General features: G+C 39.4%; 3 protein-coding genes across 3 annotated transcripts; all 3 read right to left on the bottom strand.

Moving 5' to 3' along the window:
• Positions 1-73,871: 73,871 nt before the first annotated feature.
• On the bottom strand, positions 73,872-78,508 carry ADRA2B (adrenoceptor alpha 2B). The gene has a single exon (XM_074287609.1). It carries the CDS (start codon positions 77,311-77,313, stop codon positions 76,000-76,002), a length of 1,314 nt encoding a protein of 437 aa, XP_074143710.1. The 5' UTR covers positions 77,314-78,508; the 3' UTR covers positions 73,872-75,999.
• ASTL (astacin like metalloendopeptidase) lies at positions 78,442-116,169 on the bottom strand. The gene is made up of 13 exons (XM_074284726.1): positions 116,036-116,169; positions 113,453-113,563; positions 110,745-110,803; positions 98,325-98,415; positions 95,825-95,942; positions 94,615-94,796; positions 92,167-92,248; positions 91,821-91,966; positions 84,623-89,065; positions 83,537-83,662; positions 82,223-82,350; positions 81,726-81,805; positions 78,442-78,565 (listed from the first exon to the last, which is right to left on the bottom strand). The coding sequence occupies exons 1-13, from the start codon at positions 116,091-116,093 to the stop codon at positions 78,442-78,444; spliced, it is 5,748 nt and encodes a 1,915-aa protein (XP_074140827.1). The 5' UTR covers positions 116,094-116,169.
• Positions 116,170-127,210: 11,041 nt separating this feature from the next.
• On the bottom strand, positions 127,211-130,907 carry DUSP2 (dual specificity phosphatase 2). Its single transcript, XM_074287608.1, has 4 exons — positions 130,350-130,907; positions 129,835-129,962; positions 128,796-129,015; positions 127,211-128,453 (listed from the first exon to the last, which is right to left on the bottom strand). The coding sequence occupies exons 1-4, from the start codon at positions 130,735-130,737 to the stop codon at positions 128,239-128,241; spliced, it is 951 nt and encodes a 316-aa protein (XP_074143709.1). The 5' UTR covers positions 130,738-130,907; the 3' UTR covers positions 127,211-128,238.
• Positions 130,908-144,179: the final 13,272 nt, after the last annotated feature.

Here is a 144,179-nt window from a genome sequence, read left to right as displayed (position 1 = left end):
CAAGAAATCCAATTTCATTGGAATTGGGATATTGCCTCCCCTTACCCCCTCCATATTCTTGTCTTTTCAAAGACTATATTCCTGCCACTAAACTCTAATCCTATGACATCCATCTAATCCCCATTATCTGGACCAGATCTCCCCCATATCAGCTATCTGCTTGTCAGCACTTTCTTTTGCTGTAATCACTCCCAATTACCTGTTATGGCCCTGAGACATTAATGCTAATTGATGGACTAACTGACTAATTAAGACCTATCATTCTATCTAGTCTCTGAGACTCAGTTAAAACCCATTCTGGACCATCTTGGAGCTACTTAGTTATAACTCATGCTAAATGTTAAATGTTAATAAAGCATTCAGATGGAAGATATCAAGGTTCAGGGGAGCAATCAAAAATGGTGATACATTTTTGAAAGTCAATCAAGGCATTTAAGAAGAACATAATTATCTATGTGTCTGGTATTGTACTAGGTTCGGGGGATACAAGAGCAAAAACTCAAAGAGTTTACATTCTAATGAGAGCAACGACATGCACCTCTCAGTAAATGAGAATATATATACATATATATATACATATATATATATATATATATATATATATATATATATATATATATATATATATATATATACAGCTAGATATAAAACACATACAAAGAAGATATAGGGTAACTTTGGAAGCAGAAAGCACTCATGGCTGGATGGACCAAGATAGACCCCATTAAGAAGATGGTATCTGGGTTCTGTCTTGAAAAAAACTAGAGATTCCAAGAGTCCAATGCTTAAGATATTTCAACTAAAGATAGGGAAGCTAATAATTTCACTTAAAGAGAAAGGTAGAAAAATAAGATAGGAGGGCTTTAGAGGCACCCATCCTAATGGGATGGAAGGGGGATTCAACATCAAGGGAGGGATGAGACAAGTGGGGGAAGCCAGGAGAGGGCAGTATCACACATAGAAGCTCAGCGAAGAGAGTAGGGGTGAAGGGAGTGTCAAGGAAGATGAGACTTGGGGAAAGAGCACAGGCAGAAGCTAAATTGAATGAGAACTGAGGATGTGGAGGAAAAACACAGGACTTTTTTTTTTTTTAAGGTTTGACTGTGAGAGGGAAAGCGAGCCTGGTATCTCAAGGGGAAAGTGGGTCTAACAAAAGGTGTGTATGTTTATTGTTGGGGTTTTTTGTTTGTTTGTTTTTAATCTAGTGGAAACCAAAGCATATTGGTAGGCAGGGGGAAGGAGGAGGCAAAAGGAAGGAACTGAGGATGCAGGAAAGAAATGGGGTGAATGACACAGCAAGGTGTTAGAGGAGGGGGGCTAAGCAGAATTAACAATCGTAACTAATTTACAGCCCAGCACTTCCTCTGCCTGAAAAGCCAAGGTAGGGAGGCCGGCTGTTTCCCAGAGATCCATCTGCTCAACCAGGGGAGAGATGATTCAGTCCTTTGTGTCCCAGCTTTTGGTTGATCTCAGATCAAAAAAACTGAGCTAAATACAGTGGAACCCCATTATGATGCTGTTGTCTGGGGCCAGTCCTAACAGCCCTGTTAGAGGAAAACCTAAAGATCAGGCTTTCACTAAACAGATTCTTGTTGCTAAGAGGGATGTAATTGGCCTTGTGGTAGCCCCAAACTTGCAAGCAGGCAAGATATGAGACACTAGGGTTCACTTGCATTATTTTTACATCTTATTAATGGCCCTGTTGACAGAACAGTTTGCTATCTGAACAGAGGGCTTATCCATCAGTCTGGGGTGCTATCAGCCACGTTTGGCTGGAAACAGGAAGGATCAGTGCCATGATGGAGGCACTCTGGGGGACAGGCACTATAACGATCTAATAAAGAAATAAGTAAATGTCACAGTCACAGAGGATATGAGCCTCACCTGGGCCTTGTTTGGGAATTGGTTACCTTAGAAACAGACTTCTCTGGCCCTGAATGGAGGCAACTGAGGCAGCAAACTTGGTCTCAGCCAATAGGAGGTCCTGAACACAGTAGGAGGTGGCAGGAATCATCATGGAGATGGCTAGCTGAGCCCAACTAAAGTGCCAAGGGGTGCCCATCTTTTCCACAGGATCATTATTACCCCCTTGCATATACTAAGCAGGGCACATCCAATCTTATTCCAGTCCTGTGACTGAAACAAAAGCCAGCAGCCCCCTCCAGGCATTGAGGGCTGCCCCTCAATCCACTGTAGGCAGCAAAAAGGGACTGGGATGTGGTATGGCAGGGTGGGGAGGGGGTGGGTGGAGAGCTGATAATTCCATTGTCAGAGTCTCCCAGCTGGCTGGAAAGAAGGTACCAGATAACTACATTTCAGTTTATTCCAGACATCAGGGACATCACTCAGGCACAACGCAAGGAGTCATTAGCCCCAGCTAAGTGTGCCCTGCAGAAAAATAAACTCTGGTGGCCTCATTAGAGCTGCACTAGGCTGTGCCAGGTTGGCCAGGGGCATTTGGCAGAGTTAAGATCTGGCCTGGGCCAGGAGAAAAGAGCAGAGAACACCCTGAATTCAGGCAGAGGTCCCCATTTCCCCTAGTCATAGCTGTAAGTATTCCATTTTCCCAAGCTGGATGTGAACCAGAAGGGAATGACATGGTACAAACAGAAACAGGGTCCCAGGCCAGGACATTTATCAAGGAACAGGGTTAGTGTTGCCCACTGGTCACCCTAAGTCAGTACTATAACTCAGGGGCCCTGAGCTTAGACAGCTGGGGAAAGGCAGGTTGCTAATAATCAGCTGGTCCTGAAAAAAAGAGCTGGAAATCTTATCTGTCCAATTAGCAGATTAACACATACTATCACCAGCTCTGACATCTCATTGTCACTATCTGTTGCTGCCTGGCACCAACAACCCTTTCTCCATTCTTCCCTTTCTCCCTGGGCTGCCCTCCCTTCCTTCTCCATCTTTTTGACTTTAGAGCTTCTAGGGCAGGGATTCTTCATTTGTGCCCATATATAGATTTCAGAGAGCCCATGAACTTTGGAAGAGAAAAAAAATAACATCTTAATTTTCACTAACCTTTGGTTTTCTTTATATCTTATGTATTTATTTTATGCTTCTAGAAATATTCTGAGAAGAGAGCCATAGGCTTCATTAGATTGTCAGAATGGCCTATAATACAAAGAGGATTACAAAAATGTGGTGTAGGGACAGAGGAAGGGGACATGATTTACCCCAGTCCCACCTCTCCCAAGGGAAGACTGGACTTTATGATTCGCCTCCCACTACCCAAGGAATGTCCTCATTTCCAAGACAAATGGCAGAGGGAATAATTCAATAACAACTACAAATCTAAGGAAGATTGAAGGACAGGCCAGAGATGAGAGGGTTCATTGGGACAATATCCTTTCCCCTGTGCATTTCAAGAATCCAGCTTTTTCAGCTTCCAAGAAGATCATGATTCCCCTCCCTTCTGTCTTCCTTATAATACGATAAACTTGGAGTATGAATTTTAGAATTCATCTTGTTTAAGTGCATAAATTCATAGATATAGAACTGCAAGGTAGATCAGAGGCTGTCTAGTCTAATCCTCTTATTTTATAAATGAGGAAACTAAAGTCTAGAAAATTAAGGGATTTGCCTACATAGTAAATGGCAAAGCTGAAGCTCAGATCATCTTCTCTAAAAGCAAATTTCACACCCTCTTCTCTAGTGAGAGACTATACTGATTCAGAATTGATCTGACACTATCATCCAGAAAAGGAAATTGATACCTGGAAGGCTGGCTTAAGGCCACCAAACAAGGAAGAAATGGAATCCTGAGGTCCCAGTTCCCATTCTTGGTCTCTCTTCCCCAAACTGCACTACTGCTTAGCTCGTGGGGATTGAAAGGACTTGAAGAAACTGGAAAGAGAAAAGAGAAGGAAAGGATGTGATAATAACTCATTTTCATTTAGGACGTTAAGGTCTTTGGACTACACAATCATGAAGAATTATAAGGGACTTTAGAAATCATTTAGTCTGCCTGTGGTTATTCAACAGATGAGGAAACAGAGGCTCAAAAAATTTAAGAGATTTGTCTAAAGTGACACAGGAATTAAATGGCAGAATGTGGATTCAAAGCCAACTTCTCTGGCTCCAGATCCAGCTACCACTTTGAAATGTACATAAAGCAAGGGTTATTATATCCACTTTAAAGGTGAGGAAATAGACTCTAGAGATTTTGAAGTGATGGATCCAAGTATTGAGCTAGAAAGTAGAAGACTATATAATAAATAGAGGAGAGAGAGAGAGAGAGAGAGAGAGAGAGAGAGAGAGAGAGAGAGAGAGAGAGAGAGAAGGAGAGAGAAAAGGAGAGAGAAGAAGAAGAAGAAGAAGAAGAAGAAGAAGAAGAAGAAGAAGAAGAAGAAGAAGAAGAAGAAGAAGAAGAAGAAGAAGAAGAAGAAGAAGAAGAAGAAGAAGAAGAAGAAGAAGAAGAAGAAGAAGAAGAAGAAGAAGAAGAAGAAGTGAGAGACAGACAGACAGACAGAAACAGAGCTGGTGATATTTGAACTGCTCAAAGGAAGAAAAGTACACAAACTCATATAGTTAGCTACGGAAAATGCAATTTAGTAAACAGGGAAATGGGGTAGGAGAAAAGAAAGGACCAAGAGGATAGATTAAGGGAGAGATTAGTCAGAAGCAAAATAAATTCTTAAAGATAGGGGAGGGGGAAAGAATAGGAAAAGTTTAAGACATGATGGAGGCATATACACAATGAGCAATCATAACCAAGAATTTGAATGGTATGAACTCATCTATAAAATGGAAGCAGATAGCAGAATGGCTTAGAAACCAGAGTCCAACAATATGTTGTTTACAAAGAAACATCCTTGAAACTGAAAGATACACATAAAGTTAAAATAAGGGAATAGAACTGTATCCATTATGCTTCAGTGGAAGTAAAATAGGCAAGAGTAGTAATCAATCTTAAACAAAGCAACAACAAAAATAGGCCCAATTAAAATAAACAGGAAAACTGCATTTTTCTAAAAGGTACCAAAGAAAATGAATAAATATCAGTGCTGAACTTTTTTGTACTAAATGTTTTAGTGTCTAAAATTTTAAAGGAATAGTTAAATGAGTTATAGGGAGAATTACATAATAGAATTACAATAGTGAGATATCTCAATTTTTAAATTATAGATCTAGATAATTCCAAACAAAAATAAATTATAGATTTAAATAGGATTTTTAAAAAGTTAAATATGATTTATCTCTGGAGAATATTTAATAGGAATAGAAAGAAGTATATCTGTTTCTCAGGTCTATATGACACCTTTGTTTAAAAAATGACCATGCATTAGGACATAAGAATCTTATGTACAAATGCAGAAAAAAAGAAATACTAAACAAATCTTTTACCAATCACAATTCAATAAAAACTACATTTAATAAAGCCTTTTAATGCAAGGATTAAAAATTATTTGGAAACTAAATAACTGAATCCTAATTAATTTTGTTGGTTAAAGAATAAATCATAGAAACAATTAATTAATTTCATTAAAGATAGTGACAACAATAGAACAACATACCAAATTTGTGGGATATAGCCAAAGTAGTAAATAGGTGAAAATGTATTTCTCTAAATGTTTTTGCTCAATAAATGAGAGAAAGAACCAATTAATGAATTGGGCATACATCTGAGAAAATTAGAAAACCAACAAATTAAAACCCCCCAAATTAAAAACCAACATATAAATCATGAAAACCAAGAGATTAATAAAGCTAAAAGCAAAACAAAAACAAAAACAAAAATGTAGGAGCCCTTTGTTTTTAAAAGAAAAAAACAATCAAACAGATATATTAGCTAATTTCATTTTTTTAAAAAAGGAAGAAACCAAATCACTGTATCAAAAATGAAAAATATAAATTCACAATCATTGAATAAAAATAAAAGCAATTATTCAACATTACATCACTCAAGTATATACCAATAAAACTAACACTCTAAATGAAATGGATGGATGTTTACAAAAATAGAGAACTTAAATAATCCTATATTAGAAAAAAGAAATTTAACAAGTCATTAATGAACTCCCAAAGGGAAAAAAAACAGACACAGATGGATTTACAAATTAATTCTTCCAAGTGTTTAAAAAAACAATTAATTCAGATACTACATTAATTATTTGAAAAAAGGGGGAGAAATAGTTCCTTGTAAGTGTTTATAGATGACAAAATTCATCTGGAGGAACAAAAAATTAAGAATTAAGAGGGAATTAATTTTTTTAAAAAAAGTGAAAAGAAATCCTAGCAATTCCAGATTTCAAATCATTCCATAAAACTACTATTGTCAACAACAATTTGGTACTGGGTAAGAAATAGATAGGTTAAATAGTGGAACAGATTTGGGACGTGATATACAGAAGTAAAAGCAATTTGAATTTGGATATTGATTTGGATTTTTAAACTTTTATTGCATTTTGCCTATTCATGAAAGTTATCTGGTTTAGGATACATATTATACTAGCATTCTGAATATCTTATTTGTGTGAACCAGTTTCCTGCAGTAGCGATTATAAATGTAAGATTTCCCTCTTGATTAATGGTTTAAAATTAATCACAAATATCAACACTATTATTTACACCATGTTCCAGGAATCTTTGCCTTAAAAATGCCTATCCATCATATTAGCAATATTACTATCATTATAAAAAATGTATGAATAAGTTATAAATGTGAAATTTGCAAGTATTTATTGTATGTTTAAGATTTGTATGCAGTAAAATGTTTGTGGCAGCCCTTTTTGTGGTGGCTAGAAACTGGAAACTAAGTGGATGTCCATCAATTGGAGAATGGTTGCATAAATTGTGGTATATGAATGTTATGGAATATTATTGTTCTATAAGAAATGACTAGCAGAATGATTTCAGAAAGGCCTGGAGAGACTTTCATGAACTGATGCTGAGTGAAATGAGCAGAACCAGGAGATCATTATACACTTCAACAACAATAGTATATGATCAATTCTGATGTATGTGGCACTCTTCAACAATGAGATGAACCAAATCAGTTCCAATTATTCAGTAATGAAGAGAACCAGCTGCACCCAGTGAAAGAATTATGGGAAATGAGTGTGGCCCAACAACACAGCATTTCCACTCCTTCTGTTATTGTCTGCTTGCATTTTTATTTTCCTTCTCCGGTTATTTTTACTTTATTTCTAAATCTGATTTTTCTTGTGCAGCAAGATAACTGTATAAGTATGTATACATATATTGCATTTAACATATACTTTAATATATTGGTCTACTTGCCATTTAGGGGAGGGAGTGGGGGGAAGGAGGGGAAAAGTTGGAACAGAAGGTTTTGCAAAGGTAAATGCTGAAAATTACTCATGCATATATCTTGTAAATAAAAAGCTATAACAAAAAAAATAGCTCAATTAAAAAAAAAAGATTTGTGTGTGCAGTTAATTCTTAATTGTATTTGAATAAAATTTGAACTAAATATGTGTATCAGTTATTTTATGAAGAGTTGGGAGTCATAATAATATTTTTATTAAAAAAGAAAAAACGATGAGTTATTATTTAAGATGGGAAAACAGTGGCTTAATGAAGAAATCTGATCCTTTGGGTGTTGAAATGGCAAATCTATATTACAACTTAGAGAAAATTTTCAAATCTACATATCAATTTGCGAACCTTCACACCACTTCTAGTTCTCTTTTGCTAGAAGCTGCCACTTGGATGCTCTGCTATGACATCAAACTTAACCCATCATCTTGCTCTTACAGCTTCCCCATTTTCATCATTCAAAGCACTATTTATATAGTATAACTAGCACCTGTTTATACCCTTTGACCCAGCAATACCACTATTATATTTATTTCCCAAGATAATTAGGGGGAAAGGAAAAGAACATATGTCCTAGGATATTGATAGTAGCTCTCTTTATGATAGCTAAGAATTAGAAACTGCAGGGATGTCCATCAATTGAGAAATAGTTGAAGTTAAACATGTTGTGGTATATGATCATGATGGAATATTACTGTGCCATAAAAAATGATGAGATCAATGATTTTAGAAAAACATGGATAGATTTTCACAAAAAAATAAAGGGCATAATGAGCATATAAAAGATAAGATTGTATACAGTAATAGCAATTATTTTAAGAATAATTTTCAGTGAACAAGTCATTTTTAACTATTATAAATAACCAAATTAACTACAAAGGACCCATGAAAGAAGATGCTATCTGTTTCCAGAAAAAGAACTGATCAATAGAAGTTTGTATACTGTGGATATAACACACACACACACACACACACACACACACACACACACACACACACACACACACACATATATATGCATGTATTATGTGTATATATGTATTGTTCTATATTGTATATGTATACATGTGTTCTATATGGATATGTATATATGTATCTTATTGTAGTCATGTGTATGTATATATGTATGTATGCGTATAAGTATATATGTATGTAGTAAATGTATGTGCACATATACAAACATACATGTTTGTGTCTCATGATATTGCCATCTCAGATGAGAGGCAGGGAGAAGGACAAAAAGTATACAACTTTATCATATATTTAAAAGAAAAAGTAAGTTGTACATAATAGAATTTCAGTTTCATGTGTAATTCTCTTTTTTTACCCTACTTTGTTATAGAAATGCTTGTTTTATTTCTTAATTTCAAAATTAAAAATTTAAAAAAAAAAGGGAGGTTCTCTTACTATATTCTTGTTCCCTGTTATTTAGGGTTTGAAGTCAAGTGTCCCTTTTCTATTCATGTAACCCATTGCTCAACACATTTACCTAAGACTCTTTTCATTGGTGGAGATTAATTACTCAATACTCTTACTTTTATGGGGAATAGAACTGGTGAGAGATTGTTATCTAAAATGAAGTTCCAGATTCTCTTGAAGGAAAGGTCCTTGAAAGAAGAGAAAGACTCCAGAAAGAAGTTAACATTTAAAGGAACTGCTACCCCGATCATGTCCCTATTTCTAATTTACCATGCTAGAGACTTCAGGGAATTGCCTTTTCTTTATCTTTCACTGTCTCTCTCTGTCTCTGTCTCCCTCTATGTCTCTATATCTACTGAGTTGAAATATCTCATTCCCAATGGGAGCTCATTTACTTTGTGTATAGTCTGATAGATTCTAATCTAATCTATTTTATATTATATGTTACATATCATATTATAAATCTTGTATATAATTTTTCTGATTTCTGTTTGATATTGACTTAGATAAATGGAATTTTTGCTGTTTATTATGTGTCTTTGTGTGATTATCTTTTGGTGAGAAGGGCATCAAGCTTTATATAGATATATATATATCAATCTAAAAATTATTTCCCCTACACTGATATTATTTAGAGACTCAGATAGATATAATTCTATCCCAGTACTGTCTTTCTGAGGAAAGCAGAGTAGTCAGCTTTGTAGTGTCAATCTTTTGCTTCCCTACTGGCAGGAATCAAAGTCTTTTGGAGAGGGATGGAGAGGGGAGATTCTAGAGATATTTATTTACATCTCCTATGAACCTCACCAAGTCAGACCCATGCAGACACATATAATCTACACAGACAACATACATACTACCTGTATATTTGCATGTTTTATTTTTTTAATGCTTTTTGTTTAAAAAAATGTTTATTCGGGGCTTGTTGCTTAGGAACAGAGAAGAGGAGATTGAAACAAGTCAAATTCATTTATGGGTCCATACTGATGTTATCAGAGACAGGTTCCCCAGGATTGAATCTATTCTATTTACTAAGAGGTATCTGTTGGGGGTATCTAGGAGTCCCACTTTTGAAACAAAATTTAGAATGTTTGTATAACATAATTAGGAACTTTATTGTATTACAATTTTATTTGATACTCTGAAATTCAACAAGTATCCAATTTAATTCAACAAGCATGTTTAAAGCCCACAAGGCATGATGCTAGGTGCTAAGGAATATTCTCCCTGAGGAGTTTATATTCTACTGGGCAAAGGGGAGGATGTAACATTTACACAGATAAGTAAATATTAGATCGTGTGAGGAAAAAGGAGGTTAAAAAAAAAAGGTTTCATGTAGGAACAGTGTAAGGAGAGAGTGCATTCCAGGCATGCAAGACACTCTGAACAAAGAGATAGAGGCAGAAGACGTAATGCCAAATTTGGAAAACTGCAAGAAGACCAATTTGGCTGAAACAGAGATTGTGTGAAGGGCAACAATTAGACAGTATAGAAAGATAAATTGGAGCCATATAGTGAAAGATTTTAAATGGTAGGCTGAAGAGTTTACATTTCATTTTACAGGAGGGAACCACTGAATACTCTTGAGAAAGAGGAATGATATGGTGAAATCTGTTCTTTAGGAATATCATATTTGGCAGTTGTTTGGATGGTTTGGAAAAGGAAGAAACTAGAAACAGAGAAAGTAATTAGAATGTTATAGTAATTGTTTTCCTCACTAAATAATGTAAAGGGCTGAAACTCTGAGTTGATGCACTGGAATCAGACAACTGAGCACTTAAAGCTAAATTAAATTAAATTACATATTGGACAATATTCTATTATGCTTGGGAAATGGCTCTTCCCACTATTCTGTGCTGACTCGATCTTTTGGTGACTCCAGCTGATTCTAAGGTATCCAGGGTGCTAACCTGGACTTCACATTTGGCAACTAACATGTGAACTAAGGACCCTAATTTCACTGAAGAAGTCCCCAGTGACCAGGAAATAGGGTGAGTATTTTAATACACAAACAGAGAACTTACTTTGTTAAGGGCTAAACTAGTAATCTTTTTTAGCTGAAATGGGGCAAATATTAGGAAAAGATTCTCCTCCATCCCCAGCTCCACCCTCACCCCCACCCTGAGGGGGTACTATAGAAAGCATACTCAAATTGATCCAGGAACAAGGCTTACTTGTAACTTGGGAGCAGATTGCTGGACTATTGGGTATATTAGAACACACGTCCCCTTGGTTCTTAAAGGAAGAAGATATAGGGGCAGATACCTGGAAACTAGTAGGCGATCAATTATGTGAATATTACAATGATAAAGGTCCTGATTCAATTTCCAAGGAAAAATTCTCTATATACAACATAATACAATTGGCCTTAAAGAATCCTGAAAGTTATAGAAAAAAAAAAAAAAGTTTTAAGAACAGCCAGATGAGAAAGTGTGAGGAAAAAGAGGAAGACAAAGGACAGATTAATGGCAATATCACCAGAGGGCATGAGAATTTAAGTGATGTTGAAGGGTGTGGTGATTCTTGATCTCACCAGGCAGCTTCAACACTGCCTAAACCAGAGCAGGTTCTTGACACACCCCCATCAACTCCACCTTCTGGAATGGAAGGAGGAAGAGTAGTGTGAGGGGCAGTGATACCACCAGCACCTCCCCCCCAGCAATCATCCATTCCTATGACTAGATTACAAAAGGCACTACTTAAAGCCACAGAAGAAGGGCAGGATATAGCTGATTTGAGGATAGAAATGTATCCTATGATTCCACAGTTTAACTCTTCAGGTCAAAAAAGTAAAAGATATGTGTTTCATTTTCTAGATTTCTTCTGAAGTTCAAAGAAATGAAGATTTTATTTTGTAGTAATCTCATGGCATATGATACTATTTTATAGAGACTTCGTTATTCTTTATTTCTCGTTATATTTTTAGAATAGCTACTGTAAATTTCAATAAAAGAATTAGTGCCTTAAAAAAAAAAAAGAAAGAAAGTAGAAGATACACTCCTTTTGATCTAGAAATCTTCAAAGACTTCTTTATGGGGCTACATCATCTTATGTTAAGATGTTATTAAAGAATTTGGCTTATGAAGTCTTAACCCCTAGGGGCTGGAAATCTATAGCAAGGACATGCTTAGAACCTGGACAAAACTTGTTGTGGCTTTTTGAATATAGTGAGCTCTGTAGGATACAAGCCCAACAAAATAGTCATAGTGGAGTTAATCCTCCAATCACTATGACCAACTAACAGATGTAGGTTCTTATGCAACCATTTCAGTACAGATTAATTACCTCTTAGCAACATATGAGCAAATTTCTGCTGCTGCTATCAAAGCATGGGCTTTTATACCCGGTAAACATGACAAGGGTGAAGCCTTCACAAAAATAGCATGAGGGCCAAATGATCCCTTTGCTGATTTTGTGGGACATTTGCAGACAGCTGTCATGTGAACTATTGGTGAAAATGCAGTAACAGACATTATGATAAGGCAACTTGCTAAAGAAAATGCTAATGAGGTTTGTAGAAGAATTATACTAGGACTACACAAGGTGCTCCTTTAGAGGAAATCATAAGATGCTGGGCCACAGTGGGCATAAATACCTTTTATAGCCAGGCTATTTTGCAGACTTCCCAAGATCCGAACATGGGAAGACATGATCCCTTTTGGCAAGGGACTTGCAGAGAGACTCATCAATGCTTTCAATGTGGTAAAGTAGGGCATCTGAAGCTCAATGTTGGAATAGAGACAGAGTGAGAAAACAGGGTGGGAGAACAGGATCCAAAATCCCATGTCCAAAATGCAACAGAGGCTTCCATTGGGCATTGGAATGTAGACTGATTCAGAGAAACAGGATGAGGGGCCCAGCTCCAGGGCCCAAGCAAAAAACAGTTGTGGCATGATGGCAGCCAATGCTACACCCAGAGAGCCTTGAGAAGTTCAATACCCAGACATGATCAATCAGCCAGGAAGCAACCTGATGGGAGAAAGGGATTACAATTGGGGAGAATAGAGTTGTATGCAGCTATAACAACTGAGATATCCCCTGGAAAGGTAAAATCTGTTCCTCTCCAGCCTATGGATTCCTTGCCTCCAGGCACAGTAGGCGTGACCATTTCACCTCCTGAGAGTACTTACAAAACAGTGTTCATTCATGCATTGATGGGAAACTGGGGAAAGTGTAGATAATATCCTTGTCACTGATACAGGTAGACAATGTGTGACTTATCAATTAGGAGAAGTAGTAGCATCAGGTTTACTGATACAGGCTCCTAATAAGCAATCTGGTGATAGTCACCCAGATTCTGACTCTAAGCAACAGAATCCAGGAATATACTGGACAGCAGCTGTGACAGCTGACTGACCTATGTTCATTATCTATATAAATGGCATACCATTAGAAGGAAGTGGTAGACACAGGTGCAGATCATACAGTCATTAGAGGTGACAACTGGCCCAGTCACTGGCCAAAGATTAAGGCAGACACTTACATGTCTGTGTAGGAGGATCAATAGTAGATGAAGTTAGTGCTACCCCTTTGAGATGGATATTTGAAGGTAAAATAGGAGTTTTTACTCCTTTTATAGTTGAAAAAGTCCCCATCAATCTGGGGGGAAGAGAAGTTTTACAACAATTAGGATTACAAATGAGTACTTCGTTTTTTTAGGCAAGACTGCTGTTGAAGGCCTGCCAACACTTTCACCTGTTCCTGTCCAATGGAAAACTGATACACTGGCCCTCAGCCAGAGATAAAATTCAGGTCTTATTAGATATATAGTGTAGAAGCAACTTGACCAAGGACACTTACAACCTTCTCTAAGTCCTTGGGATTCCCCAGTATTTGTTGTAAGAAAGAAATCTGGAAAATGGAGGATGTTGAATGATTTAAGAAAGGTAAATGAACAGATGGAAACTATGGGAACTCTTCAGCCTGGACTTCCACCTCTTACTCAATTGCCTAGAGAATGGCCTCTTTGGGTTATAGATATTAAGGATTGTTTCTATTCTATCCCTCTGAGAAGGAGGATATGAAAAGATTTGCCTTTTCAGTGCCCAGCATTCACTTAATTGAACCTTAGAAAAGATATGAGTGGATAGTTTTGCCACAGGGAATGAAAAACAGCCCTCCTATGTGTCAAATGTATGTTGCTGCTACTCTTACTCCAGTAAGAAAAGCATTTCTAAAAGTAATATATGATATATTGGGATGTGCACCTGAGGAACAAATGTTAGAAGCATGTGTACAAAAGACCATAGAAACAGTAAGGAACTACAAATTGCATATAGCTCCAGAAAAATTCAAAGACATGCTCCTTTTCAATATTTAGGATATGAAGTATACCCTAAGGTGCTTATAGTACAAAAACTTTCCTTAAGAACAAAGAAGCTAAACACCTTAAATGACTTTCAGGAATTGATAGGTGATATTCAATGGATGCGTCCAGTGTTAGGCTTGACTACCTATCAATTACAACCATTATATGACATTTTAAGGGGAGACAGTACTTTAAACTCACCATGCCGGATTACAAAAGAAGCTCAAGAGGCTTTGAGAGAAGTTGAACTAGCTTTATCCAATGTGGTTGAAAGAGTCACTAAAAAACCTTTGGAAATATCAGGTTTTGTTACAAAAGAGGCACTACAGTAGTCCTTCATCAAGGAGTTAGTGTGATAGGGTGAGTGAACCTCCCAGCACAACCAGAACAAAGCCTTACTCCTTACCCCATGCTTGTGCCTAGAATTTTATTAAAGGCCATTAAGCGAGAGTACAATTATCTGGGATAAGACTTGACAAGATATACACTTTTTATATTAATGCACAAATTAATGTATGCTATGAAACCATCCCAGAGTAGAAAATTTTATTGGCCACAGCTCCAAATTTTACACACAGGTCTCCATTAAAGATAACCAGACTATTACATAATTGATGATGGATTCTTGAAGAAAAAATTTCTAAAGTTCCTTTTAAAGTACCAAGTATCTTTACAGATGCATCAAAACATAATATTTGGTGCTGTATACTCTTGTGACTTAACTATAAAGTGAGTAATCAAAATTCCTTTTCAGTTCACTCAGCAGAATGAATTGTATGCAATCATTCTAGCTCTTACTGATTATCCAAGAGATATAAATATAACATCTAATTTGGCCTATTCAGTAGCTATGGTACAAAGAATTGCCACATCCCAAATAAAATTTGTAGCCTCTAATATATATCGGCTCTTTAAGAAACTTCAAGAGCAAGTGAGAAAGCATCCAGGTAAGATTTATATCTTGCATGTCCACTCTCATAGTGAACTTCCAGATCCTTTTTCTGATGGTAATTCAAAGGCAGATAGCTTTCTAACCATGTTGGCCAATATTCCTTTATTTCAGGAAGTCCAAGAATCTCATTTTAAATATCATCAGGCTGCTCGAGCTTTACATTTACAATTTGGAATAACAAGAGAGGAAGCTGGGAGCATAGTAAAAGCCTGTACAGCTTTCCTTCCTTTCCACTCTCCTACACTCCCTCCAGGGAAGAACCCTAAAGGTTTGAGACCTAATGAAATTTGTCAAATGGATGTAACCCATTATAAATCTTTTGGTTGTCTGTCTTTTATCCATATTGTGGTAGCCACCTTTTTAGGATTCACTTTTGCAATACCAGCAACAAAAGAAACAGCCTGAGTGGTCAATGAATTCCTTATACAAGTATTTGCAATTATGGGTGTGCCACAAGAAATAAAAACAGATAATGGACCTGCATATACTTCTAAACATTTTGCACACTTTTGTGCACAGTAGAAGAGTTTACCTTTTACTAGCATACCCTTTAATCCTCAAGGACAGGCAATAGTAGAGAGGAGAAACAGAGATATTAAGACACTCCTCCAAAAACAAAAGAAAGGGATCTAAATCTAGCTCTTTATACTATTAACTTCTTGATTTTTGACAAAGATGCACTGGCTCCCACAGACAGGTTTTATAACTCACCAGAAGGGCAGTGTCCAGTGCGAGCAGCTCCACTATCTTTAGATAATTGCCACGTGATGTGGAGAGACCCGGAAAGTGGTGAATAGAATGGACCAGATAGGTTAACTGCTTGGGGGAGAGGGTTTGCTTGTATTTCCACAGATGGAGAAGGAATCAGATGGGTGCCAACATTCTTGTCCATTGAAGAGAGATGGAGTAGATTCTTTTTTAAATTTTTTTAATTTTATAATTGATGTATGAGTAATTTTTTATAACATTATCCCTTGTATTCTTTTTTCCAAATTTTCCCCTCCCTCCCTCTACTCCCTCCCCTAGATGACAGGCAATCCCATACATTTTACATGTGTTACAGTATAACCTATATACAATATATGTGTGTAAATCCAATTTTCTTGTTGTACTTTAAGTATTAGATTCCGAAGGTATAAGTAACCTGGGTAGATAGACAGTAGTGCTAACAATTTACATTCATTTCCCAGTGTTCCTTCTCTGGGTGTAGTTGTTTCTGTCCATCATTGATCAACTGGAAGTGGGTTGGATCTTCTTTATGTTGAAGATATCCACTTGATGGAGTAGATTCTTGAAACAAAGGAGAAGACCCAAGAAACATGGGGTGGTTCTGTTGCTGACTGTGCCCACCACTGAAAGAGCATGGCAATTATGGCATTGACTTGATTATGAAATTGAATTATGACTTGAAAACCCTCAGGAATCACTGGATTCTCTGAAACATGATAAGACTGTTGTAGGACTTGAAAACCCTCAGGAATCACTGGATTCTCTGAAACATGATAAGACTGTTGTAGGACTTGAAAACCCTCAGGAATCATTGGATTTTCTGAGAAATGACAAAACTGTTGCAGGACTTCAAAATCTGTAGGAATAATTGGATTCCCTAACACATAAAAAGACTGTTACAGGACTTCAAAAACTGCCAAGTATCATTGGATTCCCTGACATGTGAAGCAATGGACAGTAGATTGGTTTTGGACCACCTCTTAGCTGCTGAAGGAGGCATATGTGTGATTGTTGTGAACATACCCTCCTTCTAGGACTTCTGTAAATCTTTTACAACACCATATTCATTTATATTGTTTCTTACATCACTATTTGCATGTACAATTTATGTTGTTACACCACATTGAGCCTGTACTAGCTGTGTGGAGAGCCATCACTAATAGCCTATGCGTTATTGCTATGTGCTTGTGTAATACCTCCCATGCTGATGGGTTTGTGCATACCTGTTTCTAGTAAGACTCTTTCCACCCAGAAACCTGCTAGCAATATCTGGCTTGACTCCCCACTTCCCTTTGGTGTTTTTCATCTTCTTCCTGAGAAGTCAGGAAGGGCATGATCATCTCCTTTTTAGTGCTTTCACCTCCCTTCCTGAGAAGTCAGGGGGGACGTGATCACTTTGGGGTTCTCACCTCCCTGAGAAGTCAGGGATGGTGTAACCACCTGTGTTCTAAAACAAAAGAAAAAGGGAGATATAAAGGGCTGAAACACTGAGTAGGTGCACTGGAATCAGACAACCGAGCACTTAAGGCTAATTACCTATTGGACAATATTATGCTTGGAAAATGGTCCTTCCACTATTCTATGCTGGCTTTGATCTTTTGGTGTATACAGAGAATTATAGGAGGGATTAAGGGATGGAGTAAGACAAGCCAGGGTCACTTTTGTGGGGGGAGGAAGAGAAGGGAGGTAGTGGAGAGCTTGTGTCCATTCCCTTCACCTCTACCCCTAAAGACCAAAGACTTTTGCTTATCCTGACTCCAGCTGATTCTAAGGCATCCAGGGTGCTAACCCAGATTTCACAAAATAATCATCTTCTCAAGCCCAGAAATGGTGCCTTGCAGTGAGTGTCTAGGCATATAGGAGGTCCTTAATGATTCTTGGTAGTAATTCTTAGATTCTACCTTTCTCTCTACTCCCATAATCACAGACCTATAGCAGATGTGAATCATCTCTCCAACCAAAGAAATAGCTTTCTATTTCTTACCATCTTACCATCCAATCCAATCTAAGGCCACTGCATCTAGGACTAAATACAAGAACAGCAAGAAGAAATTAGATGAACAAAATATAAGTTAGTGAGCTTTACTTTGATTCTTTGCAGAAGAGTAGAGAATGTATTATTAAATTTTCTTAGATTCTAGCAAAATATTTGACAAAGTTTGTCATACTATCCTTATAGACAAGATAGAAAGATATGGGTGAGACAATAGTACAGTTAAGTGGATTTGGAATGTTGAATGACAAACTCAAAGATTAATGGCTCCATGTGAACTTGGAAAGAGATCTCTAGTCAAATACTCCAGGGATTCATTCTTATCCCTGTGCTGCTTGACATTTTTTTGTGAAAAATTTGGGTGATGCTATAGATAGCATTCTTAACAAATTTGCAGATGACACAAAGTTGGGAGGAAAACTAACATGTTCCAGGACAGCACTAGGCTCCAAAAAGATCTCAACAGTATAGAATGATGGGCCAAGTTTATTAAGATGACTTTTTTTTAGAGATAAGGTCCTATACTTGAATTAAAAAAAAAACAAAACTTTACAAATATAATCAGGGGTGTCATTACTAGACAATGATTTGTGTGAGGAAAATGGGGATTTTAATGGAAGTTAAATATGACCCAACAATACAACATAGCAGCTACAACAACTATTAAGAAATTAATCTCCCTTATTAAAGGCAAAGTGTCTATAACATGGGAAGATAATACTGTTGAATTTATAATTCAATTGAATTCTTTCATAGTCAGACCACATATGCAATTCTAAGAACTACATTTTAGGAAAGACATTGACAACTGGCCTACATCCTGAGAAAGAAATCAGCATGATTCAAGGCCTAAAGAAAATATTATTGAAAAATCACTTGAAGTAACTGGGCATGCTTAGCCTAGAAAAGAGAAGATATAAGAGGGTGGCATCCTTTTAAGTATTTGAAAGGTTGCAACATAGAAGAAGGATTGGCTTTCTACCTGACCTCAAAGGGCAGAAGTAGGATCAATGGGTACAAACTGAAAAGGCTAATTTAGACTTGATATAAAGAAAAACTTTCCAACAATAAGAGCTAGCCATAAGCACACGGGCTGCCTCAGAAAGTAATGAGGTTCTCTTATTATAGAGGTGTTCCAGAAGAAGATCAATGATCACTTGTAAAATATGATTTAGTTGGAATTCTTATTGAGGTATGGGTTGGACCAGATGGCTTCAAGAATACTTTCAAACTCTAAGATTCTACTACTCTATTATCAACTAGTATCCATATGGTGTCTCCTGGACTGAAGGGCACAAGCTATATCTATTTCAGCAGTTTTGCTCAATGTCCAGAAATATATCATATGCTCACAGATGCCAAGGACAGCAGCACTCTATCACAATAGGTTACATCATGAACTAAAGCCATATTATTTAAAGCACAGTAACTCTTTGAGAAGAGAATTCTTCTATGTGTATTTTCTGAACATTTATTCATGCAGCAGCCTTTGTTAATGGCAGGGATTATAGTAAAAACATGGAGCATTCCTCCTTCCTCCAACTCTGGACTTATATGACTCATCCAATATTAGGGACTAACCCAAGATTCAGTTTTTTGATTTTGATTTGTTATTCCCCAACCTATACTTTATTCTGGGAAAAGCTCCAAATATGCTCATGCATAAGGTTTCTATAAATGTGGATAACAGGGTCCTCAGTTCCCACAGAAGTACTGAAGATAACAAGTGAATATCAGAGACAGGAGTGCTTTGTTTAACCCCAGAGAGAATATAAAAGGCACAAAGGATTCACAGGATCCCATAAGTCGAAACTGAAAATGTATAAAGCAATTGAAATAGCTCTGTGAAGGACTGGATTTGGAGTTAACAATGGTGTAATAAAGACATTCATATGAATTCCTGGCTCTCTCATAGGACACCACAAAGACATAAATTGTTACCATAAAGTTTGGCCACCTTTCCTTGTAGGAAGGTGAATATACTTTGGGACAGGCAACCCTTTTACCGTTAGAACTCCACTATCCAAATAAATTCTTGTCCAGGATTCTTTCTCCCTACTTTTGACATTTGTGACTGAATTCTTTGATGTAAGGGGCTACATGGATAATCTTCTTTTGCCAAGAACCATATATTACTTAGGAATTCCTTTTTATCTCTAGGTCTGATCCCCATACTTTCAAACTTTGACCTGTAGAGTCTCAAGACAATTTTCAAGGCTGACAATGTCTATAAATCTCTTCTCTAACTAGTTGGATTCTGGGACCATGACGCTTATAAAATTAAAATCCTACAACTCCAAAAGACTCATGATAGAAAATGCTATCCACATCCAGAGAAAGAACTGATAGAGATGGAATGTGGATTGAAACATACTATTTTGTCTTTATTTTTTGTAGTTTTTTCCCTTTTATTCTGTTTCTTCTTATACAGTATGACTAATATGATAATGTTTTGCATGACTGTATATAGATATAACTAATATCAAATTATTAAGCACTTTGGAGTGAGGTGGGGAAAAGAGGAGGGAGAAAATTTGGAATTCAAAATTTTATTTCAAAGTAAATATTAAAAATTGTCTTTCTATATAATTGGAAAAATATTATTTAAAAGAAAAAAATCAAAGTCCCCCCATCTTTACATAGGAGATTGGGTTTAAGAACATTGTCCATAAACTCTTCTATGATACCCCATGGACAAGAAATCTGATTCTTCTGTGCATTGTTTCCCTGACTGCTGCTATTTCTTGGAACTTAGAAAGTCCATTGTCAGAAACTCTGCTCTTAGGCCTCTAGTTTTTGTTTTGTTGTTGTTGTTGTTTTGTTTTTGTTTTTGTTATTGTTTTTGTTTTGTTTTTTTGTGCTTCCTTAGGATATCCTATTGCTGTCCTAGCTGCTACAATCTTTTCAAGATGAGAAAATTCACTATCAAGAACAATTGTCTTGTACTTAGGCAAAAGGGAATGGGTTTAAAGCTCAAACCTCCTTGTTTTACAGATGAGAAAACTGAGGAACAGATAGATTAAGTGACTTACCCAGCATCACACATCTGAGGTAGGAATCAACCTCAGTTCTTCCAGAGCTTTGTCTCACTTTCTAAACTGTAGTTTGCAACCTCACATATGGAGTCTCATAACTGAATTTGGGGTTTGAGAAATTATGGTTTATAATCAGTAAATATTTGATTTATAAAACTATTTTGTATTACTATATTCTTATAATCATGTAAAAATCTCTTGGGTGAAAAAGGGTTATCACAAGTTGAAAAAAAAAGTTTAAGAAGTTCTGTATCCACTATGCTATCTGTGAGCTAGAACACATAACTCCCACATACTTTTGCCCAAAGCTGCCATTTCTGTGGGGAAGAAACTTTGAATGTGCACAGGTTTTCCCCACTTCTTTTCTTCTTTCCTTCTCAAGAATACTTTTCATCTTAACATATTATATCTTATTTCTGAACAGAAAAAAAGAGATTAGGAACTTGTCTGTTGCTCCCTTTTGTAGGTTGACCCAGAAACATTAACTGACATTAAATGGTCCTCCTAAATCCCAGCCAGTTATTGAAAGCCAATGAACAGTTATCTGTTTTCTCTCAACATGGTATCAATGAGCATACCCACACTTCTTTGGAATCCAATTTCTACCAACAGTAAGAGGAGTGGTGTTTTCACACATTGAGCCCTTCTACTCATTTAAGCTTAAATCTCTCACCATAAGTTTCAGATCTTCACTTTGAGTGAAGATACTCTAATAAATAGCTTTCTGCTCTGTTTCCCAATCTCTTTGGATGACTTATAACTCATTCACTCTACTCTTACTCACCTCTTTCTGTCTTCATTTTCCATTTTCTCTCATTACTTTATTCCTCCCACTCAGACACTTCAAGTTCCCCACGGCTTTCATCAATTTTCCAGGGCTTCAGTGTCCAAATATCAAGGGTTTGCTTACAGTCTCCATAAAGAAATTCAGGTGCATCAAAATTTCATTGTTCTGTAAGATCATCAAGGTGATGGGGAATTGATTGTGGAACTCCTAATTAACCACTTTCACATAGGTGCTAGTTTGTCATGGGTGATGTGGCAGGAAGACACCTGAATAATTGGACCTTAGAGACCTGAATAAAAGTCAAGTAGAATTTGAGATACCTGAGTGGGAAGGTTAGAGAAGTGGGAGAAAAAGGAAAATGAAGACAGAAAAAAAATGAGTAAGAAAAGAATGAATGAGCTATATGACATCAAGGAAGATTAAGGAGCTGGGTAGGAAGTCGCTGTTCAGAATGTCTTTACCAAGAGTAAAGGTCTGATACTTGTGGGGATAAATTTCAGCTTAAAATTATGAAGGGTCTAATGTGAGACAACAATCTTACTCCTACTATGGGTAGAGATTGTCTTATTATTTCAAAATGTTTAAAAGAGATCTGATACTCTTTAGGAATAGGATTCTGGAAAAATCCCTCAGGGGTTGAATGAAAGAGATGAGGAGGTAACTAGACAAATCATTAGAGAGAACCTTGGAAAACAGGTCAAAACATCTCAAAATAATTGCAAAAAAAAGTTTCACTTGATCACTTTCCACTTCCCTGGTCATCTAAATGGATACTGCAAGCTTAGAACATGACTGTTCTTTAGCTAAGAACAGATTGTGTTAAACAGTTCTGTTACATAAACATAGATTACATCCCTAATTCAAGACAACTATCTTGCAAATACATTTGTGTGTGTGTGTGAGGTGGGGGGAGATGGAGGAGTAAATGGATGCTGGCAAATTCATATCTACTCCTAGAAAATCAGCTTAAGATATATTAGACACTCAAAAATGTATATCAAGCTAAGTGGGGTATAACCAAGAGAACACTGCAATAATAAGATTGTGTAATGATCAACTGTGGTGGACTTAGCTCTTTAACAATGGGTCATTCAAGCCACTTCCAATAGTCTTGTGATAGAGAGATAGCTGCATTCAGAGAGAGGACTGTGGGAACTGAGTATAGATTACAACATAGGATTTTCACTGTTTTTGTTGTTATTGTTGTTGTTTGCTTGCTTGCTTTTTCCTTTCTCACTTTCCTCCTTTAGATCTGATTTTTTTTCTGTAGCATGATAAATGTAGAAATATGTTTAGAAGAATTGCACATATTTAACCTATACTGGATTACTTGCTTTCTAGGAAAGGGAGGGAGAAAAATTTGGAACACAAAATTTTGCAAGGGTGAATGTTGGAAATTATCTTTGCATATACTTTAAAAAATAAAAGGTTATTATAGAAACAAAAGAATTCACATCAACCTTTTTACAATTGTAGGCTATTTAATAAATATGCATTTTTGGTATATTTTAGGTAATGTAATTAACTGAACAAATTAAAATTGAATATATTAATTTAGCTTTCTGTGTTTGTGACTAAATGCTCAAATGATTTATTTTCAATTTGTATGTATTTGCAATACAGGGAAAAACAAAATATAAATAGATTGACAGATGATATATGGATAGATAAATGAATAAAAATTATCAAATAAGAGACAGAGACAGAGACAGAGAGAGAGACAGAGAGAGAGACAGAGACAGAGACAGAGACAGAGACAGAGACAGAGAGAAGAGGGAGAGAGAGAGAGAAAGAGACAGAGAGAGAGAGAGAGAGAAAGAGACAGAGAGAGAGAGAGACAGAGACAGAGACAGAGACAGAGAGAGAGACAGAGACAGAGACAGAGACAGAGACAGAGAGAGAGAGAAGAGGGAGAGAGAGAGAGAAAGAGACAGAGAGAGAGAGAGAGAGAGAGAAAGAGACAGAGAGAGAGAGAGAGAGACAGAGAGAGAGAGAGAGAGAGAAAGAGACAGAGAGAGAGACAGAGAGACAGAGAGAGACAGAGAGAGAGAGAGAGAGAGAGAGAGAAGAGAGAGAGAGAGAGAGAGAGAGAGAGAGAGAGAGAGAGAGAGAGAGAGAGAGAGAGAGAGAGAGAGAGCTTGGTTTTGTGGAAAGATAGCTAACTCTGGAATCAGACAGCCAGGACTGAACACTTGACCGTGATATTTCATAAACTTTATTTACCTGGCACTCAGTTTTTTTTTCCTATTGAGTGAGAGGGCTGGTCTAAATGGTTTCTAGAGGATCTCTGAGGTCTCTTCTAGTTCTGAATCTATGATTATATTAAATTTTCAAGGGAGAGAAAGTTTTTTGCCTTGACCTGTGATTTGATTGATATTTATTTTGTTACTATTATTATTATTATTATATTATAATATGGCATATATAATTATATTATAATTATTGATTATATCAAACTTCCAAAGAAGAAACAATCTCTACCAATTCAGATAGTCAACTTCTCTACCATTTATAATAGAGAATTTCCTAGATCATTTATAAGTTGTGACTTACCAAGGGTAATATGATCAATATGTGTCAGGAGAGGGAGGTGAACCAAATCTTTCAACTCTGAGACCAGCTTTATGTACACCACAGAGGACAGAGGAGAACATGAATGAACAACTGTGACCCTGGGCAATTAATTAGCCTTTCTGAACTTCATTTTCCTTATCTTGCTTTATGTTAGTGCCTTTCATTTGTTGATTTTCTTCAATTTAACCTGATATATTTTGCTTGTACATAGTAATTTGCTTTTTGTAGTCTGCCCTCTCCCAAAAAAAGGATAGAGATTATTTGCCTTTCTTTGTATCTCCAGTGCTTAACACAGTACTTAGCACAAAAGAGATAATAAATACTTGTTGAGTTGAATCATCTGTAAAATGGGGATAACAATAGTATCTTTTCCCAGAGTTGTTTGTTGTGAGGAGCACATGGAAGAATATTTGAAAAGCACTTTCCAAACTTTAAGGTGCTCTATAAATTAGAGTTGAGATGATGAGGAAGATATGTTGCTGCTGCTGCTGCTGGAAGTCCAATATGGCAGCCAGAGGAACTAGGCCTAGAGATTAGCTTAGAATATTAGGATATTAGAAATATCACTTAGTCATATAATGTTAGTGCTAGAAGAAACCTGAGATATAACCTAGCTCAAGATCCCTTTTGCAGATTTGGAAATGAAGGTCCTGTAGACCTGTCATTGGAATCTGAGGACCAAATGGAAGAGGGGCTCCCTATAAATAGAAGATTTGTGGGTAGACATAGATAAGAATCACAAAGTATGAAAAGGCCTAGTTTGCAATCTATACACACCTAGCAATCTTTCTGTTGCCATGTCCCTAGTCCCAGGGGAATGACCACCTTCTAGATTTCTCTAGCTCTTTTCCCTCGGATTTATATTCTCAACACTTTACTTTAAACAGAGAGAAAGTCTCAGGGGAAAAAATGTTTTCTCTAAGATTATACCAAAGAAAATGACCTTAAAATCAATGGGCAATCTCAGGGAAGGCAAATTTAGTAAATCTGGATCTCATTCTCCAATCCTAGATGTCTCAGCTAAGAGGAGAATCTGGGGATCAAAGATCATTTGTGTGGCTAGGAAGTAGCCGCTGACCATCAGGCAAAAGCCAATTCACCCCTGTATTCATGGTTCCTAGGTAGTTTCCCAAAGTATTCCAGGCTATCCAGGGAATTAAGGTAATGATATTGGGGAGCCATTTACCCCAGGTTTATTCAATCCATTGTGGTATAATCAAAAGAACACTGGATATGAGTTCAAATTTTTGCAGGGCTCTAGCAGTATTTATATGACCTTGGACAACTAACTGACCTCTCCTTCACTTATAAAACAATCGGGTTTACTAGATGCTTTCTAAGATCCCTTTCAACTCTAAAACTCTGAACTACTCAAAATCAAACAGGTAATCAGTATCTTGAACAGAGGCCTCTTGATTATAAGGCTTGATTCTAAGTATATTACTTCTGCTTCTCAGTTGAGCTTGACCTGAGAGTAAAACTAGCTTTAATGACTTGCTGGTGAATAAAGATACTCCTGGCAAATCTACCTAATCTGAAAGAAACAAGACAGGATCTAGAATAAGACTTTTTCATATCCAGAGATATGGAGAGCTCTGGGAAGGAAAAAGGAGATGGCTAGAAGGTTAGGGCAGGACCACCTGAAATCCAGGGAGAGGATCTTTGCAATTAAAGCTCATAAAGATCTGGGAGAATATCCATGCAGATCCATCACTTTATAGCTAGCATGGAATGACTTTCCAAATTTAGACTGATGATAATAGGTCAACCAAGATTTCAATATTGGCCTTTAGAAATTCAATGCAATGATCTTTCCTCCATAATGTGCTGCCTTACCTCCCTTCTTTGGTGTGGGATAGCATAGGGCTCTCCTCTGAGAGAGCCAGTTTTCAGAATAGGAAGGGAATAGGAAGGTGATGAGTAACAGATAGATAGATGAGAGAGAGAGAGAGAGAGAGAGAGAGAGAGAGAGAGAGAGAGAGAGAAATAACTAGATGAACAATTAAATAAATGGATAAATAAACGAATGAATGAATAAAAGGTTAAATAAATAAATGGGATGGATAGGAGAATGAATGAATAAATGGTTGAATAAAGGAATAGATAAGCAAGTAAGTTTCCTTAGGGTAAGAAATCTGTGTTCTGCAAACTTGTTATTTCTGTAACTAATTCCTATTTTGTTTCCTTTTGCCCCCTTGGTATCTAGCAAAATCCCTCTTGAAAAATGCCAATCCCAGCTGAGCTAACACAGAAGAAGGAAGAGACAGGGCAAGCTCCCAGAAGTGTTGGGGTTGTGGCAAAGGGTGTCCAAAGCTTTCAGGAAGAGCGATCAGGTGGGGAGACCAATTCCAAGACAAGGAAAGTCAACCTAGCTATGATTGTGGATCTCCTTTTTTTCTGTTTGGAGCTGTCTCTCACATTTTAGCCTACCAAGAGTGACTTGCTTTCTGGAGGGACCAAGGACTTATGGGAAATTCTGTTTGGGCTGGAGTGGAATAGCACCAGAAAGAAGAGAGAGCATTCTCTGTGGTGTCATGGAAGGACCATTTGATCAGGAACCAGAGGACATGCATTCCATTTCCCCCTCTGCTATGTGTGACATATGATAAGTCATTTTTCTTCCTCCATGTCTCAGTTTCCCCATATGTCAAATGAGGGAGTTAAACCAAATGATCTCTAAATTCTATAATGCTATTAAGATAAGACTTCCAAGTTCTCTTGGGGAGCTGATGGTTCTAGAAATACAATAGTCTGGTACATTTGGACAGAGATCTAGCTTTAAAGAAAGCTCTCAGACAATAAATTGCTGAAAAGGTACTGACCTGCACTGGGGCTGTGTGGGAGATTCCTCATGCTGGCAAACTCACAGGTCCTATTTTAATTAGAGTTGACAGAATGTATGCATTCTTAGTGCAGGAAGGGGAACAGGGCCAGAGAGGAGTGAAATTCTGGGGACAGGATTACAGTATCTCAAACTGAACAATCTCTAAAAGAGAGGCCTCCAAAGCTTGTCAGAGCTGCCCTCAGGAACTGCCCTCTTTCCTGTGTGAGCAGGAAAATGACTCCAAAGGCAGCCTGACCTGTGTGAGAGCGTGCTACTGCTGGAAGCCTCACCTCTAAGGAAGGGGCCAGGAGAAGAGAGGGCTGAGGAAGGGCTGTACTTTCCAGGAAGGAGCCCTCAAGATGAGTGGTGAAGGAGGTGAGGGAGACCTGGTGTTTTGTCAGAGTTTGGCGTTCCCAGGTCCTGTTTGGCCCTAAGGCTCTGCAACCCACAAGCAGATTGTGGCTCACATCCCAGAGAGGAGAGGGAAGGAGGGAAGGAAATTCAGGGCTTTGGATCCCTCCCCTTGGCCTGGAAGAGGCTTTTGCTGACATGTTTCAGCTGTTAAAAATAAACCTTCATCTCCATCATCTTGACAGCTCTCACTCCTGGGACAGTGTGTTCCGAGCTTCCCCAAGTCCCTCTCCAGGGATCATTGGGATGGGGGAAGAATGCTCCCTTCCTTAAGCCCTAGAACTAAGAAAGCACAGTTCAGAGGCAACAAAGACAGAGGAAAGCAAATCATTGGAGGGCTTTATTTCTGTCTCATTCTTTCATCTACCTGTCCCAGCCAATCAACCTATTATCCCACCAACTGAGGCTTGGATTCATGTGTCACTCTGCCTCCAACATTCTGGGATGTATATATGTATGTGTGTGTGTGTGTGTGTGTGTGTGTGTGTGTGTGTGTGTGTATGTGTGATCTGATCACACACTACAGACCAGCCTGGAACCTATTCTACCCTAAGAGCTTGATGACCCATGTATCTCTCCTGAGAGATACAGGGGTTAAAGACCATAGATTCTTTGTCCTACCCCATCCTTAGATGCCGAGCCCCTAGCACCTTCTAATTTCCTCTTTCTCTTGTTTACAAAAATGTATCTTACTGGGGTCCCAAGTGGGTTTGGACATCCTGATCACTTCTGTTTATTATTTTGTTTAAGAAAACACATGTCCACAATATGGCTCAGAGGAGGTTGAGGGAGGTCAGTGGAACTCCCTCTGAAAAAGGGACCATTCCATCAAGTGTCACTGTGGTGGTAAGGAGGGCTGTCATTCTGAGTGAAGCACCAAGAAATCAAAGGAGAGTGGAGGGGACAGAACTGAAGAGGGTTTCAGGTGGAACCATTTTACCTCAAACACAGTCTCATTTTCTTCATTACTGAGCTGTGATGGTGTTCATCACATCCATGTCCAAATCACATACATCTATTCAACGTAGAATATTAGAGATAGAGGAGAGATGGAAATCATCTATTCCAAACCCCTTAACTTGCAGATGAAGAAAGAGGCTCAGACTCTGAAGTGACTTGCCAATGCTACACAGCTACTCTGGAGCAAGTTTCTGCAGGCAAGTTCAGTTCTCTTTCTAGTCTACTGAGCAGAAGATATATAGTCTCATAAAGTGAGGAAGCAGGAGGGATGAAAAGAGATTTACAAGATGGAGAGAAAGCAGCTGCAGAGATATTAGGCAGCCATTTTCCAGTGCTTGAATGACACTGCCTTCCAGTATAAAGCCATCTAAGGTCTTATGAGGGGGCTCTGAGGCTGAGAGACTTTGAATAGGTCACTAAAATAAAAGGAATCAGTAGGTCCCAAGAACAGCCTAAGAGCCAACAATGGCTGAATTGCTTTCTTTCCATTAAGTGGGGGAGAGAGGGCAAAAAAGCCAATACTTCCACATCCTGTTTCTAGAACAAAGGAAGGTATTAAAGACTGCTAGAGTCCTTATATGGAGACTTTCTACACACTCAGTAGAGTAACTCATTTCCAAATACTCATGGAGTGCATCATAGGTTCTCTCATACAAGATCTCACTTCAAAGAAGGAAAGAAGGAGGAAAGAAAGGAAGGAAGGGGGAGGGAAGAAGGGAGGGAGAGAAGGAAGGGAGGGAGGAAGAAAGGGAAAAGGGAGGGAGGGAGGAAGGGAGGGAGAGGAGAGGGAAGAAGGGAGAGAGAAAGGGAGGAGGGAGGGAGGGAAGAGGAAGGGAGAAAGGAAGGGAGGGAGGAAAGAATAAAACCTTGATCCTATGATACTCTGACATTCTAAAAGTGGAAATGACAAGGTCAGAAATGAAAATTTTTTCTTCTGAACGCCCTTCATCAAGTTGTTTGACCACCTACTTAATTCATTCAATGAACATTTATTAAATGCCCATTTTATAGAGAGTACTGATATTAGACACTGAGGAAGAAGAAGAAGACAAAGTTTAGATAAAATATGGTCCCGGCACTTGAAGGCTTACAGCCTAAATGACCACCTAAATGACACTGTTGTCATGCTTCCTCGACAGGACTCTCTCCTTTCACCAACTACCCGACTACCATACTGGGTTCAAATTCTGCTCCCAACAATTGCTAACTATGTGAGTATGGGGGAGTCACTTAAATTTTCTGGGCCTCAGTTTCTTCATGGGGATAACAATACCTGTGATACTTCAGTGCTGAAGCTCAAATGAGATAATGTGTAAAAAGCATATAGCAGACTTTGAAGTGCTATATGAATGGCATTTACTGTAACTATAGACCATCTACCCTGTGCAAGGAAGTAGAAAAAGACTATAGGAGACTCAACTCCATCTCCATCTAAGAAGAGCCCTTTCCTTGATCAGAACTGAGGCTGTAATCTGATAAAGCTGAGTTTCATTTAGTGAGGAAAGAAAGATGGAGGAGGGGAAGATGCAAGAAAGAATGGAAAGAGAGAGATGGAGACAGAAACAGAAACTTGAATCAACAATGAAAGGAGGAAAGTTGAAATGGGAAAAATGAAGGGGAGAAGTAAAAAGGAGAAAGAACAAAAAAGGAAGGAAGAAGAGGCGCCTATGAAAGAAGGAATCTTGGGAAGGGGAGGAGGGGCAGAAGACCTAGGATCCTGGCTGAGACTGACTCCCCTGCAAATAGGGCTTTTACCTAAGGATGGGTAATATGTTGTCATGACAACAGATGTAGCATTTAGGGTAATTACTGGTGAATAACAAAACACCCCTGTGAACAAAGGGAGACCGAGAGGGTGGCAACCCCCTGTCTCAGTACTGAAGCCTGCTGAGAAAAAGCCTCACATACAGGTTCCCAATTTGTCTAAGGAACAAATGTTAAGGGTTGGTGTGCAGCCTTTGACCCGACCTCCACACTATGACCTTTAGGGTTGAGTTCAGGAGGCTTATAATGATGCAACAGAATTAGAAATCCTTCAATTCTAAACCCTTCCACATTAAAAAAAAAAAAAAAAAAAAAAATGAGTTTAGATGACTTGTGAAAGGTCACATTTGGTGGCATTCTAGTGCTCTTTCTACTATAAGTTATGCTTTTTTAAAGAAATTGGCTCAGATTCCACATTTGCATATCTTGGTCCTAGCAATATACATTGGTACCAACATTGCTCTTTACAAGATTTCTTTCCCTTCAATATTTTCACCCTAGTTTTTTTCTTCAAAAATTGCCCAGGGCTCAGCTTATTCTTCTTCTACACCATTCCTCCTAGAATAGAAAGGGAGCATTCCTTAAAATGTGGTTTTGACCTTGAGCAGCCATGGGAAGGCATCAGTCCTAAATAATTCTCACTACTCCTGAGCTGTGAAGGAAATGCTTACCCTCTGCCTGGCAGCTCATGTGCCCATCCTTCCTGGACCTAAAGGATTGGCTTGGAATTGCTCTCCAGCTCTGAAGTTCTGTATTTCCAGGTGACCTCCATTTCTGGGTGGTCATCCTGAGCCTGGGAGAGAGACAGCATCTTCATAGATACTACATGATTGTCCTTTTCAACTTTTCTGAGAAGGGAGACACAGTTCTTGACTAAGGGTACACTCACAGGTAACTCCAGTCTCAAGATTCTATCTCTAATGGGCATATTGAGGAGTATTTTGGGTACAATTTAGTTGTTCTCTCTGACTGTTGTGGGCACAAGTCATACTCCATTAAGTCTGTAATGATATATCAGATATCCTTAGAATCCATTAATGACTCATTTCGAAGCCATTGTTCAGGAACTTATTTAAAGTGTTCTGGGAATCCATTCATATTCCTCTCTTCTCTCAAGAAAGGTTCCCAGCTACTTGTGGGAGCTTTCCTTGAGTAGCACCTCATAAACCAGGAAGAAATTTCAATACAACTCAGCCAATCCCAGAACATCTCATATTGTGAAATGGATGGAAAAGATAAGTGAGGAAAGGGAAAAGGATGCAGACCATTCAATCATATAAAATAGGGAAAGCAGGGAGATTTGGGAAGGAGGAAAAAAAACTTGGAACATCCCTTCCTGAGTAATAGGAGGAAGAGAGAAGCAATGGAAGGGCTGAAGGAAACGAACGCAGAACATGCCATTCTATGAAATGGGATAAGGGAGGAGAAATATGGGGAAAGGAGAGAGAAGAGCTCAAAACAAAGCACTTTAAGGAGTGGAGAAGAAGTAGGGAGGAAGGGAAATACAGAAAGACACTGAGAGCCTAGGATTCTAGTGGCAAAATGTATCTCAATGGGTATAGGTTGCCCTCCACATAGGACCCAATGACTTGGCCCTCTATGTAAGGATGGAATGTGAATATGCCCCACATGTGTAGATATCTACATGTTACAGAATGACTCTCCTTTGTGTAGCTTGAAGGAAGGCAGAATAAATATCTCTAGACTGTTCTCTTCCAACTCTTCTCCAAGAAAGACTTCATTCTTGCTAGGAAGGAAAGTAGGAGGTTGGACTTCTGTTCTTCTCAGAAGGAGAGGAGATATCAAACTAGAATTATATCTATCTGTTTCCTTAAATTTTAACTTGACTGTTTTGTCCTTTTGTGGGGGAAGGTAACCCCCTAAACTCTTTATCCAAGGTTTGGCCCTTTCTCACCTGATACTAGGTCTACAATGAACATGTCAAATAGCAAAGAAACCCATTTATCCAAATCATAGTAAAACAGAAACCAGAGAAAGTATGCACACAGAAATATATACTAGACAACACAGAATGAAGGAGCTCTCCCATTGGGAACAAGATAAAATTTCAATTAAGAGACTGAATCCTGGAGTAGCAAGTTGGGAATATGGACATGATAGATACTGCCATCATGTGATCTTGGGTGTGTCCCCTCAAATCTCTGGGTCTCAGATTCTTCATTTGTAAAATGAGAGGACCAGATTAGAAATCTCTAAGGCCTCTTTCAGTTTAAATCTGAGATCCTTCTGATTTTCTTATGTGGCATGATAAATATGGAAATGTATAAAAGAAATGCACAAGGTTAACATTTATGGGATTACTTGCTGTCTAAGGGAAAAGGAGGGGAAAGGGAGGGAGAAAAAATATGGAATACAAGATTTTGCAAGAGCGAATGTTGAAAACTTTCTTTACATGCATTTTGAAAAATAAAAAGCAATTATCTGAGATCCATGATCTCTTCTGTCTTCTGCGGCTTACTGAAATCAAACCTTCTCTTGAAGATAGTGTCTCTTCTAGTACCCTCTCTAAAACTGACTGTTCATTCTCTCACAGACCCTAGTACACAGGAACAAAGACATGTCCACATCCTCCCCACTGCCACTTCCTCTCCGCCTTTAAGGTTTTTTCTATCTTGCCTAGGTTCTTGTTGCTGAAAGCTATAGAACTGGATTCCACTCCCTCCTTCTCAGTCATTGCAAACTTCAATCCCAGTTTTTCCTTCTTCAAGTTCTTCCTTCTTTGAATGTTCTATCTCCTGGCTTTTTAGGCCAGTTGGACCTCTCCCTAATGCCCAGGAACAATGTATGTATACTCCTGCTGCCTGCCTGTCCTTCCAGGATATTATTACAATTATTGATATACTATTATGCAATAGTATACTCCATAATTTGCTATATTGCATACTATGTCTATATATCACACTAATAATCATATACCATTATATTATAGTATATTCTCTGTAGTATATTATATTATATACTATCTCTATATGTAATGCTAAAACCCATATACTATATTATAGTATACATTGTAGCATATTATGTTGTATACTGTCTCTCTATACAATTAATACCATATAATTATACCATAGTATATTCTGTAGTATATTATATTATATACTCTGTCTAAATGTAATACTAATAACTGAATACTATTAAACTATAGCATACTCTGTAGCATATTATGTTGTATACTATCTATACAACTAATAACTATACACTATTATAGTATACTCTGTAGTATATTATATGCTATCTCTATATGTAATACTAATAACCATATGCTATTTATTATATTATAGTATACTCTGTAGTATATTATATGCTATCTCTATATGTAATACTAATAACCATATGCTATTTATTATATTATAGTATACTCTGTAGCATATTGTGTTGTAAACTGTCTCTATTCAAATAATAACCATATGTTATTATATTGTAGTGTACTCTGCAGTGTATTATATTATATACTATATCTCTACAAAATATTAATAACCATATGCTATTATATTATAATATACTCTGTAGCATATTATGTTGTAAACTATCTCTCTATTCAAATAATAACCATATGCTACTATACTGTAGTGTAATCTGCAGTATATTATATTGTATACTGTATCTCTATAAAATATTGATAACCATATGCTATTATATTACAGTATCCTCTGTAATATATAATATTATATATATATATACAATACTAACAACCACATGCTATTATACTATAGTGTACTCTGCAGTATATTATATTGTATGCTGTGTCTCTATAAAATACTAATAACCATATACTATTAGAATTATTAGAATTTTAAATCAAGACCCACTGGGTCCCTTGTGTGGAGTACCTCATACCTAGTGTCACATTCATCACTAGAATCCTAGCCCCTACTGTTGTAAGTACAGAAAAGCTATCACACCTTACACCTTCCCTTTTCCTCCATCCCAAACCCAGCTGAATATGTCTGAGATGCCAGAACTTTTAAACTTTAAAGTGCTTTACATATGTTAACTCATTTGGTTTCCACAACAACCCTGTGAGGTCGGTGTTATTTTTAAACTTCATTTTACATATGGGAAAATTGAGGTCAGGAGAAGTTACGTGACTTGCCCAGAGTCACACAGCAACTAAGGGAGGATTTGACCCCAAACCCAACACTATTCAGTGGGACACCTTGTTGCCTAGTTATGGCTCCAAATAATTTCTCTGGAAAGATAAGTAGATGATAGATGGGCACAGAGACAAACAGATGAATAGGTAGATAGATATTACATAGGTAGATACATAGATAGATAGATTGATAGATATAATTTAATTCTCATAACAACCCTGTGAGGTGTGTACTGTTATTATTAATCTGATGAAAAATTGAGTTTGAAAGGTTCACACAACTGCTAAATGTCTGAGGCTAAAATTTAACTTAGGTTTTCTGGATTCCAAGTCCAGATATTCTAGTCAATGAGATGTCCAGTCATCAGTTCTCTCAAGCTGGAATACTCTCTCTCTTTCACCTCTGCTTCTTAGAATGTACTAACCATTTAAGTCTGAGCTCAAGTACTATCTTCAACAAGGAGGGCTTTTTGGTTTTCACTTGTGCCTAGCATCCAGTAGTTCTTAATTTAAAAAAAAATACTCATTATTGAAGGGAAAAGAAAATCCAGAAAATCTCACCCTTTGGCATTTGGGAAGCAGAGGGAGGGAGAAGGAGGGGGGCTAAATTCCTCCCATGGGATAGGAATGAAGAAGCAAGGTTTCTGAAATCTCTTGTAGCTCTGGATCTATGGTCTTATGATGCAGTGAAGAAAGAAGGAAGGAGCAGGGAAAGTAGATGTGGTTTATCTCATCACTGAGGGAGAAAGAGTTCATACCACAAAGGGCACCAACAGACTCCCTAGACAGGCTGGAGTCAAAGCACCCCAGCAGCCAGAGTCCTGAGAGGGAGGGCCTTCTTCTACAAACTTGGTCTTTGTGAACCAGGGCAAGTTTGTTAGTAAATCTCTGTGCTCTTGGAAAGATTAACACGGCCTTTCACATGCCTTAGGCCTCCAGGGCCCTAGCCCTAGAACACACATTGGCTTGGACTTGGTGCACATAGATAAGGCTACTTAGAAGATAACCCTCTCCCTTTTTTTCCACTTCTCCTTTTCACCTCACAAAACATTTTTCAAGTAAGACTGCCAATGTCCAGGAATATGAGATTCCATCTTCTCTTTATTCCTGTTCCAACAAAAAGAGGTAAGGGTGGAAATCAACAGCAGCAGGGAGAAGAGGGAAGATAGGGCCTTCCAAATCAGATCTCCTCTGAAAATAAGGGGTTGGGGGCAGGAAATGGGTTCTTCAAAGATGAGAGAAAAATCTGTGTGGGAGGTTGACCTGTAATTTGAAGACCCTGAATGAAACCATATAAAGAAATTCTCATCAGAAAAGACTATGTATGAAAGAAAAAAAGAAGGAAGGAGGAGAAAGAAAAGGCAAAAACAAGGGGTTATGAACTAGATCTCTATAGGTAGTGCCCTTATCTAATGGATATTTATTAAGAATATTCTAACCACATTCCTCTGTAAAGTCTACTCTTAATGCTTCATTGTAATATGAAGTTCTCTGCCAACAGAGCCCAAGTTTTGGAAGATTTAATCACACTAGGAAGACTTTGAGTACTATTTTGGCAACATATTATTTCTGCTTTCCAAGAACCAGCTAACTCACTGTCACTAGCCTAGGAACTGAATTCATTGGTCATGGCAACCCATTAAAAAAGAGAAAATATAAGATGTTCTTTATTCCTACAAGGTCTCCTTCTGCTTTCTTAATAATGGTGGCAGAATGGAGAGAAAGGGGGAGCAACTTCCCATTATCACAAAGTTTTTACCTTGTTTAGAACCATGAACTTAGCTTTTGTTACTCAAAAGAGGAGATTCTTGTCCAGTGTCCAGTGAGTGGATGTACCACTCTAAGAATGAAATTGAATCAGTCTTAACATTCTCACTATAACTGGAATCAGAAAACAGAGGAAAGTTTCAACTAAATGAAGGATGACTCAGATTTTTCTTGGAGAATCAAAGCAAAAAAGTTGGTGGAATTGATTTTATCATCCAAACAAAGGCAAAAAGAAACATGATGTCAAGGGACATTTGATCACCATATATTGAATGCTCATGATAAATATTTGCAAAAAAAGCCTGCCATGAAAAATTATTACAGCTCAATGTACTAACATCCTTATAAACAAGAAAGAGATAGACACATTCCACAGTAAACATTTATTAAACACTTTATACATGTCAAGCACCATGCTAAGTACTGGATATATAAAAAAAGTGAAAATAGTTATTGCCTTCAAAGATCTTGCAATCTAATTTCACAAATAGGTATATACAAGCTATGTACAGAATAGATTCAAGGTAAACTTAGCTACAGCATGAGCAGCTGGGGGAAAGATATGAAGTAAAGAAGTATAAAAAGTGATATTCTAGCTGAATCTTAAAGGAAGGCAGAAATTCTAAGAGGCAGAAATGAAGAAACAGAGCTTTCTGGTCATGAGAAAGATAACTGATGCAAAAATACAAGATATGGAAGGTAAAAATGGGAATAAACAAACATGGTATAAAATATGTTAGAAAATATGGGTCAAACATAAGTAATTTAAGAGATCAAAGATAAATAAACTCTACTGAAACTTGACATATTCATATATCATGAACATATTATTCAAGAAAAGAATCAAGAAATTTTGGTTCAAGGAGATTGCCTGAGCAGAGACTCAACTGCCCTTCTATCATTCCAAATAATGATCAGTAAATACAATGAGAAATTATGTTAAATAGTTTTATTCACCTAAGAAGTGCTCAAAAAGCCTTCCAGCATCTCATAGGCCATAGAAAAAGGGGCCAGCCCAAATGCCAGGACAGACAAACAAAATGGCAATGACAGATCAGAAACTTATAGCCTAAAAGGTTTTGCAGCCAAAAGTAGCAAGACTCCAATAGGAAATCCTGGATGCATGAACCTTGAAAACAACCCAGGTATATCAGAAACCAGTCCAAACATGATAATATTTACACTGTGATACCCCATGTCCCAGAGCTCTTAGGTCCCTGGTACTCTGCCTGAGAATCCAAAGAGAACCCTAAGAATCCAGAAATCCTAAAACCTACCAGCACTCTAACTATAGATGTACAAGGAGTAGAAGTCAGTACAGAAAACCTAAGTGAATAAGTAAGGCTAAGTATTCCACCCAAATAAGCAGCAGGGATGGGGCAGCTAGGTGGTGCAGTGGATAGAGCACCAGCCCTGAAGTCAGAAGCCCAGAAGTTCAAATCTGACCTCTCAGACACTTAATACTTCCTAGCTGTGTGATTCTGGGCAAGTCACTTAACCCCAATTACCTCAGGGAAAAAAAAGCAGCTGTGAGCAGAGCCTGATCTTGGAATAATCAGGGACTAAGATTATATAGGTCTGAATAAATAGAATTATATCCCCAAAAAATGAAGCAAGAGATAAAAATGAAATAAATCTCTGAAGTAGAGATTATTAACATTAAGTTAAAAGTTTTTAACCTTAAGTCCATGAACTTGCTTTTTCTAAAGAATAATAATTTGATACTTATTTGATCAATATAATTGATTTCTCTTGTAATTCTAGGTACTGTATTTTATGCATTTAAAATATATTATACTGAGAAAATTTTAATTTATAGGCTTCACCAAACTGCCAAACAAGAAAAGTTTGAGTCCTTATTCTAGAAGAAAAAAATGGAAGGAAAATAACTTAGAAGATGATAAATGTTATCCATGTAACAGACTATCTGAAAATTAGGATGAACCAAACAGAAACTAATGACTCTATGAGGCTACAAAAAATATTAAAATAAAAACATTGAAAATAAAAAGAAAATTTAAGATATGTGTCAAAAATAACTGATCTGGAAAATAAGTCAAAGAAAGATAATTTAAGAATTATCAAATTCCTTGAAAATTATGATATTAGAACCAAATGGCAAAGAAAAAATAGAAAGAACATTCCAATTATCTCCTTTAAAAGTCCCAAAAACATTATAGTTAAAATCCAGAGCTCCCATCTATGACTATAGCTATGTCTATATTTATAACTATGTAGATCCATATGTGCATATACACACACAGTTCAGGTCAGTTATTTTTCAGTTACGTCTGACTTTTCCATTTGGGAATTTCTTGACAAAGATACTGTATTGGTTTGCCATTTCTTTCTCCAGATCATTTTATAGATGAAAAAACTGAGACAAACCAGGTTAAATCACTTGCTCAAGGTCTCACAGCTAATGTCTGAGCCTGAATTTGAACTCATAAATATGAGTCTTCCTCATTCCAAGCTATATTCTATCTGCTGCACCCCCTAATTACCCATAATATACACATACACACATACATATATATATATATATATAGTTGCAAACAATCAGAAATAAAAAATTCAAGTACTAAGGAATCAAGAGCACAGAAGACTTGGCAGCATCTGTTATAAATAAGAGGAGATCATGGAATACAATACAAACAGTTCTTGTTTTATGTAAATTCACATTACTCAATTTCAACTCCCCAGCAGCAACCACCAGTTGCAGAAATGACAGCTTTTCACCAAGCACAGAAGCTGCTTAGATTGGGGAGGGGGTAAACACTGAAGCTACTCTAGCCTCAGTAACTAGGGGGAGAGCCATGCCAAACCCCAGGAGGGGAGGAAGAAATCTGCAGAATGGGGCACTAACAGTAAGCAAGAACTAGCTGTATTCTATAGAGAAAATCTATAGGCTTTACAACAAAGAATAACTTATTTTGCTAAGTAAATAAAACCCTACTGGGTGGGGGTGGCTTGGGGGGGCATCCCCCCACTTTTAGAGGACTTGCAAGATTTCCTGATGAAAAGACCAGATCTAATAGGAACTGTGAAATGAAAACACAAGCATCAAGAGAAATTCACTAACTGAAAGTTCTTTATAGTATGATGAAGATCAATCATTTTACCGAAAAGGGAAAAAACAAGTATTCCTTCAGAATATTTATGTTTTCAAAGATCAACAAAAAAGTTAAATAAGACAGAGGACCTGGGGTGTATTGTTTCTATAAAAGAAGGAAAACAAAAGAGGGGAAGAAAGAAATATAGTAGTGTCAAAAGGATGAAGAATAGAATGGAACTCATTGTTCTTACCCATAATTGAAGTGGATAAGAAGAAGAGTATATAGACATGAAACAAGGGATTGGGGGAAGGAGAAGTAGGCATCAGATAAACTTCACTTTTAATTGAACCAGCAGTGAAGGGTAGAATATACTCAAATTGTTTGCTGTAGAAATAAATTGAATTCTCTCAAAAAATAAACATGGATATGGAAGGAGAGGTTAAGACATAGTATACTATGAAGAGGATAGTCACAAGCAAAATGCACTTCAACTGTGAAAGACAGATTCTGAATATGGAATTAAAAAGAAAAAATAGAACATAAACTGAGGATGGGGTACCTATTGCCTGGAGAATATGCAACCAAATTTTGGTATGGGTGGTAATGGAATGATGAATGAGATGATTTCAGGAAATCCTAGAATGGGTGCAATATGAACTGATGCTGAGTAAAATGAGAGAAAAAAAAAACAAAACGAGGGCAATTGATATAATGACATTGACATTGTAAAGAAACAACTTTGAAAGAACTCTGATCAGTACAATGACCTACCATATTTTTTGAGGACTTATGATGACGCATGTTAGGGAGATGAAGGGCTTAAGGTGCAGAAAGAGATATATAGATATATATTTTAAATGTGACATGGGCATCTAGGTGGTGCAGTGGATAGAGCACCAGCCTTGAATTCAGGAGTATCCGAGTTCAAATCTGGTCTGAAAAACTTAACACTTTTTAGCTGTGTGACCCTGGGCAAGTCATTTAACCCCAGCCTTAAAAAAAAAAAAATGTGACCACTGTGTGGATTTATTTTGATTGATTATGGAAACACAAAGGATTTTCCCCCTTATTTTTAAAGTGAGAAGAAAAAGAGGAGTGTCAATAGTGATATTAAGTAAGAAACATTTTTAATGCACAGAGGAAAACAGAAAGAAATGCAGAAGAATATATAAGGTGCACAGCTTTGAAAATATGTTGAATTTAGTATATCCTTCTTAAAAAGCAAGTGGTATGGAATAGAGATCTACAATTACATGAATAATCATCTTATAAATTCTACTTTACTTGTATATGGAAACAATCATGGGATTTGGGTGTGGGGGAGATGTTTAAGTTCAGAATTCTTAAAAAAAAAAAAAAGGAAAAAAAAAAAAAAAGAAAACAATCAAAAGACACCAGACATTATGGGTTCCAAGTGTCTCAAAAAGAAAATCTCTCTATTCTAATGGATAGGAAGTTACCCATTACTGAAGTAATTCCTGAATCAATTGTCTGTGAAAGTTAGACCATAGAATTGTTAAAGCAGAGATCAAAATCAATAAAAAGCTAGAAAAATTAAAATTTTAAAACACAGTGTACAATTTAGAAGAAAGCCTGACATGGCCTCTTAAAAAGAATTTTTGAAACATAAAAATGGGAAATGAATATAGAAGAGTACATAAACATAACTATAATAACTTCATACTGAAGTTTAACTAATGTAAATTAATTAACATAATGAGGAGGCCACAAGAACCTAAAAATTGCTTTGGTCAGCAAATACTTGACTTTTGCTATCAAGTGGAAGGATATGGCAGTTAAGGGCAACAATGGTTTAGAATATAAACTTGTTTTTTTAAAAATCTCACAGAGAAGGATAATAGACGATTATGAACAGTATCATTTTGTAAGATAATGGGAATAAGTGAAAGGAAAAACATATTTAAAGGAAGTCTATTTTTCAAAAGATTCCAATCAAAAAACATACCAAGGATGTCTTAAATAAAACCAAAAAGGAGATAATAAGCATGAATAGTAAAAAAAAAATCTGTAAAAAATAAATATGTTCAACAAACTTTTCACCAACAATAACAATAGAACCACCATATCTGACTCTTGCTGTTGCCATACCAGATATGCCTATGATGCAAGTGGCAATGCCTATAAAGAGAAAGCTAGACAGGATCAAGTTTACACAAAGGAAATTCATGCTTCTGGCAACACAATTTCAAGGGTATTGAGAAATCAATTCTCAAAGTTTCAGAAGAAAAGAAAGATAGCAAAGCTGTGGGAAAAGGTCTCAGGCAATATTACTTTCAAAAAAGGCAACTAAGAAAACATTAATAAGTACCAACCCATAACCTACTATGCCATCCATATCAATTTTTTTTGAGATAATTTACACATGGGCATCCTTGATCTCAGTATTGGAGGAAAACGGGCAAGTTTTTGCAAGCAATAATCCACAGTAGACCATACCTTTACAATATCACAAATTATTAAAAGACATCAAGAATACAAAATGTTATCTTTTGCTCATGAAAAACAAGCATTTGATTTCAGAACAGTAACATACTGCTTTAAAGGATCTCCTCCAACAAGGTGTCTCCCACACATCTGTCAAAATTAGACAAGATTCCTTGAAAGATGCAACAGAGATAACCTTGTCTGATGATCTCTAATATCAAGAAAGGAAAGAAGCAGGGAGACATATGCTCACCAAAGGTGTTCACCATTTTAATGGAAGAGATCCAGCAGAGAATCCAGAAGGAAAAGGGAATCCCTATAGATGGTGAGCTCCTTTCAATGTTCTTTTTATTTTTTTTCTCTCCAAATGACATTGCACTAATTGCACTATGTCCTGCAATATTTCAGGGTCAGTAGGAAAAAATCCAAAACCGTTCAAAAGAGTTTTGCCTATCAATCCTAGAAAAGTAAAAAGGATAAACAATTTCTACTGTTCAGAGCATGATATGCAATTGAATCAATGTGTATATATATATGTATATATATATATATATATATGGATATGTGTCTATAGAGTATAAAAGTACTATATATCATGTGTAGCTTGTGTGTTTATATATATAGGTTATATTGTGTGTGTACATATGTATATTGGATTATGTATTGATATATATCTGTGGAAACATATATAAATATATATATATACATATTTATTTATACATACATCCCTCAGGCAGATGCTGTAAATAAGCAGTGAGTTGAATTCAGAAATGAAATAATCCCCAACTTCTCTCTGAATAAAAAAGTACATTTTTAATATCAAATCTTCTGGTTTTGCATGGCTGCAAAATACAGAACATTCTATTTTTGAAGAACTAAAAGAAAAAAATTACTCAGAAGGCAATGAAAATGAATATGGTGGATATGCATAGACTGCCACATATTATAAACATAATTATGAAGGAATAAAGTAAAGGGGTCTGTGTGACCCCAAAGAGTGGGTCACTCTAAGCTCATAGCCAAAATGAAGCATGCCAGTGGACAACTTGAGTTCTATTGGTATCCTCTTGATGGAGTAAGAAGGGCCTTCACCTAGAATGAAAGTCCTATGGTGAAATTTTGAGAGAATTTGGATCAGTCAATCAGGATGGGGAAGTGTGAATGAGCCGCAATCTACATTGTTGGAGGAAACACTCATAGTGATTTGTTCACAGATTCAAAATATTTAGTATTGCACTAGGCAGAGACAAATTAGACACTATTTCTAGCTTCAATGAATCTATGAGGAAAAAGGCTACAATTTTGTAAATAATTATAATATAAATTAGAATGGCATAGACAGCACAAGGATTTTCTCTTGCTAACTATAACCAGAGTTAAGAGAATTTATTGTTGACTGATATACAAGATAAAGATAGAAATTTGGGCCAGGTGAGTGGAGGACATAAGATGAAGGAGAAAGGAGAAGGAAGAAGAGAATAAGCATATGTTCCTACTATATCCCAGACACTTGTGCTAAGAGTTTTTACAAATATTCTCAATTGATCTTCTCAACAGCCCTTCCAGGTGGAAACTGTTATTATCCCTTTTTTATAATTGAGGAAAAAAGAGACAGAAGATAAGTGACTTATGTAGGGTCACACAGCTAGTATCTAAATATATTCCAGACTCCAGGTGCAGGGCTCTATACACTGTGCCTCTTAGCTGACTCAGTGACCTTACAACTTCCCCTAGCTTTTATTTAGATTAAAGTTCTTTTGCCTTCCAAACTAGACAGGCTATTGGGAATCTTAAACCCTAAGCAGGGTAGTTGTTAGGGACAAAGAACTGTCATTCTCCTTCAGATACAGTGAACTAAAAGAAAATATTTAATCTTACTCTAGTGACATCCTGGCTGGCTTTGTTTCTGATTCTCCTTAACTGTGCATGATGATTCATAGCCTTTGCCTAAAACTAAAGAACAATTAGTCTTCCCTTGTCTCAAAGTCTGACTTTATCCTTCAGAGGCTTTTCTAGTCACTGCATCCTAACAGACAAGGACATGAAATATCCTACTGGGTGTCCAAAAGAAAGGAAATCCAGAAGCTGATGCCATGGAGAAATGCCTAGTGGTGACCATAGGTGGCACCCAGTGAAGGCTAGGGTATTTTTTGTTTGAGAAGTGAAGAACTGATTAGTTTTTATTTAGGAAAAATGTTTAGGGGTAATCTTGAGAAGATAGAGTACAGTTTTTTTGCTTTGTTTTAAATATTAAGTGGTCCATAGTTTCATCTAAAACTGTTAATCAGTACTTTTAGATTTGTCAGTCTGCACAGTCTGCATCATATGCGGTTATTCCAATTCCACTTCCAAAATATGCAATATCCCATATGATACCCTTTTCATCTATGTATTTCTCATGTTCCAAGATTGAGACACTTGGGCACCTTATATGGGTTGACAGAATAACCAGCAGGAATCTCATATATGTCAAGCATTTTTGGTTGATTTCATCTCAGTGAATTCTAGGGTCAGTCATTGTGAGGCACCTGGACTTCTGATTGTTCATGGTCATTGTTTCCCTCTTAGATGAACTTGCCTGATACCACATCCAGTGCTTTGCTCTTTGCTATTCCTCAGATTTTCAGCCACTTTTAACCATACAATATCATGTTCCAATTCTGAGGTGATAAGCAGGAAAGCAAGGTCAAGGTGTAATGGAGATATCCACACAATGTGATGACATAGCATCAAAGGTATGACCTATCTCTTCACAAGTGTATGGGGGCTACATGGATTCCATATTTATGTACTTGTATGAGTGATCCCCAATGCTTATTATCTCCAATGATGACCTGTGTATTTGTGAAAGAGGATGTCCCAAGTCTAGGAAAAATGTTTTATCACTACTTTCCTACTCTGCTACTTCAATAAGCATTTTTGCTTTGAGCCAGTTACATCTTCTGGCTGACTAGTAAACATAAACACATTAGTGGGGACTTAATATATGGTTTGATTGATGGAAATCCATAAAATAATTTGAACTGTATGATTTTTGAGTTAGAAGGCAGTACTCCAACTGCTATCTGTAGAGATAGAAGGACCCTAATGAATATCTACTTGTACCCTCTCTTCTTTTTGATAAAGAAACTGAGGTCCAGAGAGATTGATTTAAGTAGCAACATAGGGACCTAAACCCAGGTCCTTGAATTCTAGGACACATAGATCTAAAGCTAGAACAGACTTTAGGTACCATCTAATCCAGCAACCTCAAAGATGTTTATAAATGAGGAAACTGAAGGACAAGGAGATCAATTGATTGGACCTATGTCACAAATATCAGAGGCAGAAATAGAATCCAAATCCTCTGATTCTTACAGGACATCTAGGTGGTGCAGTGGGTAGAGTGCTGGGACTACTGTAAGGAAAAGCATTTATATAAAGTCTATTATGTGCTAGGTACTGTACTAAATAGTTTATACATATTTGGATTTGGAGGCTATTTCAGCTAAGGAAAAGGCAAGATGAAAGGTCCTGACTAAAGCAAGAAAGCTTAGGATGAATTACTGTTGCTATTGTTCAGTCATTTCCTATTCTTCATGACCCCACTTGGTTTTCTTGGCAGAAATACTAGTCATTTTCTTCTTCAGCTCATTTTACAGATGAGGAAACTGAGGCATTCAGGGTTAATTGACTTGCAGGGTCACACAGCTAGGAAGCGTCTGAGGCCAGATTTGAACTCAGAAAGATGAATTGAATCCAGGTCTGGCACACCTAGCTACCCATGTGCTCAGGCTGAATTAGTGGAACGAAATAATTAGTCCTTTTTGGCTGGAGCTTAGGACACATTGAAGAACAATGCCCTGAGTCATGGGCCTTGCTGACTGTATCAGCTTCCCAGGGCCTTGGATTTTCCTCAGGATTGATCCAGGAGACTCTTGCTCTTGCCTGAGCACCATCCTTCATAATCTAGTCTAAACTTCAGTGATTTCTAAACTTTAATGAGGCACTCAGATCATAGTCTTTTATCCTAAAGCTCTTTGGTTCTCAGATTGTAAGATTTGTCTCAACTGGTTCTAAGAGCGCCCCCTTTTCTTGCCATCATATTTTGTTGCTTAGATTAGGATCCACTTCATGTTGCCATTCTTCTCCTTTGTATTACTATTCCAGATCACAATAAAATTAAAGTCTATTAATAATATTAACTAATATTTGTGTAGTATTCTAAGGCTTTCAAAGTACTTTTCTTTTAACAAGGGTATGAGGTAAGGTGTACAAGTGTTGTTTTCCCCATTTTACAGTTGAAGAAACTGAGGTTTAGAATTATATAGCTAGTAAATATCTGAGTTAAGATTGGAGCCCAGCTCTCCTAATGCCAAATCCAGTATTTTAATCCATTCTTTCCTAGTCACAAAAAGAAATGGTAGCATACAGAAATATTAAGGATAGAGCCTGCTAATCTATACAGATTCTATTCAGCATAGATGATTTGGCATCTAAATCTGTTTAGCTAATCTTGAAGTTCCCTAAGCCATAAATCACTTAGCCTGGAGCTCATCCCACCAGCTTTTGCTCCTAATTGAGCTTATCCAAGAATGGCACTTTCCTATCAGAACACCTCTATGTTGATGTGAGATTCACTCACAACTAATACTCCTTTATAGTGGGAGCAATGTTTTGTTATTCCACCTACATTCCTCTTTAATTGTCGGCTAATTATTCCCCTCTATCCAAAAAGGGGAGGAAAGGAAAAAAATCATAAATTTTTTTTACAATTGTCCCTATCACCTAAGAGGGAAAAAAAAGAATAATTCAATTCATCAAAAGGCATTTATTAAGCTCTTATTGTATTCCTAGCATCACAGCTTTATGAGTAGGGCAGATATGGGGCACAATGAATTCAGCATTGTAGCTGTGGTTGGGAAAAATTAAATTTAAATTCATTCTCAGATACTTACCAGCTGTATGACCCTAGAAAAGTCACTTAATCTCTCATGCCTCAGTTGTCTCATCTATAAAAGGGAGATAATAGCAACTATCTCCAAAAATTGCTGTAAGAATCAAATAAGAAAACTTTGTAACGTGCTTTGCAAACCTTAAAGGGCCATTATTATTATTGGCTATTATTATTGAGCAGCTGGGTAATGCAATGGATAGAGCATCAGGATTGGAGTCAAGAAAACCTGACTTTCGACACTTACTAGTGTTTGACCCTTGGGAAATCACCCTGTTTATCTCAGTTTCCTCATTTGTGAAAATGAGCTAGAAAAGGAAATGGCAAACCATTCCAGTATCTTTCTCAAGAAAACCTCAGATAAAATCCCAAAGAATCAGATATGACTGAAACAACTTAACAACAAAACTATTGTTATTAATGGACACCCTCTTTTCCTCACTGAGAATGAGACTGTAGGATGTGACTCATGACTAGACATGCATATGCCCAGTTCAAAAGAAAAAGATGATAGAAGCAAGTAAAGTCACAACCACTTCTCTATGAAAATACCTAAACCTGGGGAATTAATTAATGTGGGAAATATTAAGATGAAGATCAAAGGAGGGATAAACAAAAATGATTGTATCAAAAACATTGTAGAAAGTCTGGCCAGAAGGAGAAACTAGATGATGAATAACAGAAGCAGATCACAAGATATTTCACCTAAAACAAAAAAAATGAACAAATATTGAAGTAAATAAAAAGGCATATTTCATGTTACATATCAGCCCCAGAAAAGGGAAAATTCAAGTCCTGTCTCCTTATAGCATTGTCTCCAGACTCAGACCAAGAAGGTGGACTAGTGAATGCCCTTTGAAGGAGTGGAGACCTGTCTATGCAGCCAACAGAGAATCTTCAAGGCACATGAGTAGTATGGAACCAGAAACAGAATTTTCTCCAAGGCACTTATTATATGTCATCATAACTCACTGGAAGTCAGCTTTGCAGTGGTGGAAGTATTAGCCAAACACACTGATATCTGCTCTCCAACATTCTGTTAACAAGCACATTACCGATATGGAGAACCCACCTGTGGAAAAGCATGGAAACCAAAGATGGAATAGTATATTCAGGGAATAATAGAATTTGTCTGGAATAGAGAGTATATAAAGAGGAAAAATATACAAATAATGAAAAAGATCAGTTGAAGCTAGCTTGTAGAGGTCTTTAAATAAAAGTAAGGAAGTGGTTAGATGGTCAGATTTGTATTTTTAAAGTGTCATTTTGACAGCCTATAGGGCCTAGATTAGAAAGGATTGATATAAAGGGCAGCTAGGTAATGCAATGGATAGAGCACCAGCCCTGAAGTCAGGAGGACCTGAGCTGTGTGACCCTGGGCAAGTCACTTAACTCCAATTGCCTCAGAGAAAGAGAAAGAAAGAAAGAAAGAAAGAAAGAAAGAAAGAAAGAAAGAAAGAAAGAAAGAAAGAAAGAAAGAAAGAAAGAAAGAAAGAAAGAAAGAAAGAAAGAAAGAAAGAAAGAAAGAAAGAAAGAAAGGGAAGGAGGGAGGGAGGGAGGGAAGGAAGGAGGGAGGGAGGGAGGGAAGGAAGGAGGGAGGGAGGGAAGAAGGAAGGAAGGAAGAGAATAGATAATAGAAGAAGGGAGACCTGTTGGAAAGTTATTGCAATTGTACAGGCAAGAGATGATGAGGACATGAACCAGGATATATGAGTGAAGAGAAGGGAGAAAACATGAAAGGTATTGTGGAAGTACAATTGACAAGACTTTGTTTTGTAACTTATTGGATATCACAAAATTATAAATCAGTTTAAAAGAAGGGGGAGTTTGGCAATAAATATAGTAGATAAATATATGTACATAATATATTTATTATAATAATATATCATAATAAATATTTGAGACAAATATAAATATAATGGATTCTACTTTGTACATGTTGAGTTTATTATGCTGGAAAGTCTTAAGTCCATGTCATATAAGGATCTATTGAAGGAACTGGGCATTGAGAAGGGAAGACTAAGAGAAAACATGATAGCTTCCTTCAAGTATTTGAAAAGCTGTCATAAAGAGGAAGTGTTGGACTTATTCTGTTTGGTCCCAGAGGGCAAACAGAGGAGCAATGAGTGGAAACTGCAAAAATTCAAGCTTCCAACCAGTTAGAGTTGTCCAATAGTAAAATATCTTGCTTTTGAGAGATTGTGGGTTCTCCCTCTTTGGAAGCTTCTAAACAGAGATTGAACAATCTCTTGTCAGTCATTTTATAATTTCAACCCCTAGTCATCTGGGCTATTTTTTTGGGTGGAAATCAGAGATAGAGAACAAGCATTTATTAAGCTCCTACTATGTTCCAGGCATTATTGAGCTTCACAACAACTATATGAGGTAGATGCTTTTATGATCCCCATTTTACAGTTAAGGAAACTGAAGCAGACAGATTAAGTGACTTGTCCAGGTCACACAGCTGGTTATATCTGAGACCAGATTTTAATTCAGATCTTTCTGACTCCAGGCCCATTTCTTTATCCACTCACTGCATGACCTAGTTGTGGATTTCTTCCCTGTTTGGATGATCTAAGATGGTCACTGAGGTCCCTTCCATCTCTTAAATTCTATCTCTTAAATTCTATGATCCTATGACTCAGGTAATATCAGATAGGTAGCTAATAGTATGAGGCTGCAGTTCAAGAGAGAGATTAGAGCTGGATAGACAAATTAAAGATGAGATGGTCATTGAACACATGGGACCCAATGAGATCACCAGGAGGGGAAAAAAAGAGATAGAGCCTACCACCATTTTTAGGTAGATGAGTGATGACAAAAGATTACGGGAACTTGCTTGTTTTCTCTAACAAAGAGAAAGGTTTTCAAAAGAGGGAAGAAAATGAAAATGATTAATAGGCCAATGAAATTTCTTCAAAAAGGGGGGGGGGGGGTCAAAGTGAATCATACAGCCTTCAATCAGTTCCATTCACCAGGTCCAGGTCAACTATTGTTCAAATATAATGAAAGCATTGGCATATGGGATTGCTGGAGCATTATTGGCAGATCCCACACACTGGAGACAGATAAGTATTGCCCTCATTTTAAAAAGGAGAACGTTGATTCTTCAAACTATAGCCCAGTGACCTTGACTTTGATTCCTGGCAAATTCTTCAAACTATAGCTCAGTGACCTTGACTTTGATTCTTGGCAAATTCTAGGATGCATTTCAAAGGAATAGTTTGCAAGCACTTGGAAGAACTGATTATCTCTCTGTGTCTGTCTTTTTCTTTCTCTCTCTGTCTCTCACTCTCTCGTTAAATTCTCTGTGCATATCTCTCTCCCTTCTTCTCTCTCTGTCTGTCTGTCTGTCTCTTCTCTCCTCCCTCTTTTCTCTCCCCCTCCCTCCTTCCTTCTCTCTGCTTGTCTTTGTCTGTCTGTCTCTGTCTGTATCTCTCTGTCTGTCTCTCACTATCTATCTGTCTGTCTCTATCTCTCTCTGTCTCTGTCTGTCTCTCTCTCTCCCTCTTTCATCCCCCTCACTTTCTTCCTTCTCCCCCCTTGTCTCTCTCACACACACATACACACAGAGACAACCATCATCTCATAGTTATTAAGCAAGTAGCATTGCTAGATATAATAGATAGGAAGCCTTAAATTCAGGAAGGCCTGGATTCAAGACCTGCTTCTGGGATACACTAGTTGCCACTCATTTCATCTCTCTGTGGTCCAGGCAAGTCTTTGATTAAAATTTGCAGAGTTTGGTGCTAAAGTACATTGGTAAAGGGAATCTTCTTTCTAGGAGATCCCTATGTTAATGAAGTTACAAGTTTGGTCCATAAATAAATAAACAGAAAATCATGCCAGGTAAACCTCATTTATTTAAAAATAATCATGTTTGGTAGCTCAGGTGAATCCAACTTACCAGTTTGTAATTACATAATATGCCTAGATTTCAGGAAGGCATTTAACAATATCCTTGCTGGCAAGATGAATAGGTATCAGCTGGAAGGTAGTACATTAAGTGAATTTAGAACAGGTTGACTGACTGGACCCAAAGAGTGCTGATTAATGAATTAATGTAAACTTAGAGAAAAGGCTGCAGCCATCTGCCTCTACAATTTTCCCCCCTATGGAGGGCCACATGACTCTGCCCTTAGCCCTATTTTGTTTACCATACTTTTTTTTTTTTTACCAATTACTCTGCATGTTCATCAAATTTGCTAATGACAGAGAAATATGACAAAATCTAAATCTAAAAAATCTTGGTGAAAAGGAATAATAAGTTGATTTGAACAAGATGAAATAGGATAGGGATAAATGTAAAAAGTCCTATATATGGATTCACACATAAATTTTAGAAGAAAAAAATAGGGGAGGTATGGGTAAACCATAGTTCATGTGGAAAGGACTTGAATGTTTTAATGAATTGCAAACTCAGTATGAGTGATTAGTTTCCCAAAAAAGTTATATGATTGTAGACTGCATTTAAAAAAGTAGAATGTTTAGAACAATGGCAGAGATAGTTTCCCTGTATCCTGCTGTGTTAAGACAATATTTGGAGTACTGTAATCAGTAATTGGTGCCACATTTTAGGTAGCCTAAGATCACTTCTAAGTATAATATTGAATCTGGAGAGGGTGGGTTAGACTATTGAGAAACTTGAAACTGTCATAGGAAGATTATTTGAAGGAATCTGGGATATTTAACCTGAAGAAGAAAGACATGACAGATGTGACATGATAGAGGATAGACAGATATCTGAAGAGTTGTCATATTGAAAAGGAATTTGACTTTATTTGGGGCAAAAATAGGATTTATGAATATAGGTTGTAGAGATCAAGATTTAGGCTAGAAATTTAGGAAAAAACTGTCTAATAATTAGAATTGAATTAAAGAGAAATGTGTGGCCTTGGGAGATACTGGGGTCCCCATCAGTGATGTCTTCAAATAAATTATTCCTGCTTCACATATGGGCTAGACTAGATGACTTCTGAGGTTTCTTCCACCTTTAATTTTGTACAATTCTGTGTAGAGGAAAGAGGGAAATAAGACTGCAAAAGTTGTTAGGACCCAAAGTTGAATGGATAGTGATTGTTTTGGCAAAGGGCTTTAGAATTTGTTTGGTAGGTAATAGGAAACCACTGAAGGATTTTGAGCAAAAAATAGCATAATTGGAATTGTTCTGTAGGAATATCTGTGTACTGGTCATCAGTAAATTATTTATTGAGTTCCTGTGTCGGGCTCTGTGCTAGGTTCTGGGGTTAGAAAAAGAAGAAAAAGATAGGTCCTGGGAGACAAACAAGTAGACAAATATATACAAAAAAGCTATATGAGGGGAAAATAGGAAATAATTAAAGAAGGGAAGGGAAAGACTTCCTGTAATAGATGTATGTTTAGGAAAGATACAGGTGGCAAGGAGACCAGATTTGATTAGTAAATTGAAATAGCCCAGGCAAGCCCTAATGAAGGCTGAATCTAAGGTAGTGGCAGTGGAAATGGAAACAAGATGATTTAAGAAATATCCTAGAGGAAGAAGAGCAGAACTTGACAATTGTATCCATAAGTCACCCTTCAGGTTTTCTGTTTTTCAATTAGAGGTGAGGAAACTTAGCTGGGAGGAAGATGGGAACTAGTGATGGGGTTACAAAAAAAAATTTTTTTAAGTGAGCAAAGAGGTTCACTGAAGCATATAGAATGCATGGAAGAGAATAAAAGGAGGTCAGTAGAAAGCAGACAAGCAAGATAATTTTGGAAATATGTGTTGAATGCATTATATGCCTAAAGAGAAATGCAAATGGTTTATAATAAATATTTAAGATTCTATATACTGTCTTCCTTTTCTGTTTTGATTTGCATATAGAAATTATCATGTTATTTAGTATTGGTTAAATTCAGAATTTAAAAAAAAAGAAAAAATACACAAGTCACTCTTTAACTAGTCTGAGTAATAATAATATGCAATAACTAACAATAATAAAATGTTTTGAGGTCTACAAAATACTTTATATATGTTAATTCATTTGAACCTCACAATAACCCTGGGAGGTAGATGTTATCATTGTTCCCATTTTACAGATTAGAAATCCTAGGAAATTTTTTTTCTTTGCCAAGGACTCCTCTTTCTCCAGGGATTATGTGAATTTTAGCAGCTTTTGGACTTTATTCATGCTAAAGGGCTAGAATATCTCAGAGCTGGAGGGCCCTCAGAAATCATCTTATTCCCACCTGTACCAGGATCAAACACACACCATGTGCTCTAGTTTCAGCTTGGAGAGTTCCAGTAAAGGTAGCCCACAATCTCCTCCAGCCACCCATTATACTTTGGACTTTGCTTTTTAGCTTTGCTGTGTTTTTCCTTTTTCCCTTGAGCCTAAATCTGTCTCATTACAACTTGTACTAGATGCTCCTAATTCTTCTCTCTGGGGCCAAACAGAGAAAGCCTAATTCATCTTCCGTGGGACGGCCTTTCAGGCACTTGAAGGCAGTTATCATGTCTCTCTTAAATCTTCTCCACTTTAGGCTAAACATAACCAGTCCCTTCAACTATGGTCTCAGGTCTCTCCATCATTCCTGTCTCCTTCCTCTGGACACTCTCCAGCTTATCAGTGTCCATTCTAAGACATGACACCCAGGACAGAATGCTCTACTCCAGATGTGGAGTGACCAGGGCAGCTGGTCCTATCACCTCCTGTATGATGGCTGCCTAAGATCCCATTGGAGCATACAGAAGATTGGGGGAAAGAAGGGGAAGGGAGCACGTCCAGCAGGGACATTTCACTTCTACTGGAATTGTGGGGAGGGGGGAAGAAAGAGAGAGAGAGAGAGAGAGAGAGAGAGAGAGAGAGAGAGAGAGAGAGAGAGAGAGAGAGAGAGAGAGAGAGAGAGAGAGAGAGAGAGAGAGAGAGGAGAGAGAGAGAGAGAGAGAGAGAGAGAGAGAGAGAGAGAGAATGAGAGAGAGAGAATGAGAGAGACAGTAAGACAGAGTGACAGAGACAGAGAAACAGAGACAGAGACAGAGAAAAACAGAGACAGAGAGAGACAGAGAGACAGAGTGAAAGAGAGAAAGAGTGACAGAGACAGAGACACAGAGACAGAGTGACAGAGAGAGACAGAGAGAGCAGCCTCAGGGATTTAAGCGCCAGGGAAAAGAATAATAAACAAACATGTTTGTCCAGAGTCCCTCTGCTCATGGCCTCCCCTCCTCCTCTGCTGAGCTGGTCCCCTGATACTCATCGCTCATCCTGACTTCCTGGAGACAGGAGATCCTGACATCCCATCTTATTTTTATCCACACGCCTACAGAGCCGAGTTGGGAGCTGGACTCTCCAGACCTCTGCCTGCCCTGGGCCTCCTTCTGTGCCCTCAGGGGTGCACTCTAAGGCCATCTCAGACGTGAAGGAGCCCACAGCTCAGGCCACAGCTGGGACACGTACCTCTTCCTCACCCCCATCTCCTCAGCTCTACCACAGTAAAGTCAGGCTCGCTCCCTCTGGTGTCCCAGCCAAAGGTCCTGGGTTTGAAGGCTGGATGTTCCATTTAATAACTGTGTGACCCTCTAGTCACCACATATCTGGCAAAGCTCCTCAGCTGTGCAATGAGAAGCTTGGTCAAGATGGTCTCGAAGCCTTTTCTAGCTTTAAATCTATTAACTTGTGAGTCTCCCTCCTTAGCTCAAATCCCAGGTCTCCTGGAAGCCTTCCTTCATTATCCCCAGTAGGTAATAGCCTCTCCTTTGGCTCCCTTAAGGCCTTGTTCCTGACAACTCTTCCCATATCCATCCTAGCTCTCCTAAACTATAAGCACCAGGAAGGCAGACTTTACTTATTATTCATCTTTGCCTCCCTCCCACTGCCTTGCACACAGTAAAGTGTTTGATGAGTCTTTGTCAGAGGTTGGTTGCTGCAGCAACAGAGAATCTGGAGACTTGGATTTTTATCTTACTCCTACCTTGAATAGTGAGGGGGATGGGAGGAGTTGGGGATATCCTAAGCATGAGAGACATGGGATCACAGGATCATAAACCAAAAATTGAAGAGATCTCAAAGGCCAATAAGTCCAACTCCTTTATTTTACAGATAAAGAAAGTGAGGTCTACAAGGTCTTATTTCACCCCCCCCCAAAAAAAAAGAACTCTTTCCAAGGACTTTTTTACACTTAGTAGGGGGAGCTATTATTAGATTTAGAGACTCTCAAATCCTACCAGCATTAATTAAGAGGGTCAATGAGTGACCCTCTGGTTTGTTATTTGGTGCTTTGGGATAGCAGAAGGTCAGCTAATAGCAAAACTTTCAAGTAAGAGAGGCTTAAATATTCCCTTTTTCCTTCACCTTCTTGTCCCCTACCCCTGCTCCCATGGATAGAAGCAAGAAGATGAGGGAAAGAAGGTGATGATTCCAAGTTACTGACACCAAAATAAATGACAATGGGCCTTTTCCCCAAAGCACAGAGTGGGGGACTAAAGCATGGAGGGAGGGAGGGAGATGGACCGGTAACTATCTATCAGAGGCAGAGGCAGGACCAGGAGCAGAGTTGAGGAATCTACTTGCTTTCTCCTAGAGGCCTTGAAACCTTCAAGATGTAGCTAGAATTTAGCAGTGTTAATTCTGGAGGTCGAAGAGGAACCCCAAGAATAGAAATGGTATATGGAAACAATCCCTAGCCTTACTCAAACTGGAGGCCCTTCTGAACCCTAGCGTTAGGCCTTGTATACAGTAGATATTTAATCAATATTGGCTAAATTAGTCAATGAAAGGTCCCCCGGCAACCTACCTACACACAACTTGGGGCTCAAGAAGATCTAGCCCCAGTTAATCTGTCAGTCAAAAAGCATTTATTAGGGGCCAGTTATATTCCATATATTGTGCTAAACTCAAACTCCTGCCTGAGACCTGGCTTGCTTTTCCAGGCATATCTAGCTAAAGATACCAAATGTTGCTCCAGTCCCAGCTCTGGGAGGATTCATTCAGATTCTCTCCTCAAAGATAGCACCTTGCATGGAATTTCTTGAGGCAAGTTTGCACAGTGGTTAATGTGCTGAATCTTCCAGTCAGGAAGGCCTGATTTCAAATCTTGCATCTGATACTTACTAGTCAGCAGGTCACTTCAGCCTCTCAGTGTATCACTGTTTCCTCAGCTGTAAAATGGGAGTAACAGAAAGAATCTGAAGGAATGTTCTCACAGGCTTTTTGTGAGACTCAAATAAGCTGATGTATGTTAAATGCTTACTGATTTTAAAGGACTATATAAATGCTAATTCTGCATGAACTGCAGGAGTCTCTTAACCTCTCCATATTCTGGGCAAACTCTCCTAAATTGCAAAAAAGGTGCTAATCTGCAGGGAATTTCCTAGAGCAAAGAAATACTTCTCCCTATGAATATCAGTTAAAATCATCTTTTATCCATTTTGTATATGTACATATTATGTTCATATGGGCATAGGTTCACATATGTGCACTGGAAATATTTTATATATCATTTTTTATTTTATTATGATTTTTCTCAATAGAACATAAACTCCATGAGGATAATTTTCTTTTTATCTTTATATTCTTAGTGTCTAGCACAGTGCCTGGTACATAATAGATACTTAGTAAATATTTATTGAGGTATTATAATTATTCACTACTTTCTGTCCACATGATTCCTTGGAGAGTCAAAAAATGAGTAAGCTTGTTCTTTCTAATAGACAAGGTGACTAAAATGCAGAGACAACCTCATTCTATCCTATTCCCCTAAACTTGCCAGAAATGGGAGGAGGAGTTGAATGTCTTGGAATCATCCTTTATCACTAGGGCTCTGCCCCCAAAAGCACAACCAACACTTTTTATAGCCTAGACATGGCCACTTCCATCAACACCTTTCCCAAAATTTCCCCACCATACTGTCCTTACCTCTCCCCCAAATTAATGGAGCCAGATTATTTGTGGAAACACAATATGGTAGAGAGAATACCAAACTTGGGAAACCAAGATCAGCATCATTAAATGTAATATTCTCTCTAAAATGTAATCTTTTCTTGTTTGGGTTTTCTTGAGGTCTCTGGGAGCAGCCTTCATTTCAGTTCAGTAATCACCACAAGTGCAGCCAGGAGTTAAAGTCCAGATCCTTTATTATCTCTTCCTGGGGCTGGGCAGCTTTCTGGAGAGACTTTCAGTCTGGCCTTGGTTCCCAGAGCTTGAGCTCCCGCCTGCCTTCTCTGGCTTCTGATCTCCCTGACTGAATCCTGGTTGAGGCTCCTAGCTTATACATGCTCTCTTAAAGGTGTGAATCTTGTGGAATTATAGTAAGTACTAAGTACATGTACTGAACTAGAGAACTGTTAAGCACTATGCTAAATAACCATTGTCTCCATCAGTTCCACTGACTTAGCACCTTGTTTCAAGTTCTGGCCCATAACAATTAAATAATAATGTTTTACTTATAAAAGACTTCAGAAATTCTCTCGTTTGCCCCCTCATTTTATAGAGGAGGAAACTGAGGCACAGATAGGGAAAATAATTTCTATGTTGAGATTGGTTTGCTACTCACAGGATACAGGATATCAGAGGAGTTATGTTGCCTTATGGGCCTGTTTTCTCATCTGCAAGGTGTAGAAATAATAACTCTAAGTGATTTATAATAAATATGTATATGTATATTATAAAATATAATTGATGATAAAGCTTGCTATTCCTGATCGAATGGGGATGGACTCAGGGTGCAGAATGGAGCGTATTTTTAGATATGGACAATGCAGGAATTTGTTTTAAATGACTATGCGTATTTGGAGTAAGGACTTTGTTTTTCTTTTCTTTTTTTTAAAATAGGATTGGAGAGAAGAGAAAAAAAGGAGAGAAATAGATTTTTGTTCATTGAAAAAAACCCAAAAATTTTTAAAACCTTCATTTGATCTGGTTGTCAGTTTTTCTGTCTGTAGAATGAGAGTAACAGTAACTTCATAAGGCAGGTATGAGACTCCAATGAGATAATATATGTAAAGTGCTCAGAAAAATGTACCATACTATAGAAATGTCATTTGTCACTGGGCTATTGTGAAGCTCAGATGAATAACAGATGGCACAGCACTTTGAAGAGGATTGCTACATTATCCCTCAGCATCTCCCATGTTCGTGCTCCTGTACAGGTTGCCTGGGTATCTGCATACTCATTCCCCTCCCACATTCCGGCTGGTTGTGAGAAGCTCCAGTCTGAGAAGCCCTGATCTTTGTCCCTCTCTCCATCCGCAGCTGTGGGCTAAACCTGACTCCCTGGCTGCCCCTCTCTGTCACTCTCTCAGTTTTCCTCCAGCTGCTTTCCTCCAGATGCACATTTTCTCAGGATCCTTGGAACCCTGCCGGCCCCTAACCCCTGACCCTCCTAGAAGAGCTGTCGCCTCCCAAGAAGCAGGAATCCTGGACGCCTCTGGCTGTGTCTTCTTCCCCTTTCTAGCTCTCACTTCACCTCCTTCTCAGCTCTTCTAAGGAGCTGTCAGGGGTTGGATGCAACTGGGAATTGTTGCACCCCAGGCTTGGGGGCTCAAAATGTGTCCTGAATGGAAGGAAATAGGAGGATACCAGTATGAGGCTGCTCCTGGAGTGGGGAAGGAGGAGCAGATATGGCATGGGAAGCACAGTCAGTCAAGGGGAAGGGCTCATCCAAGCCCATCAATCCCTCTTCTCTCCCAACTCCACTCTCTGGGTATCTTTGTCTATGGTCTTGTTCTTTCATCCCTCATCCCTTTCCAGCTCCCTGTCACCGTGTTCTCTTCCCACATTAGAGTTCGTTGAGAGAAAGGATCATCTTGCTTGCTATAGTGCCTGACGCATAGTAAGCATTTAATAAATGTTTTCTCTCTCTATCTATTAAAGTTTCCAACTTTAATTTTCTTGCTAATAATAAAGTAAAATAAATGTACTTTATTTTAAAGTAAATAATAAAGGCAGAGAGAGACAAAGACAGAGATAGAGACAGAGATACAGAGGTACAGACACATTGATACAGAAAGAGAGAGAGAAGGAGGGAGGGAGGGAAAGAGGAAGATAGGAGAAGGAGTGAGTTATCTTAAGAGGTAGAAGAGTATGGGGAACAAGGAAGAATGTTGAAGAATGAGCAACATAGAGAAAACAGAAGAATTTTCACCTACTACCCACCCTAAGTTCAAAATGCATCATAAAACCTTAGGATCTAGGGTTGGAAGAGACTTTAGAAATTAACTCAATTTCCCAAATTTATAGTTAAGGGAACTGAAATTCAGAGAATAAGTAATTTTCCTCAAGGCCACAGAGGCAATAGAAGATTTGACTCTGGTCTTCCACCTGTAAATCTGTTTTCTTTCTTTCCCCTCCAATGCTACCTTTTTTTAACTCATCCAGAAGTTTCCTAGCCAAGATAGAAGACAATTCACCCTTCTGATGATCTCTCCTTTAGTACTTGTCTTCCTGTTAACCAGGGTGTACTCATATACACTCTCTACTTGTAGCCATCCTGGTAAAGGTATCACACTTTAGGAATCTGCGGTCCAGAGAGTCCAAGTGATTGCTTTTGCCTACAGGGCTAGTCAGTGGCAGGATCTCGACCCAACCCCAAGTCTCTTGACCCCATCCTAGTGCTCTCACTAGCACATACAGACTCTGCTAGGTTGGTAGAAAAAGGAGATTAATGCTCTCCTCTCTAACAGCAACAGGCCCTCACATCTAAAGTGGGCTCATTGTCTAAAAAATGGGGCATGTAACTGTCAGAACTTCAAATCTGGCTCCAACTGTACATGTTCTGGAATCAGGAAAATATGAGTTGAAATCCAACCTCATAAAATTGTGACCCTTACCAGGTCACCTCATCTGCCAGTTTCCTTATCTGAAAAATGAAGATATCCATAGCATTTATCTTCCAGGGTTGTTGAGAGGATCAAATGAGATGCTATTTGTAAAGTGCTTTGCAACTCTTTAAACACTATTCTAGGGCTGGCAGGTGGTACAGTGGATAGAGCTCTGGCCCTAGAATCAGGAGAACCTGAGTTTATATCCAGCATTAGACACTTACTTGTGTGCTCCTGGGTCATTTGACCCTGATTGCCTCCAAAAATAAAATAAATGCTATCCACATGCTTATTATTATTATTATTCCTGGGATTGTTCTCTTTTCACATCAGGAAAGATTCTGTCATGAAATGGGCTAATCATCTTAGCAGTTTTGAGCTCAGAAGTGTCCTATCAATTCAGGGGCATCTCATCAACTCAGAAATAATGCTATTACGCTGGGAAGTGAATAGTCAAATTTTCCTAAAAGCCTAGCACCCTGTGGCTTCCCTGGGGACACTGAGACATGGTTTCCCTTCCCGTGTCAGAGAAAAGGCCCCAGAGAGGGATCCGTCAGCACCATAAATAGCTTTAACCTTCCAGTGATGAAGCTTTTCCAGACTTTTTTGGTCTAAAATTTGTTCTGATGTCTTTTCTTCAGCAGGCCCAAGAAAGGCCTGGTCATCCCCAGGCAATCCTGGGAACTAGGCTGATCAGGGGACAATGAAGAAAGAATTGGACAAAACCAGCAAGAAAGAGAGTCACTATGAAGAAAAACACTGTCCACATCCAGAAAAAGAACCGATGGACTCTGAACACAGATTGAATTATACTGTTATTACTTCTCGTGTGTGTGTGTGTGTGTGTGTGTGTGTGTGTGTGTGTATTTTCCTTAGTCTATATTTTCTTTCACAACATGGCTAATATGGAAAAATGTGCTTTACATGATTGTACATATATAATCTATATCAAATTGTTTATCATCTTAGGAAGAGGGGAAGGATAGGGAAAAATTCAAAACTCAAAATTTTGTAAAAATGAATATTAAAAATTGTCTTTATATATAACTGGGAAAAATAAAATACCATTAAAAAAACTAATAGAGAGTCACAGAAAGCAGCAACGTGGGCAAAAAAAAGCAGGAAAAGGAGAAGGGAAAGAGGAAATGGATATGAAATAAGGAGGGACCTTCTTCAAGGAAATCTCTTTTTAATAGATACTAAAGAGACGTTCTATCTCGGGTCTCAGGATTCAGAAATGCAACCCTGGGTGTAAGTGTTAAAGGAATACAAGATGGGAGAAAGAAACATAATTCTAATTTCTTTAAACTCTGGCCCACTGTCAATTATCTTTCCAAATGGGGGACACACAGAGAAAGCATGAAGAATCCAAAAGTCTAATTTTATCCAAGAACTCCAACCTCCTCCCCACACAACCTTTTACCAGAACTGCTAATAAAAAAAAAAAAGCAAAATTGAAGGATCTGGAGCTCACTTTGCTTTCCCCTTTTGATAGTGGTATTAACCAGCAGTGATAGAGAGGGCTGGCCTTGGGCAAAACCGTGTGATTCTTTCAAAGATTCATTCAATAAATATTTAGTAGATGCCTGTTATGTGCCAGGAACTGTGCTAAGCCCTGGAGGAAGTTTTAAGTTCCCTATCAGCCATTCTAATCATAGAATAATAGAGCTCCAGGCAACCTAAGCTTCCAATTTTACAAATAAGGAAACTGAGGCCCTGAATAGTTAAGTTCTTTCATTTATTCAAAGTACAGGACTCTTTCCATTACCAAATGGCAATGAAGTTTCTCCAAGGAAGGTGAGGTGGTGCAGTGAAGTGGACACTGTACCTGGGCCCAAGACAAGAGTTCAAATTCAGCTTCAGACATTTACCAGTCTAAAAGGGGAATCAACATGCAAGTATAATCCTTTTCAATGTGCTTCCATATTTCTATTCAATAGATATTTATTAAGTGCCTACTATGTGTCAGGAACTATGATAAATTTTGAGGATACAAAAGGAGGCAAAAAAATAGTTCCTGATCTCAACAAGCCCCCAGTCTAATGGGGGAACAACATGGAAACAAATATATTACTTTATACTTTTCAATGTGTTTTCATATATGTTATCTTGTTTGACACTTGTAATTAGTGGGCTCTTTTCTTACTCTCTATTCATATATATCTCCTCCTTTTAATAGAATACGACCTTGAAATCAGCCTAGATGGTAGAAGAATTCTGCAAGCCAACAGTTCTGAAAATGGCCTCACATCTTGGCATTCTTAGTACCATTGTGGTGCATTCAAGGAAAACTAGAACCTCTTGTGTGAGGGCTGATTTCTACCTGGCATTCAAATCTTACCTGTGTCTACAAGAAGGTATAGCACGAATAGTGGCCACACCTGGCAAGATAAATTATCTCAGCAGATAAGCTAAACCAGGTTGAAGCTAACCAATAATCCTTACACTCATTGGTGAGTTAGGGGGATGTCTACCCTAAGCATGTGAAGGCTTCCACCAGTGGAATAGATGGATGAGAGCAATTTGTCCCAATGGCCATGAAGGCAGCTGAAACAGGCTCTAAAGAGTACCTAGAGCATGGTCACAAATCAAAGACACCAAGGTCATCCACTGCATCCCAGACCATCACCAGTCATCTTTCCCTTGTACTTCAATAATGCTGGAAGAAAAAGTGAGACTGACAATTTAGTGCAACTGTGCCTTCCTTAAATCTAGTTCACACACAAATCAAGACAGCATCTATGACATCATTGATCCTTTTCGAAAAGGAAGAATGAACAACATTTCTATTATACATCAACTACCTCTACAATGATGAGAATGGCAATCAAGGAGTATGTTGCCTACAAGAAAATGAAGCATAGTAAGGGATCTAGATAGTCCACAGATTGTATCATCACCCCCTAATACCAGAGACTTGAAAAGAGCTTCGTTATTAAACTATCTGGAGCCTCTGAAGAAAGATGATGGGGAATTTCCTTCTTAAGGATGAGTTTTTCCTCAATAGTATTTTATTTTTCCAAATACTTGTAAAGATAGTTTTCAATATTCATTTTGTGTTCCAAATTTTTTCCCTCCCCAAGACAGCAAGTAACCTGATATAAGTTAAATACATATAATTCTTTTAAACATATTTCTATATTTGTCATGTTGTACAAGAAGAATCAGATCAAAAGGAAAAAAAAAACATAAGAAAGAAAAAAACAAGCAAACAAACAACAACAACAAATTGAAAACACTATGCTTCGATCCATATTCACTCTTCATAGTTCTCTCTCTGGAAGGGATGATTTTTTAAAGACTAGTTCTCAACTTAGCTTTAAAACTGCAAACCTTAAGTTATATATATATATATATATATATATATATATATATATATATATATATATATATATATATATATATATATCAATGTGGTTGGAACTGAGGGAGAATTACTTTGAGGGACAATGCTGGACAACAGGTCCTCTCAACCCGTCTTCCTAAGTTTCTAAAAGTCCCTAAGAAACTCTTTGTTTCTTAGCTGCCTCTGTGAGAGTATTACTTAATAGTCAATATTCCATTCTTGCTCTCCACAACTAGAATTGCCCTTTCTACTCACCCAACTCCTCAAAAAGAAAGCTTTAGATCACAGATTTCTAACCACTAAATATGTGTCTCAGAAGATCTCAAAGTCTTGCCTGGAAGATCTCTAAGCTGGTTGCTTCCATCATTCTCCCTAACCCCAAATTCCTTCTAGAATTAGGGCAGGCTCAAAGAATCTCGACATTGGAATGGTTCTAAAAGGACATCTCATGAATGACCAATAATCACCTCTATGATAAACAAGTAGTCACTCAGCTTTTGACTAAAGACCACTAGGGAGGTGTGGGGGGGGGGGAATCACTGCTTCCCAGGACAATATATTTTATTCTTAGAGAGCTTTAGTCATCAGGAAGTTTTTCTAGACATCAAGTCAAAATGTTCTACTTTATAATTTCTACTCATCACTCCTCTTCCTTCTATAAGCAAGCAAAATGAATATAATTCTTCTTCCATGTAACAGTTCTTTAAAGTTTGTGAACATTTCTACTTTCTCCCACAAAAACCAAGTCTTCCTTTCTCTCAGATAATCATGTTCAGTTCCTTTGTTGGATCTTCAGATGCCATAATCTTGGTGCCCTTCTCCATTCTGGACATTGAAACCCTCTTCAGGGCTTCACAATCAGCATATGGAATCACCTTCATTATCCAAACTTTTCGTCCTCTAGAATGCTCACAGAGGGAAAGAAATGCTCCTTTTTTCATGAAAATAAGAATTTGTGACCTAGAATTGTCAAAGTAATCATAACTTTGTCTTTCTGCTTTTGGAAGGAGTACTTCACTTCTAATTCCTGGAACATCTAGGAAGAGAATGTGTAAAAGAAGGGATTGATTTTGGAAAGAGGCCACAAATGAACATTTTTGGATGACAGCCATGAAAATATGAAGAGCACCACCATTAAATGATAAATAGAAGGGGAGAGAGTAGGAGGGAGTTTATTGAGAGAAGATGAAACTTCTTGTGAGCAGTGAATGGAGAGGGGTATGTTTGTATGCCTGGGTAAGAGAGAGAGAAAAATATTCTATGTGTCTGTCCCATGCTGGTATCTGCCTCAGTAATCTTGTCATCTCCTTCTCTGTGTACAGATTGTGTTCTATTCCTCCCCTTAATCCCCTCCTTTGAGGATCAGGTCTATTTTGTCTTTGTATTCTTGACACCTAGCATGCTCTCTTACATCTAGTAGGCACTTAATACATGTTGGTTGAACTAAGGTGAAACTCCTATCAAAGGCTCTTTCTGCTCATCTCTGCCTCCTGGCTTCTTCAAGTCTCAGTTAAAACTTAACATTCTACCAGAAGCCTTTCCTTTTCCTTCTAACATTTCCCATTTATTCTGTGTAGAACTTATTTGTACATACTTGCCTCCCTCATTAGAGTGTGAGCTCCTCTTGAGAAGGAATTATCTTTTCTCTTTCTTTCTATATTGTCAGCACTCAACACACAGTGTAGTACACAACAGGTACTAAATAAATGCTCATTTATTAAGGAGTTGAATCTCAAGGAGCAGCCTTGTCAGTCAGGCTAGGAACAAAGTCTGGGAAGAGACACCAATGGGGAAGAGAGGAGAAGGAAGAGTTTGAATTAGGTGCTTATTTTAGAGATAAACAGAATTCACTTGCTGACAATTGAGATGGGACAAGGCTGGATCTCCATAACCCCACCCCCAATTAGGTTTGGTGGTTCCCTGAAAGACTATGTATGATGCTTAGAGACATGTATCCTGATTGGTTGAGAGGCTTTTGAGAGAAGAGCAGCAAACTCTGAATGGCAAAAGGGATTTGGGGAGGAGTCCATAGCTCAATATTGCCTTTGATTCCCAAAATCAGCACCCCCCAGAGACTGAATATACCATTAGATGAGTTAGTTTTGTCCCTGCTTAAACTGAAACTTTCTCTCACTTCCAGATCTTTATTCTTGTGTAATCTATCACCCAAACAAATCTGCACAGTTTTCCCAATTATTGGTTTATTTTCTTTGTTTGATAAGTATGTTTGCTTGCTATCTATGATTGTCCTTTGTTTATTAAATGTATGGTGAAGAGGGGAAACTAAATCACTAAGATTAAACTAACACTTTCTAGATCTGTTGCACCATTCCCCTTTCCCAAGCAACCAGGGGAAATGATTTTTATTTTGACCCTCCCAAAGAGAATTGTACCCTTAGAGTATAAATATCTGCTTGTAATCGGTAGAATTCCAAGCCCAGTAATTCTCACACTCCTGACAAAGATGCAACTCTAGTCTCCTTGAGATTTGGAGCGGTGCATTCAGATCTGTCTACAAGTCTCTGCTAGACTAGGTCAGATTATTCTTGTAACATCTCGTTTTTCCGTAATCACAGTCCTGCTCCTGGAGGCAAGACAAACCTTGTTGGAAAGCAATTGAAACCCAGTCTAAAATAAAGTTTGCTGAAGTAGACAATTTATCTTACCAATAGAAAAGCATCAAATGTTAGAGCTTCAAAGGGAATTTAACAATTATCCAATCCTTTAATTACCTCCAGAGCAGAGCTAATCTCTGCTGCTGTCTGCTGCCTACCTGGGTGGAGAAGCCTGGCCTAGGGCCTCTACTCTATTGACATATGAATTGGAATCAGTCCTTAGGAATATGATTATTGGGTATTTAATGATCCAGATGCACAGCCTGAATCCCCATTCCAGTTATCCTCTCATCACCAAGATTGTGTTGGAGAGGGGAAGTAAATTAAAAATCCAGGATGGAGACTATTTTTACCACACCCTTCTCGGGTACTGTGCCCCCTGAAGCAATGTGGTAGAGAGACAGAATAGTAAGGTGCCCTGAGATCATAGACAAACAGCCCAACCTCTGTGTGCTTCAATTTCTACATCTGTACAATGGACATAATATCTATTTTGGTTGGTTTATTATGAGGATTCAAGGATATATAATAATATGCGGTTGCTTTGAAAATTTAAAGGAGATATTATACAAATGTGTGGTAATTCCAGTAGCATGCACACTCATTAAGGGTAAGCACTATTTTTATTTTGTTATTGCCCAAACCCCAGAACCTGCCCCAGAGCCTGCCTCATAGTAAGAATCTCATAAATGTTTGTTGAATTAAATTGATTCTATTCAACTAAGTGCCCTGATCAATAGGTATGGTCCCATTTCTTGAGCTAGCAAAAGCGCCCCTAATCCACATGGTTCAAAGTCTCCATCTGCTGCTACCTCTCCCTGAATTCTCATCCCTGTCCTAGGCCTACCCACTTCCTATCCTTTTCCCTCCCCTTTCATTATGCCCTCCAGCACTTTAGTTCCATTATTACCAAATCTCCTTTCATCTTAGATCTCTTCTCATCCTCTATTCATCTTTTTGTACTCATAGAAACCTGATTTTCTTTGAAAGAAAATTCATCTCTAGCCTCCCTCTTTAATGTGACTCTACTACTTTTCATGAATCCTGAAACACCAGAAAGCCTGTCCAATTAATCGGTCTTTCTCTTCCTTTTTCAAAACCCCAACACCAAGCCATTCCTCCCTTTTAACAGAGAACCTTACCTCTATTTTAAGGGAGGAGCAAGAGAAGTCATCAACACAAGCTTGATTATACTCTAAAAACTCCTACTATACCTAAAAACTCTGCTTCTCAATCAAGTTTCTAAATAAAAGGTAGTCCTTCTCTTTGCCAAAGCTAACCCTCTACTTATGCCCTGGATCTCATTCTTTCCTATTAACTTTCCCCAGCAATCACTCTTTCTCTTTAATCTTCAATTTCTCTCTACTTCCTGTCTCCTTCCCCAAGATCTATCTCTATTGGGTGATAAAGATATTACTATACACATTATATATTCTCATCCTTTAAAAAAGCCTTCATTTTAACCCACTATGTTCTCAAACTATTGCCCAAATCTCCCCTTCCCTTTCTCTGACAAACTCCTGGAAAAAGTTGTCTACACAGGCTGCCTCCACTTTCTTACCACCAATTTACTTTTCAACTTTTTGCAATCTGACTCCCAACTCCATCACACTACTGAAATTGCTTTCTTTAGGGGCAACAAATTTCTCTTAGCTTCCTTCTCTTGATCCTCTCTCCTGAATGTAGTATTAGAGGCTTCCATAGCATTTCTCACTCCCAGTTTTCTTCCTATCTGACAGCTTTCTTAATCTCCTGTGTAAGATCATTGTCCATCTCCTGTTCTTCCCCTTCAAGAGCAGATTTCCCCAAAGCTCAGACCACAGTCATCTCTTCTTTCTCTGTCTGCTCTCCTCCTTTGCTGACTTTAGCCACTCTTTTCAGTTTCATTAGGTAGCTCACAAATTTATATATCTAATTCCATTCTCTCCTGAATTCCTGACCCCTAACACTAATTATCTATTTGACATCTTTCTTACATATAGTTAGCATCTAAAACTCGATGTTAAAAATGGAACTCATTCTTCCTCCTAAATCCACCCCCCTTCCTAACCTCCTTAGTTTTACTGAGGGCACCTTTCCTGTCACTCAGGTTTATAACCCTGAAGTTTTCCTTGACTCCCATTTTTCTCCCCCTTCCCCACAAAAACTAATCCACTGGCAAGCCTCTTTTTTAGGGAAACAATTGGGATTAAGTGATTTGTCCACACAGCTGGTAAGTGTTAAGTGTCTAAAGCTGGATTTAAACTCCGGACCACTCCATATTTTTTCCCAATGTTTTAATTATTTTTCCTCCACTAGCAAATCTTGAGAATGATTCCATCCCCACAATATCTCTCATACCTGTACCTTCTCTGAGCCCTAGGTAGCTACTTGGCTACCCTATTTCCACATAGCTGACCGAATTATCTTTCTAAAACAAGATGACCATCATCTTGAAAAAACAAATAAAAACAAAGCTTTCCTTCTAGTAGCTCTCTATTACCTCTAGAATAAGTAATAATAATTTTTACTTCATATATTAATATTATTCCTATATTACTTATTATTTTAAATTACATTAATATTACTCCTCATCTTGGTATTTAAAGTATTCCACAAGCTAGATCTAATCTACTTTTATAGTAGCTCATATTTCCTTTACAAAATCTATTTTCTAACCAAACTTAGCTACTAGCTGCTCCCTGAAATCAATGTTCCATCTCCTACCATTATGCTAAACTATCCTTATTCCTCTTCTCAGATTTTCAGAATCTTTTTGTTCCCTCCAGGCTCAGGTTGGGTGCCACTTCTAGAAGCCTTCCCTAATCTTCTCCAGTGTTTTCCCTCCTGACATTATGTTACATTAACTTATCTGCATGCATACTGTAGCCACTCCATGAACTATGGGGGAATGCAAACTCCTTGTTCTTTGTATCTCTAGCATATAGCCACAATACAGTAATGATTAATAGATGTCTGTCAAATTGAACCGACTCACCTCTGGGGATAACTAACCTGTGCCCTAAAGAGGCAAAACGACTTGTCCAAAGATCAAGCAATGAGTCTGAGACAAATTTGTTACTGAAATCCATGGGACCTGACTCTAAGATCTGGGAACTTTTCACTATAATGTATTGCCTGCCACAAAAGGACAATTAATCAACGTTAAATTTAAAAGTTTCTGTATAGATAAAAGAAATGTAGACAAAATTAAAGGAAAACAGGAAATGGGAAAAATTTGCAGCAAATTTCTCTGATAAAGTTTTCATTTCTCAAATATTTAGGGAACTAAGACAAATTTATAAAAATTAGAGCCATTCCCCAATTGATAAAATGGTTGAAGGATTAGAACATGAAGTTTTCAAAAGAAGAAATCAAAGCTATTAATAGGCATGGAGAAACAAATATAAATTAAAACATTTCTCAAATATCATCTTATATCCATCAGATTGGCTAACATGACAGAAATGGAAAATGACATGCCAAAAGAGATGTGGAACATAGACACATCAATGTACTGTTGTGAACAGGCCCAACCATTATAGAGACAATGTGGAACTATAGCCAAAAGGCTATAAAAGTGTGTGTATCCTTTGACCCAGCAATACTGCTACTAAGTCTGTATCCCAAAGAAATCAAGGAAAATGGAAAAGGATCCATAGGTACAAACATACTTATAACAGTTTTTTAATAGTGGCAAAGGAATTGAGAGGATGTTCATTAATTGGAGAAATGGCTGAACAAGTAGTGGTATATAATTATGATGGAATACTGTAATATGTTGTGCTGTGAAAAATAATAAAAGGGATGATTTCAGTAAATTGTGGAAAGACGTATGAGTTGATGCAGGGTGGAATGAGCAGAATCAGGATAACATTGTGCACAGTAATAGCAACATTGTAACAATGATCAAATGTGAAAGACTTTGCTACTCTGATCAATACAATGATTCACATTTCCAAAGGGCTCATGATGAAAAATACTGCCCACCTCTAGAGAGAATGGATGGATTTTTAGTGTAAATTGAAGAAAATTTGTTTTACTTTATTTTCTTGTGTATGTGTGTGTGTGTGTGTGTGTGTATTTTACAACAAGGGTAACATGAAAATATGTTTTGCACGACTTCACATATTAAAAAAAATAAGAACAGATAATCAGAAAATTGCTAGCCAATTTTGGAAAAATGGTCCATTTATCCCTAGAACGATATTCTGTCTCTGATGCCAAAAAAACTCTCAAGAATCATCATCTTTCCAGGTCCTTCATTAAGTGAATGACTATCCCCATTCTCACCTTTCACTTTCACTATTCAACATTTGATACAGACAATTCACACTTTTTTCCATCCCTGTACTCCCTGCTCTAAACCAAGGATATTCAGCACTCTGAGGATATCTCTGGAGCAAGAGAAATTTGGTGAGGCAAGAAAGCTTAGGACTCTCTGTCTTTACCTCTAGAGCCCAGCTCAGTGTTAATCAGATAGAAACATAAGATAGAGATGAAGACTGGACTTAGGATGTCATTGACACATTGAATATATTTTATTATCCAGTGATACTGGCTTCTTTACCATTCCTCACACAAGCCTGTCCATCTTTTGCCTTCCCTCATTTTTATTTGCTATATTCAGCTGTGGAGTGCTTCCCATGCCTAGAGAGATAATTCTCTCACTACACATCTCTGCCTCTTGACTTTTTTAAAATCTCAGATAAAATCCCACTTTCTGTAAAAAGCTTTTCCTGATTCCTTATAATTCTTTTTAGTGTCTCCACCCTGACAGCATTTCTAATTCATCCTGTATATATTTTGTTCATATATAATTGTTTGCCTGTTGTCTCTCCCATTGCATGAACATTTTGAGAGCAAAGACTGGTTTTTGCCTTTCTTTGTAACTCCAGCACTAGAAATAGTGGCTCAATAGAGCAGGCACTTAATAAATATTTATTGACTTGACTTGACTGAGAACTCCCAGATTAAGAAAGCCTTTCTAACCAATGCAGGTCAGCACCTTCTATGCATTTCATTGTCTTAGAGAGTTGCTGGCCCTAGTGCAATGAGAGGTTACATGATTTGCCCAGTATCATATAATTGAATGTCAAAGGAAGAATATGAAACTCATTCTTTAGGGCTCGAAGGACAGCTCTCTATCCAGTACGAGATGTGCCTCTCAATAATAATAATGCATGTGCATTTATATGGGGTGTTCCAAAAGTCTATGGCAATTTTAAGCTATTAAGACTTAAAACCTGCACTCAGACTTTTGGCACAACCTCTATATGTATTTTAAGGTATACAGAACCCTTGACATAAGTGCTTTTCTTATTTAAGACTCACAATGACCCCATGAGGTTCTATAGGCATTATTAATCCCTTTTTTGGAAATGGGACAAAATGAGGTTGAGAATTTAAGCAATTTTCCCACAACTAGTATATTTTCATATGTAGAATTGGAGTATAAGTATACCTGAATCTTAGTCTAACAGTCTATCCACTAAGCCAATATTAACACTGTTGGATTGGTGGCTCTATCTCAGGGATCTCTAAGAGATATCACTATAACACTGAGATATAATTTGGGGGAGCTTAGTATCCCTCGACCCCATACCATCAACTCAACTCAACTCAACAAATATATTGTTCACCCAGGTCTTCCCCAATATAATCCCTAAGCATCATTCCCCATCCAAAGAGAACATGGCTGCCAAAGTAGCTCTCCTCAAGCACAGGTCTGACCATGTCACCTTCTAGTTCAATAAATTCAAGGATATCAAGTTCTCTGATATTTAAACTGTTCCTTCCTACCTTTTCATCCTTCTGACTTTTTTTACACCCTTCCCATTCTAATATTCAAATACACTAGCTTATTCACTATTCTTCAAATAAGATGTCCCCAACTCACTTCCATGTCTGAGGTTCCTTGGCTTCCTTCAAATCTTAATTAAAATATCCTCTAAAGGCCTCAGGGCCTCTCCCCTTCTCTTAACTGCTAGTTCCTTCTCTTCTGAGATTAACTTTCATCTACTCTGTACATATCTTGTTTGGACCATCAGAATAGGGGTTCTTTTGTGTTGTGGATCCCTTTTGCAGTCTGATAAAGCCTATGGGGTTCTTTTCAGAATAATGGCTAATATAAAATATATAGGAAAGCAAAGGAAAACAATTATATTGAAATAGAATTATCAAAAAAAATTAAGTGTCTGGTTCCCAAATTAAAAAGTTCTAAATTCATATGTAAGCTCTTTGATAGCAAGAACTGGGTTTGGAGTGGTTTTTTTGGTTTGAGATTATATCTTTTTCATAACCCCAGACTTTAGCAGGATGCTTAGCACAGGGTAGGTGATTAATGAATGTTTTCTGGTTTATATTGATTAATTACTCAAAGTGGCTTTCCTCATCCTGTTTTCTTTACTTTCACTGAATCCCACTGAAAATTACCAGCCCTATGTTCTATCCCCTCAGAGACAGTCAGTCAGTCAACCAACATTTATTAAGTGCCTTCTGTGTAACAAGCACTAGAATAGACTAAGCTTAGTTCTCTCTAAGGATGAGCCAGACAATGTAACAATGAATCCCAATCTGCCCTATCCTCATTGCTAGTAATGTGATAATGAGAGGGCTGGGCAGAGTCTGTGACAAATCCAGCTGAGGAAGGCATCTTGGGGAAATGTGGGATTGAGATATAGTTTGGAACCAGGCAATTATAATAACAGCATTCATGTAGTGCTTTTTAAAGTTTGCAAAAAGCTTTACAAATAATATCTCATTTTATCCCCACAACAACCCTAGGAGGTACATGCTATCATTATCCAGTTTTAACTGGTGAAAAACTGAGGCAAACTGAGATTGTGACTAGTCCCAAACAGGATCACACAACTACAAAGTATCTTAGGTTGGTTTTGAGTTCAGGGGTACCTGACTCCAAAATTGAGGACTCTATCTGCTTTGCCTCCTGGCTGCTTACTTTTCTATGAAGCAAGCAGCCCTTCCTCATACATCCTCCCTGCCTTACTCTCACAACTGCACAAGAGTTGGAAAAGACCCAGAACAACCCAATGTATATTCTCCCTTGTAAGGAAAAGAGCCATTCTCTGTGAGCTTTGGGAATGACTTGTATGCTGAGTTGCATTCATCTGAATTTTGAGATGAAAAGAATTCTGGCTTCTTCACCTTGTTGCATCTCCTTGTTTATCTCTCTGGTTTGAGGAAGAAATGAATTAGCTGAGAGATTCATTATAGATGGACCACCAAAACTCAATGCACATCAAGAGAATTCCTGATTGGCTAAGACTAAGCCTGAGACAGTGAAATGGATGCACTTTAACCAAAAATCCCAGTGACTAACTCCAACCCCCAGAACAGTTTGGTCCTGAGTTACCTGTACACTCAAGTCTTCCATCTAGAGAATAGTGCACCATCTGTGTGAGAACTGGGGTATTATGACTAAGTTGAATAGCTTTGGAAGTTTAGAAGCAAACTAATTCGGAGCTGGGTAGATTTATTCGTTGGACATTTCTAATTACTTTCTTCTGGTATATTATTCCTGAATTTACATATTCTCTTTCCCCTGGTGAATAAGTCTTAGAAAAATCTCTTGGGATATATGGAGAGAGCTGGAGAGGAACTGGATAGGAACAAGTGAAAGAAGGTGGTACTGGTAAGAGAGAAAGAACATTGAGGGGTTGGGAAGCTGGGATGGTGCTGCTGTAAGGGAAATGATCATTGCAATTTAACCATGAGAACTCAAGATGTCAAACTGCCTTAAGAGCCAGGAAAGTCAGAAAGCATAGTACCTCAAGTTATGGGTTCAATAATTAGTAGAACTTAGGAGGTAATGGAAGGCCAAAACCCTGGGACCCCTATACAAGGTTCCCTGGGAAGCTAGTACTCAGGGAAATTAAGTCAGGCCTAAGGCTGATGTTTTATGCTCTTTTAAAAAAATTTTACAAGTAATTTGTTTTTGTCTTCTATGTTTGAGTCCCAATAAAGTCTGTGTTTACCCAGGTCAAAAGATTATAGCTCTTATTGTTCAGCTCCAGCTGCGTCTATCTACCTTATAAGAGGAACTTAAATAAAATACAGCTTTTTAACTTACTTGCTCCCTTCCACAATGAAGGTCCCAAATACCCAGCAAAGCTTAGGCTGGAGGTTACCCACAATAAATGAGCAAAAAGAAGGGGAGCTGACTGCTAATTGGAACATGTTCGATCGCCCTCCTTTTTTTAAGCTTTATTCATGCCCCAGGAGAGAAGTAAGAACCCCCATGTGCCAAGAAGTCACAAGACTATGGGGGTTCCATTGTTGGACACATTAAAAACCCCCAAATCATTTCATTTGTCCTTTTATAAAGCTGAAAGTATCCTAGAGATATTCCCATTTTCCCTTCTTCCCTGTGTTCTAGCAGAACTGTCATTTCAGTTGTCCCCAACAGGGGAGTACACCCTTAGCCCACTCAATCCACACATTTAGCCCTGCCAATCCACACATGGGAGAACTGCCTATCCCACCCTCCATTCTTTTTGGCCAAGGCTGTGAGACAGGAAGTCCCAGAGACACCATCCCAGAACCCCCACAAAAAGGACAGAAAGAGACACAGTCTTTGTCATCTCACTACTTTTAAGTTCCCTTTACGATTTGGTTACAAGGTTGGGAATTCCCAGAGCTGCTCAGATCCTAGGGAAGAAACACAGTTACCCCAGCTTCATTTCACCCAAAGCCTTGAGATCTCAGTGCTAGGAGCTGGGAAAGAATAGGAATAATAGTCTCCTAGCAGTTTCCTGGGCATTAAGCACACAACTTCCTTATTAAAAAATAACCTTTATTGTTTAAAAAAAAAAAAAAAAAAAAAGCTCAGACTTCTTAGAAACACCTGCATGCGGCGTTGCTGGGTCATAACAAAACAGGAGAATGCCACGGGGCACAAATAACAAGACCAGAAAGCACAGGTTGCCTGGCTGTCCCCTCCCACAGTCTGTGGCTCCACAGTGGTGGTCATGTCTGCACCCTGGAAATGTTCCTCACTTTCCTACTGACTGCTACAGTCAAGGCCAGTCCTGCCCTCTTCTCAAAGAGGACATTATCTGATCTTGGTGATGTCCATTTATCTAGTCCCCCCCCCCATGCTCTGGTTGAGGAACCAGGGACCCTCCTCACTTCCTCTCTTCTCTTCGCCAAAACCAAAGCTCCCGAAAGGTACCAGTCTGAGGTCAGGACCACAGAAGTGCTAGAAGGCAATCAGGCCTACAGAACTGCCCACACCCATCTAGGAATTGAATAGTCCAGTGGGCTCCAGTTGTCCATTACTACTGTATCATAGGCACTCCCCTGGGAGTGTACTGGCAATATCATTCATATATTCTCAGTTGTACCAGACACTACATTCAGAGACTGGGAAGGAGCCAGATGATAAGCTGCTCTAAGGTGTGGAATCAGGAAATTCAGTCTCTGATGGCGCTGATCCTCATGTACACTCTGAGGTCAAAATGGTGAGGTCCCCAAGCCAGGGCATCCTGACTTCCCTAGCACTTCCATAAGAAATGCAGAGCTCCCCTCACCTGCTCCTACAAAGCAGCCCAGTCCGATGCACAACCCCCATTCCCCTGAAATCTCTGACACCCATCTATCATCCATCCCTCTTAGCTTGTTCCCACAGACAGGGTATTTTTAGCCATCTTGGGGGAAATAATTTTCCTGGCTCATGACAAAAGACTTATCCAGTGTCGGGGGACAGAAGGCAGCAGAAAAAAACTCCTAGTGTTCAGGTGAAATGTCAAGAAGTTGTCATGCAAAATAATAACTCAAACCTTTGGAGGCAGGAGGAGCATATTTTCAATGAAACCCTTTAAAAGAAGGAGCCACTCTCTTCTCTTTCTCTCGGCTTCCAGGTTTGGGGTAGAAATTCATACAACACAGTCACAGAACTAAATTCCAAAGGAAGACAGGTGGTGGTAAACACAGAGAAAAGGAGATTTTTTTATATTACCAGATAATCACATTTCCTCAGTCTTGCAGTCCCCAATCAAACTGGGTACCTTTCTCTATTTCTCTAGCGCGTTCCCCCACGGAGCTCAAAGCTTTCTGCAAACCCTTTCATCTTCTTGCTGTGAGTAGGCGGCAAGCTATTGTTGCCCTGGTTTTTGCAGAGGGGGGAGACTGAGGCACCGAGTAGGGAAATGCCTGTGATCCAGGCTCACCGGGTGAAGCAGAGACAGGGCATGCTGACTCCCACATGGGAGCTAGTCAAGGGAACAAAGCAGAGGCTCGTCCTGAAAAGGAGCCCCAAACCAAAGGAAGGGTGGAAAAAAGAAAGTGCCAGGATACAAAACTGCCAATAATTCTCAGAGCCCTGCAAGGCAGTGGGTACTGTTGGGGAGAGAGGTTATGGCTCCAGTGCCACCTCAGATACCTGCCTTCCCTGGAAATGTTCAAGTCTGGCCTTCCTTGCTCTTTGGAAACATTCCCAGGTAAGTGCCCTCCCTGGGAATTCGGGCAAGGCTGATTGAGGAAGCCAGGTTTCCTGAGAAGGGAAAGGTACCCAGTTTGATTGGAGACCGCAGGGCTGAGGGAAAAAAAGCCATCTCTCTGTCATTGTGAGGTCTTCTCCAGGATTTGGTCTCTGATCCTGCTCTCACTTTGCCTCATCCTCTGCACAGGATGGAAGGCAAATATTCCAACCCACCAAGTTCTGGAAAAAATAAAATTATGCTCCAAGACACATATACATACACACACACTCACAAACACACACTCATTCACACATAATACTCTCCTCAGCAGGCTCCCCAACTGATCAAAGAAGAGGGGGATTTAAAGAGCTTAGAGCTACAATCAATACCAGGTAGAGAGAAAAGGCCACTGGGAGCTACCCAGCCTGATGGCTCCACTCTATAAAACAGGGCAGGCTCAAGGACCCTAACTGAATCCCCCAATTCACCAAGCTGTCTGAGTCCATTGGCGGCAAAGGATCCTGCGGAAGGCCCTGCGGAAATCCTGGTTGAAAATTGTATAGATGACAGGGTTGAGGGAACTGTTGCAATAACCAATCCAGAAGAAGAACTGAAAAAGGCCATGAGGGACCTTGCAATGCTGGGGGCAGATGGCTCCTAGGCTGTAACTGAAGAAGAAAGGAAACCAGCAGAGGACGAAGACTCCGATCACTACGGCCAGCACGAAGGTGAAGCGTTTTTCTCGGTTCATCTGGGTCCTTCGTCTCCATGGCTGCAGCCCCAGGGAGGCAGGTTGGCGAGCCAAGAGTACCTGGCCCCGGAGTGTAGCCAGTATCTGGGAGCCCTGAGGAGGCTGAAAGTTTGGGGTAACTTGGGGAGAGGAGGAATTTGGAAGGGCTGGCGGCCCACACTCTTCTTCTTCTTCTTCCTCTTCTTCCTCCTCCTCCTCCCGCCTGTGACTGCCATCCTCGGGCCCCACCGAACCCTGGTTGGGAGGCGTAGAAGGTGGCGTTGGATCTCCGATTGGTTCTCCTCCCTCTCTCTCCCCGAGAGGCTTGGAATGCCCATTGGCTTCACCCACAGCTGGGAGAACAGAGGGTGGCAGCTTGGATATTGCAGATGCCCCGCCGGGACCAGAGGGCCCAGTGTCCCCATCCCCAGGGGCCCGTTTGCCATGGGGCCCCTGGCGGTTATGGCGCTTGGCAATCAGGTAGATCCGCAAGTAGACCAGGATCATGATGAGGCAGGGTGCAAAGAAGGAGCCAATGCTGGAGGACAGGATGTACCAAGCCTCCTCGTTAAGCTTACACTGGGGCCGGCCTCCAGGTTCCTTGCCCTTGTCACCCTTGTAGATGAGGGGAGGCAGCGAGATAAAGGCAGCAATGAGCCAGACAGTGAGAATGATGCCCTTAATCCGGCGGGGGGTCCTCTTGGAGTTGTACTCCAGGGCCCGGCTCACTGACCAGTAGCGGTCCAGACTGATGGCACACAGGTGCACAATGGAGGAGGTACAGAAAAGGACATCCAAGGCCAGGTAGACCTCACACCAGGTGTGTCGGAAGTACCAGTATCCCAGCAGTTCATTGGCCAGGGAGAAGGGTATGATGAGAGTGGCCACCAAGATGTCGGCTGCAGCCAGGGAAACCAGGAACAAGTTCTGTGGGGCTCGAAGAGAGCGGCTAGTCAACACGGCCAGGATGACTAGGGCATTGCCAAAGATGGTGAAAAGGATGAGAAAGGTGATGACAGCTGCAATGGCTGCCGTGGCCTGCACAGAGTAGGGCTCTGGGCTATCCATAGCAGAGGACTGGAGTAGTCCAAAGGCGATGGCCAGGGAGGGGCTGTAAGTGGCAGCCCTGCCGCCTTTCTGCGGGACAATCTGGAGTTAAAATCAGGACCTCCTGCAGCAGGGGCTGGAGAAGGGGGCAGTCCCTTGGGGTTGACACCCCAGGGGCTAAGCCAAAGACCTGGAGCACCAATCCATTCTGTCCCGGGACGAAGCGCAGCCTCCAGCCCCCATGCCCGGTCAGAGGTCGGAGGTGGGGTGGAGAGAAGTGAGGGCAGAGTTTTCTTCAGTAGCTGGCGGCTCTACATCGTCCTCTGGGTTTAGGCTGCTGCTCTCCCTCTGGTGTGCCCCAAAGAAGTTTGTGAAGTTCCTGGGGGCTTCTGCCCCTTTCCTTTCGAGGTGCCCCAGCGGTGCGCTCTACTCCTGCGGAAAGTTGTGACCTCGCTCCGGACGTGAGGCTGTCCCACTCCCGGATTTGGTGAGCTAGGGGTAGGAGGGCAGTGAGAGGGAAGCTCCGAGCATCTCCTGCTCCTTCACCAAAGCGCTGTAAGAGGTGCAGGCTCTCTCCTTTCCAACCCGGATCGGAGCTGGAACCGTGATGTCAGGCGAGCAGGCAGGCTTGGCAGGCAGGCAGCCGAGCAGGCAGCCCCGGGCAGGGGGAGTGGAAGGGAGGAGACCGAGCAGGGAGGAGACGTGGAGTGGAGGGAAGGAAAGGGGGGGGGGGGGAAAGAGGGCAGGAAGAGAGGGAGGGAGGGAGGGAAGGGTGAGGGAGGAAAGCAGGGATGGAAGAGATGGGGAGAGGGTGCGCACAGCCAAAGGGCGGACAGCTGGGGAGCCCGCAGCCGCGCAGCCTTCTCTCGGGGAGCTCCGCTGCCTCTTGTGCTTTTCCCTCACCCTTATTTTTGGAGGGAGGGCCACAGCCCAGGGATCTTGGGGGGCGGGGCTGGGTGTGGCGAGCTTGCCTGCAGCTGTGGGGTTCGAGGAAGGGAAGACTTTTCGAGGGGAGTGGGGATGTCAAGAGTGCTGGAAGCGTGCATTACATAAGAAAGGGGCTCTGGACGTGTGGCTGCGGAGGTCAGTCAGTTGAGGTGGGGCGGGAGCATGTGTAGGGCTGGCTGGATTGGGGAGAGGGGCTGGGAGCTAGGAGCCAGGGCTGGACCATCCTTGCGGACTGGGCGGCTGCGAGGAGCGTGAGGAGCTTGGGGCAGGGTGGGGGGAGACGCTTGAAGCGTGGGGTGTGGTGGGACTAGGGGGTGATTTGCGCCTGCAGGCGAAACCCCATCTAGCAGCTTCAAGCCCAGGGGCCTGGGGAGGGGGCGGAGGAGAAGCAACCACCCCCAAGCTGCGTTGCCCCAGCCTGAAAATCCAGGAGATTTAGCAGGCACACGGCCCCCAGTGACCACCCGAATTTTGGCACGGAGACCACCCCTGTCCGCCCCCTCCCAGGCCGGGCACCTCCTCTTGGAGGGCAGGCTGAACCCAAGCCCCCCCTTTGATCACCGATTGGAGAGCGCCCCCTGCTGCCTTCGGAGCGTCCAGGACCCCCACCTATACTAGGACTCCCTCCAAACACCCCTACCAAAGGAAAAGGGGCACTATTTCATGTCTTCTTGGGCATCTAAATGCTACCTCAGCCTAAAAAAGCAACAGGAGAGAAACCCAGATTGCCGAATCTGCAGCGAAGTCGCAGCTGCAAGTTTTCCCTCTCCCTTAGATGAGGTTTTAGGATGAAGGGGGGGAAAAAAAAAAAAAGGAAAAAAAAAAGGCAGTTCTCATTTATTTTCCCTGGGTGACCTTTCTTCCTCTTCCTTAGCTCTTGCCTCAGTTTCCCTTCTTATTCAGCCCCTTCTTTCTTCTCCCCCAAGAGCCTGAGAAATACACTCTCTATTCCAGCTTAAGGACAAATAAGATGTGTGCTGATCTCCTCCAAAGAAACAGACCTAATAATTAACAGCATGAATAGGTGAAGAGAAGGTTGACCCATCATCCTGTGTCCCTTGGATAATAGTGTCTGCAAATGGAAGGTAATGTGGAGAAAAATTAATATGGTGAGTTCATTCTTTATCCTGCTCCCTTCCTAGAAGCAGGGTCTATATCATTTTCATTCAATAACTCCTCCTCCTCCCCTCCATACCACCTATAGGTGAGGGAAAGAAACACCCTGCAGATGTCCCCTGCAATCTCTGCAAAACACTTTAAACAGCTCTGAGACATGCTTAGTCTCAGTGCTGGAGACTAATGGACTGGAGGGGAGGAGTTAAAAGAATGTCAAACGATACTTCCAGCCCCAACACACACACACACACACACACACACACACACACACACACACATCCCTAAAGCCTTCCCTATTCCATCTATCCCTCAGCCCACTCTAATTCATCACTATTCATCTTTACACTGCCTGTGCTTTCCACAGCTCAGATTGAGTCCCAGGATCACTAATGGTGTGAGTTCCTAGCACTAAAAGCTGTAGCTCTGGCTATGGGGACTGAGGGGAGGTGGTAGACTGTACTTTGCCCTAAAGCCACACTAGCAACTAGAAACAATTGAGTTTAACATCTATTTTGCAGAATAAAGGGAAGCTAGCAGATGACTTTCTTTCTGTCCACCTTCACCCACCACCATCAAAAGCTTTAAGATTTCCCAGTCTCTTTACTCAATCGTGCACATACACATCTGGGATCTCTCCCACCCCCAACAATGAAGTTTTATCTTAAGCTGATTTGGGGAACCCTTTTCTGTATTGCTTGCTCCAAACCCCCAAGTTTCTGGTTGAAAACTGAAACCAAGACATCACCCTTTTAATCCTAAACTCTGGGCTTGAGCCTGGACCAACCTAGTCAGTACTTAACTGTGCTTTATGCTATTTCCTGAAGCCCAATAATGGTCTAAGACAAAAACATGACACTCCTTGTAGAAATAGGCATTAATCCACCAAGAAAAAAGAACACTTCACAGCAGGATCTGGCCAAGTACCAGACTTCCTCTAGAGCCCCTTCTAGGCTGCAAACTAATGTCCAAACTTGAAATTCCTGTGAAAGAACAGTTTTTAGCTTGCATTTCTGTATGGCTTTCAAGTTTACTAAATGAGGAGCAAGCTGGTAGAGGAGTTACCTCCTCTACCAGCTTGCTCCTCATTTAGAGCTGATCTCCAAGGCAGAAAGAGCTGGGTTCAAATATCACTTCTGCTACATACTGCATGCTCCAGGACAAGTAAGAACTTCAGTTGTGTCTGGTTCTTTTTGAAGTTTTCTTGGCAAAGATGCTAGAATGGCTTGCAAATTCCTTCTCTAGCTTATTTTACAGATGAGGAAAATGAGATACACAGAGTGACTTGCCCAAGATCACACACCAGTAAGTGTCTGAGGCTGGATTTGAACTCATGAAGATGAGCTTTCTTGATTCCAGGCTGGACACTCCATCCACTGTGCCATCTATCTGCCTTCTACCTGTTGTCAGTAAATTGCAGAGAATGTGCTGACCTGCATTGATGGAGGGATTATCCTTTTACTAATGAAATTACAGATTCCATCCTAGTTTACATAAAGTTTTGCTTACAATCACTTCCATGAGATAAGTAATGCGAGAATAATTCCCTGTTAATACATGAAAAAAAAAAAAGTTGTTGGCCCTTGATCATCTATAAACTGTCACATTTGCACATACTCTCACTTTTATTTTGAGGAAGCTCCTGAGACAGGCCATGGTTCTGCAGCACCCTACACAAAATCTCTTCTTAAAATATATCAGTAAGTACTTTGCCCTGGAGGACAAGGCTCAAGATATTTTCTACAGTTTGAAGCTGCAAGTAGAACAAAGTAATTAGCATCTTATACTAACTGAACAGGCTGTGTCCACTTAAACTGTTTAAGTTAATAGCAGAAGGAATAGGTAAAAGGACACCTTACTGTTACAATCTGTACTGAAGGTAAGGCAGTCTGCTGACCCACCAAACTTCTATTCCTCTGGAGGGCATCACCAACCTCTCAACTACCTCAGAATCATCCATGAATTTATTCTCCCTCAAACTTCAAATTATGCATCAGAGCTTGTGGATTCTACCTCTATAATTTCTTCTAATTTACCTGACTGTCCCTATCTTTGTTCAGGCCCTCACCACCACCTCTAATTTACTATCTTCCCTATCCCAGTCTCTCTGCATTACCTTTCTCAAATTATCTCAATTTTACTTGAAATCCCCATAAAATGTAAGTTCCATAAAGGGAAGAAGCTACTTAATATCTCTAGCACTGTATTTTGGGTCCACATTAGGTATTTAATAAGTATATTGAATTTTTATGTGCAAGTTCCCCTTAATATTAAAACTCAAATATGACAGCTCAGAACTTATTTTTTTAATTCAAGCTTTATTTAAAGTTTCCTTAAAAGAATGACAAGGAAGTTTGGTTTCTCCCTTTTGCCATTGGTGACTAGAGACCGAAAGGTTATCAATGCTCACATGAGCACCATCTTCTGGGCCTTGAATCCCCTCCACCATCACCTGTAGAAAGGTATAAAGAAAGATACTCAAGGTCATTTAAAAAATGGATAAGTCTCAAAGTCAACTATGTAGAGCTATGATTTAAACCTTTCTTCATCCCCCATATCTTTAGTTCTCTTCTCTCCTATATGGTACCAAACATCCTTAGGAAATCAAAAATACCCTTGAAATCACCAGTTACTTTGTGGCTAAAGGGATCTATATTCTCTGTACTTTCCCATTAAACTCTAAAATCAAACTAGTTAGACAACACGCTCAATTATCAACTTTTTTTCTGACTCAGTTATTCTTAGAAATTTCCATTTCCAATCTCTTAGAAAATGATGAACTATTTTTTTAGTATCCCAAAGGTCCCAAAACTTTGGAGACTAAAGTCTCAGAGTCCTTCCCACCCATAATAAAGAGTGAAATACTCACCTGTATCTTCCGGGATGCCCACAGTTTCATTTCCACCCAGCTCCAGGATAAGCTCCGGTGCCCCACGCTGGACCAGATTAGATGCCACCCAAAATGAGCCCGAGAGTAGACATAGACACTAATGGTTCCTGTCAAAGAAACCCACCTCCTTGGAAGGAGATCAGAATCAAGGATTCTTAGAAATCACACACCTCAGGAGAAACCTAGTTTGGAATGGTTCCATTCACTGTATAGACTTAAACACTAGTGTCTGTCTTTGTCCATTCTGCTTCAGGGAACAAAAGAGAAGGAAGATCTCCAACGTGCCTCCATTACATAAGATGGCAAGAAGCTATAGAGTATATATACATACATATGTTTATTATGTATATATTATCTATGTCTATGACTACATTTATACATAGTATATATGTTTACAGAGTATTATCTATGTTTATAGATTATATATATATATATATATGTGCATATAGTAATATTGATAGTGATATAAAACATGTTGTGCCTATAAGTTTGTATCCTTTGTATATATTTATAGGCATGTATTATATGTAAGTTATATGAATTATAATCATAAAATATTCATGTATACATGTATGTGTGTACACCCTATGCCTCTTGCTCTCTTATATGACAAATACACCGCTCCCTGCTCCCTTATTCCTTGGGGTAGAATGGACAACAGGTAGAACACGTACATATACATACACACTTGTGTATTATAAATGTGAATGTGTGACAGACACATATAATATTATGATAAGCATAAACACAAACTATGTACTATGTATGTTGTGTAAAGTTCTATTGTTAGGAGATGGCATTTATGTTATACTTTGAGGTACATACAATTTTTTACTACTTCTAATAGTAATAGTAGTAATTGAGGTTTACACAGTACTTTATTTATGCTATATATCTCATTTCTAGACATCATCCCCAGAGGATGGTTCCCAGTAGAACTCAATAAGCAGAGGGACCCAAAGGCTGAAATCCCTCTGATATAGAGGCAGTGGTAATGGAACTATATGAAATAGGGGCCTTGTTATTATGACCCAGGAGGAGGGTGGGGAGATCCTCAGCTTTCAATTGGCTGCTACGTTCCAAACAAAATCCAGGTAACAGTTAATTCATCTCAAAGGGCTGGAGAAATAGGTTCAGGTAGCACTCAGCACACCCAACCAGATCTGTACTAAATGCTCCCATCCAATTCAGAAAGATGAAAGAATGTAATCCAGAAGTATCCTTAAAAGGGTCCAGCCCTGTGGGCTCTCAGAACCTTGTAATCAAAATTATCCCAGATAATTTGACACCTACCCATGGCTGGCTGCAGGGGACCATACCAAAATCGCACCCATCTGGCTCCACGTAAAATTGGGCTAATCAGAACAGCTTTGGGGATTGTTTGTGGAGAAGTCTGGCTCTTCAGAAACAGATGGTTTCCTGGGGTGTGGAAAAAGGCAAGGAAAAAACCCAGAGAAATCCATCTATAAAAGAGTATTAAAAATTTTAGAATTCTTACTAACTACCAAGCAAGCCCAACAAAATCCCAACACATCAATATTAAAGATGATTTTGGAAATCCTCTGTTCTTAATCTCATTTTACAAGTAAAAAATAGACACAGACAAATGAAGTTTTTAAAAATCACTTAAGTAGGAGCTCGGGGACTAGAGTTCAAAGGTTCAACTAAATCAACTTGAACAAGAAAGTTTTTCTCAATTTCCATTTTCCTCATCTGTAAAATGGTCATTTTCATCAAGCCTAACTGCTTTATACACGTAAGAAGAAAAATAAAAGCTACCTAGTGTTTTGGTTAGATTGATGTGTCATTTTCTAGCTAACATCACTGGCATCAAGCATAGGCCTTTGTACTCGGTAGGTTTAACAAATGTTTTTGGATGGTAGGAAATTGGGGGTCTCATTTGAAGGAAATGTTCTGAAACACTAAGAGGCTCATGCAATTCTTATTGACCTTGCCATATACATGTCCTTCTCTCAACAGGGAAAGAAAACTTAAAATTTATATAGTGCTTTAAGGATTACAAAGCACTTTTTATATCCATGTCAACAATTCATTTGATCTAACAATCCTGTAAGAAAGGCTCAATGTTATTTCCATTTTATAGATGACTAAATTGAGGGTAAGTCATGACTTACCTAGTTTTGAGATTTAGAATTTGGATAAACTTTTTCTACTAATAGACTTCTATCTGCCTGCACTCAGAATGTCACCCTTTCTACTTGTAGGACATATACTAAGAGGAAGAGCGGAGCTGGACATATAGTGTCTTTAGCACTCATTGCCTGATTTCCTCCAGGCCCCTGTTCTCTCATTCTCAGGCTCAGAATATATAATCACTCATAAGGTAACAGCTTCATTCTACTCCTTGAGTCCACTTACCTCCAGGGAAAGTACAAGAGCTCTCCATGGGGTGGCTGCTCCTCCAGGGATAACTGTTCTGGTCTCGAGTGAGCACCCAAACAGCACCGGTCCCATTCTGCTGCCAGCCACACAAGTCTGTCTCAAAGTCACAGAACCAGTCAAAGAACGAGGGTTGTGTCCTGCTCCCAGAAAGGGCAAGTCTCAAGGAAAGATTGCCCACAGAATGGGGCCCTGAGCTCAGAGACTGTGCAGACCAGTCTGGATGAACTGACTCTATGTGGGGTGACGGCTGCAGAGACCCATGTCCCTCCTCTGGCATCTGGACCTCTCTGAGGGGGCCAGTGCCTGCCCCCTCCATCTGGAGAGGCTTTGGCCTAGGGCTTTTGGCCCATAAGCTTTTTACACCAGTAGTCTCAAGGTCTTGGGAAGACCCAAGGCTTTGCAACATGACCTCCCAGCAGTCTCCATCAAGGCAGAGCCAAGAATGCCCAGATGTAGCCTCCAGCACAGAGCTTTGTCTTTGTGCCCCAAGTCTCACTAAAGATACGGGCTCCAACCACCTTGGATGGGTCAAAGAGCCCAACCTTGGACCTTGAGAGTTGATGTTCCCAGATGAGTCCCCAGAAGCAGCATCCTCTGGGCTCTGGGCACAGCCCCCTCCCTGCTCTGCCTGGTCACAGATGTGAGGAGTCCTTGAAGCTGGATTACCAACGTTAGCCTTGTGTGGACCCTGCCAAAAGCCACTTTTCTGGAGGGGAAAGCTCTGTTGGTGTGTCTGTAGGGTGGTTGCTTTCCTTATGACTGAAGCAACTGTGGATAATTTAGTGACAGCCAGATTCTGGGAAAGAGGTGAAGAGAAAGAATGGGAGGTGAAGGGGAAAAGGGAAGGGAAGGTAGAGGGGGAAAGGGAAGGGGAGGTAGATGGGGAAAAGGAAATGGAAGGGGGAATGGTCATGCTGAAATAAGAAATTTTGTTCAAAGGAAAAGTGATTCCCACTGAGGAAAAAGAAGCCAGTCCTCCCTTTCTTCCCTGGGATCCATGGACTTTTGACCTAGTCTTTGTAGACTTCATAGGTCGGTCCAGTGGAGAAGATAGGTTGACCAAATGTAACTGACTTGAGGAAGACTTGGCTCTTTCAGAATGGACAGTAGAGGACTCAACCAGGCTCTTAGTTTTCCCTACCACATTTCTGAGTTCCTCAGCCTCTCTGTCTGTTCTAAAAGTGGTGAAGGACTCGGAGACAGTTTCCCTCCTCACAGATGGGAGACTTCCATATGGCAGGATCTGGCTGATATGTTCATTATCAGTAGGCCTACTTTGGACCCCCTGTTGTGCCATCCAAGCCTTATGGTTGAGCAGATTCACACTAGGTGGCTCTCTGGGGTTGAAGTAGTCTGTCGAGGGCTTATTGCCACGTCCAGCCCTTGAAGGACTTGGGAAAGGCATCTTGCCCTCTTCTCTGGCTTCCTTATTGTGAGCCTCCCATGCAGAGGAGACATCAGTAACCTGGGATGCCATCCCAGGCTCAGTCAGGAAAAGCAGTTTGGGGTGGGCTTGAAATTCGAGTCTGCCCTCATTCACCATGGGCTCCCCAGGGAGGGCTCTTGTCCAAGCAGTTCCCCCTTCTTGTGGCCACAGCTCTGGCCCTACTGCTGAGGAAGCCAAGGGAGGAATTGTCCCTCCAGCCCTATTACTAGTTTGAGTCCCCAGAGCTGGCAGGGCCCTCTTCTGGAAGGCATCCGACCCCAAGGAAGGATTTCTCAAGGGCAGAGCTTCACCAAAGCTGAACCTGAAGGGGAGGAATTTGGGGTCTCTGCCTCCCTGTTCCTTTGAGGTTCCGTGTTCTGCTCCTAGGATCTGTATTACTTTATCCCTCACCAAATGGGCCGTTTTTACTTTGGTCTGGGTCAAAGGAACAGGTGTAATGCCAAGTCGGTCCCTTCTTTTTTTCTCTTGTGATCTGTTCAGGAAAGGAATTTGAGTCTTAAGGGTTTGTAAGGGCAAGACCATGGCCTCTGTAGCTGAAGAGGAACTCTCACCAGAAGCAGGGGAATATTCCTTCTCCAAAGCCTCAGGCTCTAAAAAATAGGCCAATTCTTTGACTCCACTTGGGTCCCAGCACTCCCAAAGAGGCACGAGGCTTAAGAGGCCTGATGGGCTTTTTAAAAGTCCAATTCTTAGCCCAGTCAACTTGGGATCAGCAGCCCTCTCTGGTCTTAGCATTTCTGGTTTGGTCTCAGCAAGAAGAAAAGTTTGGCTCTGAGGATGCTCTAGAGATCGGGGTAGAGGCACAGGATGCCCCAGTGTGACACTGCTAGAGTTGGAGATCCAAGAAGGAAAGGATGCTACCTTTCTCCCCACCCCTAAGGGCAGAAGTTTCAAAGTTTCCTTGGATTTATATCCCCTTGGCATTCTCTCAGGCTCCATAGGAAGCAGGGGGATCATGGATGCTCCTAGGAAAAGTTGGATCCCTCCAGGGGGACATCTCCTGAGAGGGGCAGAGGAAAGAATCTGATTCTTTTCAATTCCTCCCAGGCTCCCCTGTATTATTCTTCCAGAAGGATGTGGCTTTTGGTTCCCAGAATCCTCCAGGGACAGGATTGAATTTACTGAGACAGCAGGGCTGGCCACTTCCCCTTCAGGAAATGCTGACCCCACAGTGAAAAGGGAACCAATTTGTCTCTCTTCCTTTCCATCAACTGTGGTGGTCCTGACCTCAGAGTGAGCTCCTCCGGACCTTTGAAAAACCTCATCTGGAGTCTCCATTCCCAGGTAAGGGGGGTTTCTCGGAGAAACAGGGAAAATAAGGCGGTTTCTTGTCACATTTTCCATCAGATGGCTCAGGTGAGAGGTCTGGGTGAAAGCAGCCAGCACAGGCGACTCCGTCTGAGCTAGAATCTTGTTAGTCAGAGGCTTCAAGGAAAGGGCAGGTGCCACGGGGGTCCAGGAGGGGGTCTGACTGTCGGCTGCTGGCAGGGTGTTCAGAAGCCCCACCTCACTTTGAGAGGCCTGGATCTGCAGAGAATGAAACTCCCCCTCTTGGGAGATTGTTGGTGCCTTCTTCACTGGGAAAAGAGTAGAAGGGCCGCTTCCAAACTCCTCCCTAGTGCTGCTGGTAGCTACTCCAAGGCTTGGAATAACAGGATTTCCAAGAACAGCCCCAGGGACCATGAAATCTCCATTTCCCCTCCCCAGAACAGGAATTCCTTCTCTTGGTGTTAGAGCCATGCTTGATGCCCAACTTAAATTATGGCTGCTGGGTAGAGACATTACTTGAGAGAGATGCATTCCCATGTGATCCCCAGAGGAACTGTCCCTCCTGGGCTGTTCTAGAACATCTTTCTCTGAACTCAGCCAGGTCCCATGCCTGGGTCCCCATCTGGGCCAGGTACTGCCCTGGCCTGCACTTAGGGAGAGCTTCCGCCTGGCTGGTCCATCTGAGACACCGGTCGCTTCTCCAAAGGCGATTCGTTTTAGTTTTTCTCCCTCCCTGAAATCTCTTCTTTTTCCTTCCATGAGGGTCTGGGCTGGCTCTTCAGTAGCCTGTGGGTTGTGTGTCCCATGGGCAGCTAATACTACGCCTGGGGGCTCAAGCAAAGGTGTATCTCCTCTCAGGTCTGCAGAAAAGAGTTGGTCTCCAGCCCCTAGACTCTGGGCTCTGGCCCCTCGGAGGGCTGGCAGGTTCCTGGAGGCTGATGCCATGGTCAAGGCCCTCAGAAGGCGCCAGAGAAATCCCCTGCCTCCGCTCTCCAGGGTCCCTCCTCCAGCAGTAGGAGCCAAGTCCGTTTCCTCCTGGCGACACAGCTGGCACCTGTGGGGTCCTGGGCTGCTTCCAGGGCTCAGGTGGGAGGTCTGAATACTTGCCACAGTGCTCTTGGGTCTGGCTCTCCAATCCGGGCTGGGGCTCTGTAACTCAGAAAAAGAGGTCACGCCCTCAGACCAGTCCCCCCTGCCAGGAAGGGGAGCGCCCGGCGAGCCACCTCTTTGTCCCACTGCTAGAACATTGCTGTGGGTCTCAGGCAGAGACCAGGGTTCTGAAAGACTGGCCGTTGTCCCCCTGGAAAGCAGTGTGAGGAGAGGGGCAGAGGTACTTGACTCACTCACAAGCAGATTCCTTTCTGTGTTGTGTAAACTAGGGGGCCTATACTTCGTGGTCTCCAAAGGGACTGCCTCAGAGGGGGAGACTATCTCCGATATCTGGGCTGCTCCAGGAGAAGATGCTGAGGTGGACCAGGTAGGCCAGGTAGTGTTTGCCGCCTCTTTCCCCCAAGGGTGTTCACTAGGGGCAGAATTAGGCCAGCCAGGAGATACTTTGTCTCCTTTCCCAGATTGGCTCACAGCTTTCAGGGAAGGAAGAGCCTTGGTAGGGGCCTCTGTAGAACGGAGCTTCTTTTCTTTTTGGTCGATTAATTCTACAACCCCCAACTTTCTGTGACTGCCATTATTCTCACTGTGGAGCCCTGAAACAGAACAAAGAGAAAGATGCACAGAAGAGATTTTGCAAGAGAACCATAATCTGAGGGTGGGAGTCAAACAGGACTTAAGAACAGCTCTAACCAGAGTGAGGAACAGGGCTTCCCCCCCCCCACCCAGAGTGTCAAAATTTAAATTATATACATACATACAAAATATAAAATTATATGCAGCCACTCCTTTTTCAGCAGCTATTTCCTCCTTCTAACTCAATTGGATGTTTTAAAATTATTTCTCAACTCTTTTTCCATAGAGGCTGATAAACAGAAGAATGAAAATTGGCCTGAAAGACATGAAGACAGTTTCAAAATTTGCCTCTTATACATATTCTAGAGAGGGGAGAGGGAAAAGGAGGAAGAGGGAGAGAAAGGAGGAGAGAGGAGAGAAGGGAGGGGGGAGAGGGGAAAAAGGGGAAAGGGAAGAGAGGGAGAAAAAAAAGGGAGAAGAAGGAGGGGAGAGAGGGGGGAGAGGGAGAAGAGGAGAGAGGGAAGAGGGGGACAAAGGGAAGAGAGGGAGAAGGGAGGAGGTATGCTAATTTTCTAAGCTGCCCATTCAACTGTACATTGTATTGTAGAGATGTTCCAGGTAACTTTTCCTTCCAAATTCTTGGGTGACTGGAGATTACTTAAGGAGATTCTGAAATTCTCCAGGGATTGATACAGTCAATAGAATGTCATCTACAAACAGACATGTCTGAATAATACTAGCATAGAGTACCCTTTTTCCATTTTCCACTGTATAACTTTCATTAAAATGGTAAACACTTTTGGCAAACATGTCTCCCTGTTTTGTGCCTCATTTTGTTATTAATCATCAGAATCATTAGACAAACTTTCCTTTGATCTAATCTCCTTTCAAGGAATTTTGTATGATTTTGACACGTGTATGGAAAGAAAGCATTTTCTCTATCAAATCAAAGGATTTCTTATAATACCAAAATGAGCCACTGAAGATTTTTAAATAGAGGAATGATATAGCCCCCGAGTCTCATACTATAAGACATTCACTGTACAACAGTGGATATTGAATCTCTGGTTACCAGTTCTCAGCTCTCAAGCAAAGAGCTCCCCCTGCAAGTTTAAACTGGAAGAAACATAGTGAACAACATGCTTCATGCCAGACAGAAATCCATAGTTGGACGATGTATAGGGTCAAATCTGCCCAACCATATGCCCCATCTTCCCACTTTATTGGTGTACCTAAATACAAAAAGGCTGGCATCCAAATATGGATTGGCCTAGACAAAGGAAGGGCACAGAGCTTCAATTTGTTCTGTTTCTCAAAATCCAAGATTTTGACAGAATGAAGGAAACAAGGATAGCTTTGGGGTTCCCTTCAAATTTTTGCAATTAATTTCCCTACCTGAACTGATGCATGAAAGAAATAGTATTAAGTAGGATTTTATCTGCTGAATCATAACATGATACCAGAATGATAAGCCCTTGGCAAAAGATGAAGGGACTCTCACAAAGATGATGGAAAATGTATTTGGCAGGAAACTTACCAACCTGAACAATTTTAAAATGAAATCCAAGGGGGACAAAAGAAAAATATCCAAATAAAACTATAAAAATTGGAACCTCTGAAGGACATGTATGACTGAAAGAACTATAGTGAGTAGGATATCCCTTAATTCTTAAGAGAAAAGAGGAAATTACATCAAGAATAATGTAAGACCTCAAATAAAACCTTTGCTACTCAATGTTAAATGCATTATAATTTTTATTATTTTTTTTTGCTGAGGCAACTGGGGTTAAGAGACTTGCCCAGGGTTACACAGCTAGGAAGTGTTAAGTGTCTGAAACCAGATTTCAACTCAGGCCTTATGCTCTATCCACTGCACCACCTACCTGCCCCTAGATGCATTATTTTTAAAGTGAAATTTACTTGGGATTTTAGCATAGGGATGGAAATGATCCCATCAATAAAGCAAAAAAAAAAAGTCATGACCTAAGCTTCTTAAACTGTGTGGGGGTCATGTAACAACGTGAGGATCATGTAATTTTGATTTATTATCAGTAAATGTTTGATTTGTATACCTATTTATATACCTATAAAACTGGGGACCATATAAAAATTTCTCAGGCAAAAAGGTGTGGAGTGGGAAAAGTTTAGACTGTTTTAGACAAAGGAAGTAGTTTTAATAATGGGGCAAAGTGACAAGGGATATGTTAAAGAGTACAGTTATATATGTCCATATATACATATATATATAGTTATATATATATATATATATATATATATATGAAGAGAGAGAGAGAGAGAGAGATAACTATGAAAATCTACTAGAATCTAGCCTCAGATACTTACTAGCTATGTGACCTTGGGCAATTCTTCTAAACCCAATTACTTCTTAAAAAAAAAAAAGAAAAGAAAAGAAAAGAAAGAAAAGAAAATCCATTGAATATGATAGGGTAGATGTTGGAAGGAGGTAAAATTTAGAACTTTTTAAATATTAACTACATTAACAATAAAATGAGCTGTCTTCTCAGGAAGGGAGCATCTCATTATACTAAGTATTCAACCAGAAACTACCTTCCAAGGATCTGGAGAAGGGATCCCTGTATTAGGATCTATTGGTCTAGATGGCTTCTAAAGGATACCCCTTCTCATCCTCCAACCCATTTCTCCTGACTTTTCCCTCTTTCTCATAGAGTGATGAGTGACCCATCTTTTCTTTGTAAGCTTAGGGGCAAGCCACCTATTTATGTTGCCTCTCTCCCTTTGGTTCCTCTTTCTTACCTGGATCTTTCACAGTCTGGCTGCATCCGTAAAGCCTATTGATCCGAACAACATCTGAAGCGCTTAGGTTCCACCGCTGACCAATGGGAATGTTGGGTCCAGCCAGCGGCAGGATGGTAGTGTTACCGTTCTTGCTAAAAGCATATCTGAGAGTCCCACGAGGGTAAATGAGGCCAGAAGACAAGACAGGATGGTTAAAATCAGTGGCCAGCAAATAAGGAATGCAATAAGGCGGATTCCACGGAGTTTCCTAACTCACAGCCCAGGGAGAAGGTCTGGACAGGACAAAAACTACTTGGGATTCTCAAAATCAAGGGCCAAGTTATTGAAACCAAGGCATCCTCACCTCCCATAGTGCATCACTGATGTGTAGTCATAAGGCACAAGCATGTTGCTGTTCTGAGACTTGATGAAATTGATTTCGAAGCCTGAAAGTCAGAAAGCAAAACAGATGTAGACCAGACCCTCCCCTTCCTATGTACTCAGCACTTCCTAGTGAGCACTTCTTAAAGTACCACTTCTTCCCGGAGACTTAGGTAAGTATCTTAGTGGGAGAAGGGCTAAGAGAGAAAACAGAAAATAGCAACACATATTATAAATTCCTCTGGTTACTCCCCAGCCAGATTGAATCCCACAACCTCATCCATCCATCTGAGCGGTTTATTACTGTTAATACTTAGTAGTACTAATAGCAATTAGCAGTAGTACCACTATACTAGTAAGTAGTAGTAGTAGCATCAACAGCATTAGCAGTAGCAGGAGGAGAAGGAGGAAGTGCAACAGGAGCAGGAGGAGGAAGAAGACTAGCACTGGCACCAGACTACTCTAGTAGTTGTCTAGTTGGTTTCCCTCTAGTATCTCCCCAGTATAAGTTAGATTCCTGCACGATATGCTATATCAGATTAATTCACTATTTTCATGGCATCATGGCTAGAAGGACCCTTTCAGATCATCTAATCTAACCCACCATTTTAGAGATGACCAGGAGAAATCCAAATAAAGAAAGTGATTGAATTTCAGGACAACAAATTCATAACCAGTTCCTTTAACTCCGAATTCAGAAGACATGGAAAGACATAGAAAACAGGCTTTCATTCTATATTTCATCCTATCATTTCCTTATTCACAAACCTTCAAAACCATTTGTTCTGTCCCTACCAAGGCAATGACAGGTGATTATAAACTAAAAGCTAGATACAACCATCTCCCACTGCTCGAGTTCTATAAGTTGATAATTTTGTACATCCCATGAATGATGTTATAAATATCCAAATGGCTCTTGGCAGAAAAAAGGTTCTCCACGTCTGATCTAGAAGATAAAATCCAAACTCCTTGAGCTCCATCTCCTAGAACTCCCCTGTGACACAACTCTCCTTTCTAGTCAAGTTAGTCTATTCATCCTCTCCCAGGTAGGTCTCTTTTTCCACTCTTCATTTACATCTACTCTTCCCTACAAAAGAAACATCTTCCTTTTCCTACCTTTCTATGCTCTAAGGATTCTTTTGACCTCAGCCCAAATCCCATTTCTCCTAGGAAGTTTTCTGACCACCCCATCCTACAACAATCTCTTCCCCCACTTTAAAATGCCATACCATTTATTGCCTAGAATTCTTTTGGCACTGTTTTGTACTGGTACCATGAGTGTATTCACAAGCATGTGTGTGCAAGCCATGTTGACTAGACTAAGAGTCCCTGTAAGGCTCAGGGATTATGTTTTAGAGAGGAGCTCTTTAAAGACAGGACTGTTTGCATTTTCCTATCTTCGTTAGTGCTCTGCAATTTCTAGGAGTCTAGCACTGAAACCTCTCTACACTGTTGCACCCCCCCCCACCTACTTTTCCAGTCTTATTTCATATTATTTCCCTTCACACAACCTCCAGTCTTCTCAAACTGCGCTCTAACTCTTTGGTCCCCACACAGGATCTTCTGTGTTTGAGCTTTGTACAATCTGCCCAGCATCTTTCTCCTCCTCATTTCCCACCCCTTAGCTTTCTTCAAAGCTCAGTGCAGTTCCTATTACTTATTTGAAGAATTCTCCCCATCTCCTCTCCACCTTGGGAGTGTTCTTTTCATCTTAAAATTACTGTAATTACTTATCTCATTCTATATTCTTATTTACAGTACCTGGGTGATCATGGCTGTCTCTGAGTCTGATCCTTATCTGAATACTGTTATAAGAGCTTGTCTGTGTTATCCCCAAGTTGAACATAAGTTCTTGAGGACAGGGATGCTTTCATTTTAGTCTTTGTACTATGATGCTCAGCACAGCATCTTACATATAGTAGGTACCTAAATATTTGTCGAATTCCAACATACATGAGTTGGAAAATGCCGTCTGTATCCAGAGAAAATGCTTAGGGGACTGAATGTGGATTAAAGCATAGTTTTTCCACTTTGGGTTTTTTTTCCACACATACAAGCATACACATATGCATATATGTATGTGTACACACGTACATACAAATACCCAAACACATGCACATACACCAGAGAAAAGGAGGTATCATCCTGACTCTAGCAGCCCTCAGGGAGATAGCCAAGGTCAGCGATTAAACCTCCTTAGCTGTGTGCTAGAAAAGAGGTAGAAAGTCTTACTGCCTGAAGCAGAAAGCCCACAGAAGCAGGCCAAACTCCCCAATTCTAGGTTCCCAAGCAGAGTTTCTGGGGTACACCTCACTGTTATTTCCCCCACTCTTCCATTCGCTGGTCCTTCCAAACTGAACTTCAAGTTCTCTCTCCCACCTGGCTAAGTATCCATGTGCAGTGGCTGCTGGCAGCTGGCAGTGGTACTCACCTGGCCGGATCTCTTTCCAGGAGATGTGGATGTAATGGTCCCGATCGGCCCGGGAATGCTCATGCCAGAATCCCAGCACATGCATGAGCTCATGCAGCACGATACCTTTACCCTTCTGGAGGCAGAAGGGGGCCAGAGAGGCCACCTGCATCCCGCCACTGTGTCCCACGCTGGAGAAGCACCTAGAGCATCATGGGAAGAAGCCAAGTAGGCATCCCCTCTAGCTGCCTGAGTACTAAAGAATTACTTCATCCCAGGCATAGAAGGGAAAACTTGCTAAAGTGAGAGAGACACAATATCAAGAATTTCTTCATTAGAATTGTCCAGAAGAGAAGCCAGGGTTGGAGGAATGCCATGAAGTAGAATCATTAAGATTCAGGGCTGGAAGAAAACTTTTCAATCACTTAAAGCAGAGGTTCTTAGACATTTTCTGTTATAGACCTTTTTTGAGTCTGGTAAGGTCCATGGGCCACTTCTCAGAAGGACATTTTTTATTTATTTAGAGGGGAGACAATTGGGGTTAAGTGACTTGCCCAGGGTCACACAGCTACAGAGTGTCTGAGGCCACATTTGAACACAGATTCTCCTGACTTCAGAGCTGGTGCTCTAGCCACTGTACCACCTAGCTGCCTTTAAAGATTTTTTCATTTGCATAAAAGAAATTTCAAAGTATGACAAAAGAAAGTGAATTATATTCCATATTATATGGAAATAGTGATGAAAAAATATTTTTAAAGCATGTTTAATCACAGATTAAGATCCTCTGTCTAAAAGGAGATAAGCTTTCAGTTACGTTTGATTCCTTATGACCCAATTGAAATTTCCTTGGCAAAGATATTATGGTGGTTTGTCATTTCTTTCTCCAGCTCATTTTGTAGATAAGGAAATTAAGACAAACAGGATTAAGTGACTTGTCTGAGGTCACATTTGAACTCAAGTCTTCTGGAATTCAAACATGACTACTTTATTCGTTGTGCTCCCTAACCTCCCTTTTGAAACTCCCCACCCAACAAGCATAAGCCTGGGAACTCATCCTTTGAGGATAGTAAGAAAAACTATAGACCTAGCCATTAGATTATTGCTCAGATACCCAAAAATATCTGTGACACTCAATAGAAAGGTATAGGGGAAATAGGACCAGAAGGAAAAAGAACAGATGTTATAAAGAGTTGTCTGTCTCCCATCCCTTCTCACCAACACAGACTCTTACCCAGACATGGGAATGATGGAAACAAAGTCCTTCTGGTTTGTCCGAGGAACAAACCTAACACAAGTGAAGTGCTCAAAGTCGGCAAAAGCCTCCAGAATGACTTCCCGGCTGGGCTGATCTGGAAGGGAGATGGCACACATAGTAATTGTCTTTAGCAATCCTACCAGATAGATGGAGACAGCATCTAGCTGTTGCCTTCACTTCCAGTGTCCAAATATTTGCCTATTTCACATTTTCAGGGTAGGTGATCCTCATTTGTAAGAAGGAAAAAAATTTCCCAAAACAAAATCTCTCTGTGGAATGGGGAAAAGAACACTGACCTAAGAGTCAGGTTACATGAGTTAACCAACTCCATAGCCCTGAGCAAGTTGGAATCCTTTAGGTCTTGGTCTCAAAGTCCCAAAATTAAAGATGGCCCCAGAAGTCATCTAGTCCAACCTTTCAATATGGCAGATGGTTATCCAAACTCTGCTAGAACACTTCCAATGATGGAGAATTTACTACTTCTGAGGAAATTCATTATAATTTTGGACAACTCTTGTTAGTTTGCTCTTCCTAATACCAAGCTGAAATCTCCCTCACTATGACTTCTACCCATTAGTACTAGTCTCATTCTCTGGAGTTAACCAGAATCCCCTTTCCATCATAAGCCCTTCATGTTCTGAAGACAAGTATCATAACCCCGTATATCTTCTTTTTTTCAGATCATCCATCAAGTTCTCTCTATAGCATGGTATAGACCTTTCTCCATTCTAGAAATTGACCTCTGAATATTTCAGCTATGCTCCCAAATGGGATCAGACTTGTTGTTTCTAATACTATTACTTCCTTGTTCTAACACTTTTATTCTAATTATACAATCTAAGACTTTTAGGGCTTCACTTAAAATATCTAGTCCTTGTGATAGAAAGAGGACACTCTCATCCAGAGAAATAACCATGAAGACTGAATGAAGATGGAAACATTCTATTTTCATTTTTTTAATGTTTTGTCTTACTCGTGATTTTTCCTTTTGTTTTTTAATTTTTCTTTCACAAGACTACTTGTGTAAATAGGTTTATGGATTACTATGGAAATATGTTTAACATGATTATATATGCATAACCTATATTAGATTGCTTGCCATCTTGGGAAGAGGGGAGGGAAGAGAGAAGGTGAGAAATTTGGAACTTAAAATCTTACAAAAACTATCTTTACATGTAATTAGAAAAATATAAATATTGGTAATAAATTTAAAAAATAATCTGATTCTTCAACCAATAAATACAAGAAACTTAGAAAAACATGAGAAAATATGAATAGATACAGAACAAAGAAATGGTATACATTATAATTATACTAAAAAATCTTACTGTTTGTTTATATTAACTTGATATCAGCCAATACTCAAGAGTCTTTTATATGAATTGCCATTAAGCCATACTAAGCTATACTCAGAGATGTGGTAAATGTTTAATAATCAGCTCTCCAAAAAAAGTACAAACTTTTCATCTGTATTAATATTTCCCTTATCACTTTTATAAGTCTGGATATATAACAAAGTAACAATTAACTCATGATTTGAACCATTTGCTAATTTTCAAAGTATGAATGCTCACATTGAAAATTTAATACTAGGCTCTCAAAAGTCAGTTCAAGCTGATTCCAGCACATCCTTACTGTATTTGTAAAATTGATTTTTTTCTAACTTTAATGCAGGACTTTACACTTATTCCTGTTAATTTTAATTTTCTTGCATTCTAGCCTACTGAGATATTTTTGGAACCTGATTCTGTCATTCAACATATTAGCTGTAAAATAAGAAAGCCAAACTAGATGCTATCTCAACTCCGTTCCAATTCTAGTTTTCCAAGAAGACTCATCTTAATGAGTTGAAATCTGACTTCAGACACATATTAGCTATATGACCCTAAGACACATTACATAACCCTTTTTGCTTTTGTTTTCTCATCTATAAGATGAGCTGGAGAAGGAAATGACAAAAAATTCCAATTTTTTTTACCAAGAAAATCCAAATGAGGGGCAGCTAGGTGGCACAGTGGATAGAGCACCAGCCCTGAAGTCTGGAGGACCCGAGTTCAAATCTGGTCTCAGACACTTAACACTTCCTAGCTGTGTGACCCTGGGCAAGTCACTTAACCCCAGGCTCAGGAAAAAAAAAAATCCAAATGGGGTGACAAAGGGTTAGATATGGTTAAAACAACTGATCAACAACAACAACAACTTTTTAAATGCTCATCAAGGCCCAGAATGTCACCTATCACTATGGATGTTTAAAGGAAAGATGCATGGACTTTTTGTAAAAGAAAACTGGAACGGGAAGACAAAGAAACACAAGGTTTAGGACACAAAATAAAGGGGATCCAAGAATGACCCAAATAGAATAACTAAAATAACCACAATTTTTAAATTATCTCCCCACCTTGCTGCCCACACCACTCTGCCAGGCTCCCAACATCTAGAAGCAGCCTGATAATTTTCTCTCAAGATCTCTGCTCACCATATTTGCTGGAGAAAAGATATGGGATCTTTACTATTCCATCCTTCTTGGGCCATTTGAAACTGGCAGCAGAAAACAGCTGGAAGGGACGCTGAGGATTTAAAAAAAAAAAAAAAAAAAAAAAAAGAGAGAGAGAGAGATAAGTACTCACCAAGGCTCAAAATGCTCATGTCTCCTTCTCTGCTACTATTCCCATATTTCAACATGGAAGGATACCCAAATCATTTACCTGCTATTCAAGTCTACCAATAGCAAGCCAAGTGACTTTATCCCTAATAACACAAAAAGTCTAGGAAGGTATATAGTCACGGACAGGAGCAGTTATTGAAGAAAATCCAGGTATTCAAGGATGATTTACTCTCACCAAATAGCCTTTGAGTGTATGTGACAAAGAGAAGGAAGAGTTGGTCATTATCATTTCTACTAGAGTCTTTCCTTCTAATTTGTTTTTTTTTTTTTATTTAGTCATTTTTCAATCAATCATTCTCAACTCTTTATAACTCTATTTGGGGTTTTCTTGGCATTTACTGAGGCAGATGTGACTTTCCCAGGTCATACAGTTGGGAGGTGTCCGAGGCCACATTTCAACTCAGGAAGACGAGTCTTTCTGACTCCAGGCCTAGCACTCTATCCACTATCCTAACTAATCGTCTGTTTGCTTCAGTTTTCGTCATATGTAAAATGAGCTGGAAAAGGAAATGGCAAACCACTCTAGTATCTTTGTCAAAAAAACAAACAAACAAACAAAAAAACCCAAACGAGGTCACAAAGAGTCAGACATGACTAAAATAATTGAACAAAACTATCTCCAATATCACCATCCTTATTTCCTTCTTCTACATTTCTACCCTATCAATCAACATGCATTTATTAAACACCTTGTATGGGCCAGACACTTGGGATTCAAAGACAAAAAGAAAACATCCTTACTTCTTGAGAAAGTTGCAAATATAGTGCGCGCACACATATTTCCAGAGTCATTATATTTCCTACTTTTTTTTTTTAACTTCCTGTGACACCACATCTCCCATCTCCCCTATCTCCCGCATTTCTACTAGTCATCCCTATATACTGCAATACATCCTCTTTTTACTTCCACCTCAAAAGATTCCTTATTTCTTTCAAGACAGTATAAACAAAAATATAACTTTCCTTTATTTCTTCCTCCATGAATCCTCAGTAATTAGTGCTATTCCTTCCTAAACTTTATTCAGTCATTTCAGTCATGCCTGACTCTGTGACCCCATTTAAGGTTTTCTTGGCAGAGATACTAGAGTGGTTTGCCATTTCCAGTTCATTTTACAGATGAGGAAACTGAGGAAGACAGAAGTAAGTGACTTGTCCATTGACACAACTAGTATATGAGGCCAGATTTGGGAAGATGAATCTTCCTGACTCTAGTTCCGATACTCCATCTACTGTGCCATTTTTAAACTACCTTGTATTTATTCTGTGTGTGTGTGTGTGTGTGTGTGTGTGTGTGTGTGTGTGTGTGTGTGTATGTTGTGAAGGAAAGTCCTTTCTTGAACTATGAGGTGATATAAATGGGAACTTTCATCAGTCCTTCATTCCCAGATTGTGATAGTACTCTAATCTGGAATTCTTTTTGCACATTTATACTCCGTTTTATGAAATTTCAATCTTAAAAAATTAGGATATGGTCATTTATATTTTTAAAATGTTGATTTTATTGAACCCCCTCAACCAATGAATACAAGAAATTGGGAGAAACACAGGAAGACTTATATGAGTTGATGTAGAACAAAGAAAGTAGAACTAGAATGGTATACTCTATTACTATAAGAATGTGAACAGAAAAAAAGAATGACAGCTAGATCCAAATTCATTATCATGACCAAGCTTGATCCCAGGAAACAGATAATGAAGTGCACATCTCAGTACTTGTTAGAAATCAAAGACTATGATGAAGAACGTTGCATTTGCTGCTTGACATGGGGTCTTGGTTGGTTTGGTTTGATCATTTTTCTTTATTAGAAGGAGCAATTCAGCAGGGGATCAGGGAGGAGGAATATCTGAAAACGACTGACATAAAACAAAAGGCATCAATAAAATTGTCTTGAATACTTAGCACACTAAATATTAGTATTTCTGTGCATTTTTAGAAGTCCATTGTATAGATGAGATTTTTCTTAGATCTATGTTCATGGCATAGTTGTATTACTTTGTCTTCATCAATCAGATCACAAATTCTTTTATGGAAGTGATTCATTTATAGTTCCCATAGCACCTATACAGGGCCAGGTACATAATAGATACAACAATATTATCTATTCCATGAACTTGTGGCCTGAATGGTCTGTACTGAATGGTCAATAGCCAGTTTTACAGCTTTTATCTCCCCCACCTTCCACCATAGCCATCCATCTTAGCCCATATTTAAACATCCTCTCCCTGCTCCTGAAGGAAGAGCAGAATTAGTCTTACCAGGAGACTAAGGAGAGGGTTACCAATGTAGGGGGCTTGCTGGAAGTATGGGATGGAACACCTAGATAAATGGGTAACTACTCTTATGCAAGGAGCTATAGAACAATTAGAAGAAAAACTGTCTGGGGAAAAAAGTAACAAAACAATTAAATCAATGGTTTCCAAACTTTTTTGTTATAGAGACCCTTTTAACAGTAATAATAAATTTAAAATAAATATTTCAAATTCTTACTTGAAAGTAGACAGTTAATATCTGCTGATGGAGAAAAAAAATACTTGATGGAAAGGTAGTGTAAAATAGTTGATATGAAGCTAGCCTGAGTAAAGAAGTCCTGGGTTCAAATTCTGCTGATCTATTTTGACCATATAATTTTAGGCAAGGCATTTCATCCCTGGATGTTCCCAGGCAACTGGGACATTGGTACACATATGGATTAGTGGAGCCATTGTAATAGCTCTGGGCCCTTCTGTACTTGGATACTCACTACTCACACATTGGCAAATTTTGGACTAGAGGATAAAAACTAGTTCGTGATAACATAATGCAAACTAAATCCAATCATATCTTACTTTCTACGACTGATAACTTTCAGGGGAAATTGCAGGTAACTCCTAATAAGTAGAATCTTTCCTTGGCATTGGCCTCCCTCACCTGCCAATTGAGACTTAAAGCTTGCTGGTATGTATGTAGAAGGAGACAATAAGTTTTTTTCCACTTACCCCACCCCCCACAGATCTAAGGCTAGACAGTTTTGCTGCCGATATACATAATAACATGCACAATAAAGACTGGGATTCAGCTGAAGTGAGTAGCTAACAGTGATCTTGCTATCTTTGTTTACCTCTTGGGCTGACTCAAATTTATTTATTTGTACATTAAGCCAAGAGGCTCTTGGGAATTTCAAAGTCAGAGTTGTCAGCGACTAAGGACTGCTCCAAATATAAAGTGAAAAAGAAATCAAATATCATTTCTGGGGGCATTCTGTGTCTATTTTTTGTAAGTGGGGAGTGATTAGGCTGTGACTAAAGAGTTCCTTGGTCAGGGAGAGCCTTCTCAGTTCTAGTCTGCTAGTGTTTGGTAACTAGTTGGCAGGTAAGGAGCTCTGAAGAGATAAAACTTTGAAGCTGGTAGAAAGGAAAATTACCCAGAGAAGTCAAAGGAAACAGCAGGATGACACCTCCAGCAGCAACAGAAAAACCCAGGAGACATCAAGAAACAAAATCTTTCTCTAAAAAAATATTAGGCCCTTGTACATATTCTTGAATTAATGTCAAAAGTTTCACAGATGCAGCACTAAAACTGGGAAAGGGAGATCAGCAGGAAGAAAACCCAGCAAGAAGCAAGTTCAGAAAGAGAAACTTGATAATATCTCCAGAAGATATTGGATATTCTGTACTGGCATAGGCAGGCTTCATGTTCCTTATGAGCACATCCTACTCTTCCATTGACATTATGTGTGTTTGTAGGAAAGTAAGTCCTAAATATATAAGGAAAAATGTTCTACTGCTACTTTTATCACAATGCTATTTCATTAAATGTCTTTGCTTTGAACTTATTTGTGTCTCTGACTTATTAGTAAAAGTAAGGTAGGGACTTGTTAACTATAGTTTTTGAATAGATGGGCATCTACAAGGTAATAGACCTAAAGGAACCTTTACATATGAGGGAGTGGTGCAGGTACTATCTATATCTATATCCACACATACATATATGTGTGTATATACATATACACACACATACATATATGTGTATATATAGATATATATGCAAACATACATACATACACATTTATATACATATATATGTGTGTGTACCTGTGTGTGCTTATAGATCTGTAGACATATATACATACGTATATACATGTGTGTCCCTGCACATATGTATGCTAATAATGTGTTTTACAATTAGAAAGGTTTAAAATGCAAAGGATCTTGAGAGGTAAGTCCTCAATTTAAAGTTTAAGTGTTTTAAGCAATAAATATGAGACCCTTTAGAGAAGGAGGGATATAGGGGGAGAGGATAAAGAAATGCAGAAAAGAAAAACAAAGGTGACCAAAGAAAAACCTCCTCAAACTTCCCAATTTTGCTTAGATTGATCATGTCAAGGACCTTTCATAGGAACTCATTAGAAACCAGTAGATTCTTAGGATCAAGCTCGGTATCTTGTACATAATAGACATTCAGTGCATTTGGATAGAACATTCTAAAAAGCCCACAGAGCTGGTTTTCTTTCTCTACAACACTATTCCTTATATCCCAGAAGAGATTTGTTCTTGAAGAACAGATTCTTATCTGCTGAGTGAAAGTCCCTTGTCTAGCTACCACATCTAATTTCCATTAAGGAGATACAAGCAAACAGGATCCATTGTCCTTAACTGAGTGGGACCCAAAACTGGTCATCCTAACTTCTCAAGATCACAGAATTAGAAGGTAGCCCCCAAAATAGCTAGTCCAACATTAACCTGAAAGAATCTCTACTACAATATAATCAGCAAGACCTCTTAAAGACCTCTGGGTCCTCCAATAAGGAGGAATATTCCACCTCCCGAGGCAGCATCTTAACCTTTATACCTCTGCTAAAGTGGAAAGTGTTTTCTTTCTATCAGGCCTAAATTTATCTCTCCACCCAGGAGTTTACTGAACCAGAAGTATAAGAATTTTAAAGGGAAGCAACCATCTAGTTTAAAATGTGACAGAAAAAGAAGAAACTGTGTAAATCTAACATATCTTCAAATTGGGGAGAAAAGATGTCCAGAGTGTCAAAGGAAGAACTTGTATATGGACCTTAGTTTCTTTAGGGAATTAAGGGAAACTACAATTGTGGAATACATTAGACACTATCAGGCAGGGTCGTTGTGTCAATTAACTTTACTTAAATGTTGTGCACTGTTACTGGAAGGTAACAATAGTGGAGGGAGGAGGATACACAAGAGATTAAGATAAAATGATCGATATAAAAACAAAACAAAAAAAGCTTTGAAAGTATAAAAGTAGACAAGAACACAAGCAAAAACACACCCAAGAGGAATGAGAAGTCAGTTTCAAAAATGAAATTTTGAGGACACAATTTCAATAAAAATGAAAAGGGAATCAATTTGGATAGGAACCAATCTCAGCCACCTTAGATTTTATTTTAAGGTCTGCATAAAAGCAGAAGCAAGGGCAGGTATTAGAGAATGAACACAAAAGAAAAAAAAAAATGGCCCTGGAGGACTCCTGTCAGGAATTCTAAAGCTCAGACTCAGCTAAGGCTGGCAAAGAATGCTAAAGACATAGGAGAAGAATAAGCCTTTTAAAAAAAAAAAAAAATACACACAATGTTGAAGACAAGAGGAAAAATAAAAAAAGAGACAAGACCCTTCCTCAGGGTAGATGGAAGGACAACAAATGACAGAATACAGAACTACCAGATTTATTTTGCTTCTGGCTTCTCTGACAAGGGAATGATCTTTGAATGGGAAGAATAAAAGACAATAATTAAGAGGAAGTTAAAAACCCAAGCTAAATGCCAATTAAGCTGCCATGGGGATATTTTATGGAGCTAGACAAAATAATAATAAAAATTCATTTGGAGGAACAAAAGGTCTATAATGTCAAGAGAAAAAAATTTTAAATGGAAGGAATAAAGGGAAAATAGCACTTCCAGATCTGAAATTATAGTATAAAGCAGTAATGATCAAAACTATTTGGTTCTAGATATAAAGAGAGAGAGAGGGAGAGAGAGAGAGAAAAGCAGGTTAATGGATCAAACAAAGAAAAATCAGAAATAATTGAGCTAATTAATTCAGTGTTAAACAAACCCAAGAACATAAATAATTACTCCCTACTAGACAAGTACTGCTGGCAAAAGTGAAAAGCAGTTTGACAAATATTAAGTATAGACCAACCATAATAAGCTCAACTTGGATGCATGATATAGAAATTAAAACTCATACCATTAAAAAAAATAGAAAAGAATCAAATCAGGCATCTTTCCATTTATGGCTGGGTGGGGAGAGAAACTTAATTTTTTAATCTGTTCTTTCTCTTTTGGTTATTATCTATTTTATCTTTTGTTACCACAAGAAGTTGAAAAGCTATAGACTAATGCACTTAACTTCTATTCCTAACAAAATTGTAGGACAAAGAAAAAAATGAATAGCTTTATAAGCATTTAGAACAGGGCTTCTTAAACTTTTTCCACTTACAATCCCTTTTTGCCTGAGAAAATTTTACACAACCTTAGGTTTATAAGTACTTAAAATAAATATATAAATAAAATATGTTCTGATGATAACTCAAAGAAATTTACTTCAACAATTCTTTAGTATTCATGTAATTTTATCATTTATTAAAGACAAAAACAGATTTGTGTATACTAATAATATTAATGTGCTTATTTTTACATAAAGAATTAAATCTTGGAAGAATATGATACATTTTACTGTTGCCATTTTTTTTTTTTTTTTTGCCACCTACATATTACTTGACCTCCTATGGAGTCACAATCCACAGGTTAAGAAGCTTTTATTTAGAAAAGAAAACTGACCACTAACAGGTAGTATGAATTTATTAAAGTCATGTCAAACAATTCTCAGTTTCTTTTTAAACAAAATTACAAGATTACTAGGTCAGAAAAAACTATCAATAGCATTTTTCCTAGATTTTCAGAAAAACATTTGACAAAATCATTCATGCTATCCTTGTAGACAAAGCAAAGATGCGACAGGCTAGATTCTTATAAAGTTTTAGAGATTCAAAAATGTCTGAATGCACAGACCCCAATAGTAGTAATCAACAGTCTAATGGCAACCTAGAAGGAAATCGCTAGAGTTCTCCAAGGATCTCTCCTTGGCTTTATTGCCACTCAATATTTATCGGTGACAAAGAAGATATTCTAACCAGATTTTTAGCTGAAATGCTACTAAAGACTTTGAATGACAGAATCAGTACCCAAAAAGAACAGCAACTTGGACTGCTGAACTAACTCTAATAATAATAGGGATAAAAGTAGACATATGCAAACATGGGGATATGCTAACATTTGCTAACATAGTGTATACATATATATAATCTGTTAGCATATCTTAGCAAATAGTAATACCTGTGTATATATTACATATATACATATTATATGTATATGTGTACATGTATACACACACATATAATAACATTTAATGTAGCCTTTGCTATAGACCAGGAACAGCATTAAGGACTTTATAATTTAAGGGAGATGAAAGTGACCTTCAAGTAAATAAAAGGTTGTCATGTGGAAGAAGGGATGAAGGTTTCCCCATATAGTCCCAAAAGACAAAACTAAAAGAAAAGAGAAGTTGTAAAAAGAAAAATTTTATTTGACATCAGGGGGAAAAAAAAAAACTTCCTAATGACTAGAAGTCCACAAATGTGAAATGGATTTTCTCAGTAAGAGTGAATTCATCTTCACAAGTGACTTGAGTCTGGATAACAGATAATAGATGACTTGTCACCTATGTCATAAAGAAGATTCCTGTTCAAGTACGAGCGAGATTACATAGTCTGTGATATTTCTTCCAACACAGATTCTGTGAGGGCAAATGAAGGTCCAAGTGTAAATATTATTTCACATTTTGAAAATTTTGAATTATTGCCCAGAAAGGTAGAGCTGAGATGGAAGAGAAAAGTCAGGAAGTTGCCTGAGCTGTCCTTAGTTTCTCTTGGAAACAAAGTTAAATAAACCCTATAAAAGAATTCTGGGATGAAAAGATGGAGTGAAACAATTTTTTAGCCCAAGAAAATTTATAAGGGCTTCAAGAAATGTCTCTCACTTGAGTTAAAGGGGAGCAGAGTCCAACACAAGCAATCTCCAGAAAAGCCATTGAAAGGCTCTTAGCCACAGCACAGATCAGCACCCAAAGCCCCGCAATCCTGTCTTAACATACCAGTAGTATAACAAGCCAGCTGTAGGGCTTCCAGCCCCACCACTATAGGCAAACAGCCAGACACAGAACCCAAGGTATGACATATGCAACTATGCTGGGCCACCCCTAGAACAGTGGGCAAGCTGCCAGCTCCAGAGGTCTCCAGAGTCCAGTGACTAGACCCCCGACTTCCAGAGCAAAAAGCTTGGAAAAGTTTTCCCTTTATCCCAAGAGCTCAACTTTTGAAAATGAGCAAAAAAACAAAAGAGCCCTCATCAAAGAAAGCTACCATGATAACAATGAAGACCAAAACACAAACTCATAAGGGAACAACAATGTCAAAATGCCTATATGTGAAACCTCAAAGAAGAAAATGAATTAGTCTCAAGCCTACAAAATCCTCTTGGAAGAGATCAAAAGAATTTTTTAAATCAAGTAGAAGAAAAATTGGAAAAGATGAATTATACAAAAGAATTATGAAAAAAAGAATCAACATCTTTGAAAAGGAAGCACAAAAATTGACAAGAAAATAGCTCTTAAAAAAAAAAAAAGTAGAATTAACCAAATCAAAAAAGAGCTACAAAAGGTAACTGAAGAAAATAATTCCTTAAAATTAGGATTGGGCAAGTGGAAGTTAATAACTCTATGAGACATCAAGAATCAGCCAAACAAAACCAAAAGAAAGAAAAAATAGAAGAAAATTTGAAATATCTCTTTGGAAGAATAATTGACATGGAAAATAGATCCAATAGAGATAATTTGAATTAATCTCCATATACAAGAATTTTCACGAGTGTGGGGGAACAACATACTACAAACCTTCCACACAATAACTCGTTCTGTGGGTTGTTACAATTTGCCTCATCTGTCTCCAAAAAAATTTATTTGAGAACCAATCATATGAGGGTCTAAAAATTTTAAATTATTCATAGATTCAAAATAGCTTAGATATATTTTTCCAATGTTTATTAGGCACTAGAAACAAAGCTAGGAATTTTTGAACTTGGGGCAAGTGGCATAAAGCAGGCTTCAGTTGAAGGCATAAGGAGAGGAGTTTACTAAAGTCCCCATCTAGTAACTTCTCATATTAATTAATTATTGTTGCTAAATAGATATTGTGCAATTTAATGACTTCTGTCAATGACCTCTAGATTCTGTGCCCTGGAGCAAAGCCCAAGTTGTTCTGCCCTAGTTCAGCCTCTGTTAAGCAACCCACTTCTCAAAGTAAGAGAGCAATGAATAAGGTGAATCAGCTACTCTGATAGGATACAATAGATATACAAAGTTGTCTGTGCTGGCAAAGAGAAATTAGGAAAAATAAAAAATATAGAATTTTTGGAAATGATGAAAAGAAGTAAGAAGGGGGAAAAATACTTCCAGACCTCAGACTATACTATAAAACAGTAACCATTAAAACCACTGATTAATAAATAGACAGATACTATATCCCAACGAGAGCATAAAAGAGGGGAAAGGACTCACATGTGCAAAAAAAAGAAAAACCATAAATCAGTCTGAGAGAAATTAAGTTTATACCAAAAGTTTATTCCATATTCCACAATAAATTTTAAGTGAATATGTGACATTAATAATAAAGGCTATATTATATTTTAAAAGTTAGAAGAGAAATAAATTATATGCCTCTCATAACTATGAAAAGGAGATACATATACATACATACACATATATATGTATGTGTGTGTATGTGTATATGTATATATATATATACATATATATAAATGTATATATATACCAAAACATGAAATAAAGACAATTACAGAAGACAAAATAGATAACTTTGATATTTGAAACTAAAAAACTTCTGCAATTTAATTAATGCACTTAGGATAAGAAAGAAAGTAGATCAATGGGGGGAAAGTGTCTTCACATCAAATTTCTCTAATGAGGATTTAGTATTTGAGATATATAAAGAATACATTTATACAAAATAAATTTGTCTTTAACCATCAGGACAGCTAGATGGCATAGTAGATAGAGTGATATGCCTAGAATCAAGAAAACTTATCTTCTTGAGTTCAACTTTGACCTCAGACACTTATTAGCTATGTGACCCTGGGCAAATCACTTAACTGTTTGCCTCAGTTATTTCATCTGTAAAATGAGTTTCAAAATCTTTGCCAAGTAAACCCCTTTAGAGTCACAAAGAGTTAGACGTGCCTGGAAAATGACTAAATAACAACAATAAGTCATGACCAATATATGTGGTCAAAAGATATGAGCAAATAGTTCTCAAAAGAAGACTTGCCAAATATTCAAAACCACGGGAAAGAATACTCCAGATAACTAACAAGAGAAATACACATCAAATGAATCATCAAGTTTTGCTTCACATTCTGAAAATTGACAAAAATATCAAAAAATGACAATAGTCAATGTTGGAAGACTTATAGAATAAAAAGCATTCTAATATATTTATGGTGGAGCTGTGAAATGGTACAATTGCTTTGGAAAGCAATTTGGAATTATGCAGAAAAAGTGACTAAAATATCTATACCCTTTGAACTGGAGACTCTATTACTGAACTTACATCCCAAGAAAATCATTAATATGAAGAAAGTTTCTATATCCACCAAAATATTTATAGTAGCACTTTTTGTAATAGTCAAGAATTGGAAGCAAAATAAATGCCCATCAATTGAGGAATGGCTAAACAAATTGTGGTGCATGAATGTAATATGATATTCCTATTTTTTTAAAGAAATAATGTTTGTTGTTGCTTGATATAAACTAAAGATTAGATTAGAAAGGATTATGGTGAGGTCAGGAGCTTGGAATACTTTATAAACTAGAGATAAGGTCAGAGTTTGGAATCTAGTTTGGCTTTGCAGACAACAACTCAAGTCTCTCACTGTCACCAAAATTTGAGAGAAGAATCTTTAAAAATGACACAATTAGAATTGATGAATCAGGCTTAAAAATGGGTGCAGAAAACCTGGATCCAAATACCAGACTGACATATACAAGCTTTGTAAATATCACCTAGACAAGCCACCTTTCTGAGCCACAATTTCTTTACTGGCAAAATGGGAAAAATACTATTTGCCCCAAACTACCTTACAGTTTGTGAAGTTGTGAGGAAAGTGGTTTATAAAGCTTTTAAGTAGTGAGAGGAAGGAAGATAATTTGGAGCTCAAAATCTGTTTAAGTGATTCTTAATTTTTCATATATAATCAAGAACTATTTAACGAAATAAAAATAATTTTAAACATTAAAAAAAGAAACACATGTGACGAATAGAGAAAAACATGAAAAGATCTGCATGAAGCAATGCAGAGTGGAGTAAGCATATAAGCATATTTGACTTATATAATGACTATCAATAAAAAAAATTTAAATGGAGTTTGGGTGCTTAAAAACATCTAATCTTTGATGGAAGCCTTAAGGAAGCTAATCTTCCATCTCTACAATATGTCCTTAGGTTCCCCTTATTAGGAATAGAATTCTGGAGGTAGCATAAAACAAGAGCACTTATATGAATATACATATGTATGTAATACAGAGAGAGAGAGAGAGAGAGAGAGAGAGAGAGAGAGAGAGAGAGAGAGAGAGAGAGAGCGCTCTCTCACTCAGAGACCCTGGTTTTATTAGCAAAAATGGCCTTCCTTCAACTCTAAAGCAGCATCACCTTCTGTCCCTGGTCTTCAATATAGCTGTGTCACAATCTGTGACATTTACTTAGCACTAGAGCAAGTCATAACCTATGAGACTCAGTTACCTCATCTGTGAAATGGAGGTATTTCTTCTTGTTTGAACTACCTCCTCAGATTTTAATGGGGAAAACACTTGGTAAATGTCAAAGTGCTATAGAAATGAGAATCATAAGTATTACAGAGAATCCAAATTTGGTAAGTATGTTTTTAAATACATGCAATGGTTGCCAGGGCCAATATCACAATTATATAATTAATAAAAATTTAGAATTTCTAATTTGGGACTCAAATCTTTATATATATATCTTAATATCTACAGAAGTTTGTGTGTGTGTGTGTGTGTGTGTGTGTGTGTTGTGTGTGTACAATGATTAAATGAGATGGTTTTTTAAAAAATTATAGTTATTTCTCTTCTGTTTACTACCTTAATGATGTCACCTTCGACAAGGAAGCTACTCTCTGGGGATTCTTCAGGGATGAGTCCTGTAAAGAAAGAGATTTGAGATAAATTTTATCTACCCAAGAAGCCCCGTTTCTCCCCTGAATAAGAACAGGGCCAAAAAGAGTTTCAGGTCTTAGTTTCATGTGCCAGAATAATTTAAAATAAACATCTACCTTTTTCCCCATGCACTAGGAGCAGGTGGGGAGAGCGGAATTTTTCCCACTATTTCCACAACTAAATTGAGAAAGAAAGAAAAAGTTTTGATGCAGACTTACAGGATTCATCTACAATCTAGCCTCTTAAACTATGGTTTCATGACCCTATATTGGGTCTGTAACTAAATCTGGGGCTTGTGAAATTATGACATCAGCAAATGTTTGATTTGTATACCTATTTTATATACGTATACATCCAGAGTCACGTAAAAATTTCTTGGATAAAAAGGGGTCTTGAATGAAAAAGTTTAAGAAGTACTGCTCTACAGGAACCTGGGAAGAAATTAAACTAGTCTGCTTCCTTTTAGTCATCCTTCAGTGTTCCTGGAAGTCCTCACAGAGATCTGACCCAGGAGACTGGTACAGGTTTTGTGTCATCTATGGTCCTCAGACACCTGCCCTGTATCCACTCTTGCCCTTTTCCCTGCATTAGATCCCAACCAAGGTCTATGTACCTTGGATTCTCTCCAGAGCCCCGGGGCAAGAGCTTTTCTCGACTATTCCTTTTTATTTGGTTCCAGCACAGTACTGACACTAAGTTCTAAGGTCCCAATTCAAGCTGTGATCACCTTCCTCCTGATTCATATTCTTCCTGCCACAACCATGAAGTACCAACAGGCAGAAAAGTCCTACGATAGATTCTCTCTTCAATCCCTTCCACAACAGATAGGGTGAGCAGCTACCAGATCCAGAAGCCATTCCGGAAGCCCTGCCCTCCTAGATATTTCGGGGAGAGGGGGGGAAATCAGTCTACCTTGCTCTGCTTAGGCTGGAAGTCTCTTTCCCCCCTTGTTCTCCCTATCCCTGTGGCTTCCTCCTCCTGTTTCTCTTGTGCTTTTCTCCAAAAGTACCTGCCTGTTTGTTAGTTTCATACACAATGTATCCTTAAAGAAAGGCAAGAAAATGATCCCCTGGATTGGTATAAATAACTGGAAACTAGGCCATGGGTGTAATAGACAGCTAGAAAAGAGTCTGTGAGAGGGGCCAAATCTGATACTTAGTAACTTAGGATCACAAGTAAATTACTTAGGCTTTCCAAGCTGTGGTTTTACATTTATACAATCTACTTCACAGATGGGCCGGGTCTCATGGCTACTAAACATGAGGCCAGATTATGTTTACATAGTATTTCAAACACCTTACCAAATAGTCAGATTTGAACTCTCCATTTCCAGCACTCTGTCCCCTGCGCAGCCCAACTGTCCATGTAAGGCTAGAGTGTTCAGGTAATAAAGTTTTCTAAGAGTTTTATTTCTATCATGTCGCCACAAATCCTTAATGAGATAAAATCTATAAAACTCTTTGACAACCATAAAAGTACTGTGTAAATGTCAGCAATTAGTGTGATTTAAAGAAGTACAGACTTTCCCTGCTTTCTTAGGCTAGGTCAGGGAAGTCAGAGCTACCAGCTCAGAGGAGTCTGGTAGAGAATAAGGAGTTCTCTTGGAGAGGAGGTTCTGGGACTAGAAGCAGGGGAGTGTATCGAGGGAGAGCAAACACTTCTTTGTACATGCACTAATGCCCTGATTCAATCCTCAACACCTAATACTTGGATTGCTGTGATAGACACCTAATTGAAGAGTCAACTATTTTCCTTAGATCTAAGAAATCAACTCAGAAATATAGGAATCAGATGATTTCCCTCATCTGAAAACAAAATTAAAAAAAAAAAAAAAAGGATTCCTAAGGGGGAGGTTGGAAGAAAGTAGGCTACAGAGATAGAGATGAGACCACATTTTGCCTTAAGAGTTGTGGCTCCTAATCACAAATCTAGGCTGGTCTCAGAGAGGGACCTGAGCACATTTGCCCAGACTGCCTCCTCGTAACCAATATAAAGTTTCTGCCACTCATTTGGTACTAATCACATACTACCATGTTATTCATTATCTTACCACATGCCAGTGTCTTATTTCCTTAACAAAAAGGGACTTTCCTCCTTGAGATTCAGGCCCCCATCTTATAAATCTAGATATAGTGTGGTTTCTTGAATTCAGGAGCCTCAAGTACAACAAACTCTAATAATAGCTGTTCAATCTTGGGAAAGCTATTCCACTCCTCTGGACCTTAGTTTTCTCATTTGTAAAATGGGGAAAATAATGTTATCCATTTATACTATGCACTTCACCATTATTGAAGATCAATCAGATGAGATCATTTTTGTATATTTCTTTAAAAAGTAATATAACAATTATATACAAAATATATAATAGCTATGAATAATATGATATATATAAGAGCTATTTAAAACATAACAGTTATATATATATATATATATATATACATATATATATATATATATAATAGTCTCTGTGTGTATGTGTAAGCTGTTATTACCACTGCCTCCTTTCTCTCTCCCTTCTGTCCATTCCCACATTGACTATAATAGGTATTCCATCAGTTGCTAAATCATCCATTTGAGACATTTCAAAGATTCTAAATACTTTCTGCAAGTCAAATATAATAAAGTGATCTCACCTTGGTTAATAGCAGGGATATCCCCATCCCAAGTGGACTGGGTCCCTTCAGGGGTGACATGGGTCATGAAACTGGTAACATTATCATCTGGGGGCTTTGTAGGATCCAAACCTAAGTGAGAAAGATGACTGAATTCAATATTTCAATTTCTTTAAGTGCTTTTCTCACTATCACTTTGTATAATAAATATAAGTTTCATCTAAAATTTATAGATGAGTACCAAGGCACAAGGAAGTTACATGATTTGCCCTTGTTCACACAGCCAATAAATAGAAAAACTGGATTTCAGGCCTTCAGGCAGCAAAAGTAGCATTGTTTTCCCCACTTTGACCTGAGCATATTTATTCTAGTTCATCCAAGTACTTCCCTCAGTATGGCAGACCAGAGGGACATCAAATTCTAGCATGTCTAACCTTTTTTTTTTTCTTTTTCCATAAATCACACTTTGCAAAGTCACTTTTCCTAGGAGAAATTCTTTTTTTCAGATGCTGTCTCACACCTCAACTGCAAAGCTTCCAAGAAGGTTGCTCAACCTGTCAGACCAAACAGCCCCTCAGCCATGATTCTAATCCAATAGAGGCTTCCCCTAAATCCAGACAGGGAAAAAGGATAAGAGCCCAGGTTGAAGTACATAAGATGCCTCCAAAAAAAAAAAAAAAAAAAAACTAGCAATACCTTAGTCCTTTTCACTTTGTGAAAACAGCAGCACTGTTTCCCCTCATAGGCAGTAGGGGAAAATAAGGTAATCTTTCCAAACTCAGCATCATTACCCACACAGCCCAATACATGGTGCTATATAAACACTAAATCAAGACATCAAGATAGTATGGTGTAATTGAAAGAGGGCATTTATAGTCAGAGAGTATAGATCTGATTCCTGACTATTTCTTACTACTATGTGACTTTGGTCTAATCACTTAGCCTCTAGGACAAGTTCCTTCAGCTCTCTGTCTCAGTTTCCTCATTTGTAAAATAAGAGGGTTGGGATGGCCAAGATGATCCCTTGGGTCCCTTTTGACTCTAAATCACAAGGTACAATAGATGATCACAAAATGGTGTTATTATATATCTATATTTAGAGCTGGAAAGGATGGATACAGACCTCTGAAGGCAGGAATGATTTTGGTTTTGGGGGGTAGGGGTATTTGCCTAGCTTTGTACCTCTAGAATCTAGCATAGTGCCTTATCCTTAGTATGCAATTAATAAATGTTTATTGATTGATACCCAGTGGCTCAAAGAGGTTGATTCTCCAAGGTCATACTGGCACTAATTGACAAAAGGAGCACTAAGAGGCAAATCAAACTCCAGTCCTCTCTCTCAAAAGCCAGTGCTCTTTCCACTAACCCACATTGCCTCATAAGATGGGATGGCTCCACACTGTTGTTTAGAGACAAGAACTGGAAAAGGTCAAAGATTTCTCTTAAAAGCATTAAGCCAATACATGAAGAACAAACAAGGCTGTCAAACCCTACTGTTCCTCTCAAAACCAGTGCCAGGATTCATTTTCAGACTTTACTCCTTTCAAGGTATTTCAATGAAGAAGCCACATAGACAGAGGAACTGGGACAAGGTAGAGTCAGGGTAAGAAAAGAGATATATGAATAACTTATTATTATGAATAGAAAAGGTAAAACGTCTCTTCAGACTGGGCTCATTTGGTAGGAAGAAGGGAAGACAGACAGGAAGAAGCCTTCAGGAGATGTGGTACTCAAACATACTTCTATGGAGAATAGCAAGGTGGTGCCATAGTGCACAGAGCACTGGAACTGAAGTAAGAAAGACTCCTCTTTCAATTCAAAAATCCAGCTTCAGACCCTTCCTAGCTGTGTGACCCTGGACAAGTCACTTACCCCTATTTGCCTGAGTTTCCTCATCTGTAAAATGAAGAAAAGAATAGCAAATTCCTCTACTATCTTTGCCAAGAAAATCTCAAGTAGGGTTATGAAAAGTCAAACATGCTGGAAAAGTGACTAACCAACATTAAGGACAAAGACTACTACATTTGGGGTCACAATTGAGCAGTTGAAGTGAATTACAGGTCATCTAATCAAACCCTTGCATATTACAGAGGAGGAAACTGAGGCCCAGAGAGAGAGTGACTTGCCCAAAGTTACACAGGGTATCAGTCTCAGAGGCAGAATTCGAACTTGGGTTCTCTGAATTTAAATCCAGTATGCTTTCCACTGTCCCATGCTAAAAGATCTGAAATCACCATCTACCTGTGTGACCCAATAATATCATAACCTCTCCTGACCTCAGTTTCCTCCCATAAAATGGTTTGGGGATGGGAAGTGCAATTAGATGTCTCTAAAATTTGTAGATCTGTATCCTATAACCCCATGAATTCCCCCCTCTGTTTCTCTCTCTCTCTCCTTCCTTTCTCTTGGGGCTTGAGGAGCTAAGCCCAGATTTCCTGGAATGGCCCCCAGCTGGGGAAGAACTTACTCCAGATACCATTAACATCAATTAGGATTCCTCCCAGTCCCCTTCCCAACACCCACAGTTCCAGTTCCAGGAACCAGAAAATAAGAAGTGAAGCCTGGAAAGAATCAGTCAGCTTCCCGGTTGCTCAGTCCTTTTACCTCCTACAATCGTGAGCAGACCCAGCACCAAGGGCCAGAGATCCAAGGCTCTCCTCATGGCCAGACCCCTGGGGACACTGACTGTGTCAGGGGCTCAATTCCCTCTTCCAGAAGCCCACAGGCCCAAAACCAGAAAGATCCACCCAATTTAAAAAACCAACCAACCAGTTACTCCACCTTAAATCCCAAAATGCTTGGGGCTCCTCACCTGAATCCCCTCTCCAATTTAGTTGGTTAACCTCTTGGAAGCCTCTCTGGCCACTATGATTGGCTGTACTTTTGAATTAGATCTCTGGGACCTATTTTGTCTATGCCTAAGGGAGCATATTGAGAGTACAGACCACAGAACCCTTCACAGTAACACATTCTATTTCAAGTCTATAAGTCAGAAAACCTGGATTTGAATCTAGCCTCTGTTCCCCCCCCCTTTTTAAATAACTCTTGTAAGCTTCTCCTTAAGAGTAGACAAAGGGCTAGGCCTAAAATCAGGAAAACCTGAATTCTAATCAGCCTCAGACACTTACTAGCTGTGTGACCCTGGATAAGTCACTTAAACTGTGTTTGCCTCAGTTTCCTGTAAAATAAGCTGAAGGAAATGGCAAACCACTCTAGTATCTTTCCCAAGAAAACCCCAAAAGGGAGTCACAAGGAGTCAAACAAAACTGAAATGACTGAATAATGACAAAGCTTCCCCTCTCTGGGTCCCAATTCCTCATCAAAAGAGGCAACTGGTTAAACTTAAAAAAGGTTCTTTTTTTTAATTTTTATTTTATTTTTATGCCAACTTTTTTTATACTTTATCTATTTTTAATAATAGCTTTTTATTTTCAAAATATATGCAAAGAGAGTTTTCAACATTCACCCTTGAAAAACCTTGTGTCCCAAATTTTTCTCCTTACCTTCCCCCCATTCCCGTCCCCCAGACAGCAAGTAATCCAGTATAAGTAAAACATATGCAAGAGCAAGGTTCTTAACCTGCAATTAGGGGGAAAATCACATCCTTCATTTCACTAACCCCTAACTGAAATTTAGCTTTGTATTCAATATAAATATAGACAACAATGCACAATAACATTAGCAGCACATATGACTTTATCACTAAGAGATGTCACGGATATTTTTACATCACATTATAGTTGCTGAAGATATGGAAATATCATTTATGTTCATCACTACTTTGAAATTTCTCTAGTTAATATACTTGCTGCTAGACACATTGCTATATTGTAAATATATTTTTAAATATTTTATAACTATTTCAGTATAATTGGTTCCCTTTTTAATTATTTTTATTTTATTTTATGCATTTAAAAACATTATTTTGTTAAGGATATAGACTTCACCATACTTACTGTTCAAAGAGTTCATGATACAAGAAGGATTAAGAATCCCTGGATCAAAGTAACCCTAACATTCCTCCTCCTAAGAAATCCTAAAATCTATTCCCAGTGGGTTATTTCCCTTAACTGCACTGTACCCTTTCTATACCAATTCTGTATTCTGTTTTCTAGTTATTTCTAGTATTACTATTTATACCTATTACAACTAATATAACTATTTCTATTTGCTAGGCAACTCAGAAGACATTATCAAATGTCTTGCCGTGTGCCTCAGTTTCCTTCTGTGGACATGAGAGTGACAGAGGGGCAACAGAGGCACAATAGAATTCTCTGGAAATGCTCTCTCCCCTCCTTGGCACCCCAAAAGCAGCAAAGAGATTCCCATCAAGCCACCAGGGGGCAGGGAAACATCACAAGAAAGGAGGCTTGATCACGAGGCAATTTAAGCATGTCTGGGAGGAAAGATGCCCAAAAGCTATGGGAAAGATGCCTCTTTTACTCTATTGAATGACAGCTTTAAAGCTAGAAAGAACATGTTAAAGCATTTGGTCCAACCTCTTCGCTGAAGAAATAGAGTGAATCTAAGTCTTTTCACTCCAAATCCAGTATTTTTTCTACCATGCATGCTAGCTCCAACCCCCTCACCCTTCTTGCCTCTAAAAGCAGCTAGTGGTAGAGTAGTTAGAGCACTGGACCTAGAGGAAGGAAAATCTGAATGCAAATCCAGATGTGGACACTTACCGTGAGCCTCTGTCTGCCTCACTTTCCTCAATTGAAAAAATGATACTTGCTAGGTTTTTGTGAAATCAAATGAGATAATATTTGTAAATTGTCTAGTACAATGTCAGGCACTTAATAGATATTTAATAAATGCCTGGTTTTTCTTTCCTTCCCAATAAGCAGGGAACTCTTTCCTGTCTTCCAAAACCAGAAACCAAATAAGGGACCAATACTTTTGATAGGGATTTCTGCAATGGTGACAAAATCAGCGACTCAACTTGTCCTTCTCCCTCTAACTTTACTTTACCTCCTCACCATTTCCCATTCAATCTATCTAACATCCCTCCTCCACCTAAAAGAAAGAAAAGATCTCTGTAGTGAAAAGTGTTAGAACACCTGGGTTCAACTCTAACCTAAAAGTTTGCCTCCCTTCTGAATCTGTTTTCCATCTTTAAAGTGGAGAAAGTAGACATGATGCTCTTCTCCTCCCCCTTCAAGTTCTTTTTCATTTCTAACATTCTATGAGTCTGACATTCAACACTTCTCCTTCATTTGTAAAATGGAAATAAGAATATCTGGATTATCTATTTCACAGGAGAGCTATGAGAAAAATGATTCCATAATGGGTTATGGAAGTATAACATTTAATATAATGAAAAATTATTTTTAGCATTACCCACTCCCATTCACCCAAACTCTTCTGCTTGGCTTTTGAGACTCCTCCATAGTCTATCTCCATCTTATTTTTCCATGATTCCCTTTTTGTAGAGGCTAAAGTCAGGCTTTGATTACTTGTTCCTTTTGTTTGACACTATTTTCGTTTGTTCTGCTCAGTGTGTTATATTTATGTCCTCAAAATGATCTTCTACAGGGTAATTCTATAACCCACAGTTTTATGACCCAAATTTTCTAAAACCTTAAAGTTTACAAAATACTTTCCTCCTAACCACACTGATAGTAGAAAAATATTATGTCTGTTTTTCAAATAAGGAAACTGAGGTTCAGAGAGAGCTAATGAATTTGCTCAATGATAATCATGATAATATAATGAGTATCAGAGCTAAGTTTAAAACCCAGGGGCACTCTTGACACCATTATACTGTAAAGGTTCTCTTAGCTCAACCCTGAGAACAGGGACCTTCAATAAAGACTTAGAACAGTAGGCTATTAAGACTGAGAGGGCTCTAAGAGACCATCTTGTCCATCTGTTTCATTTTACAGAAGAGAAAACTGAGTAGGAGGTGAAGAAGCTAGACTCACATAGCTCTTTTGATTAAAGAGTGGAATCAGACCAAGTATAAAAGAAAGACCTAACCTCAGAAAGAAAGCACAGCAACCGCTAACCCCCAATGCCTGGCAAGTGGTTGGGCTGAGGGGGACAGTCTGGCTGAGTCATTTTTGAATTTCAAGGGAACCCTCCAGAGACAGGCTAGTTGCCAAAGCCTCTTGCCTGCCCAAGAACCTTTGGAGGGAGCTGTGATCATAAAATCATAGGGAATATACATTTAGAGCTGGAGGAAACCTGGGAGGTCATTTCATCAAACTTTCATTTTAAAAGTGAGGAAAGCAGGGCCAGGGGAGATATCACAGAAATATCACAGCATCTCAGCGTTGATGATGCCTTAGAGGCCACTTACTCCAACCCATATCTGAATAGGAATACTCTCAGCAACTCGCCCAAGAAGTCATCATCAATCTTTGCTGGGACACCGCTAGTAAGGGAGGAAACATTACCTGCTGAGGCAGGCCATTCTACTCTACAAAGTGCTCATGGTTCCAAAGTGTTTTTTTTTTTCCTTTAAATAAAGGCTAAATCTGCCATCCCATAGCCTCTGTACTTTGTTTTTCATTCTGCTCTCTTGGGCCAAGCTGGACATATCTGATCCCTCTTCCACGGGATAGCTCTTCAAATACTTTAAAATAACTTTCATGCCCTAACTTAAAATTTATTTTTTTTCCATTTCCTTTGTATAATCTTCATATGACAGTGTCTCAAGGCCTTTCACCATACTGGTCTCTCCTCTGGATGCTCTCCACTTTATCAGTGTCTTTCTGATTATTGTTGGAATTTTAGGGTTTTTTGTTTTTGGTGTGCCCATATGGCCATACTTGAACTCAGGTCCTCCTGACTCCATGATAATATTCTATCCACTGTGCCCCCACCAGTGTCCTTCTTAAATGTGATATCCAGAACTGACCCCAACATTTCAAAGAACAATGAAATCACCTCCCATATCCCTCATGCTATTCCTTTCAATGCAGGGGAAAAAAATTGTACTGGTTCTTTTTAGGTGCAATAGCATTCTGTGGAGTCTTATTGAGTCAATTCAGTAAAATTTCCCTTCAGAAACATTGCTGTCTGGATCTGTCTTCCCATTTTGTCCTTAAGAAGTGGTATTTTAGAACCAAGTGTGAAACTCAAGATTTATTCCTATTAAATTTCATCTTTTTTTGATTCAAGCCAAAGCCTTTGCTGTCAAGAGTTGTTTGGATCCTATCATCCAGATAAGTTGTGCCTCCTAGCTTTGTGACCTATGCAGATGTGAAAAGTAGGTCATCCATGCTTTCATTCAAGTCACTGATAAAAATATTAAACAGCTCTGAGCTAAGCATCAGTCCTTAGGGCACACAATTACAGACTTCCTTCTAACTGACCTCCAACTGTGGATGACTATTCTTTCAGCTTGGTCATTTGACCAGTTGTAAAGCCACCTAATCGTACCATGATCTAGCCACATTTCTCCATCTCATGCTTGAATGCCATGGGAGACTGTCAAGGGCTTCATCATTTCCCTGACCTTTTTATTGTTCAGTGATTTCAGTCATATCTGAAATGTGAGCCTCTGTGAGCCCAATTGGGGTTTTCTTGACAAAGATAGTGAAGTGGTTTGTCATTTCCTTCTTGAGCTCATTTTATAGATGAGAAAACTGAGGCATACAGGGTTAAATAATTTAGCTAGGTTTACACAGCTAGTAAGTATCTGAGGCTACATTTGAACTCAGTCCTCCTGACTCCAGAACCTGTACTCTAGCCATTGAATTTCCTACCTTTTTGTGACCTACCAATTTAAATCCTACCAAAGAAATAAATGCAAATATGAGCAAATAAATGTAAATATTATAGGCATACACTCTCCTGTTCTCAGTAGTCTTTCAGTGATCATTGACTATCATAATAGCCAGTTTTCTTCAGTACTTGGGGATATTACTCATCTGAGCCAGATAACCTGGACTTGTAGAGGATAGCTAGGTTCTTTCTTCTTTCTCCCTACTTATCTTGGATTTATATCATTTTTAATCCCATCTTTTCCAGTCTAGAATAGTTCTACCTTCTCTCCATCATAAGTGCTACTTTTGTCATCTTCCCATTTGTCTTTAGCCATAGTTAGTCAAGGGCCACTGGGGCATTGACAACAGAAAACCAGCATGAGGAAGGAAAAAGGTGAAGGTGAGGAGGAAAGATAGGAGGAAAAAGTACTTCCTCCCTAAAGCAGATAAACCTTAAGTGGTAGAGGAACAACATAGAGAGAAAGGATGCTATCCCTATTTCACTACCTATGAGCATCCAGGGTCACACTAGGGCAGATTGCCCAAAGGCCATCTAGTTTAGGAATTCAAGTCATGAAGAACATCTGGGATTATGGTGAAAGACTTAAAAATTCTGATCAATGCAACAACTAACTATAATTCCAGAAGACTGATAATGAAAAAATGTTACCTATCTTCTGACAGAAAGATGATGGACTCAGAGCAGAAGAAGACATAAATTTTTAGACTTGGCCCATACAGGAAGAGAAACTTCTGCTATGTACCAGGCACTGTACTAAACACTTCTCAAATATCAGGACTGTTTTACTTGACTTCACATATTTATTACAAGAGTTTGATTTTTTTTTCCATGTGAGGGTAAAATGTAGAAGGGAAAGAAAAAAATATTGTTAATTTTTTTAAAATCTACTTTAAAATTTATTAAAAGAAATTGTATCTTATAAATAAGTAAGTAAATATATATATATATATATATATATATATATATATATACCTGGTCTTCATTTCTCCCTTCCCTAGGTGCTAGAATTTTCATTTATGGCTCAGTGATAGGGAATGCCTCCAATCATCTCTGTGATCTGCCTCCATCTGCCAGTATTGCTTTGGAGAAGGAAAAAAAGCACAAAACTTATTTCTTGTCTTTAATATTCTACACTAGAATTAGTCAACCTGTCCTGAGAGTTAACATTCTTGTCATTAATCTTACAGGATTTTGCTATGCTTTCTTATTCAGCCTCTATTCCCTGATTTTGCTTGCATCTTCTGTAATTTTAAATTTTTAAAAAATCTTAATTGGGAGGTAACTTTTCCATATCAATCTCTTTAAACAACTGTCCCTTTCCTCTTCTTGTCTAAAGTCACACAATTAGTAAGTGAAAGAGTGAAGACTGGAAGCCCCAGAAGAGAACTAGGAAAGACTATAACCATATCAAGGACATCAGGGGAAGGAAGAACAAAGGTCAGACTAGAGGGGGTGTCCAGAGAGTCTAGGAGTATCAGTTAAGACGTCTTGGGCTAGGGTTGGTGAATCCTTTGAGGCAAGCAGTCTGGGAGTGAGTGTGGAGGTGGAGATATTTAGGGCTAAAGGGTGAGGAAGTGGATTTGAGGCTTCCTGGGTTGGGGAGGGGGAGCATTTGTACCAAGTGTGAAAGGTTACCGCTGAGTGGGAAGTGAGTGATGACTAAGTGCTGCAGACATCTATCCGATTCATCTGAGGGAGTGAATGTCCTTGTCCAGGAGCTCAGAAAACAGGGACGCATCTACAATGCCAGGGATGTAAGGAAGACATCAATTTTAAAGGAATCCAGAACAAAGAGAAGATTAAGATTGCACTATCATATTGCTTGCCTTCTCAAGGGGTGGGAGAAGGACAGGCAGGAGATAGAGAATTTGGAACTCACATTAAAAAAAAAGAATATTAAAAAATGTTTACATGTAAATCAGAAATATTTAATGAAATATTTTAATTAAAAAGAAAAAAATCATCATAAAAAAGGGAAAAGGACCCACATGTGCAAAAAAATGTTTGTAGCAGCCCTTTTTGTAGTGGCAAAGAATTAGAAACTGGGTGGATGCCCATCAGTTGGAGAACAGTTGAATAAGATATGGTATATGAATGTTATGGACTATTATTGCTCTATAAGAAACAATCAGAAAGGCCTAGAGAGACTTACATCAATTGATGCTAAGTGAAGTGAATAGAACCAAAAGAACATTATACAAAGCAACTATAAAATTATATAATGATTAACTGTGATGGACTTGGCTCTTTTCAATAATGAGGTGATTAAAGTCAATTCCAATAGGCTTGGGATAGAAAGTCATATATCAACATATCATTTTTGTGATTGTTTGCTTTCATTTTTTTCTTTCTCATTTTTCCCCTTTTTGATCTGATTTTCCTTGTAGCATATAACTGTGGAAATATGTTTAAGAGAATTGTACATGTTTAACTTCTATTGAATTACCTGCTATTTAGGAGAGAGGGATGGGAGACAGGGAGGGAAAAATTTTAGAACACAAGGTTTTGCAAAGGTGAATGTTGAAAACTATCTTTGCATGTATTTTGAAAATAAAAAGCTATTACCAAAATTTAAAAAAGAAAAGATCATAAAATCAACAATTTAGAACTAGAAGATATTATAGAAATCCTTTAGTCCAGATCCTAAACCCTGAGGAACTGAGGCCCAGAGAAGATCAGCAACTTCCCTCACCTGGGTAGCCAGTATTGGAATTTAGCTCCACTTAACTCTAAATTCAGTCTTCTATAGCATACTAAGACAACCTAGTCAAAAGAATTCAAGATATTAAAATATTCACAGGATTCCAGAATTTAAAGTACTTGAAAAACCACCTAACCCTAAACCTGATTTCTTTGTGTTTCTTGGTTTCATTTATAGCAAGAATGTAAATCTTGATATAGTTCCTTTGCTCAACTTGCCTTTGGACAAAGAGCTCATACTTGGAGCACCACCATATTCATAACTGGTCTTGATCTATATAATTTTTAATACCTGGTTATTATAGAGGAATTCATAGGAATTTGGTCCATTTTGCAATTTTCTTCATTTCAAAGTTTTTTTTAAACAATTCACTGCCTTATGTTCAAGCTTCTGGCACTAAGTGTCTCTGGTCCTGTCTTTTGCTGGAACCATATTTGAAGCCTTCCTGTAAGAGTTAATAATGCCCTGGCACAGGCTTCAAAAAAAAATCCAGTGAGCTCACAGCCATGAAACCTCAGGGTCATGTTTTGTGGATAGAAAATTTAAGTTAGAGTATAAAATAACACCAGGAGAAAAAAGGTGTTTTGTTTATTTCACACAATTTTTTCTCAATAGTATTTTATTTTTTATATATCCTCAAGAGGTGATGCCATGACATGCAAGTGAATTGGATTTAAGTGAAGGAGAGCTATGTGAGGTCACCAGCCTCACTTTCTCCTCTTGAACCATGTGGTCTAGTGGTCAGATATAATTCTGGACAACTGGAGAGATCTTTAACAGGTCTGTTCGACTGAGGCAGCCACCCATTCAGTGATTAAGGATAGGTAAGAAAGAAATGAGGCAAAAGATGACATTTTACCTAGTCAAAATAAATCAATCTGGTTGGGGGAAAAGCTCAAGTTAAAGGACAAAGTTTATTCTACTGTAAGGTCATTTAAAAGAGGCTAAATTACAAAAGAATTTAGCAAAGAACCAGGAGCAAGAAGATAAATTTATAGGAAAAAGATAGGAAGATCAGGTGCTTCATGTCACTGATATGTTCATTTTATGGCTGAGATGTAGAATTGAGGAATGGTCGTAGAGGTGGAGTTGAGGAGTATTGAGTGTAGGGGTGGGATTGCATCCCATTATTGAATTCTATGACTTAGATTGTCTCAAACTTTGTTATCATTGACCAATAGATTGTTACTGGACAGTCAGCATTGTTTGTGGAATTACAGCACTCCCAAGGCCAGATGGCCTTATGGTTAAGCCTTAGGGTTATTGCGACATCTTCCCTAGGAACTGCACTCCATCAATACCATACCACCACCTTTTCCTCAAAGCCTCTCGCTGAGATGCCTTAAAAATATTTGTTGATTGTTAAAGGAATTTCTGAGACCTACTGAAGCCAGCTGTTTCCTCTAGCCCAGGAAGAAAATAGAAGGAAACATGTAGGTGTGTGAGGGTGGGTTGGAATGGGGAGGAGGAAGATCCCTACCTAAGGACCACTCCTCCAATCAGCCGGAGGAAAGAAAGAAGCTTGTGACTGGGAACATGAAGCAGGAAGAAGTAAAAGAAAATTAACACCATGAACCTTCCCTTGTCCACCCCATTAGTTTTATCTCCCACCTCTGAATCCCTATAGTCTTTGCCACACAAATTAGTTCTTAATTAATATGATTAGTGTTCTATATTGTTTCATGTTAATAATACCGGAAGCAGTAATACTGGTAAACCCCAAGTAATATTGCCCAGCTACAGCCAAACTTCCTGGGGGAGGAGCTTCTGAAGAACAATTCATATTTATAGAGTGGAGTGCTTCTCCCCCTTCAGCCCCACTGATCCTGCCATGAGGTGGGGATTATTAACCCCATTTTACAGATGAGGAAAATGAGACTCAGAAAGATTAAGTAATTTACTCATGATTATATAGTTACTAATTCTAGCTTTATGATTTCAATCTATTTCACTCCATTGTATCTATTCATCTATTCTCTATCAGACCAGTATGACAGAGACCCGATCTTATTCATCTATATAGCTCACTCAGCACCAAACACAGAACCTTGTTCATAGGTTGCTGTTCAATCATTTAACTCATGATTGTCATGAACAACTCTTCATGACCCATATGGGGTTTTCTTGACAAAGATGCTGCTTTGAAATTTCTTTCTCTAGCTCATTTTACAGATAGGGAAACTGAGGCAAGCAGGGTTAAGTGATTTGCCCAAGGTTACACAGCTAGTAAGTGTCTAAGGTCACATTGAACTCAGGAAGATGAGTCTTTTTTATTCTAGACCTGGCACTCTATCCATCTATCTATACCAAGAAAGACAGCTAGGTGGCACAGTGAATAGAACAATGAGCCTCAGGAAGACCTGAGTTCAAATCCAGTCTCAGACACTTTACTAGCTGTATTATCTTGGGCATTTTCCTCATCTATAAAAATGAGCTGGAGAAGGGATATGGTAAACCACTCTGATATCTTTGCTTAGAAAATTCTAAATGGAATCGTAAAAGGCTAGCTGAAAAACAGCTAAACAACAAACATGCTAAGAACTATGCTAAGTGCTTTATAAATATTATTTCTTTTGTTTCTCACAACCTTGGGAAGCAGATATTGTCTCAGGGACCCACAACTCCACTGTCAAGGAGCTCCTTCCAGCTCTCTCTTTCTCCTAGTCTCAGGGATCTGGGAGAAGAAGAAGTCTCAAAACAATGTGGTATGGAAGCCTTGGGGAGTGTGGGGGATAGAGAAGAAAGGATAGAGATTTTTTTAATAGCTGTATCCAGGACTACTCCCTGAAGCAAGGCAGGGTATCTAGCCCAGGGCAGCAACTGGTCTTATGGTCTGAGTTGTTTCCGTATCCATCTGGACTCAGGCCTCCCTCTACCAATATCCATGGCATCCCCATTAGAGATGAAGTAGTTTGAGGAAGAAAAGGGCAAAATAAACCCTAGTGGAAATCAAGAACTCCCCGGCGCCTGATAGCTCAGGGACCCCCATCTTGACCCCTCTTTCTCCTAACCACAGCTTTTTGATGGGGACTAGAGGCTCCTAGAGTTCTTATAACCCACTTTGGAGAAAGGAAGTGGAGAAGATAATCATTTAAGAATCAGGCATTATCTCATTTGATAATGAAAAGATAGCTAGTGTTCTTCTATTATCTGACAAAATGATCTATCCTCTTCACTAAAAAAAATTCCAGCCATTTAGAAGGGAGCCAGGGTCTCCTGGCTCCCGGAGCTATTTCTCTGCATTCCAAACTTCTTCCTTCGCTTCAAGGGTGGGGGAGAAGAAGAGTGAGATCTGATTTAGAAACAACTTATGCCTTTATAAAGAGACAGGAAGTTTAGAACTGTTTTGTGTTTGTTTTTTTCTTTAAAAAAAAAAAAACCAAAACAATGTTTTATTAAAACATCCACAATGTTCTGTATAAATATAAAGTGCTAATTTTCCAAGCCCGCCTACAGGGTTTGTGGGCTTGGGGGGAAGTGAGGGAGGTGGCAGAGGGGGAGTGGTAAATGTCAGTTGAACATAAATAGTTTTTCAGTACGACATACACACATACATATGCTGTATTGCTTTCCTGCGTAAGATGCTGGTGATAGAGTATATTAGTCCACTGAGTCATCCAGCACTCCCAGGATCCTTTGTAATCATCAGGAGCCGGGCTCTCTCAAGGCCCTCTGATCCTGGGTAGGCCTTTCTCCCATCTCAGCCCCCTACCCCCAGGGCAGTTCAGTTTTCACAGCACAGGTTTCAGAGTTAGGTGCCCCAGCGGCTCGGGCTTAGGGGAGGTCCAGGTTGGAGAACAGTAGTGAGTCTCATGGTAGTTGGGGGCTTACTGTGGGGGTAAGGAGGAGAAAAACTGGGAATTTTGGCAATTGACCCCAAAATCAGGGTCAGGGGCTTGGAAGGCAGGAAGAAAGGGATGTGTGTGGGGAGCCCAATTAATTTCTGCCTGTTGAAGAGGGGAAAAAGGAAATAGAGAAGAGCTAATATTCATCTCCATTCCCTCATTAATGGGGAGGATTTGACCTCATCCCAGAAGAAAAGCAGAAAAGCACCAAATCAGGTCACCCAGCATGCTGTCTGTCTTCAAGAGCTTTCCCCTCCCAATGGGATTATTCACAGCTCAGGGAGGCAGCTTCCAGAGAAAGGGTAACCAGAACAGGGGAGGGGATCATCCTTCCAAAGAAAGAGAGAATCAGTTCTCTCAGCTTGCCCTGCTCTCTGCCACTCAAGTGAGGCTTTTCCCATTGAACTGAAAAGTCCTTATAGGTAAGAGCCAGACCAGAGTCCTTTCAGAGAAGAACAGGACTGATCCCACATTTGAACTGGCAGTCTAGAGGAGTTCAGAGGATAGGGGAAAGAGGACCTCCCCTCCTAGTGGCAAAGTACTTGAGTTTCAAACTGCAGAAGCTGTCCCATGAAACCAAAATTGGGGGAGATGACCCCACGACGCTGTTTGACAAAGTCGAAGGCCTCCTCCAATTTCACCCTGCGGCTCTGCATCAGGTACGCTAGGCAGATGGTGGCTGAGCGTGAGATGCCTGCCTGGCAGTGTACCAGGACTCTTCCCCCAGAATTCTTCACTGAGTCTGCAGAGCAGGAGAAAGGATGGTCAGTGAGACTGGGAAAGAGGGAAGTTAAACTTCTGATCCCAAGCACTTTATTCCAGGGGTCCGTTCTCCTCCCAGGCACTAGGGCTGTTTCTCCCACCAGCTTTTTCATAACCTGTGCCATGACTATTCTGAGCACAGTCGTGGAGAAGCTACCTCTAGATGGAGGGCTTAATGGGAGGGCAGTAATGTGTCTTCTCACACACACACACACACACACACACCTTAGACTATGTGTTAAATTCCCAAACCCAGCCTTGCAACTTGGTTCTCTGACTAGGATTCCCATCAAAAGCTCTCCAGAGATGAAAAGCTTCTTACCAATGAAGCCGATGGCCTCCTGGAACCACACACTGATTTCAACCATCTGGTTGTCCTCTACAGGGATACTTTTGTATCGGAAAAGGCCTTCAAAATGGTTGGGACAGCTGGCGGAAACATTAAGCACAGCAGTGATGCCCAGAGCCTGAAGTCCCTCCAGGTCTGACGAATGATTGCAACTGCCCAAGTAGAGAAAAGGCAAGATCTCCACGGGTCCCCCCTGTGGAAAAAAGGAAGAACTGGTGAGATCCTTGCTCAGCTCTCTGTCATCATGATCCTTCCAAGCAGCCTATATGAATGCACTTCTAGGAAAAATCCCCAACCCAAATCTGTTGCCCTGAAGGTCTCAAAGAATTTAGAACAGACAGAAACATATTCCCAGAGGAGAAACTCAGTCAGAAGAGGAGTATGCGTCAGGTCTTACATAATAATGTCAGCCCTCACATAATAATATGAGTGTAGCATATGATAAAGTCTGAATGATCTCATCGAGACCTATAATAAGCACATACATACACGAACATTCATTCACACACACACACACACACACACACACACACACACACACACGATCATAGGATTCAGAGCTAGAAAGATGTGGGGTCGTGTAGACACATGAGCCACATACTTATCCCACATACAATTCAATTCATTTATGAAATGTATAAGAACTGATAAGAACTAAGGACACAAAGAATATTAAAGCCTGCTCTCACATAGCTTATGCTGTAATGTGGGAGATATAAAGGTAGGTAAGCAAAAACAAAATAGAGCCTGCTTCTAACTGGAAAGTAAGGGATGGAAATGAGAAAAGGCTTCAGAGAAGAGGTAAACCCTCAGCTATGTTTTAGACCCACTCATATATAAACACCCAAGCACCCTCACACACATATAGACACACATACTCATAGTCTCAGGCTCTTTGCTTCAGTTTGCAGCCCTCCCAAAAAGTATTTCACACTAGGAAGGATTCTCCCAACCCCTGAGATGCAAGTGTCTGGTATAGACCAACCTAAAGCCTCCCTCGGGGGTCACTCACCTGGTCGTACAAAGGGGCGCCAGTGCCTGACCGGCTGCTCTCTGGCTCAGCCACAGGTGAGGGTAAAGCTGGCGCAGGAGGTTCTGAACAGAGATCTGGAAAACTGGCCTGGAAACCTTCGAAACCTCCTGTAAAGAGAACAACGGGGGAAGCCATGAACGGGGGGGCGAAAAACCATGGAATCGGAACACGCGGGGATAGGAACACCCGTGGTGCTCGTGGGAGAGAAGTTGTGGAGCCCCGGGCACGAGGCTGTATGTCATTGAATCACAGGAGTTAGAGCTGGAAGAGACTTAGAAGTCATCTAGTCTAAGCTTCGCGTTTTTAGGACAAGGACCTGAGGGCCTGCAAAGTGAAATTACTTGCCCAAGTTCCCACAAGAAATGGCATTCTAGACCCAGGACCCCTGATTACAAATCGACTGTTTTTTCTCCTACGCTCCCCTTCCAGGACGGCGATTAAGGGCTTACCTACAAAGCAGGGGCTTCGAAGAACAGGAAAGAGAGTGTGCTTACCTTGCAGGAAGCAGACAGCAGTGGGTCCGGCTCGAGTCTCCTGGAGCAAGGCAGTGAGCAGCATTCGAGGTAGACTGTCGGCCCGGAGCTCCGCCACAGAGCCACTAGCTTCATCCAGCACCACGACTCGGGACAGCTCCCCCTGGCTCAGCCTGCCCAGCAAGGTCCGGTCGGGGATCAGCCAGTCCAAGTGAACGCCGGCAGCTCCCCGGGACCTCCTGCGCAACAAGGCGTTCCAGTGCACAGGCCGGGCTTCCAGGACGTGACTCTGACAGAAAGCTAGGAAGGGCCGGCAGTCCAGCAGCAGAGTCTTGTCCACTTCGCGAGGGTCCCCCAGCAGCCCCCGGAGCTCCCTGCTTTCTATGGGCAGGACTTCTTCCATCACCATGTTAGCTCCTGAGAAGGGCAGAGGAAGGAGACCCTGTGTGGATGGGGGAGTCAAACCAAATACACAAGGGGTGGTCAAGGAGAGAAAGCCCGGTCTCCGGTCCCCTCGCAGTGCTCAGATCCCACTCCCTTCAGGGCTCCTGCCACTAGGACTGCCAGGAAGCTTCTGGTGATCTCTGAGCTCCTCTGAGTACTTAAATACCAGTCAGGCCCGCCCCCGAGTTGCCTTACAAGGGCAGTCGCCGGAGAAGAGGAACTCTTTCAGGACGGCTCTCTCACGTGTGGCTTCAGACAGGGCCGGCCCCGCCCCCAGAGGGCTCGGGGAAAGCCGGGGAAGTGTAGCTTCGTGATGTTAACCGGGGGAGGAGACTTGTGAAGAATGGGGGTAGAGATTCATCATCTTCTGGGAAGGGAGTGAGTCCCAACTGACTAGAAGATCCCCCAGCCCAATCCTCAAGTGAATTCAGGGAATCGCAGAAGTCAGAACTGGAAGAGACCTTAAAGATCAGCTATTCTGGCCCCCTTGTATTATAGATTAGGGAAGTGGGGCCTGGAAAAGGGGAAAAGCCTTGTCCAAGATCAGCCACAGTCGGGATTCCAGCCCACATCTTTTGACAAGTCCAGGTTCTTTATTGAATCACAAATTATATATATTCTGAGTCCCCCCCAAAAAAAACCCAGACAATTGACAGGTTTCCAGGTCTTTTTTAAAAAGAGAGTCCAACAAGCACTTATTAAGCACTTACAATGTGCAAAATTCTGTTCTGGGTACTGGGAATACAAACACCAAATAATAATAACAATTGTAAAAATAGTCCCTGGCCCCAAGGAGCTTACAATTATTGAAAGGGATTTCAGAGATTAATTCAATTATTTTCTTAAAATGAACAAACCAAAGGCCAGAGAACAGAAGTTACTTTTAAAAGTCATATAACCAGTTAACTTAGCTGTCCCAACCTCTGAAGAGCTCCTGAAAGTTTGACTTCTCAAAGCAAAATGTGATCTACTCAGGCATTTGCCATTCTCTGAAACACCTGTTTTCCTTCCCTCCCCCCAGAGGTTGCCCTCAGCTAAAAGTCTCCACAAGACCTCTTTTCTCTAGCCACTAATTCTTTTGTCTTGTGTCTTCTTTCTCTCCTCCTCCAATCAACCCGAGATTTCTTTTTTCTGAGAAATTGGAACTTTTAACAGAAAAAAAGCAAAGTCTTACATTTATATGTCATTTTTAGTACATCATACTTTCAAATGAGTACTCTATACTTTTGAAAATGCTTTTTTATCTCTAATCTCATTTCATCTTTATCTTAAACCTTCAATATTTTTCCACTTCATAAACGAGGAAACTGAGGTTATATTTTGCCCAAGATCACACAGCAAGTTAATGGGAAAATGAAAACCAAAACCTGGACCTTTTGTTCTAAGATTCTTGTATGTGTCAATGACACAAAATTCAAATTCTAAGTTTTTTACTTTCTGTAAGTCTTTTTGTCACTTTGGGCCTGTTACCTGACCAGAACAATGAGAAAGTTGGACTGGGTAATTCTTGAGCCTTTTTGTGTCATAGATTCCCTTGGCAGTCTGGGGAAACCTATGGACCCCTTTCTCAGAATCATCTTTTTAAAGTGCATAAAATAAAATACATAAGATTACCAAGTCAGTCAACTAGGACTTATAAATTATAAGTACTGTTGTGTACCAGACACTGTGCTAAGTGATGAAGGTAAAAGCATGTCTGCTTTCAAGGAGATCACAGTCTAACAGAAGAGACATGTGCGAGCACCCTATATACAGGATAAATTGGGGATAACCTCAGAAGGAAAACACTAAAATTAAGGATGACTGGAAGAGATTTTTTGCAAAAGATGAGATTTAACTAAGACTTGAAATAAACTAGGAAAACAAAAAAAAAATGCACACTATATTGAAATATTTTTTTAAGTTAATGGACCATTGAAGCTGAATGAAGTGAATAAAACCAGGTGAACATTGCACACAATAACAGTAAGATTATATGATGATCAACTATGACAGACTTCGTTCTTCTCAGCAATGCGGTGATCCAAGACAATTCCAATAAACTTGGGATAGAAAATGCCATCCACATCCAAAGACATAACTATGGAGACCAAATATGGATTGAAGCATTGTATTTTCACCTAGTGTTGTTTGCTTTTTAATTCTCGATAAAGGGTTTTTTTTTCCTTTTTAGTCTGATTATTCTTGCACATGACAATTATGGAAATATGTTTTGAAGGATTATACATGTATAACCTATATCTTGGGGAGGGGAGAGATAAGGGAGGAAAGGAGAAAAAATTGGAACACAAATCTTACAAAAATTAATGTTGTAAACTATCTTTACATGTATCTGGGAAAACAAAATATTTTGGAGGGGGAAAAAAAGTTCTCAACTCCAGGTTAAGCATGCCACAGACTAGATGATTTTTAAAGTCTTTTCTAACCCTAATAATCTGTGATTCTATAATTCTATGATAGAGCAAAACAGTTCTCACAAACATTGAGGAACACACTACAAAGGGGTTTTTTTTGACTTCTTTTCAAACCATCCAGGGAGAGAGGGAACTCCATGACGTATTTCCAGTTGTAATACAAACAGTTTATCCTCCCTAGGAACAGACCCGGGAAATTCCAGCCCTGGATAATTTGCACTTCCCCACAAGCAAGCCCTAAATGGGGAACTGTTCGATCTGCCCAGGCCTGCTAGTCCTTTTCACAGAAGTCCTTGCTATTTTAGAAGAGATAGACACAAAGAGAAGCAAAGAGTAGTTTTCTCATATCCATCTGGAACCTAAGGCAATAGACAAATCCCAGAGTTCAAATACCTCAATTTCCTGGACAGCAAGAACACAGTTTGGTCTGGTGAAGGGAAAAAGTAATGGTTCCTTTTCTTTCAATTTAGCCCCATTCTCCCTTGGTCCTTTGCTTTAACTAATAACTTGTGAAACCTCTTGAGCTAAGGATACAGCCTGGTTATGGTACAGAGTGACTGGGTAGAGAGATGAGATCAAGTTTTCAAATCAGTTCTCCTGCCACAAAGCTAAGAGTCAGCTATGAAGAGATGTCCCTATATGCTGTACCCACTTCTCAAAAAGATAAAGAAAGGGTTCTAGTTACAAGCATGGAACAATAGGTACTGAAAGCTTCTGAGATCATGAGGATGGGGGAGATAGAAGTCATTCAAGGAAGAGAGAATGGTTTGGAATCAAACAGAATTCCAGTTGGTAACATCTCACTTTGTGAAGATTAGGAAGAGCTAAGCAATCCATTTGCCAAACCCTTCCCCCAGTGATTCTAAACTAGGTACAAAATGTGAAATCCAATATACAAAGGGCCTCCTGTGGCAGGAGATAGGGAAAGGGAATGATGGTGCTATAACTAAAAATATTCCCATAGGGATAGAAGGGTTGCCCCACTGTACTCTATAGAAAAAGTTGAGGGAGGTCACTTCTAGGGCTCATTTGGGAGATCTGCTAAGTAGAGCTGCTGAATCTCTTCCCAAGGACTCTATCGACTTTCACTCTTTGAGATGTACTATGGGATTTTCAGAGCCGGATGCCTTACCAAAAGCCACTACCACTTCCCCAAAGGGTTGAATCATCGTCCTCCCGACTTTGTGACACCTTTTGTGATTAAGCTGGGACTTTTCTATTGAGAGTAGTACCTAATAATTCCCAGACTTTTACACACACACACACACACACACACACACACACAAAAAAAAAAAAAAAAAAAAAAACAGCTTTCTTCTGTCTTCTTCTGTTCCTGCTCAGTCCCCATCTAAGCAAAGAAGCAGATCAATCAGAGCATCCTCCCTGAATGTGACTGACTTTGGGCACCTGAAAGAATGGCCCTTGGCAGGCTCTGGAGAGAATGTGAAAGTCCAATAAGGATAAAACAGATCTGATACCTGGACACAAATTCAAGCAGAAAGGAACCAAGAAGCCAGATCTTTCCAAGAGGGCCAAAAGCAACAGGAGGGCCAGGGGCAAGGGGGCCATGAGGCTGCCCTTAGTGTGACACCAAAGCTGCTCACACTTCTCCAACCCATCAGCTGAGGCAGTGAAACAACAGAGACGGGGAGTCTGGGTTCCAGATCCCACCAGCAGATACTAGACTCTTTATCTCAAGGATCACCCTTACAAACGACTTAATGGCTAAGTCCAGAAGCAAATTACAGTGCAGCCAAGGAGGTGGTTAGGCCCTTGTCTTCATGAGAGGTGAGGCAATGAGAGCAGCAAGCCTGTCACCTGCCAGGCTGTGGGGCATGACATTCAAGGGCTCCTAGAAGCTCAAGATCCTCAGCTGCCAATCATAAAAACCTAGACACAAAAAAACCAGAACTAGAAGGGACCTGAAAGACTTTTAATCCAAAGTCTGCATTTTACAGAGGAGGAAACCTTGGCCCACAAAGTGACCCAGGAATGATTTAAATCGAGTGTTTGATTCCAGGGCTGTTATTCTTTCCAATATACTACATTGAATTTGCAATCTGAGGATTTGCTTCAAATCCTAGTTCTGATTACCTGTGGGACTCTAAATAAATCATTTAACCTGTCTGAGTTTCAGTTTCTTCATCTATGAAATGAAAGGGTAGACTAGATGTATGTCTCTTCTGATTCTAAATCTATTATCCTTTGATTAATCTGAGGCTTAAGTTCCATCCTTTGATGACTCCAGGCAAAGAGTATCCTAGTAAATGTTTAACAATCAGCTCTGGGTAGATGAATGAGAGTGTCTGTCTATCTGTCTCTCTGTCTCTCTCTCTCACACACACACACTATAAAGAGGACACTTTTAAGTTTAATCTGCACTTTTATTAACATTTTCTCTATTACTTTAAGTCTGGGCAAATCGACAAAACAATAAATCAAGCTCTGATCTATAGGATTTGCCAATTTCCAAAGTGTGAATGCTCCTACTGAAAATTTGACAGTCGGGATTTTTGAGCTAATTCTTAAACACTCCTGCTTCCAGGCTTAGGGCTCACTTTCAGTTATCACAGGGATTCCCTCATCTCTGCCAGTTCCATGCTTTTACAAACATAATAATAAGAAAGAAAAATGTCACAGGAGAGGGATGGGAAATGTTGTCATGGATAGACTGAGCTGAGAATCAGTCTATGTTAGCTCAACACCTAGTTGCCCTAACTCTATAACAGGTATGTTGGTCCTTTTCCTCTTTCTTCTGCCCTGAATAGAAGCCTAGGGCCTGCTGGGTAATATAATAAGTACTGAATTTGAAAATCTAAAACTTCCAATCCCAATAGCCACTGGCAAATTTCTTCAACCCTCTATGCTTGTTTCCTAGACAATGTGTCTAAGACCAAAGGCTGTTTCAGCTTGAACCATCTTCAATTCTGCAATTTGGTTTCCCTTCCATTTGTGATGAATTTGGGACCCTTATCTCTTGTACAGTCACCCATACAGCCATTATGTGTCACCCCTCACCTACGCTTAGACCTTGGGGCCTTCCCCTACCAGCTTTGGGACATTGGCTTATCAAGATCTGACATCTGTTGGGAGGGGAAGCCCCCATTTACTTTCTTTTATCCCCCAAAGATGGGGAAATCCCCACCCCAATGTTTGGCAGGAAACTAGGTGAGAGCCTGGATTTTTATGCTATACAGTTAGGGCAGAGGAAAGGAACACATCTAATCCAATCTTGCTCCAATAGAGAAGCCCCAAATTCGTGAGGAGGGTGCTTACTCATAGAGTTCTCTGTCTTTTTCCTCTATCCTCCTCAAGAAATTGTGCCATATAGTGAAGATGTCCAAGTATACACAAATCCCTAAAACCCAGCAAGCCTTCAAAACAAGTTGATAAGTAGGATACTGAAAATTTAAGTCATAGTGGACATAGTATCAGAGAAATAGGAAAAAGTCTTGGAAGGAAAGTCCTCCAATCAATTAATAGGGCCCAAGCTGAGAGTAAAGCAAAGAGGAGCCTGTGGTCAGACAAGACCAGGAGATAGATTCTACCCAATTGAGATTCTAGTCAGGAGCTTAAAGGGGTTGGTGGGGAGGGAAGAAGGCAGCAGAAAGAAACAGAAGGCTTCCTCCGCAAGTGGGAAACACTGTTCAGTGAGCTTTCAGGCTGGTGTTGGTTTTGGGGGGTTTTTTTTGTTTTTAAGAAAAGTCAGAGAAAAGACCAACTGGAAAAAATGATTCAATGTGCTTTTGTTCTGTAACTAGAGTGTGGATGTTCAAACAAAATTCAGCCAAACTGCTTTTGGGGGTTCCCAGCCAGCCCCTCCTTACTCTTAAACATATACATCTCCACCCACCCTCACTCAAAAAAGTTTCCTTCCCCCATATCTCAAAACATCTCTGGACACTTCTCAAAGTCATAATCCTTTTGTCCTCCAAACTTTCCCTCCGGAGGAACATGACTCAGATAATCTTTAGGATAGGGGAGGGAAAAGAAAGGAAAGAGGAAAAGCCCTAATTTTGCATTTTTCAAGATAGAGGGCTAAAGAGACCAAAGAGACAAGAGGATTAATCAAATTGTTGATCATAGGTCAAGATATGGAGTCGAAATCTCAAAGAACTCATGATGAAAATGCTATCCGCCTCCAGAGAAAGAATTGATGGTGTCTAAATAGGGATCACATCATATGATTTTTCTCTTTCCTTTCCTTTTCTCTTCTTTTCTTTCTTTCTTTCTTCCTTCCTTCCACCTTTCTTCCTTTCTTTCTTTTTCTTTCTTTCTTCTTTCTTCCTTTCCTCCCTCCCTCCCTTCCTTTCTTTCTTTTTTTCTGTCTTTCTTTCTTTCTTCCACAAAATGGACATGATCAGATTGCTTACCAACTTATGGGAGAGAAAGAGGAGGAAGGCAAGGATAGAATATGAAACTCAAAGGGAATGTTAAAATTTGGTTTTGCACATAATTGGAAGGAATAAAATATTATAAAAAAAAGAAAAAGATGTGGCATTGAGGACTTGACCATTTTCTAGACTCTCAAACACAAAGTCAACTCCTCAGCTTCCCTCCTTGCTTCTTCCAGCTCAGGGATATGATATTACCGAGATTCCTACTTCCACTTTTAAAAGAATAACTCCAGATTCAGAGTCCAAGGACCTGGATTCAAATTTTTATTTCTATTACTTACAAGCTGTGTGCCCTTAAGAAACAGTACATTCATCATAATTTCCAATCTGTAAAATGACACAAATAAAACAAAGGATCTCCATCCAGTTATAAACTTTATGAATTAGGATGGTGCTGTGTTTGTATATTTTGAAGAACATTCTGTAGCTCATAAGAATTCCTAGGCAGGAAGGATAGCCAATAGCACTGTAAAGAACTCCTACCACAGGAACAGAAGTCTCTCACTCTATAGTCCTTCTGGTTGTCCAACCTGAGATATCTCCAAAAGACCCTGCTTTCCTGATTTGAGTTATCTCTTCTCTCTATACTTGCACTTCTTGGATTTCTTTACTTCCTTGTTTAACTTCAAAGCCAGTTTTAAATTAACTTCTATGTGTATTTGTTGTTCCTATCAATAAAATCAATAGATATGAATTGCTTCCTTTTATCTTTGACTTGAAGAACCCAGGGAATTGCCAGGCACATAACCAGCATGAATGATTTAGTTGAATTGTTTCACTCTTGAGAAAGAGGATTCAATGTGTATGTGTCAAGATGAGGGAGGTAGAGGGGGCAGTAAAAATGTGAAAATAAAAGGCATAAAAAAAAAAAAGCCTTTCATTTTAAAAATAAATACTGCTGACTTTTTGTAGTAGCAAAGAACTGGAAACTAAGCAGACATCTATGGGGAAAAGGATAAACAGATTGTGACCCATGAATGTGATAACTTATACACAATCCTGTAAGAAATGATGAATGCAAAGAATAGGGAAACTTTTATGAAATGAGACCAGAAGAAGTAAACAGGACCAGGAAAAAAACGTGCACTATGACTATAACAATGTAAATGGGAAAGAACAACCTTCCTCCCCCACACCCTAAAAAAAAGGAACCTGAATGTTGCAAAGTTCTAATGACCAAGCTTGGTTCCAAAGGAGAGATATGTGAGTGCACTTCCTTTCCTTCTTTGCAGAAATGGGGAACAATGGAGAGAGGAATTCTGTTATTAATGTTGGACTTTGTTGACTTGGTTTTTTTACCGAATTTTTTTCTTTTAAAACAATCTTTGTTATGAGTAATGTTTCTCTGATGGCATAATACACAGATCTGGAGTTAGGAAGATCTGAGTTCAAATCCAGTCTCAGACACTTCCTATAATGATTCTAGGCAAATCACTGTCTGCCTCGATTTCCTCAACTATAAAATAGGGATAATAATAACACCTATCTTTCAGAGAATGAAGTTGTGAGGATCAAATGCAATAATATTTGTAAAGCACTTAGCATAATATCTGATATACAGTAGACACTTAATAAATTCTTATTCTCTTCCCTTCTCTCCTCACCCCTTCTCCAGGAAGGATAATAGAGAGGGATATATTAGGAAATATCAATATATTTTTAAAAGAAGAAATATTCTATTTTTGGAATCAAGAGGCAATCCCAGCTCTGACTTTATAATCTCTGTGAGCCTCTTATTTGTAAAACAAAGGGTAAACAAAAAGGGTTACACTAGATGACCTTTGAGGCCTTTTCCCAGGACTCAGGACCAAAAGAACTGAGGAATAATGCAGAAAACAAGACACACTCATTCCCAGAAGCTAGCTATAAGGGGATTCCTCCTATGTGTCATCATGAGCTGTTTCTGACTTTTTCTTTCCAATTTCACTTTGACCCTTCATCCAGCAGCCAGAAGTGGACTATGGACTTTTGCCTCCTAAACTATCACACCCCTACCCCCAACCTCCATGCACCCATGGTACAGGCCTGGAGGAACAGAGGTTGCTAAGGAAATGATCTGTCACCCTCCATGGTAACAGTTGAGTAACAAGCGTGTGATTCTCAGAATAGCACGGAGGCTGTGGTTACCAGGGGTATACTACCCCAGGTGATGTTCACACTTTCCACATGTTCATGACAGTGGAGAAAGCCGCAGTCAAAAGGCTACTATATGGCACAAATATGCTGGGGTCCTGTGTCTTTATCAGGGCTTGGAGATTGGGACATAGGCAGCAGAGAGCTAGAATCTGTCTTAAAAGGATAGAGGATGAAGGAGAGTATTCATGAGTGAAGAAATACCTGGTATCCAAGAGAAGGCATTAAGATCTCTCTTTCTTTGCCTGTTAACAACCTCACCACAATCCAACAGAACCCAAGTGTCTGTTTTTGTTTAAATGAAGTAATTCCACATTCTCTGTCCCCCTTCCAATGAGACTTTACTGGAGAACCAAAATAACACACATGACCTCTCACTTGAGCCTGATCATTTGAATTGTCTGAGAGCCAGATGATAAACTTACCATGGTCCCCTGCACTAAAATATAGCTACTCTGGTACATCCCAGAAACACAGCCCATGGGAAAGAGAGAAAAAATGAGTAAAGAACCTGCTTCCTTCTGGGGGAGAGAACAAAATGCCAGCCTTTCCCTCTTTCAACTACTCCTCAGCCATTCTCTTTTCCTAGGCTTGAGCACAAAAAGCAGACCAGAAGCTTTACTGAGTGTAGCTTCCACCTGCTTTCTGAGGAGGTATATCTTGCCCTGTTCTCCATCCATTTAAATCCTGACCTTTATGGCCCAATTCACTGTGGCCTATTTCTTTCATGACAGGCTAACCCAAGTTTTCTCATTAGTTCATGGATTCTCATCTAATCACATCCATAAACAAGATTGTGTTTATCAGACACACACACATACCCTTCCTCAGTTCTTGAGGTCTTCTCAGTCTGGAACACCCCTCTACCAGGCCTGCTTCCACTGGGGAGTTCCTTCCAGGGCCTTCCTTTAGGGGCTACTTTATTTCCCTCCGATTTGCGCTTCCTTTTCCACACCATGCCCCTTACATGAGTATCTTCTTCCTAGATTTCTCCTTTAGCCTTCTTTATTTTTTTTTTAACTCTATGGTTTTTTCCAATTCTGTGAAGACTTTACAATCCCCTGATCACTCAGTACTACCTTTCCTCCCATAATTCCCACAACACTTCTAGTTACTGATCTCTTTTCACATAATCAATTGTCAATTATTCTCTGATTATTCAACTGGGATAGCCTTCTTTGCCGGGATCTTTTTCCATCTCCTACTACTTTATGTCCCCCATAGTGTAGACGCATTCAATAAATAACGTGTACAGGGGTTATGAAATATATTTCCTTCCTCTCTGTACAATTGTACTGAGGTAGGACAATTGCATACAATGTCATATGTAGTAGGCTTATTGGAAAATTTTGCTTCACTGTTTTTCTCAGTTAAAAAGAGGATTCAATTTAAGGATAGATCTAGAAATACATGAAGTTTTTTTGTTTTGTTTTTTAACAAGGCAATAAAATAAACTTTTAAACAATTGTCAAAGAAACAACTGACCCTAACAAGAACGAAGGGACTGGGATAGTTGTAGCAGGAAGAGTACTGGATTTGGAGTAAGATTGTTGATTGATTCACTCTTCATTCTCTAAGAGGACCAATGATGAAAACAATGTCTTGACTTACAAGTGAATTAGATTTGAGTGAGGCTGAGTTGTGAAATCATCTGAATTGGAACTCTGGATCTGGTTATTTGCATGAATTTGAGCTTTTACTTGAAGTCATTTGAATTTATTTCACTCTGGGATAGCTAGATGGCCTAGTGGATACAGTGGGGGGGGGGGGGGACCTGCAGTCAGGAGGACCTGAGTTCAAATATGACCTCAGACACTTAAAACTTCCTAGCTGTGTGACCCCTGGCAAGTCATTTAATCCCAATTGCCTCAGGAAAAAAAAAAAAAATTACTTTACGCCTCAGCTTCTTGTTATTCTTCTTGTGTCCCTAGTGCTTAACATAGTGCCTGACACATCGTAGGGGACTAATAAATGTTTGATTGATTGATCAGATGATTTTTTCCATTTATTAAACACTCTCACAGCCAACAATGTACCCCCTTACGCCTAGATTTTAATTACTCCTACCCTAAGGATGTTCCCAGAATTTCCAGTCAGAAAAGAAACAAATCCCAAGAGAACAAATGTGTCAGTTTCCAAGATTTCTCTATAGTTCTGTAGTCCCCTTTTTCTGAATCTAAATTCAGTATCAATTACAGCAGGAGTCTGAAACATAGCAATAAAACTTCGATTTTTTGTTATTATCCTTACTGCTAGGGAAGAGAATAGCTAAGATAGTAATTGACAGAGAAAAGATGGCATTTTTTGATCTCATTGGTACTATTTGTACCATGGTAAGCCTTTCTCTAGGGCCTCTGACAATTCAAAGTCAAATGGGCAGGGCTCAGATTGCTCTCTCTATGTGTACCCACTGCCCTCTGAATTATTCCATGTGTCCATGATTCAGGGATCCCATCTGGAGAATGGGGCATTCGGTCTGAGATATGGTTGTGTGGGAGAGGACAATCAACTACTGGAGGCAGGAGAAGAACACTGCTTCCTACCTCAGACATTTCCTGGACCGGTGCCCTCACCTCAGACATTTCCTGGACCGGTGCCCTCACCTCTCTGAGGAGGCATCCACCGTGAGGGGAAGGAGTGGGGGGTTGGGGAAAGCGTGAGGGAAGGAGGTTTGTGGGAGTCACTCTGATGCTAAAGTTTGAGTTTAGCAGCACAGATGGCTCAGGGGTGGGTGATGGAGAGGAAGTGACAGAGAGAGGATTAGAGATAAATGTACCCAGCACAGCTCTCAAATCGGATTAGACATTTCCTCTTAGATTAACGTTTCTTTCCTGCTGAGCCCATAACCACCACAAAGTAACCTCCTGCCACAGATGTGCAGACCTATATGACCCACACTCATACACAGATACGTATATTGTCAGCATACAGACATGCACACAAAGTAATCTTTAATGCCATCACTTTCTGGCTCACCCACTGGTGTACAACCCATCATTATGCGATGTCTACTTTACACTCCACTACAATGGGATCCCTTAAAGACAGGAGGCTACTCCTACCATAACCAACCTGGCTACCTAAAGAAATTATGAACTACATGATAGAATACAAGCTCTCTGGTTTGTCTTTTCTCACTCTAATTCTAAGTACAGTGTCCTACATACTTGGGATAAGCTTTGGGGAGAGTAGTTATTGAATCACTAGTATAAAAGATTCTCTCAACCCATCTTGAATTTATTTTCTTAGAGAGGTCTCTCTGATTCTAAGGCTAGCCCATTCCCCTCTGGGACATCCTACCTCTCACCTGACACATATTTGTTGAGTTGCCTTGACCTTCAAGGTGGACATTTATATAGGGTTTTAAGATTTGCAAAGCACTTAACTTATATTATTTCATTTGACCCTCACAACAACCCTATGAGGTCATTACTATTGATATTATTAGTCCCATTTTATAGATGAAGAAACTGAGGTTCACAGAGGTTGATTAATTTACTCAAGATCATAGAAGCTAATTGTTCAGAGCAGGTTTTGAACTCAGGTCTCTCCTGACTCCATGTGTCCTTTGTACCATCCCATGGAGACTTCCAAAATCACAACACAAGTGTTGCATGGATGGTCAAACACATTGCAAGCAGAACACCCTTGTAGCTTTTACATCTGTACTCTAAGCATCATTTCACACACATTCAGCCAATAGCAGTTCAGAGACATATCATACCATCATGATCAACCTTATGGGTTCTAATAAACACAAATCACCAGGCTGAACCACAGCACTGGTCCTGCTGAAAGTCTTCCTCACTTTCATACTAGCCCCTCAGACTTTTCTATTTCTACAGGCCCTCTCAAATTCTTCTTGAACCAGAACGTGTGCCTGGGCTAAGAAGGCAGTAAAGAGGAAGCTTTCAGTGTGATGGTAAATGCAGTTACTGATTCAAACCATAAGCTTTGAGCTATCATCATTAATAGCTACTATTCTTAACCCAAAATCAAGAGCACTATCAACACCCGAACAGAGCAATTTAGACTATCCAGGTACAAGGCCTGGATATCCAAAGATCAGGTAACTGGCAAAGCAGATAGAGCACAAGGCCTATAGTCAGGAAAATGAATTCCAATCTGCCCTTAAACACTTACTAAATGTATAATCCTAGGCAAATCACTTAATCCTGTTTATTTCAGTTTTCTCATTTGTAAAAATAATAATAATAATAATTAGAAAAGGAAATGGAAAACTACACTAGTATTTTTGCTAAGAAAACCCTAAATGAAGTCGGTAGGGGATAGAGATGATTGAAACAAGTGAACACCCAGTACAACACTAGAGTACTGTTTTTTCTGTCCCCATGCTTCACCCCTTACCTACTTAATCCCTCACTTCCCATTTTACCCCAATTTCATTTGTCAATCTGGCCCCCTAGTTCTCTTATTCTTCAGCTCTTATTTCTCACTTCCTC

This window comes from Sminthopsis crassicaudata, chromosome 2 (assembly GCF_048593235.1).
Source record: "Sminthopsis crassicaudata isolate SCR6 chromosome 2, ASM4859323v1, whole genome shotgun sequence".
NCBI lineage: Eukaryota > Metazoa > Chordata > Mammalia > Dasyuromorphia > Dasyuridae > Sminthopsis > Sminthopsis crassicaudata.
The sequence above is the reverse complement of the archived record's forward strand: the minus strand, read 5'-3'. Positions and strand labels throughout refer to the sequence as shown.

Coding starts and splice junctions, on each gene's coding strand:
- ADRA2B (XM_074287609.1), bottom strand. CDS start 77,313: ATGGATAGCCCAGAGCCCTACTCTGTGCAGGCCACGGCAGCCATTGCA.
- ASTL (XM_074284726.1), bottom strand. CDS start 116,093: ATGAGGAGAGCCTTGGATCTCTGGCCCTTGGTGCTGGGTCTGCTCACG. Junction 110,804..113,452: donor TATCCCTGCTATTAACCAAG/GTGAGATCACTT, acceptor CTTTCTTTACAG/GACTCATCCCTGAAGAATCC. Junction 98,416..110,744: donor TCGAAGGTGACATCATTAAG/GTAGTAAACAGA, acceptor TTAAATCCTCAG/CGTCCCTTCCAGCTGTTTTC.
- DUSP2 (XM_074287608.1), bottom strand. CDS start 130,737: ATGGTGATGGAAGAAGTCCTGCCCATAGAAAGCAGGGAGCTCCGGGGG. Junction 129,963..130,349: donor TGCTGTCTGCTTCCTGCAAG/GTAAGCACACTC, acceptor TTCTCTTTACAG/GAGGTTTCGAAGGTTTCCAG. Junction 128,454..128,795: donor GGAGGCCATCGGCTTCATTG/GTAAGAAGCTTT, acceptor CCTGCTCTGCAG/ACTCAGTGAAGAATTCTGGG.